This window comes from Hypanus sabinus, unplaced genomic scaffold (genome assembly GCF_030144855.1).
Source record: "Hypanus sabinus isolate sHypSab1 unplaced genomic scaffold, sHypSab1.hap1 scaffold_1216, whole genome shotgun sequence".
NCBI lineage: Eukaryota > Metazoa > Chordata > Chondrichthyes > Myliobatiformes > Dasyatidae > Hypanus > Hypanus sabinus.
In genome coordinates, this window is record NW_026779277.1 from 1 (window position 1) to 126,587 (window position 126,587).

Consider the following 126,587-nt stretch of genomic DNA (forward strand, 5'->3'; position numbering starts at 1 on the left):
TGTTGATTAGGACAGAGTCCCAGAAGACAGACAGACAGACAGACAGACTTTATTGATCCCGAGGGAAATTGGGTTTCGTTACAGCCGCACCGACCAAGAATAGTGTAGAAATATAGTAACATAAAACCATAGATAATTAGATAATAATGTTAATTATGCCCAGTGGAACTAAGTCCAGGACCAGCCTATTGGCCGGGGGTGTCTGACACTCCGAGGGAGGAGTTGTAAAGTTTGATGGCCACAGGCAGGAATGACTTCCTATGACGCTCAGTGTTACATCTCGGTGGAATGAGTCTCTGGCTGAATGTACTCCTGTGCCTAACCAGTACATTATGGAGTGGATGGGAGTCATTGTCCAAGATGGCATGCAACTCGGACAGCATCCTCTTTTCAGACACCACCGTCAGAGTCCAGTTCCACTCCCACAACATCACTGGCCTTACGAATGAGTTTGTTGATTCTGTTGGTGTCTGCTACCCTCAGCCTGCCGGGGGCACACGAGAGGTCATGGGGGAGAAGGCAGGAGATTTGGAGCTGAGGGGGATGGTGAGACCGCCATGTTGGAATGGGTGGGGTGTGCTCGATGGGCCCAATGGCCTGATTCTGCTCCAATAGGGAGTGAGGGAGGGGGGAGAGGAGAGAGAGGGGAGGAGAGGGAGAGGAGGAGGGGAGGGAGAGGGAGAGGAGAAAGAGAGGGAGGGGAGGAGAGGGAGAGGAGAGAGAGAAGGAGGAGAGGAGAGGAACAGGAGAAAGAGTGGGAGGGGAGGAGAGGGAGAGGAGAGAGGGAGGAGAGGAGAGGGAGAGGAGAGAGGGAGGGGAGGAGAGGGAGAGAAGAAAGAGAGGGAGGGGAGGAGAGGGAGAGGAGAAAGAGAGGGAGGGGAGGAGAGTGAGAGGAGAGAGAGAAGGAGGGGAGGAGAGGGAGAGGAGAGAAAGGGGGAGAGGAAAGAGAGGGAGGGGAGGAGGGGAGAGGAGAGAGAGTGGGAGGGGAGGAGAGGGAGGGGAGGAGAGGGAGAGGAGAAAGGGAGAGGAGGGGGGAGGAGAGGGAGAGGAGAAAGAGAGAGGGAGGGGAGGAGAGAGAGGGGGAGAGAGAGAGGGAGGGGAGGAGAGGGGGAGGAAAGGGAGAGGGAGGGGAGGAGAGGGAGAGAGAGAGGAGAGGGAGAGTAGAGGGGGGAGAGTAGAGAGAGGGAGGGGAGGAGAGGGAGAGGTAGAGAGAGAGGGAGAGTAGAGGGGGGGAGAGTAGAGAGAGGGAGGGAGGAGAGGGAGAGGAGAGAGAGGGAGGAGGAGAGAGAGAGGGGGAGAGAAAAGAGAGGGAGGGGAGGAGGGGGAGAGGAGAGAGAGGGGAGGGGAGGAGTGGGAGTAAGAGAGGGAGAGGAGAGAGAGAGGGGGAGGAGAGGGAGAGGAAGAGAGAGGGAGGGAGGAGAGTGGAGAGGAGAGAGAAGGAGGGGAGGAGAGGGAGAGGAGAGAGAGGGAGGGGAGGAGGGGGAGAGGAGAGAGAGTGGGAGGGGAGGAGAGGGAGAGGAGAGAGAGAGGGGCAGGAGAGAGAGAGGGTGGGGGGAGGAGAGGGAGAGGAGAAAGAGAGAGGGAGGGGAGGAGAGGGAGAGGAGAGAGGGGGAGAGGAGAGAAGAGAGGGAGGGGAGGAGAGGGAGAGGAGAAGGAGAGAGGAGGGGGAGGAGGGAGAGAGAGAGGGAGAGGGAGTAGAGAGAGGGGGAGAGAAGAGGGAGGGGAGGGGAGGAGAGGGAGAGGAGAGAGAGAAGAGAGAGTGGAGAGGAGGAGAGGAGAGGGGAGGGGGGAGAGGGGAGGAGAGGGAGAGAGGGAGAGAGGGAGGAGGAGAGAGAGGGAGGAGGAGAGTGGGAGGGAGAGAGAGGGAGGGAGAGGGTGAGGTGAATGGGGGGAGGAGAGGGAGGAGGAGAGAGAGAGGGGAGAGGAAAGAGGGAGGGAGGAGGGGAGTGGAGAGAGGGAGGGGAGAAGAGGGTAGGGAGGAGAGGGGGGGAGGTGAGGAGAGAGAGAGGGGGGAGGAGTGTGTGGGAGGGTGAGAGGAGGAGGTGAGTGGGGAGGGAGAGGGAGGGAGGTGAGAGAGGAGGGGTGGGAGGGAGGTGGGAGTGGTAGGGAGGGGAGGAGAGGGAGAGGAGTGTGGGAGGAGTGGGAGAGGTGAGAGAGGGGGGGAGGTGAGAGAGGGAGAGGGAGTGGGGGGAGAGAGAGGAGGAGGTGAGGAGGAGAGGAGAGGAGAGAGAGAGAGGGAGAGTGGGTGGAGGAGAGGAGTGAGTGGGTGAGGAGTGGAGGAGTGGAGAGGTTGTGGAGAGTGAGGGGGGAGTGGTTAGTGTGTTGTTGTGTGGTGTGGTTTGTTTGTGTTGTTTGTGGTTGGTGTGTGTGGGTTGTGTTGTGTGTGTTTTGTGTTGGGGAGGTGTGGGTGTGGTGTGAGAGGGGTGGTGTGGTGGGAGAGGTGAGTGGGTGGTTTGGGGTTGTTGGTGTTTTGTGTGTTGTGGTGTTGTGTGTTGGTTTTTGGGTGGTGGTGGGTTGTGTGTGTGTGGGTGTTTGGGTGTTGTGGTGGTGTGTTTGTGGTGGGTGTTGTGTTGTTGGTGGGGTGGTTTGTTGTTGTTGTGTGATGTGTGTGGTGGTGTGGGTGGGGTGGTGTGGGGGTTTGTGTGTGTGGGTTGTGGTGGGTGGTGTGGGTGAGGAGAGGAGGGAGGTGAGGGTGAGGGAGTGGGAGGTGGTTGGGTGAGGGAGAGAGTGGAGGTGAGGGGAGAGAGGAGAGAGAGGAGAGGGAGGGAGGGAGAGGAGAGAGGAGAGGAGAGGAGGGAGGAGAGAGAGGCAGAGAGATATTCCCTCCCCACTTTCCCTACTGGGAGGGGCCTGGTGTCCGGCCTAAACAAATACCAAAGACCAACTATCCCCTCTCCCACCCCACCCACACCCTGCTCCATTGCGGACATGTCTCCAGCCCACCAAATCACCCATGGGTGCTTGCCAGAGTCACCCAGCACCAACCCCTCCCCAAGTAGAGGATCCCCCCATCGGACACCCTCCCCCGTCACCGACACCAGCACCCCCGCAGCGACGACCGTGCGTACCTGGCCGAGGCTGCTCTCGGTCCCCGCGCTGCGCCGCGATTGCACCCCAGCCGTCTCGAACGAGTGACTCCGGCCCCGGATCGCTCTCTGTCGAGACAAGGGGAGACGGGCGAGTGGCGGACGGGGGAGACGGGCGAGCGGCGGAGCGGCGGGGGAGACGGGCGAGTGGCGGACGGGGGAGACGGGCGAGTGGCGGACGGGGGAGACGGGCGAGCGGCGGACGGAGCAGGATTTGCAGTATCTGTACCCCTCCTTGTTTCATACCCCTCTGTAAGGCCACCACTCCCCTCCAGGGAATAAAGTCGCAACCTGCCCGACCTGTCCCGGCAACATCCTCGTAAATCTCCCACCGCACTCCCACCAGCTCAGGGGCATCTTTCCCCCAGCAGGGTGACCAGAACAGAATACCGAACTCCTGTACCCCTGGGTCCCTCTGTCCCACAACACTCCCCAGGGTCCCCCGTCTACCCGTGACTCCACTTTCAGGGAACCGTGTCCCTGTACCCCTGGGTCCCTCAGTTCCACAACACTCACCGGGGTCCCCGTCTACCCGTGACTCCACTTTCAGGGAACCGTGTCCCTGTACCCCTGGGTCCCTCTGACCCACAACACTCCCCAGGGTCCCCGTCTACCTGTGACTCCACTTTCAGGGAAACCTATCCCTGTACCCCTGGGTCCCCTCTGTCCCACAACACTCCCCAGGGTCCCCGTCTACCCGTGACTCCACTCTCAGGGAACCATGTCCCTGTACCCCTGGGACCCTCTGTTCCACAACACTCCCCAGGGTCCCCGTCTACCTGTGACTCCACTTTCAGGGAACCGTGTCCCCTGTACCCCTGGGTCCCTCTGTCCCACAACACTCCCCAGGGTCCCCGTCTACCCGTGACTCCACTCTCAGGGAACCATGTCCCTGTACCCCTGGGACCCTCTGTTCCACAACACTCCCCAGGGTCCCCGTCTACCCGTGACTCCACTTTCAGGGAACCGTGACCTTGTACCCCTGGGACCCTCTGTCCCACAACACTCCCCAGGGTCCCCGTCTACCCGTGACTCCACTCTCAGGGAACCATGTCCCTGTACCCCCTGGGACCCTCTGTTCCACAACACTCCCCAGGGGTCCCCCGTCTACCCGTGACTCCACTTTCACGGAACCGTGTCCCTGTACCCCTGGGTCCCCTCTGTCCCACAACACTCCCCAGGGTCCCCCGTCTAGCTGTGACTCCACTTTCAGGGAACCGTGTCCCTGTACCCCGGTCCCTCTGTCCCACAACACTCCCCAGGGTCCCCGTCTACCCGTGACTCCACTTTCAGGGAACCGTGTCCCTGTACCCCGGGTCCCTCTGTCCCACAACACTCCCCAGGGTCCCCTTCTACCTGTGACTCCACTTTCAGGGAAACCTATCCCTGTACCCCTGGGTCCCTCTGTCCTACAACACTCCCCAGGGTCCCCGTCTACCCGTGGACTCCACTTTCAGGGAACCGTGTCCCTGTACCCCTGGGTCCCTCTGTTCCACAACACTCCCCAGGGTCCCCGTATACCCGTGACTCCACTTTCACGGAACCGTGTCCCTGTACCCCTGGGTCCCTCTGTCCCACAACACTCCCCGGGGTCCCCGTCTACCAGTGACTCCACTTTCAGGGAACCGTGTCCCTGTACCCCAGGGGTCCCTCTGTCCCACCACACTCCCCAGGGTCCCCGTCTACCCATGACTCCACTTTCAGGGAACCGTGTCCCTGTACCCCGGTGTCCCTCTGTCCTACAACACTCCCCAGGGTCCCCGTCTACCCGTGACTCCACTTTCAGGGAACCGTGTCCCTGTACCCCTGGGTCCCTCTGTTCCACAACACTCCCCCAGGGTCCCCGTCTACCCGTGACTCCACTTTCAGAGAACCGTGTCCCTGTACCCCTGGGTCCCTCTGTCCCACAACACTCCCCAGGGTCCCCGTCTACCCGTGACTCCACTATCAGGGAACCGTGTCCCTGTACCCCCTGGGGTCCCTCTGTCCTACAACACTCCCCAGGGTCCCCGTCTACCCGTGACTCCACTTTCAGGGAACCGTGTCCCTGTACCCCTAGGTCCCTCTGTCCCACAGCACTCCCCAGGTTCCCCGTCTACCCGTGACTCCACTTTCAGTGAACCGTGTCCCTGTACCCCTGGGTCCCTCTGTCCCACAACACTCCCCAGGGTCCCCGTCTACCCGTGACTCCACTTTCAGGGAACCGTGTCCCTGTACCCCAGGGTCCCTCTGTCCCACCACACTCCCCAGGGTCCCCGTCTACCCGTGACTCCACTTTCAGGGAACCGTGTCCCTGTACCCCGGTGTCCCTCTGTCCTACAACACTCCCCAGGGTCCCCGTCTACCCGTGACTCCACTCTCAGGGAACCATGTCCCTGTACCCCTGGGACCCTCTGTTCCACAACACTCCCCAGGGTCCCCGTCTACCCGTGACTCCACTTTCAGGGAACCGTGACCTTGTACCCCTGGGACCCTCTGTCCCACAACACTCCCCAGGGTCCCCGTCTACCCGTGACTCCACTCTCAGGGAACCATGTCCCTGTACCCCTGGGACCCTCTGTTCCACAACACTCCCCAGGGTCCCCCGTCTACCCGTGACTCCACTTTCACGGAACCGTGTCCCTGTACCCCTGGGTCCCTCTGTCCCACAACACTCCCCAGGGTCCCCGTCTAGCTGTGACTCCACTTTCAGAAAACCGTGTCCCTGTACCCCTGGGTCCCTCTGTTCCACAACACTCCCCGGGGTCTCTGTCTACCCGTGACTCTACTTTCAGGGAACCGTGTCCCTGTACCCCTGAGTCCCTCTGTCACACAACACTCCCCAGGGTCCCCGTCTACCCGTGACTCCGCTTTCAGGGAACCGTGTCCCTGTACCCCTGGGTCACTCTGTTCCACAACACTCCCCAGGGTCCCCGTCTACCTGTGACTCCACTTTCAGGGAACCGTGTCCCTGTACCCCCTGGGATCCCTCTGACCCACAACACTCCCCAGGGTCTCTGTCTACCCGTGACTCCACTTTCGGGGAACCGTGTCCCCTGTACCACTGGGTCCCTCTGTCCCACAACACTCCCCAGGGTCTCTGTCTACCCGTGACTCTACTTTCAGGGAACCGTGTCCCTGTATCCCTGTGTCCCTCTGTTCCACAACACTCCCCAGGGTCCCCGTCTACCCGTGACTCCACTTTCAGGGAACCGTTGTCCCTGTACCCCTGGGTCCCTCTGTTCAACAACACTCCCCCGGGTCCCCGTCTACCAGTGACTCCACTTTCAGGGAACCGTGTCACTGTACCACTGGGTCCCTCTGTCCCACAACACTCCCCAGGATCCCCGTCTACCCGTGACTCCACTTTCAGGGAACCGTGTTCCTGTACCCCAGGGTCCCTCAGTCCCACAACACTCCCCAGGGTCCCCGTCCTACCCATGACTCCACTCTCAGGGAACTGTGTCCCTGTACCCCTGGGTCCCTCAGTCGCACAACCCTCCCCAGGTTCCCCGTCTACCCGTGACTCCACTTTCAGGGAACCGTTTAAGGGTCAACACGAGGGGGAGTTTCTTCACTCAGAGAGTGGTAGCTGTGTGGAACGAGCTTCCAGTAGAAGTGGTAGATGCAGGTTCGGTATTGTCATTTAAAGTAAAATTGGATAGGTATATGGACAGGAAAGGAATGGAGGGTTATGGGCTGAGTGCGGGTCGGTGGGACTAGGTGAGAGTAAGCGTTTGGCACGGACTAGAAGGGCCGAGATGGCCTGTTTCCGTGTGTAATTGTGATATGGTTATATGGGCCGGTGGGACTAGGTGAGAGTAAGCGTTCGGCACGGACTAGAAGGGCCGAGATGGCCTGTTTCCGTGCTGTAATTGTGATATGGTTATATGGGCCAGTGGGACTAGGTGAGAGTCAGCGTTCGGCACGGACTAGAAGGGCCGAGATGGCCTGTTTCCGTGCTGTAATTGTGATATGGTTATATGGGCCAGTGGGACTAGGTGAGAGTCAGCGTGCGGCACGGACTAGAAGGGCCGAGGATGGCCTGTTTCCGTGCTGTGATTGTGATATGGTTATATGGGCCAGTGGGACTAGGTGAGAGTCAGCGTTCGGCACGGACTAGAAGGGCCGAGATGGCCTGTTTCCGTGCTGTAATTGTGATATGGTTATATGGGCCAGTGGGACTAGGTGAGAGTCAGCGTTCGGCACGGACTAGAAGGGCCGAGATGGCCTGTTTCCGTGCTGTAATTGTGATATGGTTATATGGGCCAGTGGGACTAGGTGAGAGTAAGCGTTCGGCATGGACTAGAAGGGCCGAGACGGCCTGTTTCCGTGTGTAATTGTGAAATGGTTATATGGGCCAGTGGGACTAGGTGAGAGTCAGCGTTCGGCACGGACTAGAAGGGCCGAGACGGCCTGTTTCCGTGTGTAATTGTGATATTGTTATATGGGCCAGTGGGACTAGGTGAGAGTCAGCGTTCGGCACGGACTAGAAGGGCCGAGATGGCCTGTTTCCGTGTGTAATTGTGATATGGTTATATGGGCCAGTGGGACTAGGTGAGAGTAAGCGTTCGGCACGGACCAGAAGGGCTGAGATGGCCTGTTTCCGTGCTGTAATTGTGATATGGTTATTTGGGGCCAGTGGGACTAGGTGAGAGTAAGCGTTCGGCATGGACTAGAAGGGCTGAGATGGCCTGTTTCCGAGCTGTAATTGTGATATGGTTATATGGGCCAGTGGGACTAGGTGAGAGTAAGCGTTCGGCACGGACTAGAAGGGCCGAGACGGCCTGTTTCCGTGCTGTAATTGTGATATGGTTATATGGGCCAGTGGGACTAGGTGAGAGTCAGCGTTCGGCACGGACTAGAAGGGCCGAGATGGCCTGTTTCCGTGTGTAATTGTGATATGGTTATATGGGTCGGTGGGACTAGATGAGAGTAAAGCGTTCGGCACGGACTAGAAGGGCCGAGACGGCCTGTTTCCGTGTGTAATTGTGATATGGTTATATGGGCCAGTGGGACTAGGTGAGAGTAAGCGTTCGGCACGGACTAGAAGGGCCGAGACGGCCTGTTTCTGTGCTGTAATTGTGATATGGTTATATGGGCCAGTAGGACTAGGTGAGAGTAAGCGTTCGGCATGGACTAGAAGGGCTGAGATGGCCTGTTTCCGAGCTGTAATTGTGATATGGTTATATGGGCCAGTGGGACTAGGTGAGAGTAAGCGTTCGGCACGGACTAGAAGGGCCGAGATGGCCTGTTTCCGTGCTGTAATTGTGATATGGTTATATGGGCCAGTGGGATTAGGTGAGAGTCAGCGTTCGGCACGGACTAGAAGGGCCGAGATGGCCTGTTTCCGTGCTGTAATTGTGATATGGTTATGTGGCCCAGAGGGACGAGGTGAGAGTCAGCGTTCGGCACGGACTAGAAGGGCCGAGACGGCCTGTTTCCGTGTGTAATTGTGATATGGTTATATGGGCCAGTGGGATTAGGTGAGAGTCAGCGTTCGGCACGGACTAGGAGGGCCGAGATGGCCTGTTTCCGTGTGTAATTGTGATATGGTTATATGGGCCAGTGGGACTAGGTGAGAGTAAGCGTTCGGCACGGACTAGAAGGGCCGAGATGGCCTGTTTCCGTGTGTAATTATGATATGGTTATATGGGCCAGTAGGACTAGGTGAGAGTAAGCGTTCGGCATGGACTAGAAGGTCTGAGATGGCCTGTTTCCGAGCTGTAATTGTGATATGGTTATATGGGCCAGTGGGACTAGGTGAGAGTAAGCGTTCGGCACGGACTAGAAGGGCCGAGATGGCCTGTTTCCGGGCTGTAATTGTGATATGGTTATATGGGCCAGTGGGACTAGGTGAGAGTAAGCGTTCGGCACGGAATAGAAGGGCCGAGTTGGCTGTTTCCGTGTGTGATTGTGATATGGTTATATGGGCCAGTGGGACTAGGTGGGAGTCAGCATTCGGCACGTACTAGAAGGGCCGAGATGGCCTGTTTCCGTGCTGTAATTGTGATATGGTTATATGGGCCAGTGGGACTAGGTGAGAGTAAGCGTTCGGCACGGACTAGAAGGGCCGAGATGGCCTGTTTCCGTGTGTAATTGTGATATGGTTATATGGGCCAGTGGGACTAGGTGAGAGTCAGCGTTCGGCACGGACTAGAAGGGCCGAGATGGCCTGTTTCCGTGCTGTAATTGTGATATGGTTATATGGGCCAGTGGGACTAGGTGAGAGTAAGCGTTCGGCACGGACTAGAAGGGCCGAGATGGCCTGTTTCCGTGTGTAATTGTGATATGGTTATATGGGCCAGTGGGACTAGGTGAGAGTCAGCGTTCGGCACGGACTAGAAGGGCCGAGATGGCCTGTTTCCGTGCTGTAATTGTGATATGGTTATATGGGCCAGTGGGACTAGGTGAGAGTCAGCGTTCGGCACGGACTAGAAGGGCCGAGATGGCCTGTTTCCGTGCTGTAATTGTGATATGGTTATATGGGCCAGTGGGACTAGCTGAGAGTCAGCATTCGGCACGGACTAGAAGGGCCGAGATGGCCTGTTTCCGTGTGTAATTGTGATATGGTTATATGGGCCAGTGGGACTAGGTGAGAGTCAGCGTTCGGCACGGACTAGAAGGGCCGAGATGGCCTGTTTCCGTGTGTGATTGTGATATGGTTATATGGACCAATGGGACTAGGTGAGAGTAAGCGTTCGGCACGGACTAGAGGGGCCGAGACGGCCTGTTTCCGTGTGTAATTGTGATATGGTTATATGGGCCAGTGGGACTAGGTGAGAGTCAGCGTTCGGCACGGACTAGAGGGGCCGAGATGGCCTGTTTCTGGGCTGTAATTGTGATATGTTTATATGGGCCAGTGGGACTAGGTGAGAGTCAGTGTTCGGCACGGACTAGAAGGGCTGAGACGGCCTGTTTCCGTGCTGTAATTGTGATATGGTTATATGGGCCAGTGGGACTAGGTGAGAGTAAGTGTTCGGCACGGACTAGAAGGGCTGAGACGGCCTGTTTCCGTGCTGTAATTGTGATATGGTTATATGTGCCAGTGGGACTAGGTGAGAGTAAGCGTTCGGCACGGACTAGAAGGGCCGAGACGGCCTGTTTCCGTGTGTAATTGTGATATGGTTATATGGGCCAGTGGGACTAGGTGAGAGTCAGCGTTCGGCACGGACTAGAAGGGCCGAGATGGCCTGTTTCCGTGCTGTAATTGTGATATGGTTATATGGGCCAGTGGGACTAGCTGAGAGTAAGCGTTCGGCATGGATTAGAAGGGCCTAGATGGCCTGTTTCCGTGTGTAATTGTGATATGGTTATATGGGCCAGTGGGACTAGGTGAGAGTCAGCGTTCGGCACGGACTAGAAGGGCCGAGATGGCCTGTTTCCGTGTGTGATTGTGATATGGTTATATGGACCAGTGGGACTAGGTGAGAGTAAGCGTTCGGCACGGACTAGAGGGGCCGAGATGGCCTGTTTCCATGTGTAATTGTGATATGGTTATATGGGCCAGTGGGACTAGGTGAGAGTCAGCGTTCGGCACGGACTAGAGGGGCCGAGATGGCCTGTTTCTGGGCTGTAATTGTGATATGGTTATATGGGCCAGTGGGACTAGGTGAGAGTCAGCGTTCGGCACGGACTAGAAGGGCCGAGACGGCCTGTTTCCGTGCTGTAATTGTGATATGGTTATATGGGCCAGTGGGACTAGGTGAGAGTAAGCGTTCGGCACGGACTAGAAGGGCCGAGATGGCCTGTTTCCGTGTGTAATTGTGATATGGTTATATGGGCCAGTGGGACTAGGTGAGAGTAAGCATTCGGCACGGACTAGAAGGGCCGAGACGGCCTGTTTCCGTGTGTAATTGTGATATGGTTATATGGGCCAGTGGGACTAGGTGAGAGTCAGCGTTCGGCACGGACTAGGAGGGCCGAGATGGCCTGTTTCCGTGTGTAATTGTGATATGGTTATATGGGCCAGTGGGACTAGGTGAGTGCAAGTTTACAGGATGGGTTTGGTTAGGGTTAGTTTTACTGAGATTCAGTAATAATTCGTTAGCGTCAATACATTTCTTTACTTTTTTTCTCCACTGATTCCAAAAATTAGTGGGGGCAGATGGAATCTTTTAAAAACCGGCAGAGGGCAGCGAAACGAATCATCTCTCTACCTCCGACTCTCCCCAGTGCCTCCCCTCCGCCTACCCAGCCTCTCCCTCCCCGACAAACCTTGAAGTTCTCGAGGAAGCCTCGCTCTGCTCCGTCTCCCTTCTCCTCCAGCTCGGAGCCCAGCATGGCCCGCGTCCTCTCGTGCAGCTCCTGGCAAAGGTTCGACAAGATGGTGTTCCTGGTCCGCTCCTGGGCAAGCAGGGAGAGAGACGGGCTGAAGGGTCGGGGCCCGGAGAGGCAGGTTCATTAACGACACTCGGACAGGGACACGGACAGGAAAGGTTTAGAGGGATACGGGTGGTCCGTCTGTGGAAGGAGCTGCCGGAGGGAGTGGTCGAGGCGGGTACATTAACGCCACTCGGACAGGGACACGGATAGGAAAGGTTTAGTGGGATACGGGTGGTCTGTCTGTGGAAGGAGCTGCCGGAGGAAGTGGTCGAGGCGGGTACATTAACGACACTCGGACGGACACGGATAGGAAAGGTTCAGAGGGATACGGGTGGTCCGTCTGTGGAAGTAGCTGCCGGAGGAAGTGGTCGAGGCGGGTACATTAACGACACTCGGACAGGGACACGGAGAGGAAAGGTTCAGAGGGATACGGGTGGTCCGTCTGAGGAAGGAGCTGCCGGAGGAAGTGGTCGAGGCGGGTACATTAATGACACTCGGACAGGGACACGGATAGGAAAGGTTTAGTGGGATACGGGTGGTCTGTCTGTGGAAGGAGCTGCCGGAGGAAGTGGTCGAGGCGGGTACATTAACGACACTCGGACAGGGACACGGATAGGAAAGGTTTATAGGGATACGGGTGGTCCGTCTGTGGAAGGAGCTGCCGGAGGAAGTGGTCGAGGCGGGTACATTAGCGACACTCGGACAGGGACACGGATAGGAAAGGTTTAGAGGGATACGGGTGGTCCGTCTGTGGAAGGAGCTGCCGGAGGAAGTGGTCGAGGCAGGTACATTAACGACATTCAGACAGGGACATGAGTAGGAAAGGTTTAGAGGGATACGGGTGGTCCGTCTGTGGAAGGAGCTGCCGGAGGAAGTGGTCGAGGCAGGTACATTAACGCCACTCGGACAGGGACACGGACAGGAAAGGTTTAGAGGGATACGGGTGGTCCGTCTGTGGAAGGAGCTGCCGGAGGAAGTGGTCGAGGCGGGTACATTAACGACACTCGGACAGGGACACGGATAGGAAAGGTTTATAGGGATACGGGTGGTCCGTCTGTGGAAGGAGCTGCCGGAGGAAGTGGTCGAGGCAGGTACATTAACGACATTCAGACAGGGACACGAGTAGGAAAGGTTTAGAGGGATACGGGTGGTCCGTCTGTGGAAGGAGCTGCCGGAGGAAGTGGTCGAGGCAGGTACATTAACGCCACTCGGACAGGGACACGGATAGGAAAGGTTTAGTGGGATACGTGTGGTCTGTCTGTGGAAGGAGCTGCCGGAGGAAGTGGTCGAGGCGGGTACGTTAACGACACTCGGACAGGGACACGGATAGGAAAGGTTCAGAGGGATACGGGTGGTCCGTCTGTGGAAGGAGCTGCCGGAGGAAGTGGTCGAGGCGGGTACATTAACGACACTCGGACAGGGACACGGATAGGAAAGGTTTAGAGGGATACGGGTGGTCCGTCTGTGGAAGGAGCTGCCGGAGGAAGTGGTCGAGGCGGGTACATTAACGACACTCGGACAGGGACACGGATAGGAAAGGTTTAGAGGGATACGGGTGGTCCGTCTGTGGAAGGAGCTGCCGGAGGAAGTGGTCGAGGCGGGTACATTAACGACACTCGGACAGGGACACGGATAGGAAAGGTTTAGAGGGATACGGGTGGTCCGTCTGTGGAAGGAGCTACCGGAGGAAGTGGTCGAGGCGGGTACATTAACGACACTCGGACAGGGACACGGATAGGAAAGGTTCAGAGGGATACGGGTGGTCCGTCTGTGGAAGGAGCTGCCAGAGGAAGTGGTCGAGGCAGGTACATTAACGACACTCGGACAGGGACACGGATAGGAAAGGTTCAGAGGGATACGGGTGGTCCGTCTGTGGAAGGAGCTGTGAGAGGAAGTGGTCGAGGCGGGTACATTAACGACACTCGGACAGGGACACGGATAGGAAAGGTTCAGAGGGATACGGGTGGTCCGTCTGTGGAAGGACTGCCGGAGGAAGTGGTCGAGGCGGGTACATTAATGACACTCGGACAGGGACACGGACAGGAAAGGTTTAGAGGGATACGGGTGGTCCGTCTGTGGAAGGAGCTGCCAGAGGAAGTGGTCGAGGCGGGTACATTTACGACACTCGGACAGGGACACGGACAGGAAAGGTTTAGAGGGATACGGGTGGTCCGTCTGTGGAAGGAGCTGCCGGAGGAAGTGGTCGGGGCGGGTACATTAACGACACTCGGACAGGGACACGGATAGGAAAGGTTTAGAGGGATACGGGTGGTCCGTCTGTGGAAGGAGCTGCCGGAGGAAGTGGTCGAGGCAGGTACATTAACGACATTCGGACAGGGACACGGATAGGAAAGGTTCAGAGGGGTACGGGTGGTCCGTCTGTGGAAGGAGCTGCCGGAGGAAGTGGTCGAGGCGGGTATATTAACGACACTCGGACAGGGACACGGATAGGAAAGGTTCAGAGGGATACGGGTGGTCCGTCTGTGGAAGGAGCTGCCGGAGGAAGTGGTCGAGGCGGGTACATTAACGACATTCGGACAGGGACACGGATAGGAAAGGTTCAGAGGGGTACGGGTGGTCCGTCTGTGGAAGGAGCTGCCGGAGGAAGTGGTCGAGGCAGGTACATTAACGACACTCGGACAGGGACACGGATAGGAAAGGTTCAGAGGGATACGGGTGGTCCGTCAGTGGAAGGAGCTGCCGGAGGAAGTGGTCGAGGCGGGTACATTAATGACACTCGGACAGGGACACGGATAGGAAAGGTTTAGAGGGATACAGTATAAATGCGGGCGTAGAGGACCGGGTCGGGTGGGTGCGTGGGTCAGCAGTGAGCTGACGGGCCGAACGGCTGCAGGCATCCTACCTCGAGCACTGAGAATCTCTCCGATCGGTAACTACTGTACTCCGCATTGATGAGTTTCGTCAACAGAAATTCACGGAACTCTGGTCCCTGAGTGAGTGAGGAGGTAGAGGGAGAGGCAGAGATAGGGAGAGGGGAGAGGGTGAAGGAGGGAGGGAGGGAGAGGGAGAGCGAGAGGGGAGAGGGTGAGGGAGGGAGGGAGAGGGCGAGGGAGAGCGAGAGAGGAGAAAGTGAGTTAGTGAGGAGGGAGAGGGAGAGGAGAGGGTGAGGGAGGGAGGGAGAGGGTGAGGGAGGGAGAGCGAGAGGGTGAGGAAGAGGGGAGAGGTGTAGCAGGGGTACAGGGGCACGGTTCCCTGAGAGTGGAGTCACGGGTAGATGGAGACCCTGGGGAGTGTTGTGGGACAGAGGTACCCTGTGTACAGGGACACAGTTCTCTGAAAGTGGAGTCACGGGTAGACGGGGACCCTGGGGAGTGTTGTGGGACAGAGGGATTCAGGGGTACAGGGACACGGTTCCCTGAAAGTGGAGTCACGGGTCGACGGGGAACCTGGGGAGGGTTGTGCGACTGAGGGACCCAGGGGTACAGGGACACGGTTCCCTGAAAGTGGAGTCACGGGTCGACGGGGACCCTGGGGAGTGTTGTAGGACAGAGGGACCCAGGGGTACAGGGACACGGTTCTCTGAAAGCGGAATCACGGGTAGACGGGGACCCTGGGGAGTTTTGTAGGACAGAGGGACCCAGTGGTACAGGGACACGGTTCCCTGAGAGTGGTCACGGGTAGACGGAGACCCTGGGGAGTGTTGTGGGACAGAGGGACCCAGGGGTACAGGGACACGGTTCCCTGAAAGTGGAGTCACGGGTAGACGGGGACCCTGGGGAGTGTTGTGGGACAGAGGGACCCAGGGGTACAGGGACACGGTTCACTGAGAGTGGAGTCACGGGTAGACGGGGAACCTGGGGAGTATTTTAAAACAAAGGGACCCAGGGGTACCGGGACACGGTTCCCTGCAAGTGGAGTCACGGGTAGACGGGGAACCTGGAGACAATGTACCTCAGGGAAGATGGCTGGATTGGGGACCGCGGGTCCGAACCAGGGAACGCCATCACGGGCAGTGACCGAGACCTGGGAGAGAGGGACAGAGAGACACCGGTCAGTGTACAGATCTCCCCCTGAGAGAGAGGGACCGAGAGACACCGGTCTGTGTACAGATCTCCCCCTGAGAGAGAGGGACCGAGAGACACCGATCAGTGTACAGATCTCCCCCTGAGAGAGAGGGACTGTGAGACACCGGTCAGTGTATAGATCTCCCCCTGAGAGAGAGGGACCGAGAGACACCGGTCAGTGTACAGATCTCCCCCGGAGAGAGAGGGACAGAGAGACACCGGTCAGTGTACAGATCTCCCCCTGAGAGAGAGGGTCTGAGAGACACCGGTCAGTGTACAGATCTCCCCCTGAGAGAGAGGGAACGAGAGAGACCGGTCAGTGTACAGATCTCCCCTGAGAGAGAGGGACTGAGAGACACCGGTCAGTGTACAGATCTCCCCCTGAGAGAGAGGGACTGAGAAACACTGGTCAGTGTATAGATCTCCCCCTGAGAGAGAGGGACTGAGAGACACCGGTCAGTGTAACAGATCTCCCCTGAGAGAGAGGGACTGAGAGCCACCGGTCAGTGTACAGATCTCCCCTGAGAGAGAGGGACTGAGAGACACCGGTCAGTGTACAGATCTCCCCCGGAGAGAGAGGGACCGAGAGACACCGGTCAGTGTACAGATCTCCCCCTGAGAGACACCGGTCAGTGTACAGATCTCCCCCTGAGAGAGAGGGACTGAGAGACACCGGTCAGTGTACAGATCTCCCCCTGAGAGAGAGGGACCGAGAGACACGGGTCAGTGTACAGATCTCCCCCCGAGAGAGAGGGACTGAGAGACACCGGTCAGTGTACAGATCTCCCCCCGAGAGAGAGGGATCGAGAGACACCGGTCAGTGTACAGATCTCCCCCTGAGAGAGTGGGACCGAGAGACACTGGTCAGTGTACAGATCTCCCCCTGAGAGAGAGGGACCGAGAGACACCGGTCAGTGTACAGATCTCCCCCTGAGAGAGAGGGACCGAGAGACACCGGACAGTGTGCAGATCTCCCCCTGAGAGAGAGGGACAGAGAGACACCGGTCAGTGTACAGATCTCCCCCTGAGAGAGAGGGACTGAGAGACACTGGTCAATGTACAGATCTCCCCCTGAGAGAGAGGGACCGAGAGACAGCGGTCAGTGTATAGATCTCCCCCCGAGAGAGAGGGACAGAGAGACACCGGTCAGTGTACAGATCTCCCCCTGAGAGAGAGGGATCGAGAGACACCGGTCAGTGGGCAGATCTCCCCCTGAGAGAGAGGGACCGAGAGACAGCGGTCAGTGTATAGATCTCCCCCCGAGAGAGAGGGACAGAGAGACACCGGTCAGTGTACAGATCTCCCCCTGAGAGAGAGGGACTGAGAGACACCAGTCAGTGTACAGATCTCCCCCCGAGAGAGAGGGATCGAGAGACAACGGTCAGTGTACAGATCTCCCCCTGAGAGAGTGGGACCGAGAGACACCAGTCAGTGTACAGATCTCCCCCTGAGAGAGAGGGACTGAGAGACACCAGTCAGTGTACAGATCTCCCCCCGAGAGAGAGGGATCGAGAGACAACGGTCAGTGTACAGATCTCCCCCTGAGAGAGAGGGACTGAGAGACACCAGTCAGTGTACAGATCTCCCCCTGAGAGAGAGGGACAGAGAGACACCGGTCAGTGTACAGATCTCCCCCTGAGAGAGAGGGACTGAGAGACACCGGTCAGTGTACAGATCTCCCCCTGAGAGAGAGGGACTGAGAGACACCAGTCAGTGTACAGATCTCCCCTGAGAGAGAGGGACTGAGAGACACCAGTCAGTGTACAGATCTCCCCCCGAGAGAGAGGGACCGAGAGACAACGGTCAGTGTACAGATCTCCCCCTGAGAGAGAGGGACTGAGAGACACCGGTCAGTGTACAGATCTCCCCCTGAGAGAGAGGGACCGAGAGACACCGGTCAGTGTACAGATCTCCCCCTGAGAGAGAGGGACTGAGAGACACCGGTCAGTGTACAGATCTCCCCCCGAGAGAGAGGGACTGAGAGACACCGGTCAGTGTACAGATCTCCCCCTGAGAGAGAGGGACTGAGAGACACCGGTCAGTGTACAGATCTCCCCCTGAGAGAGAGGGACCGAGAGACACCGGTGAGTGTACAGATCTCCCCCCGAGAGAGAGGGACTGAGAGACACCGGTCAGTGTACAGATCTCCCCCTGAGAGAGAGGGACTGAGAGACACCGGTCAGTGTACAGATCTCCCCCTGAGAGAGAGGGACTGAGAGACACCAGTCAGTGTACAGATCTCCCCTGAGAGAGAGGGACTGAGAGACACCGGTCAGTGTACAGATCTCCCCCCGAGAGAGAGGGACCGAGAGACACCAGTCAGTGTACAGATCTCCCCCCGAGAGAGGGACTGAGAGACACCGGTCAGTATACAGATCTCCCCCTGAGAGAGAGGGACAGAGAGACACCGGTCAGTGTACAGATCTCCCCCCGAGAGAGAGGGACCGAGAGACACCGGTCAGTGTACAGATCTCCCCTTGAGAGAGAGGGACCGAGAGTCAGCGGTCAGTGTATAGATCTCCCCCCGAGAGAGAGGGACCGAGAGACAGCGGTCAGTTTACCGATGATTCCCCGAAGAGGGAGAGACGGAGGGATTCGGACAGACGTCTCACTCACCCTGTACACTCTCTCTCTCGTGTCCACGCGCTCCGCTCGCACTACGATGTAGACGTGGAGGAAGTTGGACGTAATCATATCGGGGCAGAAGACAGCCCCCTCCTCCTGAAATATTAACGCCACTATGTCGTTCCCGATGTGTCTCTTCCTCTGCAGCTGTTCCGAGGAGAAGCAGTCCAGATTCAGATCAAATTCAAGCCGAAGGAGGCCATTCAGCCCATCTGGTCCACTCCTCCATTCCAGGACGTCTTATTTATTATCCGTCTCCAACACAATTCTCCCTGTATCTTTTGATGCCGCGTCCGATGAACAAACTGTCAGTCTCTGACCTAAACACACACCAACCTAGACTCCCCCACCAGGGGAAACATCCTCTCCACATCCACTCTATCTGTGTCCTCTGGTCATAGACTCCCCCACTACAGGAAACATCCTCTCCATATCGACTCTATCTGTGTCCTCTGGTCATAGACTCCCCCACTACAGGAAACATCCTCTCAACATCCACTCTCTCTGTGTCCTCTGGTCCTAGACTCCACCACTATAGGAAACATCCTCTCCGCATCCACTCTATCCGTGTCCTCTGGTCCGAGACTCCCTCACTACAGGAAACATCCTCTCCACATCCACTCTATCTGTGTCCTCTGGTCCTAGACTCCCCCACCAGGGGAAACATCCTCTCCACATCCACTCTATCTGTGTCCTCTGGTCCGAGACTCCCTCACTACAGGAAACATCCTCTCCACATCCACTCTATCTGTGTCCTCTGGTCCTAGACTCCCCCACTATAGGAAACATCCTCTCCACATCCACTCTATCTGTGTCCTCTGGTCCTAGACTCCCCCACTACAGGAAACATCCTCTCCACATCCACTCTATCTGTGTCCTCTGGTCCGAGACTCCCCCACTATAGGAAACATCCTCTCTGCATCCACTCTATCTGTGTCCTCTGGTCCTAGACTCCCCCACTACAGGAAACATCCTCTCCACATCCACTCTATCTGTGTCCTCTGGTCCTAGACTCCCCCACTACAGGAAACATCCTCTCCACATCCACTCTATCAGTGTCCTCTGGTCCTAGACTCCCCCACTATAGGAAACATCCTCTCCACATCCACTCTATCTCTGTCCTCTGGTCCTGGACTCCCCCACTATAGGAAACATCCTCTCCACATCCACTCTATCTGTGTCCTCTGGTCCTTGACTCCCTCACTACAGGAAACATCCTCTCCACATCCACTCTATCTGTGTCCTCTGGTCCTAGACTCCCCCACTACAGGAAACATCCTCTCCACATCCACTCTATCAGTGTCCTCTGGTCCTAGACTCCCCCACTATAGGAAACATCCTCTCCACATCCACTCTATCTGTGTCCTCTGGTCCTGGACTCCCCCACTATAGGAAACATCCTCTCCACATCCACTCTATCTGTGTCCTCTGGTCCTAGACTCCCCCACAACAGCAAACACCCTCTCCACATCCACTCTATCTGTGTCCTCTGGTCCTAGACTCCCCCACTACTGGAAACATCCTCTTCACATCCACTCTATCTGTGTCCTCTGGTCCTAGACTCCCCCACTATAGGAAACATCCTCTCCACATCCACTCTATCTGTGTCCTCTGGTCCTAGACTCCCCCAATACAGGAAACATCCTCTCCACATCCACTCTATCTGTGTCCTCTGGTCCTAGACTCCCCCACTACAGGAAACATCCTCTCCACATCCACTCTATCTGTGTCCTCTGGTCCTAGACTCCCCCACTACAGGAAACATCCTCTCCACATCCACTCTATCTGTGTCCTCTGGTCCTAGACTCCCCCACCACAGGAAACATCCTCTCCACATCCACTCTATCTGTGTCCTCTGGTCCTAGACTCCCCAGTACAGGAAACATCCTCTCCACATCCACTCTCTCTGTGTCCTCTGGTCCTAGACTCCCCCACTACAGGAAACATCCTCTCCACATCCACTCTCTCTGTGTCCTCTGGTCCTAGACTCCCCCACTACAGGAAACATCCTCTCCACATCCACTCTATCTGTGTCCTTTGGTCCTAGACTCCCCCACTACAGGAAACATCCTCTCCACATCCACTCTATCTGTGTCCTCTGGTCCTAGACTCCCCAGTACAGGAAACATCCTCTCCACATCCACTCTCTCTGTGTCCTCTGGTCCTAGACTCCCCCACTACAGGAAACATCCTCTCCACATCCACTCTCTCTGTGTCCTCTGGTCCTAGACTCCCCCACTACAGGAAACATCCTCTCCACATCCACTCTATCTGTGTCCTTTGGTCCTAGACTCCCCCACTATAGGAAACATCCTCTCCACATCCACTCTATCTGTGTCCTCTTGTCCTGGACTCCCCCACTATAGGAAACATCCTCTCCACATCCACTCTATCTGTGTCCTCTGGTCCTAGACTCCCCCACTACAGGAAACATCCTCTCCACATCCACTCTATCTGTGTCCTCTGGTCCTAGACTCCCCCACTATAGGAAACATCCTCCCCACATCCACTCTATCTGTGTCCTCTGGTCCTAGACTCCCCCACTATAGGAAACATCCTCTCCACATTCACTCTATCTGTGTCCTCTGGTCCTAGACTCCCCCACTATAGGAAACATCCTCTCCACATTCACTCTATCTGTATCCTCTGGTCCTAGACTCCCCCACTACAGGAAACATCCTCCCCACATCCACTCTCTCTGTGTCCTCTGGTCCTGGACTGCCCCACTACAGGAAACATCCTCTCCACATCCACTCTATCTGTGTCCTCTGGTCCTAGACACCCCCACTACAGGAAACATCCTCTCCACATCCACTCTATCTGTGTCCTCTGGTCCAAGACTCCCCCACTACAGGAAACATCCTCTCCACATCCACTCTATCTGTGTCCTCTGGTCCTAGACTCCCCCACTACAGGAAACATCCTCTCCACATCCACTCTATCTGTGTCCTCTGGTCCTAGACACCCCCACTACAGGAAACATCCTCTCCACATCCACTCAATCTGTGTCCTCTGGTCCTAGACACCCCCACTACAGGAAACATCCTCTCCACATCCACTCTATCTGTGTCCTCTGGTCCTAGACTCCCCCACTACCGGAAACATCCTCTCCACATCCACTCTATCTGTGTCCTCTGGTCCTGGACTCCCCCACTATAGGAAACATCCTCTCCACATCCACTCTATCTGTGTCCTCTGGTCCTAGTCTCCCCCACTATAGGAAACATCCTCTCCACATCCACTCTATCTGTGCCCTCTGGTCCTAGTCTCCCCCACTATAGGAAACATCCTCTCCACATCCACTCTATCTGTGCCCTCTGGTCCGAGACTCCCCCACTATAGGAAATATCCTCTCCACATCCACTCTATCTGTGTCCTCTGGTCCTAGACTCCCCAACTACAGGAAACATCCTCTCCACATCCACTCTATCTGTGTCCTCTGGTCCTAGACTCCCCCAGTATAGGAAACATCCTCTCCACATCCACTCTATCTGCGTCCTCTGGTCCTAGATTCCCCCGCTATAGGAAACATCCTCTCCACAACCACTCTATCTGTGTCCTCTGGTCCTAGTCTCCCCCACTACAGGAAACATCCTCTCCACATCCACTCTATCTGTGTCCTCTGGTCCTAGATTCCCCCACGATAGAAAACATCCTCTCCACATCCACTCTATCTGTGTCTTCTGGTTCTAGACTCCTCCAGTACAGGAAACATCCTCTCCACATCCACTCTATCTGTGTCCTCTGGTCCTAGACTCCCCCACTACAGGAAACATCCTCTCCACATCCACTCTATCTGTGTCCTCTGGTCCTAGACTCCCCCACCAGGGGGAACATCGTCTCCACATCCACTCTATCTGCGTCCTCTGGTCCTAGACTCCCCCCACTATAGGAAACATCCTCTCCACATCCACTCTATCTGTGTCCTCTGGACCTAGACTCCCCCACCAGGGGAAACATCCTCTCCACATCCACTCTATCTGTGTCCTCTGGACCTAGACTCCCCCACCAGGGGAAACATCCTCTCCACATCCACTGTATCTGTGTCCTCTGGTCCTAGACTCCCCCACTACAGGAAGCAACCTCTCCACATCCACTCTATCTGTGTCCTCTGGTCCTAGACTCCCCCACTACAGGAAACATCCTCTCCACATCCACTCTATCTGTGTCCTCTGGTCCTAGACTCCCCCACTACAGGAAACATCCTCTCCACATCCACTCTATCTGTGTCCTCTGGTCCTAGACTCCCTCACTACAGGAAACATCCTCTCCACATCCACTCTATCTGTGTCCTCTGGTCCTAGACTCCCTCACTACAGGAAACATCCTCTCCACATCCACTCTATCTGTGTCCTCTGGTCCTAGACACCCCCACCACAGGAAACATCCTCTCCACATTCACTCTATCTGTGTCCTCTGGTTCTAGACTCCTCCACTATAGGAAACATCCTCTCCACATTCACTCTATCTGTGTCCTCTGGTCCTAGACTCCCCCACCAGGGGGAACATCGTCTCCACATCCACTCTATCTGCGTCCTCTGGTCCTAGACTCCCCCGACTATAGGAAACATCCTCTCCACATCCACTCTATCTGTGTCCTCTGGTCCTGGACTACCCCACTATAGGAAACATCCTCTCCACATCCACTCTATCTGTGTCCTCTGGTCCTAGACTCCCCCACGATAGGAAACATCCTCTCCACATCCACTCTCTCTGTGTCCTCTGGTCCTAGACTCCCCCACTACAGGAAATATCCTCTCCACATCCACTCTATCTGTGTCCTCTGGTCCTAGACTACCCACTATAGGAAACATCCTCTCCACATCCACTCTATCTGTGTCCTCTGGTCCTAGACTCCCCAACTACAGGAAACATCCTCTCCACATCCACTCTATCTGTGTCCTCTGGTCCTAGACTCCCCCAGTATAGGAAACATCCTCTCCACATCCACTCTATCTGCGTCCTCTGGTCCTAGATTCCCCCGCTATAGGAAACATCCTCTCCACAACCACTCTATCTGTGTCCTCTGGTCCTAGTCTCCCCCACTACAGGAAACATCCTCTCCACATCCACTCTATCTGTGTCCACTGGTCCTAGATTCCCCCACGATAGAAAACATCCTCTCCACATCCACTCTATCTGTGTCCTCTGGTTCTAGACTCCTCCAGTACAGGAAACATCCTCTCCACATCCACTCTATCTGTGTCCTCTGGTCCTAGACTCCCCCACTACAGGAAACATCCTCTCCACATCCACTCTATCTGTGTCCTCTGGTCCTAGACTCCCCCACCAGGGGGAACATCGTCTCCACATCCACTCTATCTGCATCCTCTGGTCCTAGACTCCCCCCACTATAGGAAACATCCTCTCCACATCCACTCTATCTGTGTCCTCTGGACCTAGACTCCACCACCAGGGGAAACATCCTCTCCACATCCACTCTATCTGTGTCCTCTGGACCTAGACTCCCCCACCAGGGGAAACATCGTCTCCACATCCACTCTATCTGTGTCCTCTGGTCCTAGACTCCCCCACTACAGGAAGCAACCTCTCCACATCCACTCTATCTGTGTCCTCTGGTCCTAGACTCCCCCACTACAGGAAACATCCTCTCCACATCCACTCTATCTGTGTCCTCTGGTCCTAGACTCCCCCACTACAGGAAACATCCTCTCCACATCCACTCTATCTGTGTCCTCTGGTCCTAGACTCCCTCACTACAGGAAACATCCTCTCCACATCCACTCTATCTGTGTCCTCTGGTCCTAGACACCCTCACTACAGGAAACATCCTCTCCACATCCACTCTATCTGTGTCCTCTGGTCCTAGACACCCCCACCACAGGAAACATCCTCTCCACATTCACTCTATCTGTGTCCTCTGGTTCTAGACTCCTCCACTATAGGAAACATCCTCTCCACATTCACTCTATCTGTGTCCTCTGGTCCTAGACTCCCCCACCAGGGGGAACATCGTCTCCACATCCACTCTATCTGCGTCCTCTGGTCCTAGACTCCCCCGACTATAGGAAACATCCTCTCCACATCCACTCTATCTGTGTCCTCTGGTCCTGGACTACCCCACTATAGGAAACATCCTCTCCACATCCACTCTATCTGTGTCCTCTGGTCCTAGACTCCCCCACGATAGGAAACATCCTCTCAACATCCACTCTCTCTGTGTCCTCTGGTCCTAGACTCCCCCACTACAGGAAATATCCTCTCCACATCCACTCTATCTGTGTCCTCTGGTCCTAGACTACCCACTATAGGAAACATCCTCTCCACATCCCCTCTATCTGTGTCCTCTGGTCCTAGACTCCCCCACCAGGGGAAACATCCTCTCCACATCCACTCTATCTGTGTCCTCTGGTCCTAGTCTCCCCCACTATAGGAAACATCCTCTCCACATCCACTCTATCTGTGTCCTCTGGTCCTAGACTCCCCTCCCATAGGAAACATCCTCTCCACATCCACTCTATCAGTGTCCTCTGGTCCTAGACTCCCCCACTACCGGAAACATCCTCTCCACATCCACTCTATCTGTGTCCTCTGGTCCTGGACTCGCCCACTATAGGAAACATCCTCTCCACATCCACTCTATCTGTGTCCTCTGGTCCTAGTCTCCCCCACTATAGGAAACATCCTCTCCACATCCACTCTATCTGTGCCCTCTGGTCCTAGTCTCCCCCACTATAGGAAACATCCTCTCCACATCCACTCTATCTGTGCCCTCTGGTCCGAGACTCCCCCACTATAGGAAATATCCTCTCCACATCCACTCTATCTGTGTCCTCTGGTCCTAGACTCCCCAACTACAGGAAACATCCTCTCCACATCCACTCTATCTGTGTCCTCTGGTCCTAGACTCCCCCAGTATAGGAAACATCCTCTCCACATCCACTCTATCTGCGTCCTCTGGTCCTAGATTCCCCCGCTATAGGAAACATCCTCTCCACAACCACTCTATCTGTGTCCTCTGGTCCTAGTCTCCCCCACTACAGGAAACATCCTCTCCACATCCACTCTATCTGTGTCCTCTGGTCCTAGATTCCCCCACGATAGAAAACATCCTCTCCACATCCACTCTATCTGTGTCCTCTGGTTCTAGACTCCCCCAGTACAGGAAACATCCTCTCCACATCCACTCTATCTGTGTCCTCTAGTCCTAGACTCCCCCACTACAGGAAACATCCTCTCCACATCCACTCTATCTGTGTCCTCTGGTCCTAGACTCCCCCACCAGGGGGAACATCGTCTCCACATCCACTCTATCTGCGTCCTCTGGTCCTAGACTCCCCCCACTATAGGAAACATCCTCTCCACATCCACTCTATCTGTGTCCTCTGGTCCTAGACTCCCCCACTACAGGAAACATCCTCTCCACATCCACTCTATCTGTGTCCTCTGGTCCTAGACTCCCCCACTACAGGAAACATCCTCTCCACATCCACTCTATCTGTGTCCTCTGGTCCTAGACTCCCCCACTACAGGAAACATCCTCTCCACATCCACTCTATCTGTGTCCTCTGGTCCTAGACTCCCCCACTACATGAAACATCCTCTCCACATCCACTCTATCTGTGTCCTCTGGTCCTAGACACCCCCACCACAGGAAACATCCTCTCCACATTCACTCTATCTGTGTCCTCTGGTTCTAGACTCCCCCACTATAGGAAACATCCTCTCCACATCCACTCTATCTGTGTCCTCTGGTCCTAGACTCCCCCACCAGGGGGAACATCGTCTCCACATCCACTCTATCTGTGTCCTCTGGTCCTAGTCTCCCCCACTACAGGAAACATCCTCTCCACATCCACTCTATCTGTGTCCACTGGTCCTAGATTCCCCCACGATAGAAAACATCCTCTCCACATCCACTCTATCTGTGTCCTCTGGTTCTAGACTCCTCCAGTACAGGAAACATCCTCTCCACATCCACTCTATCTGTGTCCTCTGGTCCTAGACTCCCCCACTACAGGAAACATCCTCTCCACATCCACTCTATCTGTGTCCTCTGGTCCTAGACTCCCCCACCAGGGGGAACATCGTCTCCACATCCACTCTATCTGCATCCTCTGGTCCTAGACTCCCCCCACTATAGGAAACATCCTCTCCACATCCACTCTATCTGTGTCCTCTGGACCTAGACTCCACCACCAGGGGAAACATCCTCTCCACATCCACTCTATCTGTGTCCTCTGGACCTAGACTCCCCCACCAGGGGAAACATCGTCTCCACATCCACTCTATCTGTGTCCTCTGGTCCTAGACTCCCCCACTACAGGAAGCAACCTCTCCACATCCACTCTATCTGTGTCCTCTGGTCCTAGACTCCCCCACTACAGGAAACATCCTCTCCACATCCACTCTATCTGTGTCCTCTGGTCCTAGACTCCCCCACTACAGGAAACATCCTCTCCACATCCACTCTATCTGTGTCCTCTGGTCCTAGACTCCCTCACTACAGGAAACATCCTCTCCACATCCACTCTATCTGTGTCCTCTGGTCCTAGACACCCTCACTACAGGAAACATCCTCTCCACATCCACTCTATCTGTGTCCTCTGGTCCTAGACACCCCCACCACAGGAAACATCCTCTCCACATTCACTCTATCTGTGTCCTCTGGTTCTAGACTCCTCCACTATAGGAAACATCCTCTCCACATTCACTCTATCTGTGTCCTCTGGTCCTAGACTCCCCCACCAGGGGGAACATCGTCTCCACATCCACTCTATCTGCGTCCTCTGGTCCTAGACTCCCCCGACTATAGGAAACATCCTCTCCACATCCACTCTATCTGTGTCCTCTGGTCCTGGACTACCCCACTATAGGAAACATCCTCTCCACATCCACTCTATCTGTGTCCTCTGGTCCTAGACTCCCCCACGATAGGAAACATCCTCTCAACATCCACTCTCTCTGTGTCCTCTGGTCCTAGACTCCCCCACTACAGGAAATATCCTCTCCACATCCACTCTATCTGTGTCCTCTGGTCCTAGACTACCCACTATAGGAAACATCCTCTCCACATCCACTCTATCTGTGTCCTCTGGTCCTAGACTCCCCCACCAGGGGAAACATCCTCTCCACATCCACTCTATCTGTGTCCTCTGGTCCTAGTCTCCCCCACTATAGGAAACATCGTCTCCACATCCACTCTATCTGTGTCCTCTGGTCCTAGACTCCCCTCCCATAGGAAACATCCTCTCCACATCCACTCTATCAGTGTCCTCTGGTCCTAGACTCCCCCACTACCGGAAACATCCTCTCCACATCCACTCTATCTGTGTCCTCTGGTCCTGGACTCGCCCACTATAGGAAACATCCTCTCCACATCCACTCTATCTGTGTCCTCTGGTCCTAGTCTCCCCCACTATAGGAAACATCCTCTCCACATCCACTCTATCTGTGCCCTCTGGTCCTAGTCTCCCCCACTATAGGAAACATCCTCTCCACATCCACTCTATCTGTGCCCTCTGGTCCGAGACTCCCCCACTATAGGAAATATCCTCTCCACATCCACTCTATCTGTGTCCTCTGGTCCTAGACTCCCCAACTACAGGAAACATCCTCTCCACATCCACTCTATCTGTGTCCTCTGGTCCTAGACTCCCCCAGTATAGGAAACATCCTCTCCACATCCACTCTATCTGCGTCCTCTGGTCCTAGATTCCCCGCTATAGGAAACATCCTCTCCACAACCACTCTATCTGTGTCCTCTGGTCCTAGTCTCCCCCACTACAGGAAACATCCTCTCCACATCCACTCTATCTGTGTCCTCTGGTCCTAGATTCCCCCACGATAGAAAACATCCTCTCCACATCCACTCTATCTGTGTCCTCTGGTTCTAGACTCCCCCAGTACAGGAAACATCCTCTCCACATCCACTCTATCTGTGTCCTCTGGTCCTAGACTCCCCCACTACAGGAAACATCCTCTCCACATCCACTCTATCTGTGTCCTCTGGTCCTAGACTCCCCCACCAGGGGGAACATCGTCTCCACATCCACTCTATCTGCGTCCTCTGGTCCTAGACTCCCCCCACTATAGGAAACATCCTCTCCACATCCACTCTATCTGTGTCCTCTGGTCCTAGACTCCCCCACTACAGGAAACATCCTCTCCACATCCACTCTATCTGTGTCCTCTGGTCCTAGACTCCCCCACTACAGGAAACATCCTCTCCACATCCACTCTATCTGTGTCCTCTGGTCCTAGACTCCCCCACTACAGGAAACATCCTCTCCACATCCACTCTATCTGTGTCCTCTGGTCCTAGACTCCCCCACTACATGAAACATCCTCTCCACATCCACTCTATCTGTGTCCTCTGGTCCTAGACACCCCCACCACAGGAAACATCCTCTCCACATTCACTCTATCTGTGTCCTCTGGTTCTAGACTCCCCCACTATAGGAAACATCCTCTCCACATCCACTCTATCTGTGTCCTCTGGTCCTAGACTCCCCCACCAGGGGGAACATCGTCTCCACATCCACTCTATCTGTGTCCTCTGGTCCTGGACTACCCCACTATAGGAAACATCCTATCCACAGCCACTCTATCTGCGTCCTCTGGTCCTAGACTCCCCCCACTATAGGAAACATCCTCTCCACATCCACTCTATCTGTGTCCTCTGGTCCTGGACTACCCCACTATAGGAAACATCCTCTCCACATCCACTCTATCTGTGTCCTCTGGTCCTAGACTCCCCCACTATAGGAAACATCCTCTCCACATCCACTCTATCTGTGTCCTCTGGTCCTAGACTCCCCCCACTACAGGAAACATCCTCTCCACATCCACTCTATCAGTGTCCTCTGGTCCTAGCCTCCCACCACTACCGGAAACATCCTCTCCACATCCACTCTATCTGTGTCCTCTGGTCCTAGACTCCCCCCACTACAGGAAACATCCTCTCCACATCCACTCTATCAGTGTCCTCTGGTCCTAGACTCCCCCCACAACAGGAAACATCCTCTCCATATCCACTCTATCTGTGTCCTCTGGTCCTAGTCTCCCCCACTACAGGAATCATCCTCTCCACATCCACTCTATCTCTGTCCTCTGGTCGTAGACCCCCCCCCACTACAGGAAATATCCTCTCCACTTCCACTCTATCTGTGTCCTCTGGTCCTAGACGCCCCCACGATAGGAAACATCCTCTCCACATCCACTCTCTCTGTGTCCTCTGGTCCTAGACTCCCCCACTACAGGAAATATCCTCTCCACATCCACTCTATCTGTGTCCTCTGGTACTAGACTCCCCCACCAGGGGAAACATCCTCTCCACATCCACTCTGTCTGTGTCCTCTGGTCCTAGACTGCCCTCCCATAGGAAACATCCTCTCCACATCCACTCTATCTGTGTCCTCTGGTCCTGGACTCCCCCACTATAGGAAACATTCTCTCCACATCCACTCTATCTGTGTCCTCTGGTCCTAGTCTCCCCCACTGTAGGAAACATCCTCTCCACATCAACTCTATCTGTGCCCTCTGGTCCTAGACTCCCCAACTACAGGAAACATCCTCTCCCCATCCACTCTATCTGTGTCCTCTGGTTCTAGACTCCCCCAGTACAGGAAACATCCTCTCCACATCCACTCTATCTGTGCCCTCTGGTCCGAGACTCCCCCACTATAGGAAATATCCTCTCCACATCCACTCTATCTGTGTCCTCTGGTCCTAGACTCCCCAACTACAGGAAACATCCTCTCCACATCCACTCTATCTGTGTCCTCTGGTCCTAGACTCCCCCAGTATAGGAAACATCCTCTCCACATCCACTCTATCTGCGTCCTCTGGTCCTAGATTCCCCCGCTATAGGAAACATCCTCTCCACAACCACTCTATCTGTGTCCTCTGGTCCTAGTCTCCCCCACTACAGGAAACATCCTCTCCACATCCACTCTATCTGTGTCCTCTGGTCCTAGATTCCCCCACGATAGAAAACATCCTCTCCACATCCACTCTATCTGTGTCCTCTGGTTCTAGACTCCCCCAGTACAGGAAACATCCTCTCCACATCCACTCGATCTGTGTCCTCTGGTCCTAGAGTCCCCCACTACAGGAAACATCCTCTCCACATCCACTCTATCTGTGTCCTCTGGTCCTAGAGTCCCCCACTACAGGAAACATCCTCTCCACATCCACTCTATCTGTGTCCTCTGGTCCTAGACTCCCCCACTACAGGAAACATCCTCTCCACATCCACTCTATCTGTGTCCTCTGGTCCTAGACTCCCCCACCACAGGAAACATCCTCTCCACATCCACTCGATCTGTGTCCTTTGGTCCTAGACTCCCCCACTATAGGAAACATCCTCTCCACATCCACTCTATCTGTGTCCTCTGGTCCTCGACTCCCCCACTATAGGAAACATCCTCTCCACATCCACTCTATCTGTGTCCTCTGGTCCTAGACTCCCCCACTATAGGAAACATCCTCTCCACATCCACTCTATCTGTGTCCTCTGGTTCTAGACTCCCCCACTACAGGAAACATCCTCTCCACATCCACTCTATCTGTGTCCTCTGGTCCTAGACTCCCCCACGATAGGAAACATCCTCTCCACATCCACTCTATCTGTGTCCTCTGGTCCTAGACTCCCCCACTATAGGAAACATCCTCTCCACATCCACTCTATCTGTGCCCTCTGGTCCTAGTCTCCCCCACTACAGGAAACATCCTTTCCACATCCACTCTATCTGTGTCCTCTGGTCCTAGACTCCCCCACTATAGGAAACATCCTCTCCACATCCAGTCTATCTGTGCCCTCTGGTCCGAGACTCCCCCACTATAGGAAATATCCTCTCCACATCCACTCTATCTGCGTCCTCTGGTCCTAGACTCCCCCACTACAGGAAACATCCTCTCCACATCCACTCTATCTGCGTCCTCTGGTCCTAGACTCCCCCACTATAGGAAACATCCTCTCCACATCCACTCTCTCTGTGGCCTCTGGTCCTAGTCTCCCCCACTACAGGAAACATCCTCTCCACATCCACTCTATCTGTGTCCTCTGGTCCTAGATTCCCCCACGATAGAAAACATACTCTCCACATCCACTCTATCTGTGTCCTCTGGTTCTAGACTCCCCCAGTACAGGAAACATCCTCTCCACATCCACTCTATCTGTGTCCTCTGGTCCTAGACTCCCCCACTACAGGAAACATCCTCTCCACATCCACTCTATCTGTGTCCTCTGGTCCTAGTCTCCCCTACTACAGGAAACATCCTCTCGACATCCACTCTATCTGTGTCCTCTGGTCCTAGATTCCCCCACGATAGGAAACATCCTCTCCACATCCACTCTATCTGTGTCCTCTGGTCCTAGACTCCCCCACTACAGGAAACATCCTCTCCACATCCACTCTATCTGTGTCCTCTGGTCCTAGACTCCCCCACTACATGAAACATCCTCTCCACATCCACTCTATCTGTGTCCTCTGGTCCTAGACACCCCCACCACAGGAAACATCCTCTCCACATTCACTCTATCTGTGTCCTCTGGTTCTAGACTCCCCCACTATAGGAAACATCCTCTCCACATCCACTCTATCTGTGTCCTCTGGTCCTAGACTCCCCCACCAGGGGGAACATCGTCTCCACATCCACTCTATCTGTGTCCTCTGGTCCTGGACTACCCCACTATAGGAAACATCCTATCCACAGCCACTCTATCTGCGTCCTCTGGTCCTAGACTCCCCCCACTATAGGAAACATCCTCTCCACATCCACTCTATCTGTGTCCTCTGGTCCTGGACTACCCCACTATAGGAAACATCCTCTCCACATCCACTCTATCTGTGTCCTCTGGTCCTAGACTCCCCCACTATAGGAAACATCCTCTCCACATCCACTCTATCTGTGTCCTCTGGTCCTAGACTCCCCCCACTACAGGAAACATCCTCTCCACATCCACTCTATCAGTGTCCTCTGGTCCTAGCCTCCCACCACTACCGGAAACATCCTCTCCACATCCACTCTATCTGTGTCCTCTGGTCCTAGACTCCCCCCACTACAGGAAACATCCTCTCCACATCCACTCTATCAGTGTCCTCTGGTCCTAGACTCCCCCCACAACAGGAAACATCCTCTCCATATCCACTCTATCTGTGTCCTCTGGTCCTAGTCTCCCCCACTACAGGAATCATCCTCTCCACATCCACTCTATCTCTGTCCTCTGGTCGTAGACCCCCCCCACTACAGGAAATATCCTCTCCACTTCCACTCTATCTGTGTCCTCTGGTCCTAGACGCCCCCACGATAGGAAACATCCTCTCCACATCCACTCTCTCTGTGTCCTCTGGTCCTAGACTCCCCCACTACAGGAAATATCCTCTCCACATCCACTCTATCTGTGTCCTCTGGTACTAGACTCCCCCACCAGGGGAAACATCCTCTCCACATCCACTCTGTCTGTGTCCTCTGGTCCTAGACTGCCCTCCCATAGGAAACATCCTCTCCACATCCACTCTATCTGTGTCCTCTGGTCCTGGACTCCCCCACTATAGGAAACATTCTCTCCACATCCACTCTATCTGTGTCCTCTGGTCCTAGTCTCCCCCACTGTAGGAAACATCCTCTCCACATCAACTCTATCTGTGCCCTCTGGTCCTAGACTCCCCAACTACAGGAAACATCCTCTCCCCATCCACTCTATCTGTGTCCTCTGGTTCTAGACTCCCCCAGTACAGGAAACATCCTCTCCACATCCACTCTATCTGTGCCCTCTGGTCCGAGACTCCCCCACTATAGGAAATATCCTCTCCACATCCACTCTATCTGTGTCCTCTGGTCCTAGACTCCCCAACTACAGGAAACATCCTCTCCACATCCACTCTATCTGTGTCCTCTGGTCCTAGACTCCCCCAGTATAGGAAACATCCTCTCCACATCCACTCTATCTGCGTCCTCTGGTCCTAGATTCCCCCGCTATAGGAAACATCCTCTCCACAACCACTCTATCTGTGTCCTCTGGTCCTAGTCTCCCCCACTACAGGAAACATCCTCTCCACATCCACTCTATCTGTGTCCTCTGGTCCTAGATTCCCCCACGATAGAAAACATCCTCTCCACATCCACTCTATCTGTGTCCTCTGGTTCTAGACTCCCCCAGTACAGGAAACATCCTCTCCACATCCACTCGATCTGTGTCCTCTGGTCCTAGAGTCCCCCACTACAGGAAACATCCTCTCCACATCCACTCTATTTGTGTCCTCTGGTCCTAGAGTCCCCCACTACAGGAAACATCCTCTCCACATCCACTCTATCTGTGTCCTCTGGTCCTAGACTCCCCCACTACAGGAAACATCCTCTCCACATCCACTCTATCTGTGTCCTCTGGTCCTAGACTCCCCCACCACAGGAAACATCCTCTCCACATCCACTCGATCTGTGTCCTTTGGTCCTAGACTCCCCCACTATAGGAAACATCCTCTCCACATCCACTCTATCTGTGTCCTCTGGTCCTCGACTCCCCCACTATAGGAAACATCCTCTCCACATCCACTCTATCTGTGCCCTCTGGTCCGAGACTCCCCCACTATAGGAAATATCCTCTCCACATCCACTCTATCTGCGTCCTCTGGTCCTAGACTCCCCCACTACAGGAAACATCCTCTCCACATCCACTCTATCTGCGTCCTCTGGTCCTAGACTCCCCCACTATAGGAAACATCCTCTCCACATCCACTCTCTCTGTGGCCTCTGGTCCTAGTCTCCCCCACTACAGGAAACATCCTCTCCACATCCACTCTATCTGTGTCCTCTGGTCCTAGATTCCCCCACGATAGAAAACATACTCTCCACATCCACTCTATCTGTGTCCTCTGGTTCTAGACTCCCCCAGTACAGGAAACATCCTCTCCACATCCACTCTATCTGTGTCCTCTGGTCCTAGACTCCCCCACTACAGGAAACATCCTCTCCACATCCACTCTATCTGTGTCCTCTGGTCCTAGTCTCCCCTACTACAGGAAACATCCTCTCGACATCCACTCTATCTGTGTCCTCTGGTCCTAGATTCCCCCACGATAGGAAACATCCTCTCCACATCCACTCTATCTGTGTCCTCTGGTTCTAGACTCCCCCACTACAGGAAACATCCTCTCCACATCCACTCTATCTGTGTCCTCTGGTTCTAGACTCCCCCACTATAGGAAACATCCTCTCCACATCCACTCTATCTGTGTCCTCTGGTCCTAGACTCCCCCACCAGGGGGAACATCGTCTCCACATCCACTCTATCTGCGTCCTCTGGTCCTAGACTCCCCCCACTATAGGAAACATCCTCTCCACATCCACTCTATCTGTGTCGTCTGGTCCTAGACTCCCCCACTACAGGAAACATTCTCTCCACATCCACTCTATCTGTGTCCTCTGGTCCTAGACTCCCCCACTACAGGAAACATCCTCTCCACATCCACTCTATCTGTGTCCTCTGGTCCTAGACTCCCCCACTACATGAAACATCCTCTCCACATCCACTCTATCTGTGTCCTCTGGTCCTAGACACCCCCACCACAGGAAACATCCTCTCCACATTCACTCTATCTGTGTCCTCTGGTTCTAGACTCCTCCACTATAGGAAACATCCTCTCCACATTCACTCTATCTGTGTCCTCTGGTCCTAGACTCCCCCACCAGGGGGAACATCGTCTCCACATCCACTCTATCTGCGTCCTCTGGTCCTAGACTCCCCCGACTATAGGAAACATCCTCTCCACATCCACTCTATCTGTGTCCTCTGGTCCTGGACTACCCCACTATAGGAAACATCCTCTCCACATCCACTCTATCTGTGTCCTCTGGTCCTAGACTCCCCCACGATAGGAAACATCCTCTCCACATCCACTCTCTCTGTGTCCTCTGGTCCTAGACTCCCCCACTACAGGAAATATCCTCTCCACCTCCACTCTATCTGTGTCCTCTGGTCCTAGACTACCCACTATAGGAAACATCCTCTCCACATCCACTCTATCTGTGTCCTCTGGTCCTAGACTCCCCCACCAGGGGAAATCCTCTCCACATCCACTCTATCTGTGTCCTCTGGTCCTAGTCTCCCCCACTATAGGAAACATCCTCTCCACATCCACTCTATCTGTGTCCTCTGGTCCTAGCCTCCCCTCCCATAGGAAACATCCTCTCCACATCCACTCTATCAGTGTCCTCTGGTCCTAGACTCCCCCACTACCGGAAACATCCTCTCCACATCCACTCTATCTGTGTCCTCTGGTCCTGGACTCCCCCACTATAGGAAACATCCTCTCCACATCCACTCTATCTGTGTCCTCTGGTCCTAGTCTCCCCCACTATAGGAAACATCCTCTCCACATCCACTCTATCTGTGCCCTCTGGTCCTAGTCTCCCCCACTATAGGAAACATCCTCTCCACAACCACTCTATCTGTGTCCTCTGGTTCTAGACTCCCCCAGTACAGGAAACATCCTCTCCACATCCACTCTATCTGTGTCCTCTGGTCCTAGAGTCCCCCACTACAGGAAACATCCTCTCCACATCCACTCTATCTGTGTCCTCTGGTCCTAGTCTCCCCCACTACAGGAAACATCCTCTCCACATCCACTCTATCTGTGTCCTCTGGTCCTAGATTCCCCCACGATAGAAAACATCCTCTCCACATCCACTCTATCTGTGTCCTCTGGTTCTAGACTCCCCCAGTACAGGAAACATCCTCTCCACATCCACTCTATCTGTGTCCTCTGGTCCTAGAGTCCCCCACTACAGGAAACATATTCTCCACATCCACTCTATCTGTGTCCTCTGGTCCTAGACTCCCCCCACTACAGGAAACATCCTCTCCACATCCACTCTATCTGTGTCCTCTGGTCCTAGACTCCCCCACCAGGGGGAACATCGTCTCCACATCCACTCTATCTGCGTCCTCTGGTCCTAGACTCCCCCCACTATAGGAAACATCCTCTCCACATCCACTCTATCTGTGTCCTCTGGTCCTAGACTCCCCCACTACAGGAAACATCCTCTCCACATCCACTCTATCTGTGTCCTCTGGTCCTAGACACCCCCACTACAGGAAACATCCTCTCCACATCCACTCTATCTGTGTCCTCTGGTCCTAGACTCCCCCACTACAGGAAACATCCTCTCCACATCCACTCTATCTGTGTCCTCTGGTCCTAGACTCCCCCACTACATGAAACATCCTCTCCACATCCACTCTATCTGTGTCCTCTGGTCCTAGACACCCCCACCACTGGAAACATCCTCTCCACATTCACTCTATCTGTGTCCTCTGGTTCTAGACTCCCCCACTATAGGAAACATCCTCTCCACATCCACTCTATCTGTGTCCTCTGGTCCTAGACTCCCCCACCAGGGGGAACATCGTCTCCACATCCACTCTATCTGCGTCCTCTGGTCCTAGACTCCCCCCACTATAGGAAACATCCTCTCCACATCCACTCTATCTGTGTCCTCTGGTCCTGGACTACCCCACTATAGGAAACATCCTCTCCACATCCACTCTATCTGTGTCCTCTGGTCCTAGACTCCCCCACTATAGGAAACATCCTCTCCACATCCTCTCTATCTGTGTCCTCTGGTCCTAGACTCCCCCCACTACAGGAAACATCCTCTCCACATCCACTCTATCAGTGTCCTCTGGTCCTAGCCTCCCACCACTACCGGAAACATCCTCTCCACATCCACTCTATCTGTGTCCTCTGGTCCTAGACTCCCCCCACTACAGGAAACATCCTCTCCACATCCACTCTATCAGTGTCCTCTGGTCCTAGACTCCCCCCACTACAGGAAACATCCTCTCCATATCCACTCTATCTGTGTCCTCTGGTCCTAGTCTCCCCGACTACAGGAATTATCCTCTCCACATCCACTCTATCTCTGTCCTCTGGTCGTAGACCCCCCCCACTACAGGAAATATCCTCTCCACATCCACTCTATCTGTGTCCTCTGGTCCTAGACGCCCCCACGATAGGAAACATCCTCTCCACATCCACTCTCTCTGTGTCCTCTGGTCCTAGACTCCCCCACTACAGGAAATATCCTCTCCACATCCACTCTATCTGTGTCCTCTGGTCCTAGACTCCCCCACCAGGGGAAACATCCTCTCCACATCCACTCTGTCTGTGTCCTCTGGTCCTAGACTGCCCTCCCATAGGAAACATCCTCTCCACATCCACTCTATCTGTGTCCTCTGGTCCTGGACTCCCCCACTATAGGAAACATCCTCTCCACATCCACTCTATCTGTGTCCTCTGGTCCTAGTCTCCCCCACTGTAGGAAACATCCTCTCCACATCAACTCTATCTGTGCCCTCTGGTCCTAGACTCCCCAACTACAGGAAACATCCTCTCCACATCCACTCCATCTGTGTCCTCTGGTTCTAGACTCCCCCAGTACAGGAAACATCCTCTCCACATCCACTCTATCTGTGTCCTCTGGTCCTAGACTCCCCCACTACAGGAAACATCCTCTCCACATCCACTCTATCTGTGTCCTCTGGTCCTAGTCTCCCCAACTACAGGAAACATCCTCTCCACATCCACTCTATCTGTGTCCTCTGGTCCTAGACTCGCTCACGATAGGAAACATCCTCTCCACATCCACTCTATCTGTGTCCTCTGGTTCTAGACTCCCCCACTATAGGAAACATCCTCTCCACATCCACTCTATCTGTGTCCTCTGGTCCTAGATTCCCCCACGATAGGAAACATCCTCTCCACATCCACTCTATCTGTGTCCTCTGGTTCTAGACTCCCCCACTATAGGAAACATCCTCTCCACATCCACTCTATCTGTGTCCTCTGGTCCTAGACTCCCCCACTACAGGAAACATCCTCTCCACATCCACTCTATCTGTGTCCTCTGGTCCTAGACTCCCCCACGTTAGGAAACATCCTCTCCACATCCACTCTATCTGTGTCCTCTGGTCCTAGACTCCCCCACTACAGGAAACATCCTCTCCACATCCACTCTATCTGTGTCCTCTGGTCCTAGACTCCCCCACTACATGAAACATCCTCTCCACATCCACTCTATCTGTGTCCTCTGGTCCTAGACACCCCCACCACAGGAAACATCCTCTCCACATTCACTCTATCTGTGTCCTCTAGTCCTAGACTCCCCCACTACAGGAAACATCCTCTCCACATCCACTCTATCTGTGTCCTCTGGTCCTAGACTCCCCCACCACAGGAAACATCCTCTCCACATCCACTCGATCTGTGTCCTTTGGTCCTAGACTCCCCCACTATAGGAAACATCCTCTCCACATCCACTCTATCTGTGTCCTCTGGTCCTCGACTCCCCCACTATAGGAAACATCCTCTCCACATCCACTCTATCTGTGTCCTCTGGTCCTAGACTCCCCCACTATAGGAAACATCCTCTCCACATCCACTCTATTTGTGTCCTCTGGTCCTAGACTCCCCCACTACAGGAAACATCCTCTCCACATCCACTCGATCTGTGTCCTTTGGTCCTAGACTCCCCCACTATAGGAAACATCCTCTCCACATCCACTCTATCTGTGTCCTCTGGTCCTCGACTCCCCCACTATAGGAAACATCCTCTCCACATCCACTCTATCTGTGTCCTCTGGTCCTAGACTCCCCCACTATAGGAAACATCCTCTCCACATCCACTCTATCTGTGTCCTCTGGTCCTAGACTCCCCCACTACAGGAAACATCCTCTCCACATCCACTCTATCTGTGTCCTCTGGTCCTAGACTCCCCCACTACAGGAAACATCCTCTCCACATCCACTATATCTGTGTCCTCTGCTCCTAGACTGTGTGTGTCTTACCCTCGTACACCGAGGTCCCTCTGTCCCTCAACACTCCCGAACGTTCACAGTGTGTGTCCTACCCACCTACACCGAGGTCCCTCTGTCCCTCAGCACTCCCCTCCACTCACAGTGTGTGTCCTACCCTCCTATACCGAGGTCCCCATGTCCCTCAGCACTCCCCATCGTTCACAGTGTGTGTCCTACCCTCCTACACCGAGGTCCCTCTGTCCCTCGACACTCCCCTCCACTCACATTGTGTGTGTTCTACCCTCGTACACCGAGGTCCCTCTGTCCCTCAACACTCCCCTCCACTCAGAGTGTGTGTGTTCTACCCTCGTACACTGAGGTCCCTCTGTCCCTCAACACTCCCCTCCACTCACAGTGTGTGTGTCCTTCCCACCTACACCGAGGTCCCTCTGTCCCTCGACACTCCCCACCGTTCACAGTGTGTGTGTCCTATCCTCATACACCGAGGCCCCTCTGTTCCTCAACACTCCCCTCCCCTCACTGTGTGTGTGCCCTACCCACATACACCGAGGTCCCTCTGTCCCTCGACAGTCCCCACCGTTCACTGTGTGTGTGTCCTACACTCCTACACCGAGGTCCCTCTGTCCCTCGACACTCCCCTCCACTCACAGTGTGTGTGTCCAACCCTCGTACACCGAGGTCCCTCTGCCCCTCGACACTCCCCACAATTCACAGTGTGTGTGTCCTACCCTCCTACACCGAGGTCCCCCTGTCCCTCAGCACTCCCCTCCACTCACAGTGTGTGTGTCCTACCCTCCTACACCGATTTCCCTCTGTCCCTCAGCACTCCCCTCCACTCACAGTGTGTGTGTCCTACCCTCCTACACCGATGTCCCTCTGTCCCTCGACACTCCCCTCCACTCACAGTGTGTGTGTTTCCTACCCTCCTACACCGAGGTCCCTCTGTCCCTCAGCACTCCCCACCATTCACAGTGTGTGTGTCCTACCCTCCTACACCGAGGTCCCCCTGTCCCTCAGCACTCCCCTCCACTCACAGTGTGTGTGTCCTACCCTCCTACACCGATTTCCCTCTGTCCCTCAGCACTCCCCTCCACTCACAGTGTGTGTGTCCTACCCTCCTACACCGATGTCCCTCTGTCCCTCGACACTCCCCTCCACTCACAGTGTGTGTGTCCTACCCTCCTACACCGATTTCCCTCTGTCCCTCAGCACTCCCCTCCACTCACTGTGTGTGTGTCCTACCCTCCTTCACCGAGGTCCCTCTGTCCCTCGACACTCCCCTCCACTCACTGTGTGTGTCCCACCCTCCTACACTGAGCTCCCTCTGTCCCTCAGCATTCCCCTCCACTCACAGTGTGTGTGTCCTACCCTCGTACACCGAGGTCCCTCTGTCCCTCGACACTCCCCTCCACTCACAGTGTGTGTGTCCCACCCTCCTACACCGAGGTCCCTCTGTCCCTCGACACTCACCACCACTCACAGTGTGTGTGTCCTACCCTCATACACCGAGGTCCCTCTGACCCTCAGCAATCCCCATCATTCACTGTGTGTGTCCTTCCCTCCTACACCGAGGTCCCTCTGTCCCTCGACACTCCCCTCCACTCACTGTGTGTGTGTCCCACCCTCCTACACCGAGGTCCCCCTGTCCCTCAGCACTCCCCACCGTTCACAGTGTGTGTGTCCTACCCTCCTACACCGAGGTCCCTCTGTCCCTCGACACTCCCCTCCACTCACTGTGTGTGCGTCCTACCCTCCTACACCGAGGTCCCTCTGTCCCTCGACACTCCCCTCCTATCACAGTGTGTGTGCGTCCTACCCTCCGACACCGAGGTCCCTCTGTCCCTCGACACTCCCCACCACTCACAGTGTGTGTGTCCTACCCTCCTACACCGAGGTCGCCCTGTCCCTCAGCACTCCCTACCGTTCACAGTGTGTGTGTCCTACCCTCCTACACCGAGGTCCCCCTGTCCCTCAGCACACCCCTCCACTCACTGTGTGTGTGTCCTACCCTCCTACACCGAGGTCCCTCTGTCCCTCGACACTCCCCACCGTTCACTGTGTGTGTGTCCTACCCTCCTACACCGAGGTCCCTCTGTCCCTCGACACTCCCCTCCACTCACTGTGTGTGTGTCCTACCCTCCTACACCGAGGTCCCTCTGTCCCTCAACACTCCCCTCCACTCACAGTGTGTGTGTGTCCTACCCTCCGACACCGAGGTCCCTCTGTCCCTGGACACTCCCCACCACTCACAGTGTGTGTGTCCTACCCTCCTACACCGAGGTCCCTCTGTCCCTCGACACTCCCCTCCACTCACTGTGTGTGTGTGTCCTACCCTCCTACACCGAGGTCCCTCTGTCCCTCAACACTCCCCTCCACTCACAGTGTGTGTGTGTCCTACCCTCCTACACCGAGGTCCCTCTGTCCCTCAACACTCCCCTCCAATCACAGTGTGTGTGTGTCCTACCCTCCTACACCGAGGTCCCTCTGTCCCTCAACACTCCCCTCCACTCACAGTGTGTGTGTGTCCTACCCTCCGACACCGAGGTCCCTCTGTCCCTCGACACTCCCCACCACTCACAGTGTGTGTGTCCTTCCCTCCTACACCGAGGTCCCTCTGTCCCTCGACACTCCCCTCCACTCACAGTGTGTGTGTCCTACCCTCCTACACCGAGGTCCCTCTGTCCCTCGACACTCCCCTCCACTCACTGTGTGTGTGTGTCCTACCCTCCTACACCGAGGTCCCTCTGTCCCTCAACACTCCCCTCCACTCACAGTGTGTGTGTGTCCTACCCTCCTACACCGAGGTCCCTCTGTCCCTCAACACTCCCCTCCACTCACAGTGTGTGTGTGTCCTACCCTCCTACACCGAGGTCCCTCTGTCCCTCAACACTCCCCTCCACTCACAGTGTGTGTGTGTCCTACCCTCCGACACCGAGGTCCCTCTGTCCCTCGACACTCCCCACCACTCACAGTGTGTGTGTCCTTCCCTCCTACACCGAGGTCCCTCTGTCCCTCGACACTCCCCTCCACTCACTGTGTGTGTGTGTCCTACCCTCCGACACCGAGGTCCCTCTGTCCCTCGACACCTCCCCACCACTCACTGTGTGTGTGTCCTACCCTCCTACACCGAGGTCCCTCTGTCCCTCGACACTCCCCTCCACTCACAGTGTGTGTGACCTACCCACCTACATCGAGGTCCCTCTGTCCCTCGACACTCCCCACCGTTCACAGTGTGTGTGTCCTATCCTCATACACCGAGGCCCCTCTGTCCCTCAACACTCCCCTCCCCTCACTGTGTGTGTGCCCTACCCACATACACCGAGGTCCCTCTGTCCCTCGACACTCCCCTCCACTCACAGTGTGTGTGTCCTACCCTCCTACACCGAGGTCCCCCTGTCCCTCCACACTCCCCTCCACTCACTGTGTGTCCTACCCTCCTACACCGAGGTCCCTCTGTCCCTCAGCACTCCCCTCCACTCACAGTGTGTGTGTCCTACCCTCCTACACCGATGTCCCTCTGTCCCTCAACACTCCCCTCCACTCACAGTGTGTGTGTGTCCTACCCTCCTACACCGAGGTCCCTCTGTCCCTCGACACTCCCCACCGGTCACAGTGTGTGTGTCCTACCCTCCTACACCGAGGTTCCTCTGTCCCTCAACACTCCCCTCCACTCACAGTGTGTGTGTCCTACCCTCCTACACCGAGGTCCCCGACCCTCGACACTCCCCTCCACTCACAGTGTGTGTGTCCTACCCTCCTACACCGAGGTCCCTCTGTCCCTTGACACTCCCCTCCTCTCACAGTGTGTGTGTCCTACCCTCCTACACCGAGGTCCCTCTGTCCCTCGACACTCCCCTCCACTCACAGTGTGTGTGACCTACCCTCCTGCACCGAGGTCCCTCTGTCCCTCAAAACTCCCCTCCACTCACAGTGTGTGTGTCCTACCCTCCTACACCGAGGTCCCCCTGTCCCTCAGCACTCCCCTCCACTCACAGTGTGTTTGTGTCCTACACTCGTACACCGAGGTCCCCCTCTCCCTCGACACTCCCCACCGTTCACGGTGTGTGTGTCCTACCCTTGTACATCGAGGACCCTCTGTCCCTCGACACTCCCCTCCACTCACTGTGTGTGTGTCCTACCCTCCTACACCGAGGTCCCTCTGTCCCTCGACACTCCCCTCCACTCACAGTGTGTGTGTCCTACCCTCCTACACCGAGGTCCCTCTGTCCCTCAACACTCCCCTCCACTCACAGTGTGTGTCCTACCCTCCTACACCGAGGTCCCTCTGTCCCTCAGCAGTCCCCTCCACTCACAGTGTGTGTGTGTCCTACCCTCCTACACCGAGGTCCCCCTGTCCCTCAACACTCCCCTCCACTCTCAGTGTGTGTGTCCTACACTCCTACACCGAGGTCCCTCTGTCCCTCGACACTCACCACCACTCACAGTGTGTGTCCTTCCCTCCTACACCGAGGTCACTCTGTCCCTCAGCAATCCCCATCATTCACTGTGTGTGTGTTCTACCCTCCTACACCGAGGTCCCTCTGTCCCTCGACACTCACCACCACTCACAGTGTGTGTCCTTCCCTCCTACACCGAGGTCCCTCTGACCCTCAGCAATCCCCATCATTCACTGTGTGTGTGTTCTACCCTCCTACACCGAGGTCCCCCTGTCCCTCCACACTCCCCTCCACTCACAGTGTGTGTGTGTCCTACCCTCCTACACCGAGGTCCCTCTGTCCCTCGACACTCCCCTCCACTCACAGTGTGTGTGTGTCCTACCCTCCTACACCGAGGTCCCCCTGTCCCTCAACACTCCCCTCCACTCTCAGTGTGTGTGTCCTACACTCCTACACCGAGGTCCCTCTGTCCCTCGACACTCCCCTCCACTCACAGTGTGTGTGTGTCCTACCCTCCTACACCGAGGTCCCCCTGTCCCTCAACACTCCCCTCCTCTCACAGTGTGTGTGTCCTACCCTCCTACACCGAGGTCCCCCTGTCCCTCAACACTCCCCTCCTCTCACAGTGTGTGTGTCCTTCCCTCCTACACTGAGGTCCCTCTGTCCCTCGACACTCCCCACCGGTCACAGTGTGTGTGTCCTACCCTCCTACACCGAGGTCCCCCTGTCCCTCAACACTCCCCTCCTCTCACAGTGTGTGTGTCCTTCCCTCCTACACCGAGGTCCCTCTGTCCCTCGACACTCCCCTCCACTCACAGTGTGTGTGTCCTACCCTCCTACACCGAGGTCCCTCTGTCCCTCAACACTCCCCTCCAGTCACAGTGTGTGTGTCCTACCCTCCTACACCGAGGTCCCCGACCCTCGACACTCCCCTCCACTCACAGTGTGTGTATCCTACCCTCCTACACCGAGGTCCCTCTGTCCCTCGACACTCCCCTCCACTCACAGTGTGTGTGTCCTACCCTCCTACACCGAGGTCCCTCTGTCCCTCAACACTCCCCTCCACTCACAGTGTGTGTTCTACCCTCGTACACCGAGGTCCCCGACCCTCAACACTCCCCTCCACTCACTGTGTGTGTCTCCCACCCTCCTACACCGAGGTCCCTCTGTCCCTCGACACTCCCCTCCACTCACAGTGTGTGTGTGTCCTACCCTCCTACACCGAGGTCCCCCTGTCCCTCAACACTCCCCTCCTCTCACAGTGTGTGTGTCCTTCCCTCCTACACTGAGGTCCCTCTGTCCCTCGACACTCCCCACCGGTCACAGTGTGTGTGTCCTACCCTCCTACACCGAGGTCCCTCTGTCCCTCAACACTCCCCTCCACTCACAGTGTGTGTGTCCTACCCTCCTACACCGAGGTCCCCGACCCTCGACACTCCCCTCCACTCACAGTGTGTGTATCCTACCCTCCTACACCGAGGTCCCTCTGTCCCTCGACACTCCCCTCCACTCACAGTGTGTGTGTCCTACCCTCCTACACCGAGGTCCCTCTGTCCCTCAACACTCCCCTCCACTCACAGTGTGTGTGTTCTACCCTCGTACACCGAGGTCCCCGACCCTCAACACTCCCCTCCACTCACTGTGTGTGTCTCCCACCCTCCTACACCGAGGTCCCTCTGTCCCTCAGCACTCCCCTCCTCTCACAGTGTGTGAGTCCTACCCTCCTACACCGAAGTTCCTCTGTCCCTCAGCACTCCCCTCCACTCACAGTGTGTGTGTGTCCTACCCTCCTACACCGAGGTCCCCCTGTCCCTCAACACTCCCCTCCACTCACAGTGTGTGTGTGTCCTACCCTCCTACACCGAGGTCCCTCTGTCCCTCGACACTCCCCTCCACTCACAGTGTGTGTGTGTCCTACCCTCCTACACCGAGGTCCCCCTGTCCCTCAACACTCCCCTCCACTCTCAGTGTGTGTGTCCTACCCTCCTACACCGAGGTCCCTCTGTCCCTCGACACTCCCCTCCACTCACAGTGTGTGTGTTCTACCCTCGTACACCGAGGTCCCTCTGTCCCTCAACACTCCCCTCCACTCAGAGTGTGTGTGTTCTACCCTCGTACACTGAGGTCCCTCTGTCCCTCAACACTCCCCTCCACTCACAGTGTGTGTGTCCTACCCACCTACATCGAGGTCCCTCTGTCCCTCGACACTCCCCACCGTTCACAGTGTGTGTGTCCTATCCTCATACACCGAGGCCCCTCTGTCCCTCAACACTCCCCTCCCCTCACTGTGTGTGTGCCCTACCCACATACACCGAGGTCCCTCTGTCCCTCGACACTCCCCTCCACTCACAGTGTGTGTGTCCTACCCTCCTACACCGAGGTCCCCCTGTCCCTCCACACTCCCCTCCACTCACTGTGTGTCCTACCCTCCTACACCGAGGTCCCTCTGTCCCTCAGCACTCCCCTCCACTCACAGTGTGTGTGTCCTACCCTCCTACACCGATGTCCCTCTGTCCCTCAGCACTCCCCTCCACTCACAGTGTGTGTGTCCTACCCTCCTACACCGAGGTCCCTCTGTCCCTCGACACTCCCCACCGGTCACAGTGTGTGTGTCCTACCCTCCTACACCGAGGTCCCTCTGTCCCTCAACACTCCCCTCTACTCACAGTGTGTGTGTCCTACCCTCCTACACCGAGGTCCCTCTGTCCCTCCACACTCCCCTCCACTCACTGTGTGTGTGTCCTACCCTCCTACACCGAGGTACCTCTGTCGCTCATCACTCCCCTCCACTCACAGTGTGTGTGTGTCCTACCCTCCTACACCGAGGTCCCTCTGTCCCTCGACACTCCCCACCACTCACTGTGTGTGTCCCACCCTCCTACACCGAGCTCCCTCTGTCCCTCAGCATTCCCCTCCACTCACAGTGTGTGTGTCCTACCCTCCTACACCGAGGTCCCTCTGTCCCTCGACACTCCCCTCCACTCACAGTGTGTGTGTCCTACCCTCCTACGCCGAGGTCCCTCTGACCCTCAGCAATCCCCATCATTCACTGTGTGTGTCCTTCCCTCCTACACCGAGGTCCCTCTGTCCCTCGACACTCCCCTCCACTCACTGTGTGTGTGTCCCACCCTCCTACACCGAGGTCCCCCTGTCCCTCAGCACTCCCCACCGTTCACAGTGTGTGTGTCCTACCCTCCTACACCGAGGTCCCTCTGTCCCTCGACACTCCCCTCCACTCACTGTGTGTGTGTCCTACCCTCCTACACCGAGGTCCCTCTGTCCCTCGACACTCCCCTCCTATCACAGTGTGTGTGCGTCCTACCCTCCGACACCGAGGTCCCTCTGTCCCTCGACACTCCCCACCACTCACAGTGTGTGTGTGTCCTACCCTCCTACACCGAGGTCCCTCTGTCCCTCGACACTCCCCACCACTCACTGTGTGTGTCCCACCCTCCTACACCGAGCTCCCTCTGTCCCTCAGCATTCCCCTCCACTCACAGTGTGTGTGTCCTACCCTCCTACACCGAGGTCCCTCTGTCCCTCGACACTCCCCTCCACTCACAGTGTGTGTGTCCTACCCTCCTACGCCGAGGTCCCTCTGACCCTCAGCAATCCCCATCATTCACTGTGTGTGTCCTTCCCTCCTACACCGAGGTCCCTCTGTCCCTCGACACTCCCCTCCACTCACTGTGTGTGTGTCCCACCCTCCTACACCGAGGTCCCCCTGTCCCTCAGCACTCCCCACCGTTCACAGTGTGTGTGTCCTACCCTCCTACACCGAGGTCCCTCTGTCCCTCGACACTCCCCTCCACTCACTGTGTGTGTGTCCTACCCTCCTACACCGAGGTCCCTCTGTCCCTCGACACTCCCCTCCTATCACAGTGTGTGTGCGTCCTACCCTCCGACACCGAGGTCCCTCTGTCCCTCGACAATCCCCACCACTCACAGTGTGTGTGTCCTACCCTCCTACACCGAGGTCCCCCTGTCCCTCAGCACTCCCCACCGTTCACAGTGTGTGTGTCCTACCCTCCTACACCGAGGTCCCCCTGTCCCTCAGCACACCCCTCCACTCACTGTGTGTGTGTCCTACCCTCCTACACCGAGGTCCCTCTGTCCCTCGACACTCCCCACCGTTCACAGTGTGTGTGTCCCACCCTCCTACACCGAGGTCCCTCTGTCCCTCGACACTCCCCTCCACTCACTGTGTGTGTGTCCTACCCTCCTACACCGAGGTCCCTCTGTCCCTCAACACTCCCCTCCACTCACAGTGTGTGTGTCCTACCCTCCTACACCGAGGTCCCTCTGTCCCTCGACACTCCCCTCCACTCACTGTGTGTGTGTGTCCTACCCTCCTACACCGAGGTCCCTCTGTCCCTCAACACTCCCCTCCACTCACAGTGTGTGTGTGTCCTACCCTCCTACACCGAGGTCCCTCTGTCCCTCAACACTCCCCTCCACTCACAGTGTGTGTGTGTCCTACCCTCCTACACCGAGGTCCCTCTGTCCCTCAACACTCCCCTCCACTCACAGTGTGTGTGTGTCCTACCCTCCGACACCGAGGTCCCTCTGTCCCTCGACACTCCCCACCACTCACAGTGTGTGTGTCCTTCCCTCCTACACCGAGGTCCCTCTGTCCCTCGACACTCCCCTCCACTCACTGTGTGTGTCTCCTACCCTCCTACACCGAGGTCCCTCTGTCCCTCGACACTCCCCTCCACTCACAGTGTGTGTGTGTCCTACCCTCCTACACCGAGGTCCCTCTGTCCCTCAACACTCCCCTCCACTCTCAGTGTGTGTGTCCTACACTCCTACACCGAGGTCCCTCTGTCCCTCGACACTCCCCTCCACTCACAGTGTGTGTGTGTCCTACCCTCCTACACTGAGGTCCCTCTGTCCCTCGACACTCCCCACCGGTCACAGTGTGTGTGTCCTACCCTCCTACACCGAGGTTCCTCTGTCCCTCAACACTCCCCTCCACTCACAGTGTGTGTGTCCTACCCTCCTACACCGAGGTCCCCGACCCTCGACACTCCCCTCCACTCACAGTGTGTGTGTCCTACCCTCCTACACCGAGGTCCCTCTGTCCCTCGACACTCCCCTCCTCTCACAGTGTGTGTGTCCTACCCTCCTACACCGAGGTCCCTCTGTCCCTCAACACTCCCCTCCACTCACAGTGTGTGTGTTCTACCCTCGTACACCGAGGTCCCCGACCCTCGACACTCCCCTCCACTCACTGTGTGTGTCTCCCACCCTCCTACACCGAGGTCCCTCTGTCCCTCAGCACTCCCCTCCTCTCACAGTGTGTGTGTCCTACCCTCCTACACCGAAGTTCCTCTGTCCCTCAGCACTCCCCTCCACTCACAGTGGGTGTGTCCTACCCTCGTACACCGAGGTCCCTCTGTCCCTCGACACTCCCCTCCACTCACAGTGTGTGTGTCCTACCCTCCTACGCCGAGGTCCCTCTGACCCTCAGCAATCCCCATCATTCACTGTGTGTGTCCTTCCCTCCTACACCGAGGTCCCTCTGTCCCTCGACACTCCCCTCCACTCACTGTGTGTGTGTCCCACCCTCCTACACCGAGGTCCCCCTGTCCCTCAGCACTCCCCACCGTTCACAGTGTGTGTGTCCTACCCTCCTACACCGAGGTCCCTCTGTCCCTCGACACTCCCCTCCACTCACTGTGTGTGTGTCCTACCCTCCTACACCGAGGTCCCTCTGTCCCTCGACACTCCCCTCCTATCACAGTGTGTGTGTGTCCTACCCTCCGACACCGAGGTCCCTCTGTCCCTCGACACTCCCCACCACTCACAGTGTGTGTGTCCTACCCTCCTACACCGAGGTCCCCCTGTCCCTCAGCACTCCCCACCGTTCACAGTGTGTGTGTCCTACCCTCCTACACCGAGGTCCCCCTGTCCCTCGACACTCCCCACAGTTCACAGTGTGTGTGTCCCACCCTCCTACACCGAGGTCCCTCTGTCCCTCGACACTCCCCTCCACTCACTGTGTGTGTGTCCTACCCTCCTACACCGAGGTCCCTCTGTCCCTCGACACTCCCCTGCACTCACAGTGTGTGTGTGTCCTACCCTCCGACACCGAGGTCCCTCTGTCCCTCGACACTCCCCACCACTCACAGTGTGTGTGTCCTACCCTCCTACACCGAGGTCCCTCTGTCCCTCGACACTCCCCTCCACTCACTGTGTGTGTGTGTCCTACCCTCCTACACCGAGGTCCCTCTGTCCCTCAACACTCCCCTCCACTCACAGTGTGTGTGTCCTACCCTCCTACACCGAGGTCCCTCTGTCCCTCAACACTCCCCTCCACTCACAGTGTGTGTGTGTCCTACCCTCCGACACCGAGTTCCCTCTGACCCTCGACACTCCCCACCACTCACAGTGTGTGTGTCCTACCCTCCTACACCGAGGTCCCTCTGTCCCTCGACACTCCCCTCCACTCACTGTGTGTGTGTCCTACCCTCCTACACCGAGGTCCCTCTGTCCCTCGACACACCCCACCATTCACGGTGTGTGTGTCCTACACTCTTATACCGAGGTCCCCCTGTCCCTCAGCAGTCCCCCCCACTCACAGTGTCTGTGTGTCCTACCCTCCTACACCGAGGTCCCTCTGTCCCTCAGCACTCCCCTCCACTCACTGTGTGTGTGTCCTACCCTCCTACACCGAGGTCCCTCTGTCCCTCAGCACTCCCCTCCACTCACAGTGTGTGTGTCCTACCCTCCTACACCGAGGTCCCCCTGTCCCTCAGCACTCCCCTCCTCTCACAGTGTGTGTGTCCTACCCTCCTACACCGAGGTCCCTCTGTCCCTCGACACTCCCCTCCACTCACAGTGTGTGTGTCCTACCCTCCTACACCGAGGTCCCCTGTCCCTCCGCACTCCCCATCGTTTACAGTGTGTGTGACCTACCCTCCTACACCGAGGTCCCTCTGTCCCTCGACACTCCCCTCCACTCACAGTGTGTGTGTGTCCTACCCTCCTACACCGAGGTCCCCCTGTCCCTCAACACTCCCCTTCTCTCACAGTGTGTGTGTGTCCTACCCTCCTACACCGAGGTCCCCCTGTCCCTCAACACTCCCCTCCACTCACAGTGTGTGTATCCTACCCTCCTACACCGAGGTCCCTCTGTCCCTCGACACTCCCCTCCACTCACAGTGTGTGTGTGTCCTACCCTCGTACTCCGAGGTCCCTCTGTCCCTCTACACTCCCCTCAACTCACAGTGTGTGTGTCCTACCCTCCTACACTGAGGTCCCTCTGTCCCTCGACACTCCCCTCCACTCACAGTGTGTGTGACCTACCCTCCTGCACCGAGGTCCCTCTGTCCCTCAACACTCCCCTCCACTCACAGTGTGTGTGTCCTACCCTCCTACACCGAGGTCCCCCTGTCCCTCAGCACTCCCCTCCACTCACAGTGTGTTTGTGTCCTACACTCGTACACCGAGGTCCCCCTCTCCCTCGACACTCCCCACCGTTCACGGTGTGTGTGTCCTACCCTTGTACATCGAGGACCCTCTGTCCCTCGACACTCCCCTCCACTCACTGTGTGTGTGTCCTACCCTCCTGCACCGAGGTCCCTCTGTCCCTCGACACTCCCCTCCACTCACAGTGTGTGTGTCCTACCCTCCTACACCGAGGTCCCTCTGTCCCTCGACACTCCCCTCCACTCACTGTGTGTGTGTCCTACCCTCCTACACCGAGGTCCCTCTGTCCCTCAACACTCCCCTCCACTCACAGTGTGTGTGTGTCCTACCCTCCGACACCGAGGTCCCTCTGTCCCTCGACACTCCCCACCACTCACAGTGTGTGTGTCCTACCCTCCTACACCGAGGTCCCTCTGTCCCTCGACACTCCCCTCCACTCACTGTGTGTGTGTGTCCTACCCTCCTACACCGAGGTCCCTCTGTCCCTCAACACTCCCCTCCACTCACAGTGTGTGTGTCCTACCCTCCTACACCGAGGTCCCTCTGTCCCTCAACACTCCCCTCCACTCACAGTGTGTGTGTGTCCTACCCTCCGACACCGAGTTCCCTCTGTCCCTCGACACTCCCCACCACTCACAGTGTGTGTGTCCTACCCTCCTACACCGAGGTCCCTCTGTCCCTCGACACTCCCCTCCACTCACTGTGTGTGTGTCCTACCCTCCTACACCGAGGTCCCTCTGTCCCTCGACACACCCCACCATTCACGGTGTGTGTGTCCTACACTCTTATACCGAGGTCCCCCTGTCCCTCAGCAGTCCCCCCCACTCACAGTGTCTGTGTGTCCTACCCTCCTACACCGAGGTCCCTCTGTCCCTCAGCACTCCCCTCCACTCACTGTGTGTGTGTCCTACCCTCCTACACCGAGGTCCCTCTGTCCCTCAGCACTCCCCTCCACTCACAGTGTGTGTGTCCTACCCTCCTACACCGAGGTCCCCCTGTCCCTCAGCACTCCCCTCCTCTCACAGTGTGTGTGTCCTACCCTCCTACACCGAGGTCCCTCTGTCCCTCGACACTCCCCTCCACTCACAGTGTGTGTGTCCTACCCTCCTACACCGAGGTCCCCTGTCCCTCCGCACTCCCCATCGTTTACAGTGTGTGTGACCTACCCTCCTACACCGAGGTCCCTCTGTCCCTCGACACTCCCCTCCACTCACAGTGTGTGTGTGTCCTACCCTCCTACACCGAGGTCCCCCTGTCCCTCAACACTCCCCTTCTCTCACAGTGTGTGTGTGTCCTACCCTCCTACACCGAGGTCCCCCTGTCCCTCAACACTCCCCTCCACTCACAGTGTGTGTATCCTACCCTCCTACACCGAGGTCCCTCTGTCCCTCGACACTCCCCTCCACTCACAGTGTGTGTGTCCTACCCTCGTACACCGAGGTCCCTCTGTCCCTCGACACTCCCCTCCACTCACAGTGTGTGTGTGTCCTACCCTCGTACTCCGAGGTCCCTCTGTCCCTCGACACTCCCCTCCACTCACAGTGTGTGTGTCCTACCCTCCTACACTGAGGTCCCTCTGTCCCTCGACACTCCCCTCCACTCACAGTGTGTGTGACCTACCCTCCTGCACCGAGGTCCCTCTGTCCCTCAACACTCCCCTCCACTCACAGTGTGTGTGTCCTACCCTCCTACACCGAGGTCCCCCTGTCCCTCAGCACTCCCCTCCACTCACAGTGTGTTTGTGTCCTACACTCGTACACCGAGGTCCCCCTCTCCCTCGACACTCCCCACCGTTCACGGTGTGTGTGTCCTACCCTTGTACATCGAGGACCCTCTGTCCCTCGACACTCCCCTCCACTCACTGTGTGTGTGTCCTACCCTCCTACACCGAGGTCCCTCTGTCCATCGACACTCCCCTCCACTCACAGTGTGTGTGTCCTACCCTCCTACACCGAGGTCCCTCTGTCCCTCGACACTCCCCTCCACTCACTGTGTGTGTGTCCTACCCTCCTACACCGAGGTCCCTCTGTCCCTCAACACTCCCCTCCACTCACAGTGTGTGTGTGTCCTACCCTCCGACACCGAGGTCCCTCTGTCCCTCGACACTCCCCACCACTCACAGTGTGTGTGTCCTACCCTCCTACACCGAGGTCCCTCTGTCCCTCGACACTCCCCTCCACTCACTGTGTGTGTGTGTCCTACCCTCCTACACCGAGGTCCCTCTGTCCCTCAACACTCCCCTCCACTCACAGTGTGTGTGTCCTACCCTCCTACACCGAGGTCCCTCTGTCCCTCAACACTCCCCTCCACTCACAGTGTGTGTGTGTCCTACCCTCCGACACCGAGTTCCCTCTGTCCCTCGACACTCCCCACCACTCACAGTGTGTGTGTCCTACCCTCCTACACTGAGGTCCCTCTGTCCCTCGACACTCCCCTCCACTCACTGTGTGTGTGTCCTACCCTCCTACACCGAGGTCCCTCTGTCCCTCGACACACCCCACCATTCACGGTGTGTGTGTCCTACACTCTTATACCGAGGTCCCCCTGTCCCTCAGCAGTCCCCCCCACTCACAGTGTCTGTGTGTCCTACCCTCCTACACCGAGGTCCCTCTGTCCCTCAGCACTCCCCTCCACTCACTGTGTGTGTGTCCTACCCTCCTACACCGAGGTCCCTCTGTCCCTCAGCACTCCCCTCCACTCACAGTGTGTGTGTCCTACCCTCCTACACCGAGGTCCCCCTGTCCCTCAGCACTCCCCTCCTCTCACAGTGTGTGTGTCCTACCCTCCTACACCGAGGTCCCTCTGTCCCTCGACACTCCCCTCCACTCACAGTGTGTGTGTCCTACCCTCCTACACCGAGGTCCCCTGTCCCTCCGCACTCCCCATCGTTTACAGTGTGTGTGACCTACCCTCCTACACCGAGGTCCCTCTGTCCCTCGACACTCCCCTCCACTCACAGTGTGTGTGTGTCCTACCCTCCTACACCGAGGTCCCCCTGTCCCTCAACACTCCCCTCCACTCACAGTGTGTGTATCCTACCCTCCTACACCGAGGTCCCTCTGTCCCTCGACACTCCCCTCCACTCACAGTGTGTGTGTCCTACCCTCGTACACCGAGGTCCCTCTGTCCCTCGACACTCCCCTCCACTCACAGTGTGTGTGTGTCCTACCCTCGTACTCCGAGGTCCCTCTGTCCCTCGACACTCCCCTCCACTCACAGTGTGTGTGTCCTACCCTCCTACACTGAGGTCCCTCTGTCCCTCGACACTCCCCTCCACTCACAGTGTGTGTGACCTACCCTCCTGCACCGAGGTCCCTCTGTCCCTCAACACTCCCCTCCACTCACAGTGTGTGTGTCCTACCCTCCTACACCGAGGTCCCCCTGTCCCTCAGCACTCCCCTCCACTCACAGTGTGTTTGTGTCCTACACTCGTACACCGAGGTCCCCCTCTCCCTCGACACTCCCCACCGTTCACGGTGTGTGTGTCCTACCCTTGTACATCGAGGACCCTCTGTCCCTCGACACTCCCCTCCACTCACTGTGTGTGTGTCCTACCCTCCTACACCGAGGTCCCTCTGTCCCTCGACACTCCCCTCCACTCACAGTGTGTGTGTCCTACCCTCCTACACCGAGGTCCCTCTGTCCCTCGACACTCCCCTCCACTGACAGTGTGTGTCCTACCCTCCTACACCGAGGTCCCTCTGTCCCTCAGCAGTCCCCTCCACTCACAGTGTGTGTGTGTCCTACCCTCCTACACCGAGGTCCCCCTGTCCCTCAACACTCCCCTCCACTCTCAGTGTGTGTGTCCTACACTCCTACACCGAGGTCCCTCTGTCCCTCGACACTCACCACCACTCACAGTGTGTGTGTCCTACCCTCCTACACCGAGGTCCCCCTGTCCCTCCACACTCCCCTCCACTCACAGTGTGTGTGTGTCCTACCCTCCTACACCGAGGTCCCTCTGTCCCTCGACACTCCCCTCCACTCACAGTGTGTGTGTGTCCTACCCTCCTACACCGAGGTCCCCCTGTCCCTCAACACTCCCCTCCACTCTCAGTGTGTGTGTCCTACACTCCTACACCGAGGTCCCTCTGTCCCTCGACACTCCCCTCCACTCACAGAGTGTGTGTGTCCTACCCTCCTACACCGAGGTCCCCCTGTCCCTCAACACTCCCCTCCTCTCACAGTGTGTGTGTCCTACCCTCCTACACCGAGGTCCCCCTGTCCCTCAACACTCCCCTCCTCTCACAGTGTGTGTGTCCTTCCCTCCTACACTGAGGTCCCTCTGTCCCTCGACACTCCCCACCGGTCACAGTGTGTGTGTCCTACCCTCCTACACCGAGGTCCCCCTGTCCCTCAACACTCCCCTCCTCTCACAGTGTGTGTGTCCTTCCCTCCTACACCGAGGTCCCTCTGTCCCTCGACACTCCCCTCCACTCACAGTGTGTGTGTCCTACCCTCCTACACCGAGGTCCCTCTGTCCCTCAACACTCCCCTCCACTCACAGTGTGTGTGTCCTACCCTCCTACACCGAGGTCCCCGACCCTCGACACTCCCCTCCACTCACAGTGTGTGTATCCTACCCTCCTACACCGAGGTCCCTCTGTCCCTCGACACTCCCCTCCACTCACAGTGTGTGTGTCCTACCCTCCTACACCGAGGTCCCTCTGTCCCTCAACACTCCCCTCCACTCACAGTGTGTGTGTTCTACCCTCGTACACCGAGGTCCCCGACCCTCAACACTCCCCTCCACTCACTGTGTGTGTCTCCCACCCTCCTACACCGAGGTCCCTCTGTCCCTCGACACTCCCCTCCACTCACAGTGTGTGTGTGTCCTACCCTCCTACACCGAGGTCCCCCTGTCCCTCAACACTCCCCTCCTCTCACAGTGTGTGTGTCCTTCCCTCCTACACTGAGGTCCCTCTGTCCCTCGACACTCCCCACCGGTCACAGTGTGTGTGTCCTACCCTCCTACACCGAGGTCCCCGACCCTCGACACTCCCCTCCACTCACAGTGTGTGTATCCTACCCTCCTACACCGAGGTCCCTCTGTCCCTCGACACTCCCCTCCACTCACAGTGTGTGTGTCCTACCCTCCTACACCGAGGTCCCTCTGTCCCTCAACACTCCCCTCCACTCACAGTGTGTGTGTTCTACCCTCGTACACCGAGGTCCCCGACCCTCAACACTCCCCTCCACTCACTGTGTGTGTCTCCCACCCTCCTACACCGAGGTCCCTCTGTCCCTCGACACTCCCCTCCACTCACAGTGTGTGTGTGTCCTACCCTCCTACACCGAGGTCCCCCTGTCCCTCAACACTCCCCTCCTCTCACAGTGTGTGTGTCCTTCCCTCCTACACTGAGGTCCCTCTGTCCCTCGACACTCCCCACCGGTCACAGTGTGTGTGTCCTACCCTCCTACACCGAGGTCCCTCTGTCCCTCAACACTCCCCTCCACTCACAGTGTGTGTGTCCTACCCTCCTACACCGAGGTCCCCGACCCTCGACACTCCCCTCCTCTCACAGTGTGTGTGTCCTACCCTCCTACACCGAAGTTCCTCTGTCCCTCAGCACTCCCCTCCACTCACAGTGTGGGTGTGTCCTACCCTCCTACACCGAGGTCCCCCTGTCCCTCAACACTCCCCTCCACTCACAGTGTGTGTGTGTCCTACCCTCCTACACCGAGGTCCCTCTGTCCCTCGACACTCCCCTCCACTCACAGTGTGTGTGTGTCCTACCCTCCTACACCGAGGTCCCCCTGTCCCTCAACACTCCCCTCCACTCTCAGTGTGTGTGTCCTACACTCCTACACCGAGGTCCCTCTGTCCCTCCACACTCCCCTCCACTCACAGTGTGTGTGTGTCCTACCCTCCTACACCGAGGTCCCCCTGTCCCTGAACACTCCCCTCCACTCACAGTGTGTGTGTCCTTCCGTCCTACACTGAGGTCCCTCTGTCCCTCGACACTCCCCACCGGTCACAGTGTGTGTGTCCTACCCTCCTACACCGAGGTCCCTCTGTCCCTCAACACACCCCTCCACTCACAGTGTGTGTGTCCTACCCTCCTACACCGAGGTCCCCGACCCTCGACACTCCCCTCCACTCACAGTGTGTGTGTCCTACCCTCCTACACCGAGGTCCCTCTGTCCCTTGACACTCCCCTCCACTCACAGTGTGTGTGTCCCACCCTCCTACACCGAGGTCCCTCTGTCCCTCGACACTCCCCACCACTCACAGTGTGTGTGTCCTACCCTCCTACACCGAGGTCCCTCTGTCCCTCGACACTCCCCTCCACTCACTGTGTGTGTGTCCCACCCTCCTACACCGAGGTCCCTCTGTCCCTCGACACTCCCCTCCACTCACTGTGTGTGTGTCCTACCCTCCTACACCGAGGTCCCTCTGTCCCTCAGCACTCCCCTCCTCTCACAGTGTGTGTGTCCTACCCTCCTACACCGAAGTTCCTCTGTCCCTCAGCACTCCCCTCCACTCACAGTGTGTGTGTGTCCTACCCTCCTACACCGAGGTCCCCCTGTCCCTCAACACTCCCCTCCACTCACAGTGTGTGTGTGTCCTACCCTCCTACACCGAGGTCCCTCTGTCCCTCGACACTTCCCTCCACTCACAGTGTGTGTGTGTCCTACCCTCCTACACCGAGGTCCCCCTGTCCCTCAACACTCCCCTCCACTCTCAGTGTGTGTGTCCTACACTCCTACACCGAGGTCCCTCTGTCCCTCGACACTCCCCTCCACTCACAGTGTGTGTGTCCTACCCTCCTACACCGCGGTCCCCCTGTCCCTCAACACTCCCCTCCTCTCACAGTGTGTGTGTCCTTCCCTCCTACACTTTGGTCCCTCTGTCCCTCGACACTCCCCACCGGTCACAGTGTGTGTGTCCTACCCTCCTTCACCGAGGTCCCTCTGTCCCTCAACACACCCCTCCACTCACAGTGTGTGTGTCCTACCCTCCTACACCGAGGTCCCCGACCCTCGACACTCCCCTCCACTCACAGTGTGTGTGTCCTACCCTCCTACACCGAGGTCCCTCTGTCCCTTGACACTCCCCTCCACTCACAGTGTGTGTGTCCCACGCTCCTACACCGAGGTCCCTCTGTCCCTCGACACTCCCCACCACTCACAGTGTGTGTGTCCTACCCTCCTACACCGAGGTCCCTCTGTCCCTCGACACTCCCCTCCACTCACTGTGTGTGTGTCCCACCCTCCTACACCGAGGTCCCTCTGTCCCTCGACACTCCCCTCCACTCACAGTGTGTGTGTCCCACCCTCCTACACCAAGGTCCCCGACCCTCGACCCTGACCTGCAGAGGGTCTCCCGCGGTGAAAGGCAGCTTTGTGACCACATGGAACATAATCTCATTGCCGTGGAATTTCGTGATTCTGATCCGGTTTGGCCGAAGATGGTGTCCAGACCCCCTCGAAAGCTGCACAAGGAACGCAGAAAGAGATGGGTAAATGACCCCTGGGTAACCCCTCCCCGTCCCTGTCCCACCGACCCCTGGGTTAGAGAGAGAGGGGGGTGAATCAGTCCGTGTTCCCCCCTCCCCGTCCCTGTCCCACCGACCCCTGGGTTAGAGAGAGGGGGGTGAATCAGTCCGTGTTCCCCCCTCCCCGTCCCTGTCCCACCGACCCCTGGGTTCGAGAGAGGGGGGTGAATCAGTCCATGTTCCCCCTTCCCCGTCCCTGTCCCACCGACCCCTGGGTTAGAGAGAGAGGGGGGTGAATCAGTCCGTGTTCCCCCCTCCCCGTCCCTGTCCCACCGACCCCTGGGTTCGAGAGGGGGGGGTGAATCAGTCCATGTTCCCCCTTCCCCGTCCAGGTCCCACCGACCCCTGGGTTAGAGAGAGAGGGGGGTAAATCAGTCCGTGTTCCCCCCTCCCCGTCCCTGTCCCACCGACCCCTGGGTTAGAGAGAGAGGGGGGTGAATCAGTCCGTGTTCCCCCCTCCCCATCCCTGTCCCACCGACCCCTGGGTTAGAGAGAGAGGGGTGAATCAGTCCGTGTTCCCCCCTCCCCGACCCTGTCCCACCGACCCCTGGGTTAGAGAGAGAGGGGTGAATCAGTCCGTGTTCCCCCCTCCCCATCCCTGTCCCACCGACCCCTGGGTTAGAGAGAAGGGGGTGAATCAGTCCGTGTTCCCCCTCCCCGTCCCTGTCCCACCGTCCCCTGGGTTAGAGAGAGTGGGGTGAATCAGTCTGTGTTCCCCCCTCCCCGTCCCTGACCCACTGTCCCCTGGGTTAGAGAGAGAGGGGGGTGAATCAGTCCGTGTTCCCCCCTCCCCGTCCCTGTCCCACCGACCCCTGGGTTAGAGAGAGAGGGGGGTGAATCAGTCCGTGTTCCCATAAAATTACCCCATAAAATTCTGAAGTTGGATCTGATCGCCCAAGAGCCGAAGGAATTCCTGGAACTCAAAACTTTCCTCATTGTTGCTGAATATGTCCTCCTCAGAAACCTGGGGTCAGACACAGAGTGAATCTCCCTCCACACCGTCCCATCACACACTCCCGGGGTCAGACACAGAGTGAATCTCCCTCCAGACCGTCCCATCACACACTCCTGGGGTCAGACACAGAGTGAATCTCCCTCCACACCGTCCCATCACACACTCCCGGGGTCGGACACAGAGTGAATCTCCCTCCACACCGTCCCATCACACACTCCTGGGGTCAGACACAGAGTGAATCTCCCTCCACACCGTCCCATCACACACTCCCGGGGTCGGACACAGAGTGAATCTCCCTCCACACCGTCCCATCACACACTCCTGGGGTCAGACACAGAGTGAATCTCCCTCCACACCGTCCCATCACACACTCCCGGGGTCAGACACAGAGTGAATCTCCCTCCACACCGTCCCATCACATACTCCCGGGGTCAGACACAGAATGAATCTCCCTCCACACTGTCCCATCACACACTCCCGGGGTCAGACACAGAGTTACCCTCCCTCCACACTGTCCCATCACACACTCCCGGGGTCAGACACAGAGTGAATCTCCCTCCACACCGTCCCATCACACACTCCCGGGGTCAGACACAGAGTGAATCTCCCTCCACACCGTCCCATCACACACTCCCGGGGTCAGACACAGAGTGAATCTCCCTCCACCCCGTCCCATCACACCCTCCCGGGGTCAGACACAGAGTGAATCTCCCTCCACACCGTCCCATCACACACTCCCGGGGTCAGACACAGAGTGAATCTCCCTCCACACCGTCCCATCACACACTCCCGGGGTCAGACACAGAGTGAATCTCCCTCCACACCGTCCCATCACACACTCCCGGAGTCAGACACAGAGTGAAGCTCCCTCCACACCGTCTCATCACACACTCCCGGGGTCAGACACAGAGTGAATCTCCCTCCACACCGTCCCATCACACACTCCCGGGGTCAGACACAGGGTGAATCTCCCTCCACACTGTCCCACCACACACTCCCGGGGTCAGACACAGAGTGAATCTCCCTCCACACCGTCCCATCACACACTCCCGGGGTCAGACACAGAGTGAATCTCCCTCCACACCGTCCCATCACACACTCCCGGGGTCAGACACAGAGTGAATCTCCCTCCACACCGTCCCATCACACACTCCCGGGGTCAGACACGGAGTGAATCTCCCTCCACACCGTCCCATCACACACTCCCGGGGTCAGACACAGAGTGAATCTCCCTCCACACCGTCCCATCACACACTCCCGGGGTCAGACACAGTGTGAATCTCCCTCCACACCGTCCCATCACACACTCCCGGGGTCAGACACAGAGTGAATCTCCCTCCGCACCGTCCCATCACACACTCCCGGGGTCAGACACAGAGTGAATCTCCCTCCCCACCGTCCCATAGCACACTCCTGGGGTCAGACACAGAGTGAATCTCCCTCCGCACCGTCCCATCACACACTCCCGGGGTCAGACACAGAGTGAATCTCCCTCCACACCGTCCCATCACACACTCCTGGGGTCAGACACAGAGTGAATCTCCCTCCACACCGTCCCATCACACACTCCCGGGGTCAGACACAGAGTGAATCTCCCTCCACACCGTCCCATCACACACTCCCGGGGTCAGACACAGAGTGAATCTCCCTCCACACCGTCCCATCACACACTCCCGGGGTCAGACACAGAGTGAATCTCCCTCCGCACCGTCCCATCACACACTCCCGGGGTCAGACACAGAGTGAATCTCCCTCCACACTGTCCCATCACACACTCCCGGGGTCAGACACAGAGTTACCCTCCCTCCACACCGTCCCATCACACACTCCTGGGGTCAGACACAGAGTGAATCTCCCTCCACACCGTCCCATCACACACTCCCGGGGTCAGACACAGAGTGAATCTCCCTCCGCACCGTCCCATCACAAACTCCCGGGGTCAGACACAGAGTGAATCTCCCTCCACACCGTCCCATCACACACTCCCGGGGTCAGACACAGAGTGAATCTCCCTCCACACCGTCCCATCACACACTCCCGGGGTCAGACACAGAGTGAATCTCCCTCCACACCGTCCCATCTCACACTCCCGGGGTCGGACACAGAGTGAATCTCCCTCCACACAGTCCCATCACACACTCCCGGGGTCAGACACAGAGTGAATCTCCCTCCACACCGTCCCATCACACACTCCCGGGGTCAGACACAGAGTGAATCTCCCTCCACACCGTCCCATCACACACTCCCGGGGTCAGACACAGAGTGAATCTCCCTCCAAACCGTCCCATCACACACTCCCGGGGTCAGACACAGAGTGAATCTCCCTCCACCCTGTCCCATCACACCCTTCCGGGGTCAGACACAGAGTGAATCTCCCTCCACACCGTCCCATCACACACTCCCGGGGTCAGACACAGAGTGAATCTCCCTCCACACCGTCCCATCACACACTCCCGGGGTCAGACACAGAGTGAATCTCCCTCCACACCGTCCCATCACACACTCCCGGGGTCAGACACAGTGTGAATCTCCCTCCACACCGTCCCATCGCACACTCCCGGGGTCAGACACAGAGTGAATCTCCCTCCACACCGTCCCATCGCACACTCCCGGGGTCAGACACAGAGTGAATCTCCCTCCGCACCGTCCCATCACACACTCCCGGGGTCAGACACAGAGTGAATCTCCCTCCACACCGTCCCATCACACACTCCCGGGGTCAGACACAGAGTGAATCTCCCTCCACACCGTCCCATCACATACTCCCGGGGTCAGACACAGAGTGAATCTCCCTCCACACTGTCCCATCACACACTCCCGGGGTCAGACACAGAGTTACCCTCCCTCCACACCGTCCCATCACACACTCCCGGGGTCAGACACAGAGTGTATCTCCCTCCACACCGTCCCATCACACACTCCTGGGGTCAGACACAGAGTGAATCTCCCTCCACACCGTCCCATCACACACTCCCGGGGTCAGACACAGAGTGAATCTCCCTCCGCACCGTCCCATCACAAACTCCCGGGGTCAGACACAGAGTGAATCTCCCTCCACACCGTCCCATCACACACTCCCGGGGTCAGACACAGAGTGAATCTCCCTCCACACCGTCCCATCACACACTCCCTGGGTCAGACACAGAGTGAATCTCCCTCCACACCGTCCCATCTCACACTCCCGGGGTCAGACACAGAGTGAATCTCCCTTCACACCGTCCCATCACACACTCCCGGGGTCAGACACAGAGTGAATCTCCCTCCACACCGTCCCATCACACACTCCCGGGGTCAGACACAGAGTGAATCTCCCTCCACACCGTCCCATCACACACTCCCGGGGTCAGACACAGAGTGAATCTCCCTCCACACCGTCCCATCACACACTCCCGGGGTCAGACACAGAGTGAATCTCCCTCCACACCGTCCCAGCACACACTCCCGGGGTCAGACACAGAGTGAATCTCCCTCCACACTGTCCCATCACACACTCCCGGGGTCAGACACAGAGTGAATCTCCCTCCACACCGTCCCATCACACACTCCCGGGGTCAGACACAGAGTGAATCTCCCTCCACACCGTCCCATCACACACTCCCGGGGTCAGACACAGAGTGAATCTCCCTCCACCCTGTCCCATCACATCCTCCCGGGGTCAGACACAGAGTGAATCTCCCTCCACACCGTCCCATCACACACTCCCGGGGTCAGACACAGAGTGAATCTCCCTCCACACCGTCCCATCACACACTCCCGGGGTCAGACACAGAGTGAATCTCCCTCCACACCGTCCCATCACACACTCCCGGGGTCAGACACAGAGTGAATCTCCCTCCACACCGTCCCATCACACACTCCCGGGGTCAGACACAGAGTGAATCTCCCTCCACACTGTCCCATCACACACTCCCGGGGTCAGACACAGAGTTACCCTCCCTCCACACCGTCCCATCACACACTCCCGGGGTCAGACACAGAGTGTATCTCCCTCCACACCGTCCCATCACACACTCCTGGGGTCAGACACAGAGTGAATCTCCCTCCACACCGTCCCATCACACACTCCCGGGGTCAGACACAGAGTGAATCTCCCTCCGCACCGTCCCATCACAAACTCCCGGGGTCAGACACAGAGTGAATCTCCCTCCACACCGTCCCATCACACACTCCCGGGGTCAGACACAGAGTGAATCTCCCTCCACACCGTCCCATCACACACTCCCGGGGTCAGACACAGAGTGAATCTCCCTCCACACCGTCCCATCTCACACTCCCGGGGTCGGACACAGAGTGAATCTCCCTCCACACTGTCCCATCACACACTCCCGGGGTCAGACACAGAGTGAATCTCCCTCCACACCGTCCCATCACACACTCCCGGGGTCAGACACAGAGTGAATCTCCCTCCACACCGTCCCATCACACACTCCCGGGGTCAGACACAGAGTGAATCTCCCTCCACCCTGTCCCATCACACCCTCCCGGGGTCAGACACAGAGTGAATCTCCCTCCACACCGTCCCATCACAAACTCCCGGGGTCAGACACAGAGTGAATCTCCCTCCACACCGTCCCATCACACACTCCCGGGGTCAGACACAGAGTGAATCTCCCTCCACACCGTCCCATCACACACTCCCGGGGTCAGACACAGAGTGAATCTCCCTCCACACCGTCCCATCACACACTCCCGGGGTCAGACACAGAGTGAATCTCCCTCCACGCCGTCCCATCACACACTCCCGGAGTCAGACACAGAGTGAATCTCCCTCCACACCGTCCCATCGCACACTCCCGGGGTCAGACACAGAGTGAATCTCCCTCCACACCGTCCCATCACACACTCCCGGGGTCAGACACAGAGTGAATCTCACTCCACACCGTCCCATCACACACTCCCGGGGTCAGACATAGAGTGAATCTCCATCCACACCGTCCCATCGCACACTCCCGGGGTCAGACACAGAGTGAATCTCCCTCCACACCGTCCCATCACACACTCCCGGGGTCAGACACAGAGTGAATCTCCCTCCACACCGTCCCATCACACACACCCGGGGTCAGACACAGAGTGAATCTCCCTCCACACCGTCCCATCACACACTCCCGGGGTCAGACACAGAGTGAATCTCCCTCCACACCGTCCCATCACACACTCCCGGGGTCAGACACGGAGTGAATCTCCCTCCACACCGTCCCATCACACACTCCGGGGGTCAGACACAGTGTGAATCTCCCTCCACACCGTCCCATCACACACTCCCGGGGTCAGACACAGAGTGAATCTCCCTCCACACCGTCCCATCGCACACTCCCGGGGTCAGACACAGAGTGAATCTCCCTCCGCACCGTCCCATCGCACACTCCCGGGGTCAGACACAGAGTGAATCTCCCTCCCCACCGTCCCGTAGCACACTCCCGGTGTCAGACACAGAGTGAATCTCCCTCCGCACCGTCCCATCACACACTCCCGGGGTCAGACACAGGGAGAATCTCCCTCCGCACCGTCCCATCACATACTCCCGTGGTCAGACACAGAGTGAATCTCCCTCCCCACCGTCTCATCCCACACTCCCGGGGTCAGACACAGAGTGAACCTACCTCCACACCGTCCCATCACAAACTCCCGGGGTCAGACACAGAGTGAATCTCCCTCCACACCGTCCCATCACACACTCCCGGGGTCAGACACAGAGTGAATCTCCCTCCACACCGTCCCATCACACACTCCCGGGGTCAGACACAGAGTGAATCTCCCTCCACACGGTCCCATCGCACACTCCCGGGGTCAGACACAGAGTGAATCTCCCTCCGCACCGTCCCATCGCACACTCCCGGGTTCAGACACAGAGTGAATCTCCCTCCACATCGTCCCATCTCACACTCCCGGGGTCAGACACAGAGTGAATCTCCCTCCACACCGTCCCATCACACACTCCCGGGGTCAGACACAGAGTGAATCTCCCTCCACACCGTCCCATCGCACACTCCCGGGTTCAGACACAGAGTGAATCTCCCTCCACACCGTCCCATCACACGCTCCCGGGGTCAGACACAGTGTGAATCTCCCTCCACACCGTCCCATCACACACTCCCGGGGTCAGACACAGAGTGAATCTCCCTCCACACCGTCCCATCGCACACTCGCGGGGTCAGACACAGAGTGAATCTCCCTCCACACCGTCCCATCACAGACTCCCGGGGTCAGACACAGAGTGAATCTCCCTCCACACCGTCCTATCACACACTCCCGGGGTCAGACACAGAGTGAATCTCCCTCCACACCGTCCCATCACACACTCCCGGGGTCAGACACAGAGTGAATCTCCCTCCACACCGTCCCATCACACACTACCGGGGTCAGACACAGAGTGAATCTCCCTCCACACGGACCCATCGCACACTCCCGGGGTCAGACACAGAGTGAATCTCCCTCCACCCTGTCCCATCACACACTCCCGGGGTCAGACACAGAGTGAATCTCCCTCCACACCGTCCCATCTCACACTCCCGGGGTCGGACACAGAGTGAATCTCCCTCCACACTGTCCCATCACACACTCCCGGGGTCAGACACAGAGTGAATCTCCCTCCACACCGTCCCATCACACACTCCCGGGGTCAGACACAGAGTGAATCTCCCTCCACACCGTCCCATCACACACTCCCGGGGTCAGACACAGAGTGAATCTCCCTCCACCCTGTCCCATCACACCCTCCCGGGGTCAGACACAGAGTGAATCTCCCTCCACACCGTCCCATCACACACTCCCGGGGTCAGACACAGAGTGAATCTCCCTCCACACCGTCCCATCACACACTCCCGGGTTCAGACACAGAGTGAATCTCCCTCCACACCGTCCCATCACACACTCCCGGGGTCAGACACAGAGTGAATCTCCCTCCACACCGTCCCATCACACACTCCCGGGGTCAGACACAGAGTGAATCTCCCTCCACGCCGTCCCATCACACACTCCCGGAGTCAGACACAGAGTGAAGCTCCCTCCACACCGTCTCATCACACACTCCCGGGGTCAGACACAGAGTGAATCTCCCTCCACACCGTCCCATCACACACTCCCGGGGTCAGACACAGTGTGAATCTCCCTCCACACCGTCCCATCACACACTCCCGGGGTCAGACACAGAGTGAATCTCCCTCCACACCGTCCCATCGCACACTCCCGGGGTCAGACACAGAGTGAATCTCCCTCCACACCGTCCCATCACAGACTCCCGGGGTCAGACACAGAGTGAATCTCCCTCCACACCGTCCTATCACACACTCCCGGGGTCAGACACAGAGTGAATCTCCCTCCACACCGTCCCATCACACACTCCCGGGGTCAGACACAGAGTGAATCTCCCTCCACACCGTCCCATCACACACTCCCGGGGTCAGACACAGAGTGAATCTCCCTCCACACGGTCCCATCGCACACTCCCGGGGTCAGACACAGAGTGAATCTCCCTCCACACCGTCCCATCACACACTCCCGGGGTCAGACACAGAGTGAATCTCCCTCCACACCGTCCCATCACACACTCCCGGGGTCGGACACAGAGTGAATCTCCCTCCACACCGTCCCATCACACACTCCCGGGGTCAGACACAGAGTGAATCTCCCTCCACCCTGTCCCATCACACACTCCCGGGGTCAGACACAGAGTGAATCTCCCTCCACACCGTCCCATCTCACACTCCCGGGGTCGGACACAGAGTGAATCTCCCTCCACACTGTCCCATCACACACTCCCGGGGTCAGACACAGAGTGAATCTCCCTCCACACCGTCCCATCACACACTCCCGGGGTCAGACACAGAGTGAATCTCCCTCCACACCGTCCCATCACACACTCCCGGGGTCAGACACAGAGTGAATCTCCCTCCACCCTGTCCCATCACACCCTCCCGGGGTCAGACACAGAGTGAATCTCCCTCCACACCGTCCCATCACACACTCCCGGGGTCAGACACAGAGTGAATCTGCCTCCACACCGTCCCATCACACACTCCCGGGGTCAGACACAGAGTGAATCTCCCTCCACCCTGTCCCATCACACCCTCCCGGGGTCAGACACAGAGTGAATCTCCCTCCACACCGTCCCATCACACACTCCCGGGGTCAGACACAGAGTGAATCTCCCTCCACACCGTCCCATCACACACTCCCGGGGTCAGACACAGAGTGAATCTCCCTCCACACCGTCCCATCACACACTCCCGGGGTCAGACACAGAGTGAATCTCCCTCCACGCCGTCCCATCACACACTCCCGGGGTCAGACACAGAGTGAATCTCCCTCCACACGGTCCCATCGCACACTCCCGGGGTCAGACACAGAGTGAATCTCCCTCCGCACCGTCCCATCGCACACTCCCGGGTTCAGACACAGAGTGAATCTCCCTCCACATCGTCCCATCTCACACTCCCGGGGTCAGACACAGAGTGAATCTCCCTCCACACCGTCCCATCACACACTCCCGGGGTCAGACACAGAGTGAATCTCCCTCCACACCGTCCCATCGCACACTCCCGGGTTCAGACACAGAGTGAATCTCCCTCCACACCGTCCCATCACACGCTCCCGGGGTCAGACACAGTGTGAATCTCCCTCCACACCGTCCCATCACACACTCCCGGGGTCAGACACAGAGTGAATCTCCCTCCACACCGTCCCATCGCACACTCGCGGGGTCAGACACAGAGTGAATCTCCCTCCACACCGTCCCATCACAGACTCCCGGGGTCAGACACAGAGTGAATCTCCCTCCACACCGTCCTATCACACACTCCCGGGGTCAGACACAGAGTGAATCTCCCTCCACACCGTCCCATCACACACTCCCGGGGTCAGACACAGAGTGAATCTCCCTCCACACCGTCCCATCACACACTACCGGGGTCAGACACAGAGTGAATCTCCCTCCACACGGACCCATCGCACACTCCCGGGGTCAGACACAGAGTGAATCTCCCTCCACCCTGTCCCATCACACACTCCCGGGGTCAGACACAGAGTGAATCTCCCTCCACACCGTCCCATCTCACACTCCCGGGGTCGGACACAGAGTGAATCTCCCTCCACACTGTCCCATCACACACTCCCGGGGTCAGACACAGAGTGAATCTCCCTCCACACCGTCCCATCACACACTCCCGGGGTCAGACACAGAGTGAATCTCCCTCCACACCGTCCCATCACACACTCCCGGGGTCAGACACAGAGTGAATCTCCCTCCACCCTGTCCCATCACACCCTCCCGGGGTCAGACACAGAGTGAATCTCCCTCCACACCGTCCCATCACACACTCCCGGGGTCAGACACAGAGTGAATCTCCCTCCACACCGTCCCATCACACACTCCCGGGTTCAGACACAGAGTGAATCTCCCTCCACACCGTCCCATCACACACTCCCGGGGTCAGACACAGAGTGAATCTCCCTCCACACCGTCCCATCACACACTCCCGGGGTCAGACACAGAGTGAATCTCCCTCCACGCCGTCCCATCACACACTCCCGGAGTCAGACACAGAGTGAAGCTCCCTCCACACCGTCTCATCACACACTCCCGGGGTCAGACACAGAGTGAATCTCCCTCCACACCGTCCCATCACACACTCCCGGGGTCAGACACAGTGTGAATCTCCCTCCACACCGTCCCATCACACACTCCCGGGGTCAGACACAGAGTGAATCTCCCTCCACACCGTCCCATCGCACACTCCCGGGGTCAGACACAGAGTGAATCTCCCTCCACACCGTCCCATCACAGACTCCCGGGGTCAGACACAGAGTGAATCTCCCTCCACACCGTCCTATCACACACTCCCGGGGTCAGACACAGAGTGAATCTCCCTCCACACCGTCCCATCACACACTCCCGGGGTCAGACACAGAGTGAATCTCCCTCCACACCGTCCCATCACACACTCCCGGGGTCAGACACAGAGTGAATCTCCCTCCACACGGTCCCATCGCACACTCCCGGGGTCAGACACAGAGTGAATCTCCCTCCACACCGTCCCATCACACACTCCCGGGGTCAGACACAGAGTGAATCTCCCTCCACACCGTCCCATCACACACTCCCGGGGTCGGACACAGAGTGAATCTCCCTCCACACCGTCCCATCACACACTCCCGGGGTCAGACACAGAGTGAATCTCCCTCCACCCTGTCCCATCACACACTCCCGGGGTCAGACACAGAGTGAATCTCCCTCCACACCGTCCCATCTCACACTCCCGGGGTCGGACACAGAGTGAATCTCCCTCCACACTGTCCCATCACACACTCCCGGGGTCAGACACAGAGTGAATCTCCCTCCACACCGTCCCATCACACACTCCCGGGGTCAGACACAGAGTGAATCTCCCTCCACACCGTCCCATCACACACTCCCGGGGTCAGACACAGAGTGAATCTCCCTCCACCCTGTCCCATCACACCCTCCCGGGGTCAGACACAGAGTGAATCTCCCTCCACACCGTCCCATCACACACTCCCGGGGTCAGACACAGAGTGAATCTGCCTCCACACCGTCCCATCACACACTCCCGGGGTCAGACACAGAGTGAATCTCCCTCCACCCTGTCCCATCACACCCTCCCGGGGTCAGACACAGAGTGAATCTCCCTCCACACCGTCCCATCACACACTCCCGGGGTCAGACACAGAGTGAATCTCCCTCCACACCGTCCCATCACACACTCCCGGGGTCAGACACAGAGTGAATCTCCCTCCACACCGTCCCATCACACACTCCCGGGGTCAGACACAGAGTGAATCTCCCTCCACGCCGTCCCATCACACACTCCCGGGGTCAGACACAGAGTGAATCTCCCTCCACACGGTCCCATCGCACACTCCCGGGGTCAGACACAGAGTGAATCTCCCTCCGCACCGTCCCATCGCACACTCCCGGGTTCAGACACAGAGTGAATCTCCCTCCACATCGTCCCATCTCACACTCCCGGGGTCAGACACAGAGTGAATCTCCCTCCACACCGTCCCATCACACACTCCCGGGGTCAGACACAGAGTGAATCTCCCTCCACACCGTCCCATCGCACACTCCCGGGTTCAGACACAGAGTGAATCTCCCTCCACACCGTCCCATCACACGCTCCCGGGGTCAGACACAGTGTGAATCTCCCTCCACACCGTCCCATCACACACTCCCGGGGTCAGACACAGAGTGAATCTCCCTCCACACCGTCCCATCGCACACTCGCGGGGTCAGACACAGAGTGAATCTCCCTCCACACCGTCCCATCACAGACTCCCGGGGTCAGACACAGAGTGAATCTCCCTCCACACCGTCCTATCACACACTCCCGGGGTCAGACACAGAGTGAATCTCCCTCCACACCGTCCCATCACACACTCCCGGGGTCAGACACAGAGTGAATCTCCCTCCACACCGTCCCATCACACACTACCGGGGTCAGACACAGAGTGAATCTCCCTCCACACGGACCCATCGCACACTCCCGGGGTCAGACACAGAGTGAATCTCCCTCCACCCTGTCCCATCACACACTCCCGGGGTCAGACACAGAGTGAATCTCCCTCCACACCGTCCCATCTCACACTCCCGGGGTCGGACACAGAGTGAATCTCCCTCCACACTGTCCCATCACACACTCCCGGGGTCAGACACAGAGTGAATCTCCCTCCACACCGTCCCATCACACACTCCCGGGGTCAGACACAGAGTGAATCTCCCTCCACACCGTCCCATCACACACTCCCGGGGTCAGACACAGAGTGAATCTCCCTCCACCCTGTCCCATCACACCCTCCCGGGGTCAGACACAGAGTGAATCTCCCTCCACACCGTCCCATCACACACTCCCGGGGTCAGACACAGAGTGAATCTCCCTCCACACCGTCCCATCACACACTCCCGGGTTCAGACACAGAGTGAATCTCCCTCCACACCGTCCCATCACACACTCCCGGGGTCAGACACAGAGTGAATCTCCCTCCACACCGTCCCATCACACACTCCCGGGGTCAGACACAGAGTGAATCTCCCTCCACGCCGTCCCATCACACACTCCCGGAGTCAGACACAGAGTGAAGCTCCCTCCACACCGTCTCATCACACACTCCCGGGGTCAGACACAGAGTGAATCTCCCTCCACACCGTCCCATCACACACTCCCGGGGTCAGACACAGAGTGAATCTCCCTCCACACGGTCCCATCGCACACTCCCGGGGTCAGACACAGAGTGAATCTCCCTCCGCACCGTCCCATCGCACACTCCCGGGTTCAGACACAGAGTGAATCTCCCTCCACATCGTCCCATCTCACACTCCCGGGGTCAGACACAGAGTGAATCTCCCTCCACACCGTCCCATCACACACTCCCGGGGTCAGACACAGAGTGAATCTCCCTCCACACCGTCCCATCGCACACTCCCGGGTTCAGACACAGAGTGAATCTCCCTCCACACCGTCCCATCACACGCTCCCGGGGTCAGACACAGTGTGAATCTCCCTCCACACCGTCCCATCACACACTCCCGGGGTCAGACACAGAGTGAATCTCCCTCCACACCGTCCCATCGCACACTCGCGGGGTCAGACACAGAGTGAATCTCCCTCCACACCGTCCCATCACAGACTCCCGGGGTCAGACACAGAGTGAATCTCCCTCCACACCGTCCTATCACACACTCCCGGGGTCAGACACAGAGTGAATCTCCCTCCACACCGTCCCATCACACACTCCCGGGGTCAGACACAGAGTGAATCTCCCTCCACACCGTCCCATCACACACTACCGGGGTCAGACACAGAGTGAATCTCCCTCCACACGGACCCATCGCACACTCCCGGGGTCAGACACAGAGTGAATCTCCCTCCACCCTGTCCCATCACACACTCCCGGGGTCAGACACAGAGTGAATCTCCCTCCACACCGTCCCATCTCACACTCCCGGGGTCGGACACAGAGTGAATCTCCCTCCACACTGTCCCATCACACACTCCCGGGGTCAGACACAGAGTGAATCTCCCTCCACACCGTCCCATCACACACTCCCGGGGTCAGACACAGAGTGAATCTCCCTCCACACCGTCCCATCACACACTCCCGGGGTCAGACACAGAGTGAATCTCCCTCCACCCTGTCCCATCACACCCTCCCGGGGTCAGACACAGAGTGAATCTCCCTCCACACCGTCCCATCACACACTCCCGGGGTCAGACACAGAGTGAATCTCCCTCCACACCGTCCCATCACACACTCCCGGGTTCAGACACAGAGTGAATCTCCCTCCACACCGTCCCATCACACACTCCCGGGGTCAGACACAGAGTGAATCTCCCTCCACGCCGTCCCATCACACACTCCCGGAGTCAGACACAGAGTGAATCTCCCTCCACGCCGTCCCATCACACACTCCCGGAGTCAGACACAGAGTGAAGCTCCCTCCACACCGTCTCATCACACACTCCCGGGGTCAGACACAGAGTGAATCTCCCTCCACACCGTCCCATCACACACTCCCGGGGTCAGACACAGTGTGAATCTCCCTCCACACCGTCCCATCACACACTCCCGGGGTCAGACACAGAGTGAATCTCCCTCCACACCGTCCCATCGCACACTCCCGGGGTCAGACACAGAGTGAATCTCCCTCCACACCGTCCCATCACAGACTCCCGGGGTCAGACACAGAGTGAATCTCCCTCCACACCGTCCTATCACACACTCCCGGGGTCAGACACAGAGTGAATCTCCCTCCACACCGTCCCATCACACACTCCCGGGGTCAGACACAGAGTGAATCTCCCTCCACACCGTCCCATCACACACTCCCGGGGTCAGACACAGAGTGAATCTCCCTCCACACGGTCCCATCGCACACTCCCGGGGTCAGACACAGAGTGAATCTCCCTCCACACCGTCCCATCACACACTCCCGGGGTCAGACACAGAGTGAATCTCCCTCCACACCGTCCCATCACACACTCCCGGGGTCGGACACAGAGTGAATCTCCCTCCACACCGTCCCATCACACACTCCCGGGGTCAGACACAGAGTGAATCTCCCTCCACCCTGTCCCATCACACACTCCCGGGGTCAGACAAGAGTGAATCTCCCTCCACACCGTCCCATCTCACACTCCCGGGGTCGGACACAGAGTGAATCTCCCTCCACACTGTCCCATCACACACTCCCGGGGTCAGACACAGAGTGAATCTCCCTCCACACCGTCCCATCACACACTCCCGGGGTCAGACACAGAGTGAATCTCCCTCCACACCGTCCCATCACACACTCCCGGGGTCAGACACAGAGTGAATCTCCCTCCACCCTGTCCCATCACACCCTCCCGGGGTCAGACACAGAGTGAATCTCCCTCCACACCGTCCCATCACACACTCCCGGGGTCAGACACAGAGTGAATCTGCCTCCACACCGTCCCATCACACACTCCCGGGGTCAGACACAGAGTGAATCTCCCTCCACCCTGTCCCATCACACCCTCCCGGGGTCAGACACAGAGTGAATCTCCCTCCACACCGTCCCATCACACACTCCCGGGGTCAGACACAGAGTGAATCTCCCTCCACACCGTCCCATCACACACTCCCGGGGTCAGACACAGAGTGAATCTCCCTCCACACCGTCCCATCACACACTCCCGGGGTCAGACACAGAGTGAATCTCCCTCCACGCCGTCCCATCACACACTCCCGGGGTCAGACACAGAGTGAATCTCCCTCCACACGGTCCCATCGCACACTCCCGGGGTCAGACACAGAGTGAATCTCCCTCCGCACCGTCCCATCGCACACTCCCGGGTTCAGACACAGAGTGAATCTCCCTCCACATCGTCCCATCACACACTCCCGGGGTCAGACACAGAGTGAATCTCCCTCCACACCGTCCCATCACACACTCCCGGGGTCAGACACAGAGTGAATCTCCCTCCACACCGTCCCATCGCACACTCCCGGGTTCAGACACAGAGTGAATCTCCCTCCACACCGTCCCATCACACGCTCCCGGGGTCAGACGCAGTGTGAATCTCCCTCCACACCGTCCCATCACACACTCCCGGGGTCAGACACAGAGTGAATCTCCCTCCACACCGTCCCATCGCACACTCGCGGGGTCAGACACAGAGTGAATCTCCCTCCACACCGTCCCATCACAGACTCCCGGGGTCAGACACAGAGTGAATCTCCCTCCACACCGTCCTATCACACACTCCCGGGGTCAGACACAGAGTGAATCTCCCTCCACACCGTCCCATCACACACTCCCGGGGTCAGACACAGAGTGAATCTCCCTCCACACCGTCCCATCACACACTACCGGGGTCAGACACAGAGTGAATCTCCCTCCACACGGACCCATCGCACACTCCCGGGGTCAGACACAGAGTGAATCTCCCTCCACCCTGTCCCATCACACACTCCCGGGGTCAGACACAGAGTGAATCTCCCTCCACACCGTCCCATCTCACACTCCCGGGGTCGGACACAGAGTGAATCTCCCTCCACACTGTCCCATCACACACTCCCGGGGTCAGACACAGAGTGAATCTCCCTCCACACCGTCCCATCACACACTCCCGGGGTCAGACACAGAGTGAATCTCCCTCCACACCGTCCCATCACACACTCCCGGGGTCAGACACAGAGTGAATCTCCCTCCACCCTGTCCCATCACACCCTCCCGGGGTCAGACACAGAGTGAATCTCCCTCCACACCGTCCCATCACACACTCCCGGGGTCAGACACAGAGTGAATCTCCCTCCACACCGTCCCATCACACACTCCCGGGTTCAGACACAGAGTGAATCTCCCTCCACACCGTCCCATCACACACTCCCGGGGTCAGACACAGAGTGAATCTCCCTCCACACCGTCCCATCACACACTCCCGGGGTCAGACACAGAGTGAATCTCCCTCCACGCCGTCCCATCACACACTCCCGGAGTCAGACACAGAGTGAAGCTCCCTCCACACCGTCTCATCACACACTCCCGGGGTCAGACACAGAGTGAATCTCCCTCCACACCGTCCCATCACACACTCCCGGGGTCAGACACAGTGTGAATCTCCCTCCACACCGTCCCATCACACACTCCCGGGGTCAGACACAGAGTGAATCTCCCTCCACACCGTCCCATCGCACACTCCCGGGGTCAGACACAGAGTGAATCTCCCTCGACACCGTCCCATCACAGACTCCCGGGGTCAGACACAGAGTGAATCTCCCTCCACACCGTCCTATCACACACTCCCGGGGTCAGACACAGAGTGAATCTCCCTCCACACCGTCCCATCACACACTCCCGGGGTCAGACACAGAGTGAATCTCCCTCCACACCGTCCCATCACACACTCCCGGGGTCAGACACAGAGTGAATCTCCCTCCACACGGTCCCATCGCACACTCCCGGGGTCAGACACAGAGTGAATCTCCCTCCACACCGTCCCATCACACACTCCCGGGGTCAGACACAGAGTGAATCTCCCTCCACACCGTCCCATCACACACTCCCGGGGTCGGACACAGAGTGAATCTCCCTCCACACCGTCCCATCACACACTCCCGGGGTCAGACACAGAGTGAATCTCCCTCCACCCTGTCCCATCACACACTCCCGGGGTCAGACACAGAGTGAATCTCCCTCCACACCGTCCCATCTCACACTCCCGGGGTCGGACACAGAGTGAATCTCCCTCCACACTGTCCCATCACACACTCCCGGGGTCAGACACAGAGTGAATCTCCCTCCACACCGTCCCATCACACACTCCCGGGGTCAGACACAGAGTGAATCTCCCTCCACACCGTCCCATCACACACTCCCGGGGTCAGACACAGAGTGAATCTCCCTCCACCCTGTCCCATCACACCCTCCCGGGGTCAGACACAGAGTGAATCTCCCTCCACACCGTCCCATCACACACTCCCGGGGTCAGACACAGAGTGAATCTGCCTCCACACCGTCCCATCACACACTCCCGGGGTCAGACACAGAGTGAATCTCCCTCCACCCTGTCCCATCACACCCTCCCGGGGTCAGACACAGAGTGAATCTCCCTCCACGCCGTCCCATCACACACTCCCGGAGTCAGACACAGAGTGAAGCTCCCTCCACACCGTCTCATCACACACTCCCGGGGTCAGACACAGAGTGAATCTCCCTCCACACCGTCCCATCACACACTCCCAGGGTCAGACACAGAGTGAATCTCCCTCCACCCCGTCCCATCACACCCTCCCGGGGTCAGACACAGAGTGAATCTCCCTCCACACCGTCCCATCGCACACTCCCGGGGTCAGACACAGAGTGAATCTCCCTCCACACCGTCCCATCACACACTCCCGGGGTCAGACACAGAGTGAATCTCCATCCACACCGTCCCATCGCACACTCCCGGGGTCAGACACAGAGTGAATCTCCCTCCACACCGTCCCATCACACACTCCCGGGGTCAGACACAGAGTGAATCTCCCTCCACACCGTCCCATCACACACACCCGGGGTCAGACACAGAGTGAATCTCCCTCCACACCGTCCCATCACACACTCCCGGGGTCAGACACAGAGTGAATCTCCCTCCACACCGTCCCATCACACACTCCCGGGGTCAGACACGGAGTGAATCTCCCTCCACACCGTCCCATCACACACTCCCGGGGTCAGACACAGTGTGAATCTCCCTCCACACCGTCCCATCACACACTCCCGGGGTGAGACACAGAGTGAATCTCCCTCCACACCGTCCCATCGCACACTCCCGGGGTCAGACACAGATGAATCTCCCTCCGCACCGTCCCATCGCACACTCCCGGGGTCAGACACAGAGTGAATCTCCCTCCCCACCGTCCCGTAGCACACTCCCGGGGTCAGACACAGAGTGAATCTCCCTCCGCACCGTCCCATCACACACTCCCGGGGTCAGACACAGGGTGAATCTCCCTCCGCACCGTCCCATCACATACTCCCGTGGTCAGACACAGAGTGAATCTCCCTCCCCACCGTCTCATCCCACACTCCCGGGGTCAGACACAGAGTTAACCTACCTCCACACCGTCCCATCACACACTCCCGGGGTCAGACACAGAGTGAATCTCCCTCCACACCGTCCCATCACACACTCCCGGGGTCAGACACAGAGTGAATCTCCCTCCACACCGTCCCATCACACATTCCCGGGGTCAGACACAGAGTGAATCTCCCTCCACACGGTCCCATCGCACACTCCCGGGGTCAGACACAGAGTGAATCTCCCTCCGCACCGTCCCATCGCACACTCCCGGGTTCAGACACAGAGAGAATCTCCCTCCACATCGTCCCATCTCACACTCCCGGGGTCAGACACAGAGTGAATCTCCCTCCACACCGTCCCATCACACACTCCCGGGGTCAGACACAGAGTGAATCTCCCTCCACACCGTCCCATCGCACACTCCCGGGTTCAGACACAGAGTGAATCTCCCTCCACACCGTCCCATCACACACTCCCGGGGTCAGACACAGTGTGAATCTCCCTCCACACCGTCCCATCACACACTCCCGGGGTCAGACACAGAGTGAATCTCCCTCCACACCGTCCCATCGCACACTCCCGGGGTCAGACACAGAGTGAATCTCCCTCCACACCGTCCCATCGCACACTCCCGGGGTCAGACACAGAGTGAATCTCCCTCCACACCGTCCCATCACACACTCCCGGGGTCAGACACAGAGTGAATCTCCCTCCACACGGTCCCATCGCACACTCCCGGGGTCAGACACAGAGTGAATCTCCCTCCACCCTGTCCCATCACACACTCCCGGGGTCAGACACAGAGTGAATCTCCCTCCACACCGTCCCATCTCACACTCCCGGGGTCGGACACAGAGTGAATCTCCCTCCACACTGTCCCATCACACACTCCCGGGGTCAGACACAGAGTGAATCTCCCTCCACACCGTCCCATCACACACTCCCGGGGTCAGACACAGAGTGAATCTCCCTCCACACCGTCCCATCACACACTCCCGGGGTCAGACACAGAGTGAATCTCCCTCCACCCTGTCCCATCACACCCTCCCGGGGTCAGACACAGAGTGAATCTCCCTCCACACCGTCCCATCACACACTCCCGGGGTCAGACACAGAGTGAATCTCCCTCCACACCGTCCCATCACACACTCCCGGGGTCAGACACAGAGTGAATCTCCCTCCACACCGTCCCATCACACACTCCCGGGGTCAGACACAGAGTGAATCTCCCTCCACACCGTCCCATCACACACTCCCGGGGTCAGACACAGAGTGAATCTCCCTCCACGCCGTCCCATCACACACTCCCGGAGTCAGACACAGAGTGAAGCTCCCTCCACACCGTCTCATCACACACTCCCGGGGTCAGACACAGAGTGAATCTCCCTCCACACCGTCCCATCACACACTCCCAGGGTCAGACACAGAGTGAATCTTCCTCCACCCCGTCCCATCACACCCTCCCGGGGTCAGACACAGAGTGAATCTCCCTCCACACCGTCCCATCGCACACTCCCGGGGTCAGACACAGAGTGAATCTCCCTCCACACCGTCCCATCACACACTCCCGGGGTCAGACACAGAGTGAATCTCACTCCACACCGTCCCATCACACACTCCCGGGGTCAGACACAGAGTGAATCTCCATCCACACCGTCCCATCGCACACTCCCGGGGTCAGACACAGAGTGAATCTCCCTCCACACCGTCCCATCACACACTCCCGGGGTCAGACACAGAGTGAATCTCCCTCCACACCGTCCCATCACACACACCCGGGGTCAGACACAGAGTGAATCTCCCTCCACACCGTCCCATCACACACTCCCGGGGTCAGACACAGAGTGAATCTCCCTCCACACCGTCCCATCACACACTCCCGGGGTCAGACACGGAGTGAATCTCCCTCCACACCGTCCCATCACACACTCCCGGGGTCAGACACAGTGTGAATCTCCCTCCACACCGTCCCATCACACACTCCCGGGGTCAGACACAGAGTGAATCTCCCTCCACACCGTCCCATCGCACACTCCCGGGGTCAGACACAGAGTGAATCTCCCTCCGCACCGTCCCATCGCACACTCCCGGGGTCAGACACAGAGTGAATCTCCCTCCCCACCGTCCCGTAGCACACTCCCGGGGTCAGACACAGAGTGAATCTCCCTCCGCACCGTCCCATCACACACTCCCGGGGTCAGACACAGGGTGAATCTCCCTCCGCACCGTCCCATCACATACTCCCGTGGTCAGACACAGAGTGAATCTCCCTCCCCACCGTCTCATCCCACACTCCCGGGGTCAGACACAGAGTGAATCTCCCTCCACACTGTCCCATCACACACGCCCGGGGTCAGACACAGAGTGAATCTCCCTCCACACCGTCCCATCACACACTCCCGGGGTCAGACACAGAGTGAATCTCCCTCCACACCGTACCCTCACACACTCCCGGGGTCAGACACAGAGTGAATCTCCCTCCACACTGTCCCATCACACACGCCCGGGGTCAGACACAGAGTGAATCTCCCTCCACACCGTCCCATCACTCACTCCCGGGGTCAGACACAGAGTGAATCTCCCTCCACACCGTCCCATCACACACTCCCGGGGACAGACACAGAGTGAACCTACCTCCACACCGTCCCATCACACACTCCCGGGGTCAGACACAGAGTGAATCTCCCTCCACACCGTCCCATCACACACTCCCGGGGTCAGACACAGAGTGAATCTCCCTCCACACCGTCCCATCACACACTCCCGGGGTCAGACACAGAGTGAATCTCCCTCCACACGGTCCCATCGCACACTCCCGGGGTCAGACACAGAGTGAATCTCCCTCCGCACCGTCCCATCGCACACTCCCGGGTTCAGACACAGAGTGAATCTCCCTCCACATCGTCCCATCTCACACTCCCGGGGTCAGACACAGAGTGAATCTCCCTCCACACGGTCCCATCACACACTCCCGGGGTCAGACACAGAGTGAATCTCCCTCCACACCGTCCCATCGCACACTCCCGGGTTCAGACACAGAGTGAATCTCCCTCCACACCGTCCCATCACACACTCCCGGGGTCAGACACAGTGTGAATCTCCCTCCACACCGTCCCATCACACACTCCCGGGGTCAGACACAGAGTGAATCTCCCTCCACACCGTCCCATCGCACACTCCCGGGGTCAGACACAGAGTGAATCTCCCTCCACACCGTCCCATCACAGACTCCCGGGGTCAGACACAGAGTGAATCTCCCTCCACACCGTCCTATCACACACTCCCGGGGTCAGACACAGAGTGAATCTCCCTCCACACCGTCCCATCACACACTCCCGGGGTCAGACACAGAGTGAATCTCCCTCCACACCGTCCCATCACACACTCCCGGGGTCAGACACAGAGTGAATCTCCCTCCACACGGTCCCATCGCACACTCCCGGGGTCAGACACAGAGTGAATCTCCCTCCGCACCGTCCCATCGCACACTCCCGGGGTCAGACACAGAGTGAATCTCCCTCCGCACCGTCCCATCACACACTCCCGGGGTCAGACACAGAGTGAATCTCCCTCCACACCGTCCCATCACACACTCCCGGGGTCAGACACAGAGTGAATCTCCCTCCACACCGTCCCATCGCACACTCCCGGGGTCAGACACAGAGTGAATCTCCCTCCCCACCGTCCATCACACACTCCCGGGGTCAGACACAGAGTGAATCTCCCTCCCCACCGTCCATCGCACACTCCCGGGGTCAGACACAGAGTGAATCTCCCTCCACACCGTCCCATCACACACACCCGGGGTCAGACACAGAGTGAATCTCCCTCCACACCGTCCCATCACACACTCCCGGGGTCAGACACAGAGTGAATCTCCCTCCACACCGTCCCATCACACACTCCCGGGGTCAGACACGGAGTGAATCTCCCTCCACACCGTCCCATCACACACTCCCGGGGTCAGACACAGTGTGAATCTCCCTCCACACCGTCCCATCACACACTCCCGGGGTCAGACACAGAGTGAATCTCCCTCCACACCGTCCCAACGCACACTCCCGGGGTCAGACACAGAGTGAATCTCCCTCCGCACCGTCCCATCGCACACTCCCGGGGTCAGACACAGAGGTGAATCTCCCTCCCCACCGTCCCGTAGCACACTCCCGGGGTCAGACACAGAGTGAATCTCCCTCCGCACCGTCCCCATCACACACTCCCGGGGTCAGACACAGGGTGAATCTCCCTCCGCACCGTCCCATCACATACTCCCGTGGTCAGACACAGAGTGAATCTCCCTCCCCACCGTCCTCATCCCACACTCCCGGGGTCAGACACAGAGTGAACCTACCTCCACACCGTCCCATCACACACTCCCGGGGTCAGACACAGAGTGAATCTCCCTCCACACCGTCCCATCACACACTCCCGGGGTCAGACACAGAGTGAATCTCCCTCCACACCGTCCCATCACACACTCCCGGGGTCAGACACAGAGTGAATCTCCCTCCACACGGTCCCATCGCACACTTCCGGGGTCAGACACAGAGTGAATCTCCCTCCGCACCGTCCCATCGCACACTCCCGGGTTCAGACACAGAGTGAATCTCCCTCCGCACCGTCCCATCGCACACTCCCGGGTTCAGACACAGAGTGAATCTCCCTCCACACCGTCCCATCACACACTCCCGGGGTCAGACACAGTGTGAATCTCCCTCCACACCGTCCCATCACACACTCCCGGGGTCAAACACAGAGTGAATCTCCCTCCACACCGTCCCATCGCACACTCCCGGGGTCAGACACAGAGTGAATCTCCCTCCACACCGTCCCATCACACACTCCCGGGGTTAGACACAGAGTGAATCTCCCTCCACACCGTCCCATCACACACTCCCGGGGTCAGACACAGAGTGAATCTCCCTCCACACGGTCCCATCGCACACTCCCGGGGTCAGACACAGAGTGAATCTCCCTCCACCCTGTCCCATCACACACTCCCGGGGTCAGACACAGAGTGAATCTCCCTCCACACCGTCCCATCTCACACTCCCGGGGTCGGACACAGAGTGAATCTCCCTCCACACTGTCCCATCACACACTCCCGGGGTCAGACACAGAGTGAATCTCCCTCCACACCGTCCCATCACACACTCCCGGGGTCAGACACAGAGTGAATCTCCCTCCACACCGTCCCATCACACACTCCCGGGGTCAGACACAGAGTGAATCTCCCTCCACCCTGTCCCATCACACCCTCCCGGGGTCAGACACTGAGTGAATCTCCCTCCACACCGTCCCATCACACACTCCCGGGGTCAGACACAGAGTGAATCTCCCTCCACACCGTCCCATCACACACTCCCGGGGTCAGACACAGAGTGAATCTCCCTCCACACCGTCCCATCACACACTCCCGGGGTCAGACACAGAGTGAATCTCCCTCCACACCGTCCCATCACACACTCCCGGGGTCAGACACAGAGTGAATCTCCCTCCACGCCGTCCCATCACACACTCCCGGAGTCAGACACAGAGTGAGGCTCCCTCCACACCGTCTCATCACACACTCCCGGGGTCAGACACAGAGTGAATCTCCCTCCACACCGTCCCATCACACACTCCCAGGGTCAGACACAGAGTGAATCTCCCTCCACCCCGTCCCATCACACCCTCCCGGGGTCAGACACAGAGTGAATCTCCCTCCACACCGTCCCATCGCACACTCCCGGGGTCAGACACAGAGTGAATCTCGCTCCACACCGTCCCATCACACACTCCCGGGGTCAGACACAGAGTGAATCTCACTCCACACCGTCCCATCACACACTCCCGGGGTCAGACACAGAGTGAATCTCCATCCACACCGTCCCATCGCACACTCCCGGGGTCAGACACAGAGTGAATCTCCCTCCACACCGTCCCATCACACACTCCCGGGGTCAGACACAGAGTGAATCTCCCTCCACACCGTCCCATCACACACACCCGGGGTCAGACACAGAGTGAATCTCCCTCCACACCGTCCCATCACACACTCCCGGGGTCAGACACAGAGTGAATCTCCCTCCACACCGTCCCATCACACACTCCCGGGGTCAGACACGGAGTGAATCTCCCTCCACACCGTCCCATCACACACTCCCGGGGTCAGACACAGTGTGAATCTCCCTCCACACCGTCCCATCACACACTCCCGGGGTCAGACACAGAGTGAATCTCCCTCCACACCGTCCCATCGCACACTCCCGGGGTCAGACACAGAGTGAATCTCCCTCCGCACCGTCCCATCGCACACTCCCGGGGTCAGACACAGAGTGAATCTCCCTCCACACCGTCCCATCACACACTCCCGGGGTCAGACACGGAGTGAATCTCCCTCCACACCGTCCCATCACACACTCCCGGGGTCAGACACAGTGTGAATCTCCCTCCACACCGTCCCATCACACACTCCCGGGGTCAGACGCAGAGTGAATCTCCCTCCACACCGTCCCATCGCACACTCCCGGGGTCAGACACAGAGTGAATCTCCCTCCCCACCGTCCCGTAGCACACTCCCGGGGTCAGACACAGAGTGAATCTCCCTCCGCACCGTCCCATCACACACTCCCGGGGTCAGACACAGGGTGAATCTCCCTCCGCACCGTCCCATCACATACTCCCGTGGTCAGACACAGAGTGAATCTCCCTCCCCACCGTCTCATCCCACACTCCCGGGGTCAGACACAGAGTGAACCTACCTCCACACCGTCCCATCACACACTCCCGGGGTCAGACACAGAGTGAATCTCCCTCCACACCGTCCCATCACACACTCCCGGGGTCAGACACAGAGTGAATCTCCCTCCACACGGTCCCATCGCACACTCCCGGGGTCAGACACAGAGTGAATCTCCCTCCGCACCGTCCCATCGCACACTCCCGGGTTCAGACACAGAGTGAATCTCCCTCCACATCGTCCCATCTCACACTCCCGGGGTCAGACACAGAGTGAATCTCCCTCCACACGGTCCCATCACACACTCCCGGGGTCAGACACAGAGTGAATCTCCCTCCACACCGTCCCATCGCACACTCCCGGGTTCAGACACAGAGTGAATCTCCCTCCACACCGTCCCATCACACACTCCCGGGGTCAGACACAGTGTGAATCTCCCTCCACACCGTCCCATCACACACTCCCGGGGTCAGACACAGAGTGAATCTCCCTCCACACCGTCCCATCGCACACTCCCGGGGTCAGACACAGAGTGAATCTCCCTCCACACCGTCCCATCACAGACTCCCGGGGTCAGACACAGAGTGAATCTCCCTCCACACCGTCCTATCACACACTCCCGGGGTCAGACACAGAGTGAATCTCCCTCCACACCGTCCCATCACACACTCCCGGGGTCAGACACAGAGTGAATCTCCCTCCACACCGTCCCATCACACACTCCCGGGGTCAGACACAGAGTGAATCTCCCTCCACACGGTCCCATCGCACACTCCCGGGGTCAGACACAGAGTGAATCTCCCTCCGCACCGTCCCATCGCACACTCCCGGGGTCAGACACAGAGTGAATCTCCCTCCGCACCGTCCCATCACACACTCCCGGGGTCAGACACAGAGTGAATCTCCCTCCACACCGTCCCATCACACACTCCCGGGGTCAGACACAGAGTGAATCTCCCTCCACACCGTCCCATCGCACACTCCCGGGGTCAGACACAGAGTGAATCTCCCTCCCCACCGTCCATCACACACTCCCGGGGTCAGACACAGAGTGAATCTCCCTCCCCACCGTCCATCGCACACTCCCGGGGTCAGACACAGAGTGAATCTCCCTCCACACCGTCCCATCACACACACCCGGGGTCAGACACAGAGTGAATCTCCCTCCACACCGTCCCATCACACACTCCCGGGGTCAGACACAGAGTGAATCTCCCTCCACACCGTCCCATCACACACTCCCGGGGTCAGACACGGAGTGAATCTCCCTCCACACCGTCCCATCACACACTCCCGGGGTCAGACACAGTGTGAATCTCCCTCCACACCGTCCCATCACACACTCCCGGGGTCAGACACAGAGTGAATCTCCCTCCACACCGTCCCAACGCACACTCCCGGGGTCAGACACAGAGTGAATCTCCCTCCGCACCGTCCCATCGCACACTCCCGGGGTCAGACACAGAGTGAATCTCCCTCCCCACCGTCCCGTAGCACACTCCCGGGGTCAGACACAGAGTGAATCTCCCTCCGCACCGTCCCATCACACACTCCCGGGGTCAGACACAGGGTGAATCTCCCTCCGCACCGTCCCATCACATACTCCCGTGGTCAGACACAGAGTGAATCTCCCTCCCCACCGTCTCATCCCACACTCCCGGGGTCAGACACAGAGTGAACCTACCTCCACACCGTCCCATCACACACTCCCGGGGTCAGACACAGAGTGAATCTCCCTCCACACCGTCCCATCACACACTCCCGGGGTCAGACACAGAGTGAATCTCCCTCCACACCGTCCCATCACACACTCCCGGGGTCAGACACAGAGTGAATCTCCCTCCACACGGTCCCATCGCACACTTCCGGGGTCAGACACAGAGTGAATCTCCCTCCGCACCGTCCCATCGCACACTCCCGGGTTCAGACACAGAGTGAATCTCCCTCCGCACCGTCCCATCGCACACTCCCGGGTTCAGACACAGAGTGAATCTCCCTCCACACCGTCCCATCACACACTCCCGGGGTCAGACACAGTGTGAATCTCCCTCCACACCGTCCCATCACACACTCCCGGGGTCAAACACAGAGTGAATCTCCCTCCACACCGTCCCATCGCACACTCCCGGGGTCAGACACAGAGTGAATCTCCCTCCACACCGTCCCATCACACACTCCCGGGGTTAGACACAGAGTGAATCTCCCTCCACACCGTCCCATCACACACTCCCGGGGTCAGACACAGAGTGAATCTCCCTCCACACGGTCCCATCGCACACTCCCGGGGTCAGACACAGAGTGAATCTCCCTCCACCCTGTCCCATCACACACTCCCGGGGTCAGACACAGAGTGAATCTCCCTCCACACCGTCCCATCTCACACTCCCGGGGTCGGACACAGAGTGAATCTCCCTCCACACTGTCCCATCACACACTCCCGGGGTCAGACACAGAGTGAATCTCCCTCCACACCGTCCCATCACACACTCCCGGGGTCAGACACAGAGTGAATCTCCCTCCACACCGTCCCATCACACACTCCCGGGGTCAGACACAGAGTGAATCTCCCTCCACCCTGTCCCATCACACCCTCCCGGGGTCAGACACTGAGTGAATCTCCCTCCACACCGTCCCATCACACACTCCCGGGGTCAGACACAGAGTGAATCTCCCTCCACACCGTCCCATCACACACTCCCGGGGTCAGACACAGAGTGAATCTCCCTCCACACCGTCCCATCACACACTCCCGGGGTCAGACACAGAGTGAATCTCCCTCCACACCGTCCCATCACACACTCCCGGGGTCAGACACAGAGTGAATCTCCCTCCACGCCGTCCCATCACACACTCCCGGAGTCAGACACAGAGTGAGGCTCCCTCCACACCGTCTCATCACACACTCCCGGGGTCAGACACAGAGTGAATCTCCCTCCACACCGTCCCATCACACACTCCCAGGGTCAGACACAGAGTGAATCTCCCTCCACCCCGTCCCATCACACCCTCCCGGGGTCAGACACAGAGTGAATCTCCCTCCACACCGTCCCATCGCACACTCCCGGGGTCAGACACAGAGTGAATCTCGCTCCACACCGTCCCATCACACACTCCCGGGGTCAGACACAGAGTGAATCTCACTCCACACCGTCCCATCACACACTCCCGGGGTCAGACACAGAGTGAATCTCCATCCACACCGTCCCATCGCACACTCCCGGGGTCAGACACAGAGTGAATCTCCCTCCACACCGTCCCATCACACACTCCCGGGGTCAGACACAGAGTGAATCTCCCTCCACACCGTCCCATCACACACACCCGGGGTCAGACACAGAGTGAATCTCCCTCCACACCGTCCCATCACACACTCCCGGGGTCAGACACAGAGTGAATCTCCCTCCACACCGTCCCATCACACACTCCCGGGGTCAGACACGGAGTGAATCTCCCTCCACACCGTCCCATCACACACTCCCGGGGTCAGACACAGTGTGAATCTCCCTCCACACCGTCCCATCACACACTCCCGGGGTCAGACACAGAGTGAATCTCCCTCCACACCGTCCCATCGCACACTCCCGGGGTCAGACACAGAGTGAATCTCCCTCCGCACCGTCCCATCGCACACTCCCGGGGTCAGACACAGAGTGAATCTCCCTCCGCACCGTCCCATCACACACTCCCGGGGTCAGACACAGAGTGAATCTCCCTCCACACCGTCCCATCACACACTCCCGGGGTCAGACACAGAGTGAATCTCCCTCCACACCGTCCCATCACACACTCCCGGGGTCAGACACAGAGTGAATCTCCCTCCACACCGTCCCATCACACACACCCGGGGTCAGACACAGAGTGAATCTCCCTCCACACCGTCACATCACACACTCCCGGGGTCAGACACAGAGTGAATCTCCCTCCGCACCGTCCCATCACACACTCCCGGGGTCAGACACAGGGTGAATCTCCCTCCGCACCGTCCCATCACATACTCCCGTGGTCAGACACAGAGTGAATCTCCCTCCCCACCGTCTCATCCCACACTCCCGGGGTCAGACACAGAGTGAACCTACCTCCACACCGTCCCATCACACACTCCCGGGGTCAGACACAGAGTGAATTTCCCTCCACACCGTCCCATCACACACTCCCGGGGTCAGACACAGAGTGAATCTCCCTCCACACCGTCCCATCACACACTCCCGGGGTCAGACACAGAGTGAATCTCCCTCCACACGGTCCCATCGCACACTCCCGGGGTCAGACACAGAGTGAATCTCCCTCCGCACCGTCCCATCGCACACTCCCGGGGTCAGACACAGAGTGAATCTCCCTCCACACCGTCCCATCACACACTCCCGGGGTCAGACACAGAGTGAATCTCCCTCCACACCGTCCCATCACACACTCCCGGGGTCAGACACAGAGTGAATCTCCCTCCACACCGTCCCATCACACACTCCCGGGGTCAGACACAGAGTGTATCTCCCTCCACACCGTCCCATCAGACACTCCCGGGGTCAGACACAGAGTGAATCTCCCTCCACACCGTCCCATCACACACTCCCGGGTTCAGACACAGAGTGAATCTCCCTCCACATCGTCCCATCTCACACTCCCGGGGTCAGACACAGAGTGAATCTCCCTCCACACCGTCCCATCACACACTCCCGGGGTCAGACACAGAGTGAATCTCCCTCCACACCGTCCCATCGCACACTCCCGGGTTCAGACACAGAGTGAATCTCCCTCCACACCGTCCCATCACACACTCCCGGGGTCAGACACAGTGTGAATCTCCCTCCACACCGTCCCATCACACACTCCCGGGGTCAGACACAGAGTGAATCTCCCTCCACACCGTCCCATCGCACACTCCCGGGGTCAGACACAGAGTGAATCTCCCTCCACACCGTCCCATCGCAGACTCCCGGGGTCAGACACAGAGTGAATCTCCCTCCACACCGTCCTATCACACACTCCCGGGGTCAGACACAGAGTGAATCTCCCTCCACACCGTCCCATCACACACTCCCGGGGTCAGACACAGAGTGAATCTCCCTCCACACCGTCCCATCACACACTCCCGGGGTCAGACACAGAGTGAATCTCCCTCCACACGGTCCCATCGCACACTCCCGGGGTCAGACACAGAGTGAATCTCCCTCCGCACCGTCCCATCGCACACTCCCGGGGTCAGACACAGAGTGAATCTCCCTCCGCACCGTCCCATCACACACTCCCGGGGTCAGACACAGAGTGAATCTCCCTCCACACCGTCCCATCACACACTCCCGGGGTCAGACACAGAGTGAATCTCCCTCCACACCGTCCCATCGCACACTCCCGGGGTCAGACACAGAGTGAATCTCCCTCCCCACCGTCCATCACACACTCCCTGGGTCAGACACAGAGTGAATCTCCCTCCCCACCGTCCATCGCACACTCCCGGGGTCAGACACAGAGTGAATCTCCCTCCACACCGTCCCATCACACACTCCCAGGGTCAGACACAGAGTGAATCTCCCTCCACACCGTCCCATCACAGACTCCCGAGGTCAGACACAGAGTGAATCTCCCTCCACACCGTCCCATCACACACTCCCGGGGTCAGACACAGAGTGAATCTCCCTCCACACCGTCCCATCACACACTCCCGGGGTCAGACACAGAGTGAATCTCCCTCCACACCGTCCCATCACACACTCCCGGGGTCAGACACAGAGTGAATCTCCCTCCACACCGTCCCATCACACACTCCCGGGGTCAGACACAGAGTGAATCTCCCTCCGCACCGTCCCATCCCACACTCCCCGGGTCAGACACAGAGTGAATCTCCCTCCACACCGTCCGATCACACACTCCCGGGGTCAGACACAGAGTGAATCTCCCTCCACACCGTCCCATCACACACTCCCTGGGTCAGACACAGAGTGTATCTCCCTCCACACCGTCCCATCACACACTCCCGGGGTCAGACACAGAGTGAATCTCCCTCCACACGGTCCCATCGCACACTCCCGGGGTCAGACACAGAGTGAATCTCCCTCCACCCTGTCCCATCACACACTCCCGGGGTCAGACACAGAGTGAATCTCCCTCCACACCGTCCCATCTCACACTCCCGGGGTCGGACACAGAGTGAATCTCCCTCCACACTGTCCCATCACACACTCCCGGGGTCAGACACAGAGTGAATCTCCCTCCACACCGTCCCATCACACACTCCCGGGGTCAGACACAGAGTGAATCTCCCTCCACACCGTCCCATCACACACTCCCGGGGTCAGACACAGAGTGAATCTCCCTCCACCCTGTCCCATCACACCCTCCCGGGGTCAGACACTGAGTGAATCTCCCTCCACACCGTCCCATCAGACACTCCCGGGGTCAGACACAGAGTGAATCTCCCTCCACACCGTCCCATCACACACTCCCGGGGTCAGACACAGAGTGAATCTCCCTCCACACCGTCCCATCACACACTCCCGGGGTCAGACACAGAGTGAATCTCCCTCCACACCGTCCCATCACACACTCCCGGGGTCAGACACAGAGTGAATCTCCCTCCACGCCGTCCCATCACACACTCCCGGAGTCAGACACAGAGTGAGGCTCCCTCCACACCGTCTCATCACACACTCCCGGGGTCAGACACAGAGTGAATCTCCCTCCACACCGTCCCATCACACACTCCCAGGGTCAGACACAGAGTGAATCTCCCTCCACCCCGTCCCATCACACCCTCCCGGGGTCAGACACAGAGTGAATCTCCCTCCACACCGTCCCATCGCACACTCCCGGGGTCAGACACAGAGTGAATCTCCCTCCACACCGTCCCATCACACACTCCCGGGGTCAGACACAGAGTGAATCTCACTCCACAACGTCCCATCACACACTCCCGGGGTCAGACACAGAGTGAATCTCCATCCACACCGTCCCATCGCACACTCCCGGGGTCAGACACAGAGTGAATCTCCCTCCACACCGTCCCATCACACACTCCCGGGGTCAGACACAGAGTGAATCTCCCTCCACACCGTCCCATCACACACACCCGGGGTCAGACACAGAGTGAATCTCCCTCCACACCGTCCCATCACACACTCCCGGGGTCAGACACAGAGTGAATCTCCCTCCACACCGTCCCATCACACACTCCCGGGGTGAGACACGGAGTGAATCTCCCTCCACACCGTCCGATCACACACTCCCGGGGTCAGACACAGTGTGAATCTCCCTCCACACCGTCCCATCACACACTCCCGGGGTCAGACACAGAGTGAATCTCCCTCCACACCGTCCCATCGCACACTCCCGGGGTCAGACACAGAGTGAATCTCCCTCCGCACCGTCCCATCGCACACTCCCGGGGTCAGACACAGAGTGAATCTCCCTCCCCACCGTCCCGTAGCACACTCCCGGGGTCAGACACAGAGTGAATCTCCCTCCGCACCGTCCCATCACACACTCCCGGGGTCAGACACAGAGTGAATCTCCCTCCACACCGTCCCATCACACACTCCCGGGGTCAGACACAGAGTGAATCTCCCTCCACACCGTCCCATCACACACTCCCGGGGTCAGACACAGAGTGAATCTCCCTCCACACGGTCCCATCCCACACTCCCGGGGTCAGACACAGAGTGAATCTCCCTCCACACCGTCCCATCACACACTCCCGGGGTCAGACACAGAGTGAATCTCCCTCCACACCGTCCCATCACACACTCCCGGGGTCAGACACAGAGTGAATCTCCCTCCACACGGTCCCATCGCACACTCCCGGGGTCAGACACAGAGTGAATCTCCCTCCGCACCGTCCCATCGCACACTCCCGGGTTCAGACACAGAGTGAATCTCCCTCCACATCGTCACATCTCACACTCCCGGGGTCAGACACAGAGTGAATCTCCCTCCACACCGTCCCATCACACACTCCCGGGGTCAGACACAGAGTGAATCTCCCTCCACACCGTCCCATCGCACACTCCCGGGTTCAGACACAGAGTGAATCTCCCTCCACACCGTCCCATCACACACTCCCGGGGTCAGACACAGTGTGAATCTCCCTCCACACCGTCCCATCACACACTCCCGGGGTCAGACACAGAGTGAATCTCCCTCCACACCGTCCCATCGCACACTCCCGGGGTCAGACACAGAGTGAATCTCCCTCCACACCGTCCCATCACAGACTCCCGGGGTCAGACACAGAGTGAATCTCCCTCCACACCGTCCTATCACACACTCCCGGGGTCAGACACAGAGTGAATCTCCCTCCACACCGTCCCATCACACACTCCCGGGGTCAGACACAGAGTGAATCTCCCTCCACACCGTCCCATCACACACTCCCGGGGTCAGACACAGAGTGAATCTCCCTCCACACGGTCCCATCGCACACTCCCGGGGTCAGACACAGAGTGAATCTCCCTCCGCACCGTCCCATCGCACACTCCCGGGGTCAGACACAGAGTGAATCTCCCTCCGCACCGTCCCATCACACACTCCCGGGGTCAGACACAGAGTGAATCTCCCTCCACACCGTCCCATCACACACTCCCGGGGTCAGACACAGAGTGAATCTCCCTCCACACCGTCCCATCGCACACTCCCGGGGTCAGACACAGAGTGAATCTCCCTCCCCACCGTCCATCACACACTCCCTGGGTCAGACACAGAGTGAATCTCCCTCCCCACCGTCCATCGCACACTCCCGGGGTCAGACACAGAGTGAATCTCCCTCCACACCGTCCCATCACACACTCCCAGAGTCAGACACAGAGTGAATCTCCCTCCACACCGTCCCATCACAGACTCCCGAGGTCAGACACAGAGTGAATCTCCCTCCACACCGTCCCATCACACACTCCCGGGGTCAGACACAGAGTGAATCTCCCTCCACACCGTCCCATCACACACTCCTGGGGTCAGACACAGAGTGAATCTCCCTCCACACCGTCCCATCACACACTCCCGGGGTCAGACACAGAGTGAATCTCCCTCCACACCGTCCCATCACACACTCCCGGGGTCAGACACAGAGTGAATCTCCCTCCGCACCGTCCCATCCCACACTCCCCGGGTCAGACACAGAGTGAATCTCCCTCCACACCGTCCGATCACACACTCCCGGGGTCAGACACAGAGTGAATCTCCCTCCACACCGTCCCATCACACACTCCCTGGGTCAGACACAGAGTGTATCTCCCTCCACACCGTCCCATCACACACTCCCGGGGTCAGACACAGAGTGAATCTCCCTCCACACCGTCCCGTCACACACTCCCGGGGTCAGACACAGAGTGAATCTCCCTCCACACCGTCCCATCACACACTCCCGGGGTCAGACACAGAGTGAATCTCCCTCCACACCGTCCCATCACAGACTCCCGAGGTCAGACACAGAGTGAATCTCCCTCCACACCGTCCCATCACACACTCCCGGGGTCAGACACAGAGTGAATCTCCCTCCACACCGTCCCATCACACACTCCCGGGGTCAGACACAGAGTGAATCTCCCTCCTCACACTCCCGGGGTCAGACACAGAGTGAATCTCCCTCCGCACCGTCCCATCGCACACTCCCGGGTTCAGACACAGAGTGAATCTCCCTCCACATCGTCCCATCTCACACTCCCGGGGTCAGACACAGAGTGAATCTCCCTCCACACCGTCCCATCACACACTCCCGGGGTCAGACACAGAGTGAATCTCCCTCCACACCGTCCCATCGCACACTCCCGGGTTCAGACACAGAGTGAATCTCCCTCCACACCGTCCCATCACACACTCCCGGGGTCAGACACAGTGTGAATCTCCCTCCACACCGTCCCATCACACACTCCCGGGGTCAGACACAGAGTGAATCTCCCTCCACACCGTCCCATCGCACACTCCCGGGGTCAGACACAGAGTGAATCTCCCTCCACACCGTCCCATCACACACTCCCGGGGTCAGACACAGAGTGAATCTCCCTCCACACCGTCCCATCACACACTCCCGGGGTCAGACACAGAGTGAATCTCCCTCCACACGGTCCCATCGCACACTCCCGGGGTCAGACACAGAGTGAATCTCCCTCCACCCTGTCCCATCACACACTCCCGGGGTCAGACACAGAGTGAATCTCCCTCCACACCGTCCCATCTCACACTCCCGGGGTCGGACACAGAGTGAATCTCCCTCCACACTGTCCCATCACACACTCCCGGGGTCAGACACAGAGTGAATCTCCCTCCACACCGTCCCATCACACACTCCCGGGGTCAGACACAGAGTGAATCTCCCTCCACACCGTCCCATCACACACTCCCGGGGTCAGACACAGAGTGAATCTCCCTCCACCCTGTCCCATCACACCCTCCCGGGGTCAGACACAGAGTGAATCTCCCTCCACACCGTCCCATCACACACTCCCGGGGTCAGACACAGAGTGAATCTCCCTCCACACCGTCCCATCACACACTCCCGGGGTCAGACACAGAGTGAATCTCCCTCCACACCGTCCCATCACACACTCCCGGGGTCAGACACAGAGTGAATCTCCCTCCACACCGTCCCATCACACACTCCCGGGGTCAGACACAGAGTGAATCTCCCTCCACGCCGTCCCATCACACACTCCCGGAGTCAGACACAGAGTGAGGCTCCCTCCACACCGTCTCATCACACACTCCCGGGGTCAGACACAGAGTGAATCTCCCTCCACACCGTCCCATCACACACTCCCAGGGTCAGACACAGAGTGAATCTCCCTCCACCCCGTCCCATCACACCCTCCCGGGGTCAGACACAGAGTGAATCTCCCTCCACACCGTCCCATCGCACACTCCCGGGGTCAGACACAGAGTGAATCTCGCTCCACACCGTCCCATCACACACTCCCGGGGTCAGACACAGAGTGAATCTCACTCCACACCGTCCCATCACACACTCCCGGGGTCAGACACAGAGTGAATCTCCATCCACACCGTCCCATCGCACACTCCCGGGGTCAGACACCGAGTGAATCTCCCTCCACACCGTCCCATCACACACTCCCGGGGTCAGACACAGAGTGAATCTCCCTCCACACCGTCCCATCACACACACCCGGGGTCAGACACAGAGTGAATCTCCCTCCACACCGTCCCATCACACACTCCCGGGGTCAGACACAGAGTGAATCTCCCTCCACACCGTCCCATCACACACTCCCGGGGTCAGACACGGAGTGAATCTCCCTCCACACCGTCCCATCACACACTCCCGGGGTCAGACACAGTGTGAATCTCCCTCCACACCGTCCCATCACACACTCCCGGGGTCAGACACAGAGTGAATCTCCCTCCACACCGTCCCATCGCACACTCCCGGGGTCAGACACAGAGTGAATCTCCCTCCGCACCGTCCCATCGCACACTCCCGGGGTCAGACACAGAGTGAATCTCCCTCCCCACCGTCCCGTAGCACACTCCCGGGGTCAGACACAGAGTGAATCTCCCTCCGCACCGTCCCATCACACACTCCCGGGGTCAGACACAGGGTGAATCTCCCTCCGCACCGTCCCATCACATACTCCCGTGGTCAGACACAGAGTGAATCTCCCTCCCCACCGTCTCATCCCACACTCCCGGGGTCAGACACAGAGTGAACCTACCTCCACACCGTCCCATCACACACTCCCGGGGTCAGACACAGAGTGAATCTCCCTCCACACCGTCCCATCACACACTCCCGGGGTCAGACACAGAGTGAATCTCCCTCCACACCGTCCCATCACACACTCCCGGGGTCAGACACAGAGTGAATCTCCCTCCACACGGTCCCATCGCACACTCCCGGGGTCAGACACAGAGTGAATCTCCCTCCGCACCGTCCCATCGCACACTCCCGGGTTCAGACACAGAGTGAATCTCCCTCCACATCGTCCCATCTCACACTCCCGGGGTCAGACACAGAGTGAATCTCCCTCCACACCGTCCCATCACACACTCCCGGGGTCAGACACAGAGTGAATCTCCCTCCACACCGTCCCATCGCACACTCCCGGGTTCAGACACAGAGTGAATCTCCCTCCACACCGTCCCATCACACACTCCCGGGGTCAGACACAGAGTGAATCTCCCTCCACACCGTCCCATCGCACACTCCCGGGGTCAGACACAGAGTGAATCTCCCTCCACACCGTCCCATCACACACTCCCGGGGTCAGACACAGAGTGAATCTCCCTCCACACCGTCCCATCACACACTCCCGGGGTCAGACACAGAGTGAATCTCCCTCCACACGGTCCCATCGCACACTCCCGGGGTCAGACACAGAGTGAATCTCCCTCCACCCTGTCCCATCACACACTCCCGGGGTCAGACACAGAGTGAATCTCCCTCCACACCGTCCCATCTCACACTCCCGGGGTCGGACACAGAGTGAATCTCCCTCCACACTGTCCCATCACACACTCCCGGGGTCAGACACAGAGTGAATCTCCCTCCACACCGTCCCATCACACACTCCCGGGGTCAGACACAGAGTGAATCTCCCTCCACACCGTCCCATCACACACTCCCGGGGTCAGACACAGAGTGAATCTCCCTCCACCCTGTCCCATCACACCCTCCCGGGGTCAGACACAGAGTGAATCTCCCTCCACACCGTCCCATCACACACTCCCGGGGTCAGACACAGAGTGAATCTCCCTCCACGCCGTCCCATCACACACTCCCGGAGTCAGACACAGAGTGAGGCTCCCTCCACACCGTCTCATCACACACTCCCGGGGTCAGACACAGAGTGAATCTCCCTCCACACCGTCCCATCACACACTCCCAGGGTCAGACACAGAGTGAATCTCCCTCCACCCCGTCCCATCACACCCTCCCGGGGTCAGACACAGAGTGAATCTCCCTCCACACCGTCCCATCGCACACTCCCGGGGTCAGACACAGAGTGAATCTCGCTCCACACCGTCCCATCACACACTCCCGGGGTCAGACACAGAGTGAATCTCACTCCACACCGTCCCATCACACACTCCCGGGGTCAGACACAGAGTGAATCTCCATCCACACCGTCCCATCGCACACTCCCGGGGTCAGACACAGAGTGAATCTCCCTCCACACCGTCCCATCACACACTCCCGGGGTCAGACACAGAGTGAATCTCCCTCCACACCGTCCCATCACACACACCCGGGGTCAGACACAGAGTGAATCTCCCTCCACACCGTCCCATCACACACTCCCGGGGTCAGACACAGAGTGAATCTCCCTCCACACCGTCCCATCACACACTCCCGGGGTCAGACACGGAGTGAATCTCCCTCCACACCGTCCCATCACACACTCCCGGGGTCAGACACAGTGTGAATCTCCCTCCACACCGTCCCATCACACACTCCCGGGGTCAGACACAGAGTGAATCTCCCTCCACACCGTCCCATCGCACACTCCCGGGGTCAGACACAGAGTGAATCTCCCTCCGCACCGTCCCATCGCACACTCCCGGGGTCAGACACAGAGTGAATCTCCCTCCCCACCGTCCCGTAGCACACTCCCGGGGTCAGACACAGAGTGAATCTCCCTCCGCACCGTCCCATCACACACTCCCGGGGTCAGACACAGGGTGAATCTCCCTCCGCACCGTCCCATCACATACTCCCGTGGTCAGACACAGAGTGAATCTCCCTCCCCACCGTCTCATCCCACACTCCCGGGGTCAGACACAGAGTGAACCTACCTCCACACCGTCCCATCACACACTCCCGGGGTCAGACACAGAGTGAATCTCCCTCCACACCGTCCCATCACACACTCCCGGGGTCAGACACAGAGTGAATCTCCCTCCACACCGTCCCATCACACACTCCCGGGGTCAGACACAGAGTGAATCTCCCTCCACACGGTCCCATCGCACACTCCCGGGGTCAGACACAGAGTGAATCTCCCTCCGCACCGTCCCATCGCACACTCCCGGGTTCAGACACAGAGTGAATCTCCCTCCACATCGTCCCATCTCACACTCCCGGGGTCAGACACAGAGTGAATCTCCCTCCACACCGTCCCATCACACACTCCCGGGGTCAGACACAGAGTGAATCTCCCTCCACACCGTCCCATCGCACACTCCCGGGTTCAGACACAGAGTGAATCTCCCTCCACACCGTCCCATCACACACTCCCGGGGTCAGACACAGTGTGAATCTCCCTCCACACCGTCCCATCACACACTCCCGGGGTCAGACACAGAGTGAATCTCCCTCCACACCGTCCCATCGCACACTCCCGGGGTCAGACACAGAGTGAATCTCCCTCCACACCGTCCCATCGCAGACTCCCGGGGTCAGACACAGAGTGAATCTCCCTCCACACCGTCCTATCACACACTCCCGGGGTCAGACACAGAGTGAATCTCCCTCCACACCGTCCCATCACACACTCCCGGGGTCAGACACAGAGTGAATCTCCCTCCACACCGTCCCATCACACACTCCCGGGGTCAGACACAGAGTGAATCTCCCTCCACACGGTCCCATCGCACACTCCCGGGGTCAGACACAGAGTGAATCTCCCTCCGCACCGTCCCATCGCACACTCCCGGGGTCAGACACAGAGTGAATCTCCCTCCGCACCGTCCCATCACACACTCCCGGGGTCAGACACAGAGTGAATCTCCCTCCACACCGTCCCATCACACACTCCCGGGGTCAGACACAGAGTGAATCTCCCTCCACACCGTCCCATCGCACACTCCCGGGGTCAGACACAGAGTGAATCTCCCTCCCCACCGTCCATCACACACTCCCTGGGTCAGACACAGAGTGAATCTCCCTCCCCACCGTCCATCGCACACTCCCGGGGTCAGACACAGAGTGAATCTCCCTCCACACCGTCCCATCACACACTCCCAGGGTCAGACACAGAGTGAATCTCCCTCCACACCGTCCCATCACAGACTCCCGAGGTCAGACACAGAGTGAATCTCCCTCCACACCGTCCCATCACACACTCCCGGGGTCAGACACAGAGTGAATCTCCCTCCACACCGTCCCATCACACACTCCCGGGGTCAGACACAGAGTGAATCTCCCTCCACACCGTCCCATCACACACTCCCGGGGTCAGACACAGAGTGAATCTCCCTCCACACCGTCCCATCACACACTCCCGGGGTCAGACACAGAGTGAATCTCCCTCCGCACCGTCCCATCCCACACTCCCCGGGTCAGACACAGAGTGAATCTCCCTCCACACCGTCCGATCACACACTCCCGGGGTCAGACACAGAGTGAATCTCCCTCCACACCGTCCCATCACACACTCCCTGGGTCAGACACAGAGTGTATCTCCCTCCACACCGTCCCATCACACACTCCCGGGGTCAGACACAGAGTGAATCTCCCTCCACACGGTCCCATCGCACACTCCCGGGGTCAGACACAGAGTGAATCTCCCTCCACCCTGTCCCATCACACACTCCCGGGGTCAGACACAGAGTGAATCTCCCTCCACACCGTCCCATCTCACACTCCCGGGGTCGGACACAGAGTGAATCTCCCTCCACACTGTCCCATCACACACTCCGGGGGTCAGACACAGAGTGAATCTCCCTCCACACCGTCCCATCACACACTCCCGGGGTCAGACACAGAGTGAATCTCCCTCCACACCGTCCCATCACACACTCCCGGGGTCAGACACAGAGTGAATCTCCCTCCACCCTGTCCCATCACACCCTCCCGGGGTCAGACACTGAGTGAATCTCCCTCCACACCGTCCCATCAGACACTCCCGGGGTCAGACACAGAGTGAATCTCCCTCCACACCGTCCCATCACACACTCCCGGGGTCAGACACAGAGTGAATCTCCCTCCACACCGTCCCATCACACACTCCCGGGGTCAGACACAGAGTGAATCTCCCTCCACACCGTCCCATCACACACTCCCGGGGTCAGACACAGAGTGAATCTCCCTCCACGCCGTCCCATCACACACTCCCGGAGTCAGACACAGAGTGAGGCTCCCTCCACACCGTCTCATCACACACTCCCGGGGTCAGACACAGAGTGAATCTCCCTCCACACCGTCCCATCACACACTCCCAGGGTCAGACACAGAGTGAATCTCCCTCCACCCCGTCCCATCACACCCTCCCGGGGTCAGACACAGAGTGAATCTCCCTCCACACCGTCCCATCGCACACTCCCGGGGTCAGACACAGAGTGAATCTCCCTCCACACCGTCCCATCACACACTCCCGGGGTCAGACACAGAGTGAATCTCACTCCACAACGTCCCATCACACACTCCCGGGGTCAGACACAGAGTGAATCTCCATCCACACCGTCCCATCGCACACTCCCGGGGTCAGACACAGAGTGAATCTCCCTCCACACCGTCCCATCACACACTCCCGGGGTCAGACACAGAGTGAATCTCCCTCCACACCGTCCCATCACACACACCCGGGGTCAGACACAGAGTGAATCTCCCTCCACACCGTCCCATCACACACTCCCGGGGTCAGACACAGAGTGAATCTCCCTCCACACCGTCCCATCACACACTCCCGGGGTCAGACACGGAGTGAATCTCCCTCCACACCGTCCGATCACACACTCCCGGGGTCAGACACAGTGTGAATCTCCCTCCACACCGTCCCATCACACACTCCCGGGGTCAGACACAGAGTGAATCTCCCTCCACACCGTCCCATCGCACACTCCCGGGGTCAGACACAGAGTGAATCTCCCTCCGCACCGTCCCATCGCACACTCCCGGGGTCAGACACAGAGTGAATCTCCCTCCCCACCGTCCCGTAGCACACTCCCGGGGTCAGACACAGAGTGAATCTCCCTCCGCACCGTCCCATCACACACTCCCGGGGTCAGACACAGGGTGAATCTCCCTCCGCACCGTCCCATCACATACTCCCGTGGTCAGACACAGAGTGAAACTCCCTCCCCACCGTCTCATCCCACACTCCCGGGGTCAGACACAGAGTGAACCTACCTCCACACCGTCCCATCACACACTCCCGGGGTCAGACACAGAGTGAATCTCCCTCCACACCGTCCCATCACACACTCCCGGGGTCAGACACAGAGTGAATCTCCCTCCACACCGTCCCATCACACACTCCCGGGGTCAGACACAGAGTGAATCTCCCTCCACACGGTCCCATCGCACACTCCCGGGGTCAGACACAGAGTGAATCTCCCTCCGCACCGTCCCATCGCACACTCCCGGGTTCAGACACAGAGTGAATCTCCCTCCACATCGTCACATCTCACACTCCCGGGGTCAGACACAGAGTGAATCTCCCTCCACACCGTCCCATCACACACTCCCGGGGTCAGACACAGAGTGAATCTCCCTCCACACCGTCCCATCGCACACTCCCGGGTTCAGACACAGAGTGAATCTCCCTCCACACCGTCCCATCACACACTCCCGGGGTCAGACACAGTGTGAATCTCCCTCCACACCGTCCCATCACACACTCCCGGGGTCAGACACAGAGTGAATCTCCCTCCACACCGTCCCATCGCACACTCCCGGGGTCAGACACAGAGTGAATCTCCCTCCACACCGTCCCATCACACACTCCTGGGGTCAGACACAGAGTGAATCTCCCTCCACACCGTCCCATCACACACTCCCGGGTTCAGACACAGAGTGAATCTCCCTCCACACGGTCCCATCGCACACTCCCGGGGTCAGACACAGAGTGAATCTCCCTCCGCACCGTCCGATCGCACACTCCCGGGGTCAGACACAGAGTGAATCTCCCTCCGCACCGTCCCATCACACACTCCCGGGGTCAGACACAGAGTGAATCTCCCTCCACACCGTCCCATCACACACTCCCGGGGTCAGACACAGAGTGAATCTCCCTCCACACCGTCCCATCGCACACTCCCGGGGTCAGACACAGAGTGAATCTCCCTCCCCACCGTCCATCACACACTCCCTGGGTCAGACACAGAGTGAATCTCCCTCCCCACCGTCCATCGCACACTCCCGGGGTCAGACACAGAGTGAATCTCCCTCCACACCGTCCCATCACACACTCCCAGGGTCAGACACAGAGTGAATCTCCCTCCACACCGTCCCATCACAGACTCCCGAGGTCAGACACAGAGTGAATCTCCCTCCACACCGTCCCATCACACACTCCCGGGGTCAGACACAGAGTGAATCTCCCTCCACACCGTCCCATCACACACTCCTGGGATCAGACACAGAGTGAATCTCCCTCCACACCGTCCCATCACACACTCCCGGGGTCAGACACAGAGTGAATCTCCCTCCACACCGTCCCATCACACACTCCCGGGGTCAGACACAGAGTGAATCTCCCTCCGCACCGTCCCATCCCACACTCCCCGGGTCAGACACAGAGTGAATCTCCCTCCACACCGTCCGATCACACACTCCCGGGGTCAGACACAGAGTGAATCTCCCTCCACACCGTCCCATCACACACTCCCTGGGTCAGACACAGAGTGTATCTCCCTCCACACCGTCCCATCACACACTCCCGGGGTCAGACACAGAGTGAATCTCCCTCCACACCGTCCCGTCACACACTCCCGGGGTCAGACACAGAGTGAATCTCCCTCCACACCGTCCCATCACACACTCCCGGGGTCAGACACAGAGTGAATCTCCCTCCACACCGTCCCATCACAGACTCCCGAGGTCAGACACAGAGTGAATCTCCCTCCACACCGTCCCATCACACACTCCCGGGGTCAGACACAGAGTGAATCTCCCTCCACACCGTCCCATCACACACTCCCGGGGTCAGACACAGAGTGAATCTCCCTCCTCACACTCCCGGGGTCAGACACAGAGTGAATCTCCCTCCACACCGTCCCATCACACACTCCCGGGGTCAGACACAGAGTGAATCTCCCTCCACACCGTCCCATCACACACTCCCGGGGTCAGACACAGTGTGAATCTCCCTCCACACCGTCCCATCACACACTCCCGGGGTCAGACACAGAGTGAATCTCCCTCCACACCGTCCCATCGCACACTCCCGGGGTCAGACACAGAGTGAATCTCCCTCCACACTGTCCCACCACACACTCCCGGGGTCAGACACAGAGTGAATCTCCCTCCACACCGTCCCATCACACACTCCCGGGGTCAGACACAGAGTGAATCTCCCTCCACACCGTCCCATCACACACTCCCGGGGTCAGACACGGAGTGAATCTCCCTCCACACCGTCCCATCACACACTCCCGGGGTCAGACACAGAGTGAATCTCCCTCCACACCGTCCCATCACACAGTCCCGGGGTCAGACACAGTGTGAATCTCCCTCCACACCGTCCCATCACACACTCCCGGGGTCAGACACAGAGTGAATCTCCCTCCACACGGTCCCATCGCACACTCCCGGGGTCAGACACAGAGTGAATCTCCCTCCGCACCGTCCCATCGCCCACTCCCGGGGTCAGACACAGAGTGAATCTCCCTCCCCACCGTCCCATAGCACACTCCCGGGGTCAGACACAGAGTGAATCTCCCTCCACACCGTCCGATCACTCACTCCCGGGGTCAGACACAGGGTGAATCTCCCTCCACACTGTCCCACCACACACTCCCGGGGTCAGACACAGAGTGAATCTCCCTCCACACCGTCCCATCACACACTCCCGGGGTCAGACACAGAGTGAATCTCCCTCCACACCGTCCCATCACACACTCCCGGGGTCAGACACAGAGTGAATCTCCCTCCACACCGTCCCATCACACACTCCCGGGGTCAGACACAGTGTGAATCTCCCTCCACACCGTCCCATCACACACTCCCGGGGTCAGACACAGAGTGAATCTCCCTCCACACCGTCCCATCGCACACACCCGGGGTCAGACACAGAGTGAATCTCCCTCCGCACCGTCCCATCGCACACTCCCGGGGTCAGACACAGAGTGAATCTCCCTCCCCACCGTCCCATCGCACACTCCCGGGGTCAGACACAGAGTGAATCTCCCTCCGCACCGTCCCATCACACACTCCCGGGGTCAGACACAGGGTGAATCTCCCTCCACACCGTCCCATCACATACTCCCGTGGTCAGACACAGAGTGAATCTCCCTCCCCACCGTCCCATCCCACACTCCCGGGGTCAGACACAGAGTGAACCTCCCTCCACACCGTCCCATCACACACTCCCGGGGTCAGATACAGAGTGAATCTCCCTCCACACCGTCCCATCACACACTCCCGGGGTCAGACACAGAGTGAATCTCCCTCCACACCGTCCCATCACACACTCCCGGGGTCAGACACAGAGTGAATCTCCCTCCACACCGTCCCATCGCACACTCCCGGGGTCAGACACAGAGTGAATCTCCCTCCGCATCGTCCCATCGCACACTCCCGGGGACAGACACAGAGTGAATCTCCCTACCCACCGTCCCATCGCACACTCCCGGGGTCAGACACAGAGTGAATCTCCCTCCGCACCGTCCCATCGCACACTCCCGGGGTCAGACACAGGGTGAATCTCCCTCCACACCGTCCCATCACATACTCCCGTGGTCAGACACAGAATGAATCTCCCTCCGCACCGTCCCATCACACACTCGTCTCCCTCCACACCGTCCCATCACACACTCCTAGGGTCAGACACAGAGTGAATCTCCCTCCACACCGTCCCATCACACACTCCCGGGGTCAGACACAGAGTGAATCTCCCTCCGCACCGTCCCATCGCACACTCCCGGGGTCAGACACAGAGTGAATCTCCCATCCCACCGTCCCATCGCACACTCCCGGGGTCAGACACAGAGTGAATCTCCCTCCGCACCGTCCCATCACACACTCCCGGGGTCAGACACAGGGTGAATCTCCCTCCACACCATCCCATCACATACTCCCGGGGTCAGACACAGAGTGAATCTCCCACCCCACCGTCCCATCCCACACTCCCGGGGTCAGACACAGAGTGAATCTCCCTCCACACCGTCCTATCACACACTCCCGGGGTCAGACACAGAGTGAATCTCCCTCCACTCCGTCCCATCACACACTCCCGGGGTCAGACACAGAGTGAATCTCCCTCCACACCGTCCCATCACACACTCCCGGGGTCAGACACAGAGTGAATCTCCCTCCACACGGTCCCATCGCACACTCCCGGGGTCAGACACAGAGTGAATCTCCCTCCGCACCGTCCCATCGCACACTCCCGGGGTCAGACACAGAGTGAATCTCCCTCCACACCGTCCCATCACACACTCCCGGGGTCAGACACAGAGTGAATCTCCCTCCACACCGTCCCATCACACACTCCCGGGGTCAGACACAGAGTGAATCTCCCTCCACACCGTCCCATCGCACACTCCCGGGGTCAGACACAGAGTGAATCTCCCTCCCCACCGTCCATCACACACTCCCGGGGTCAGACACAGAGTGAATCTCCCTCCCCACCGTCCATCACACACTCCCGGGGTCAGACACAGAGTGAATCTCCCTCCACACTGTCCCATCACACACTCCCGGGGTCAGACACAGAGTGAATCTCCCTCCGCACCGTCCCATCACACACTCCTGGGGTCAGACACAGAGTGAATCTCCCTCCACACCGTCCCATCACACACTCCCGGGGTCAGACACAGAGTGAATCTCCCTCCACACCGTCCAATCACACACTCCCAGGGTCAGACACAGAGTGAATCTCCCTCCACACCGTCCCATCACAGACTCCCGAGGTCAGACACAGAGTGAATCTCCCTCCACACCGTCCCATCACACACTGCCGGGGTCAGACACAGAGTGAATCTCCCTCCACACCGTCCCATCACACACTCCCGGGGTCAGACACAGAGTGAATCTCCCTCCTCACACTCCCGGGGTCAGACACAGAGTGAATCTCCCTCCGCACCGTCCCATCCCACACTCCCGGGGTCAGACACAGAGTGAATCTCCCTCCACACCGTCCCATCACACACTCCCGGGGTCAGACACAGAGTGAATCTCCATCCACACCGTCCCATCACACACTCCCGGGGTCAGACACAGTGTGAATCTCCCTCCACACCGTCCCATCACACACTCCCGGGGTCAGACACAGAGTGAATCTCCCTCCACACCGTCCCATCGCACACTCCCGGGGTCAGACACAGAGTGAATCTCCCTCCACACCGTCCCATCACACACTCCCGGGGTCAGACACAGAGTGAATCTCCCTCCACACCGTCCCATCACACACTCCCGGGGTCAGACACAGAGTGAATCTCCCTCCACACCGTCCCATCGCACACTCCCGGGTTCAGACACAGAGTGAATCTCCCTCCACACCGTCCCATCACACACTCCCGGGGTCAGACACAGTGTGAATCTCCCTCCACACCGTCCCATCACACACTCCCGGGGTCAGACACAGAGTGAATCTCCCTCCACACCGTCCCATCGCACACTCCCGGGGTCAGACACAGAGTGAATCTCCCTCCACACCGTCCCATCACACACTCCCGGGGTCAGACACAGAGTGAATCTCCCTCCACACCGTCCCATCACACACTCCCGGGGTCAGACACAGAGTGAATCTCCCTCCACACGGTCCCATCGCACACTCCCGGGGTCAGACACAGAGTGAATCTCCCTCCACCCTGTCCCATCTCACACTCCCGGGGTCAGACACAGAGTGAATCTCCCTCCACACCGTCCCATCTCACACTCCCGGGGTCGGACACAGAGTGAATCTCCCTCCACACTGTCCCATCACACACTCCCGGGGTCAGACACAGAGTGAATCTCCCTCCACACCGTCCCATCACACACTCCCGGGGTCAGACACAGAGTGAATCTCCCTCCACACCGTCCCATCACACACTCCCGGGGTCAGACACAGAGTGAATCTCCCTCCACCCTGTCCCATCACACCCTCCCGGGGTCAGACACAGAGTGAATCTCCCTCCACACCGTCCCATCACACACTCCCGGGGTCAGACACAGAGTGAATCTCCCTCCACACCGTCCCATCACACACTCCCGGGGTCAGACACAGAGTGAATCTCCCTCCACACCGTCCCATCACACACTCCCGGGGTCAGACACAGAGTGAATCTCCCTCCACACCGTCCCATCACACACTCCCGGGGTCAGACACAGAGTGAATCTCCCTCCACACCGTCCCATCACACACTCCCGGGGTCAGACACAGAGTGAATCTCCCTCCACGCCGTCCCATCACACACTCCCGGAGTCAGACACAGAGTGAAGCTCCCTCCACACCGTCTCATCACACACTCCCGGGGTCAGACACAGAGTGAATCTCCCTCCACACCGTCCCATCACACACTCCCAGGGTCAGACACAGAGTGAATCTCCCTCCACCCCGTCCCATCACACCCTCCCGGGGTCAGACACAGAGTGAATCTCCCTCCACACCGTCCCATCGCACACTCCCGGGGTCAGACACAGAGTGAATCTCCCTCCACACCGTCCCATCACACACTCCCGGGGTCAGACACAGAGTGAATCTCACTCCACACCGTCCCATCACACACTCCCGGGGTCAGACACAGAGTGAATCTCCATCCACACCGTCCCATCGCACACTCCCGGGGTCAGACACAGAGTGAATCTCCCTCCACACCGTCCCATCACACACTCCCGGGGTCAGACACAGAGTGAATCTCCCTCCACACCGTCCCATCACACACACCCGGGGTCAGACACAGAGTGAATCTCCCTCCACACCGTCCCATCACACACTCCCGGGGTCAGACACAGAGTGAATCTCCCTCCACACCGTCCCATCACACACTCCCGGGGTCAGACACGGAGTGAATCTCCCTCCACACCGTCCCATCACACACTCCCGGGGTCAGACACAGTGTGAATCTCCCTCCACACCGTCCCATCACACACTCCCGGGGTCAGACACAGAGTGAATCTCCCTCCACACCGTCCCATCGCACACTCCCGGGGTCAGACACAGAGTGAATCTCCCTCCGCACCGTCCCATCGCACACTCCCGGGGTCAGACACAGAGTGAATCTCCCTCCCCACCGTCCCGTAGCACACTCCCGGGGTCAGACACAGAGTGAATCTCCCTCCGCACCGTCCCATCACACACTCCCGGGGTCAGACACAGGGTGAATCTCGCTCCGCACCGTCCCGTCACATCCTCCCGTGGTCAGACACAGAGTGAATCTCCCTCCCCACCGTCTCATCCCACACTCCCGGGGTCAGACACAGAGTGAATCTCCCTCCACGCCGTCCCATCACACACTCCCGGAGTCAGACACAGAGTGAAGCTCCCTCCACACCGTCTCATCACACACTCCCGGGGTCAGACACAGAGTGAATCTCCCTCCACACCGTCCCATCACACACTCCCAGGGTCAGACACAGAGTGAATCTCCCTCCACCCCGTCCCATCACACCCTCCCGGGGTCAGACACAGAGTGAATCTCCCTCCACACCGTCCCATCGCACACTCCCGGGGTCAGACACAGAGTGAATCTCCCTCCACACCGTCCCATCACACACTCCCGGGGTCAGACACAGAGTGAATCTCCCTCCACACCGTCCCATCACACACTCCCGGGGTCAGACACGGAGTGAATCTCCCTCCACACCGTCCCATCACACACTCCCGGGGTCAGACACAGTGTGAATCTCCCTCCACACCGTCCCATCACACACTCCCGGGGTCAGACACAGTGTGAATCTCCCTCCTCACCGTCCCATCACACACTCCCGGGGTCAGACACAGAGTGAATCTCACTCCACACGGTCCCATCGCACACTCCCGGGGTCAGACACAGAGTGAATCTCCCTCCGCACCGTCCCATCGCACACTCCCGGGTTCAGACACAGAGTGAATCTCCCTCCACATCGTCCCATCTCACACTCCCGGGGTCAGACACAGAGTGAATCTCCCTCCACACCGTCCCATCACACACTCCCGGGGTCAGACACAGAGTGAATCTCCCTCCACACTGTCCCATCGCACACTCCCGGGTTCAGACACAGAGTGAATCTCCCTCCACACCGTCCCATCACACACTCCCGGGGTCAGACACAGTGTGAATCTCCCTCCACACCGTCCCATCACACACTCCCGGGGTCAGACACAGAGTGAATCTCCCTCCACACCGTCCCATCACACACTCCCGGGGTCAGACACAGAGTGAATCTCCCTCCACACCGTCCCATCGCACACTCCCGGGGTCAGACACAGAGTGAATCTCCCTCCCCACCGTCCATCACACACTCCCGGGGTCAGACACAGAGTGAATCTCCCTCCCCACCGTCCATCGCACACTCCCGGGGTCAGACACAGAGTGAATCTCCCTCCACACCGTCCCATCACAGACTCCCAGGGTCAGACACAGAGTGAATCTCCCTCCACACCGTCCCATCACAGACTCCCGAGGTCAGACACAGAGTGAATCTCCCTCCACACCGTCCCATCACACACTCCCGGGGTCAGACACAGAGTGAATCTCCCTCCACACCGTCCCATCACACACTCCTGGGGTCAGACACAGAGTGAATCTCCCTCCACACCGTCCCATCACACACTCCCGGGGTCAGACACAGAGTGAATCTCCCTCCACACCGTCCCATCTCACACTCCCGGGGTCAGACACAGAGTGAATCTCCCTCCGCACCGTCCCATCCCACACTCCCCGGGTCAGACACAGAGTGAATCTCCCTCCGCACCGTCCGATCACACACTCCCGGGGTCAGACACAGAGTGAATCTCCCTCCACACCGTCCCATCACACACTCCCTGGGTCAGACACAGAGTGTATCTCCCTCCACACCGTCCCATCACACACTCCCGGGGTCAGACACAGAGTGAATCTCCCTCCACACCGTCCCGTCACACACTCCCGGGGTCAGACACAGAGTGAATCTCCCTCCACACCGTCCCATCACACACTCCCGGGGTCAGACACAGAGTGAATCTCCCTCCACACTGTCCCATCACAGACTCCCGAGGTCAGACACAGAGTGAATCTCCCTCCACACCGTCCCATCACACACTCCCGGGGTCAGACACAGAGTGAATCTCCCTCCACACCGTCCCATCACACACTCCCGGGGTCAGACACAGAGTGAATCTCCCTCCTCACACTCCCGGGGTCAGACACAGAGTGAATCTCCCTCCACACCGTCCCATCACACACACCCGGGGTCAGACACAGAGTGAATCTCCCTCCACACCGTCCCATCACACACTCCCGGGGTCAGACACAGTGTGAATCTCCCTCCACACCGTCCCATCACACACTCCCGGGGTCAGACACAGAGTGAATCTCCCTCCACTCCGTCCCATCGCACACTCCCGGGGTCAGACACAGAGTGAATCTCCCTCCGCACCGTCCCATCACACACTCCCGGGGTCAGACACAGAGTGAATCTCCCTCCACACCGTCCCATCGCACACTCCCGGGGTCAGACACAGAGCGAATCTCCCTCCACACCGTCCCATCACACACTCCCGGGGTCAGGCACAGAGTGAATCTCCCTCCACACCGTCCCATCACACACTCCCGGGGTCAGACACTGGGTGAACCTCCCTCCATACCGTCCGATCACACACTCCCGGGGTCAGACACAGAGTGAATCTCCCTCCACACCGTCCCATCACACACTCCCGGGGTCAGACACAGGGTGAATCTCCCTCCACACTGTCCCATCACACACTCCCGGGGTCAGACACGGAGTGAATCTCCCTCCACACCGTCCCATCACACACTCCCGGGGTCAGACACAGAGTGAATGTCCCTCCACACCGTCCCATCACACAGTCCCGGGGTCAGACACAGTGTGAATCTCCCTCCACACCGTCCCATCACACACTCCCGGGGTCAGACACAGAGTGAATCTCCCTCCACACGGTCCCATCGCACTCTCCCGGGGTCAGACACAGAGTGAATCTCCCTCCGCACCGTCCCATCGCACACTCCCGGGGTCAGACACAGAGTGAATCTCCCTCCCCACCGTCCCATAGCACACTCCCGGGGTCAGACACAGAGTGAATCTCCCTCCACACCGTCCCATCACACACTCCCGGGGTCAGACACAGAGTGAATCTCCCTCCGCACCGTCCCATCCCACACTCCCCGGGTCAGACACAGAGTGAATCTCCCTCCACACCGTCCGATCACACACTCCCGGGGTCAGACACAGAGTGAATCTCCCTCCACACCGTCCCATCACACACTCCCTGGGTCAGACACAGAGTGTATCTCCCTCCACACCGTCCCATCACACACTCCCGGGGTCAGACACAGAGTGAATCTCCCTCCACACCGTCCCGTCACACACTCCCGGGGTCAGACACAGAGTGAATCTCCCTCCACACCGTCCCATCACACACTCCCGGGGTCAGACACAGAGTGAATCTCCCTCCACACCGTCCCATCACAGACTCCCGAGGTCAGACACAGAGTGAATCTCCCTCCACACCGTCCCATCACACACTCCCGGGGTCAGACACAGAGTGAATCTCCCTCCACACCGTCCCATCACACACTCCCGGGGTCAGACACAGAGTGAATCTCCCTCCTCACACTCCCGGGGTCAGACACAGAGTGAATCTCCCTCCACACCGTCCCATCACACACACCCGGGGTCAGACACAGAGTGAATCTCCCTCCACACCGTCCCATCACACACTCCCGGGGTCAGACACAGTGTGAATCTCCCTCCACACCGTCCCATCACACACTCCCGGGGTCAGACACAGAGTGAATCTCCCTCCACTCCGTCCCATCGCACACTCCCGGGGTCAGACACAGAGTGAATCTCCCTCCGCACCGTCCCATCACACACTCCCGGGGTCAGACACAGAGTGAATCTCCCTCCACACCGTCCCATCGCACACTCCCGGGGTCAGACACAGGGTGAATCTCCCTCCACACTGTCCCACCACACACTCCCGGGGTCAGACACAGAGTGAATCTCCCTCCACACCGTCCCATCACACACTCCCGGGGTCAGACACAGAGTGAATCTCCCTCCACACCGTCCCATCACACACTCCCGGGGTCAGACACGGAGTGAATCTCCCTCCACACCGTCCCATCACACACTCCCGGGGTCAGACACAGAGTGAATGTCCCTCCACACCGTCCCATCACACAGTCCCGGGGTCAGACACAGTGTGAATCTCCCTCCACACCGTCCCATCACACACTCCCGGGGTCAGACACAGAGTGAATCTCCCTCCACACGGTCCCATCGCACACTCCCGGGGTCAGACACAGAGTGAATCTCCCTCCGCACCGTCCCATCGCACACTCCCGGGGTCAGACACAGAGTGAATCTCCCTCCCCACCGTCCCATAGCACACTCCCGGGGTCAGACACAGAGTGAATCTCCCTCCACACCGTCCCATCACTCACTCCCGGGGTCAGACACAGGGTGAATCTCCCTCCACACTGTCCCACCACACACTCCCGGGGTCAGACACAGAGTGAATCTCCCTCCACACCGTCCCATCACACACTCCCGGGGTCAGACACAGAGTGAATCTCCCTCCACACCGTCCCATCACACACTCCCGGGGTCAGACACAGAGTGAATCTCCCTCCACACCGTCCCATCACACACTCCCGGGGTCAGACACAGTGTGAATCTCCCTCCACACCGTCCCATCACACACTCCCGGGGTCAGACACAGAGTGAATCTCCCTCCACACCGTCCCATCGCACACACCCGGGGTCAGACACAGAGTGAATCTCCCTCCGCACCGTCCCATCGCACACTCCCGGGGTCAGACACAGAGTGAATCTCCCTCCCCACCGTCCCATCGCACACTCCCGGGGTCAGACACAGAGTGAATCTCCCTCCGCACCGTCCCATCCCACACTCCCGGGGTCAGACACAGGGTGAATCTCCCTCCGCACCGTCCCATCACATACTCCCGTGGTCAGACACAGAGTGAATCTCCCTCCCCACCGTCCCATCCCACACTCCCGGGGTCAGACACAGAGTGAACCTCCCTCCACACCGTCCCATCACACACTCCCGGGGTCAGACACAGAGTGAATCTCCCTCCACACCGTCCCATCACACACTCCCGGGGTCAGACACAGAGTGAATCTCCCTCCACACCGTCCCATCACACACTCCCGGGGTCAGACACAGAGTGAATCTCCCTCCACACCGTCCCATCGCACACTCCCGGGGTCAGACACAGAGTGAATCTCCCTCCGCATCGTCCCATCGCACACTCCCGGGGACAGACACAGAGTGAATCTCCCTCCCCACGGTCCCATCGCACACTCCCGGGGTCAGACACAGAGTGAATCTCCCTCCGCACCGTCCCATCGCACACTCCCGGGGTCAGACACAGGGTGAATCTCCCTCCACACCGTCCCATCACATACTCCCGTGGTCAGACACAGAATGAATCTCCCTCCGCACCGTCCCATCACACACTCGTCTCCCTCCACACCGTCCCATCACACACTCCTAGGGTCAGACACAGAGTGAATCTCCCTCCACACCGTCCCATCACACACTCCCGGGGTCAGACACAGAGTGAATCTCCCTCCGCACCGTCCCATCGCACACTCCCGGGGTCAGACACAGAGTGAATCTCCATCCCCACCGTCCCATCGCACACTCCCGGGGTCAGACACAGAGTGAATCTCCCTCCGCACCGTCCCATCACACACTCCCGGGGTCAGACACAGGGTGAATCTCCCTCCACACCATCCCATCACATACTCCCGGGGTCAGACACAGAGTGAATCTCCCTCCCCACCGTCCCATCCCACACTCCCAGGGTCAGACACAGAGTGAATCTCCCTCCACACCGTCCTATCACACACTCCCAGGGTCAGACACAGAGTGAATCTCCCTCCACTCCGTCCCATCACACACTCCCGGGGTCAGACACAGAGTGAATCTCCCTCCACACCGTCCCATCACACACTCCCGGGGTCAGACACGGAGTGAATCTCCCTCCACACCGTCCCATCACACACTCCCGGGGTCAGACACAGTGTGAATCTCCCTCCACACCGTCCCATCACACACTCCCGGGGTCAGACACAGAGTGAATCTCCCTCCACACCGTCCCATCGCACACTCCCGGGGTCAGACACAGAGTGAATCTCCCTCCGCACCGTCCCATCGCACACTCCCGGGGTCAGACACAGAGTGAATCTCCCTCCCCACCGTCCCGTAGCACACTCCCGGGGTCAGACACAGAGTGAATCTCCCTCCGCACCGTCCCATCACACACTCCCGGGGTCAGACACAGGGTGAATCTCGCTCCGCACCGTCCCGTCACATCCTCCCGTGGTCAGACACAGAGTGAATCTCCCTCCCCACCGTCTCATCCCACACTCCCGGGGTCAGACACAGAGTGAATCTCCCTCCACGCCGTCCCATCACACACTCCCGGAGTCAGACACAGAGTGAAGCTCCCTCCACACCGTCTCATCACACACTCCCGGGGTCAGACACAGAAGGAATCTCCCTCCACACCGTCCCATCACACACTCCCAGGGTCAGACACAGAGTGAATCTCCCTCCACCCCGTCCCATCACACCCTCCCGGGGTCAGACACAGAGTGAATCTCCCTCCACACCGTCCCATCGCACACTCCCGGGGTCAGACACAGAGTGAATCTCCCTCCACACCGTCCCATCACACACTCCCGGGGTCAGACACAGAGTGAATCTCCCTCCACACCGTCCCATCACACACTCCCGGGGTCAGACACAGAGTGAATCTCCCTCCACACCGTCCCATCACACACTCCCGGGGTCGGACACAGTGTGAATCTCCCTCCACACCGTCCCATCACACACTCCCGGGGTCAGACACAGAGTGAATCTCCCTCCACACCGTCCCATCACACACTCCCGGGGTCAGACACAGAGTGAATCTCCCTCCACATCGTCCCATCACACACTCCCGGGGTCAGACACAGAGTGAATCTCCCTCCACATCGTCCCATCACACACTCCCGGGGTCAGACACAGAGTGAATCTCCCTCCACACCGTCCCATCACACACTCCCGGGGTCAGACACAGAGTGAATCTCACTCCACACGGTCCCATCGCACACACCCGGGGTCAGACACAGAGTGAATCTCCCTCCGCACCGTCCCATCGCACACACCCGGGTTCAGACACAGAGTGAATCTCCCTCCACATCGTCCCATCTCACACTCCCGGGGTCAGACACAGAGTGAATCTCCCTCCACACCGTCCCATCACACACTCCCGGGGTCAGACACAGAGTGAATCTCCCTCCACACTGTCCCATCGCACACTCCCGGGTTCAGACACAGAGTGAATCTCCCTCCACACCGTCCCATCACACACTCCCGGGGTCAGACACAGTGTGAATCTCCCTCCACACCGTCCCATCACACACTCCCGGGGTCAGACACAGAGTGAATCTCCCTCCACACCGTCCCATCACACACTCCCGGGGTCAGACACAGAGTGAATCTCCCTCCACACCGTCCCATCGCACACTCCCGGGGTCAGACACAGAGTGAATCTCCCTCCCCACCGTCCATCACACACTCCCGGGGTCAGACACAGAGTGAATCTCCCTCCCCACCGTCCATCGCACACTCCCGGGGTCAGACACAGAGTGAATTTCCCTCCACACCGTCCCATCACAGACTCCCAGGGTCAGACACAGAGTGAATCTCCCTCCACACCGTCCCATCACAGACTCCCGAGGTCAGACACAGAGTGAATCTCCCTCCACACCGTCCCATCACACACTCCCGGGGTCAGACACAGAGTGAATCTCCCTCCACACCGTCCCATCACACACTCCTGGGGTCAGACACAGAGTGAATCTCCCTCCACACCGTCCCATCACACACTCCCGGGGTCAGACACAGAGTGAATCTCCCTCCACACCGTCCCATCTCACACTCCCGGGGTCAGACACAGAGTGAATCTCCCTCCGCACCGTCCCATCCCACACTCCCTGGGTCAGACACAGAGTGAATCTCCCTCCGCACCGTCCGATCACACACTCCCGGGGTCAGACACAGAGTGAATCTCCCTCCACACCGTCCCATCACACACTCCCTGGGTCAGACACAGAGTGTATCTCCCTCCACACCGTCCCATCACACACTCCCGGGGTCAGACACAGAGTGAATCTCCCTCCACACCGTCCCGTCACACACTCCCGGGGTCAGACACAGAGTGAATCTCCCTCCACACCGTCCCATCACACACTCCCGGGGTCAGACACAGAGTGAATCTCCCTCCACACCGTCCCATCACAGACTCCCGAGGTCAGACACAGAGTGAATCTCCCTCCACACCGTCCCATCACACACTCCCGGGGTCAGACACAGAGTGAATCTCCCTCCACACCGTCCCATCACACACTCCCGGGGTCAGACACAGAGTGAATCTCCCTCCTCACACTCCCGGGGTCAGACACAGAGTGAATCTCCCTCCACACCGTCCCATCACACACACCCGGGGTCAGACACAGAGTGAATCTCCCTCCACACCGTCCCATCACACACTCCCGGGGTCAGACACAGTGTGAATCTCCCTCCACACCGTCCCATCACACACTCCCGGGGTCAGACACAGAGTGAATCTCCCTCCACTCCGTCCCATCGCACACTCCCGGGGTCAGACACAGAGTGAATCTCCCTCCGCACCGTCCCATCACACACTCCCGGGGTCAGACACAGAGTGAATCTCCCTCCACACCGTCCCATCGCACACTCCCGGGGTCAGACACAGAGCGAATCTCCCTCCACACCGTCCCATCACACACTCCCGGGGTCAGGCACAGAGTGAATCTCCCTCCACACCGTCCCATCACACACTCCCGGGGTCAGACACTGGGTGAACCTCCCTCCATACCGTCCGATCACACACTCCCGGGGTCAGACACAGAGTGAATCTCCCTCCACACCGTCCCATCACACACTCCCGGGGTCAGACACAGGGTGAATCTCCCTCCACACTGTCCCATCACACACTCCCGGGGTCAGACACGAAGTGAATCTCCCTCCACACCGTCCCATCACACACTCCCGGGGTCAGACACAGAGTGAATGTCCCTCCACACCGTCCCATCACACAGTCCCGGGGTCAGACACAGTGTGAATCTCCCTCCACACCGTCCCATCACACACTCCCGGGGTCAGACACAGAGTGAATCTCCCTCCACACGGTCCCATCGCACACTCCCGGGGTCAGACACAGAGTGAATCTCCCTCCGCACCGTCCCATCGCACACTCCCGGGGTCAGACACAGAGTGAATCTCCCTCCCCACCGTCCCATAGCACACTCCCGGGGTCAGACACAGAGTGAATCTCCCTCCACACCGTCCCATCACACACTCCCGGGGTCAGACACAGAGTGAATCTCCCTCCGCACCGTCCCATCCCACACTCCCCGGGTCAGACACAGAGTGAATCTCCCTCCACACCGTCCGATCACACACTCCCGGGGTCAGACACAGAGTGAATCTCCCTCCACACCGTCCCATCACACACTCCCTGGGTCAGACACAGAGTGTATCTCCCTCCGCACCGTCCCATCACACACTCCCGGGGTCAGACACAGAGTGAATCTCCCTCCACACCGTCCCGTCACACACTCCCGGGGTCAGACACAGAGTGAATCTCCCTCCACACCGTCCCATCACACACTCCCGGGGTCAGACACAGAGTGAATCTCCCTCCACACCGTCCCATCACAGACTCCCGAGGTCAGACACAGAGTGAATCTCCCTCCACACCGTCCCATCACACACTCCCGGGGTCAGACACAGAGTGAATCTCCCTCCACACCGTCCCATCACACACTCCCGGGGTCAGACACAGAGTGAATCTCCCTCCTCACACTCCCGGGGTCAGACACAGAGTGAATCTCCCTCCACACCGTCCCATCACACACACCCGGGGTCAGACACAGAGTGAATCTCCCTCCACACCGTCCCATCACACACTCCCGGGGTCAGACACAGTGTGAATCTCCCTCCACACCGTCCCATCACACACTCCCGGGGTCAGACACAGAGTGAATCTCCCTCCACTCCGTCCCATCGCACACTCCCGGGGTCAGACACAGAGTGAATCTCCCTCCGCACCGTCCCATCACACACTCCCGGGGTCAGACACAGAGTGAATCTCCCTCCACACCGTCCCATCGCACACTCCCGGGGTCAGACACAGGGTGAATCTCCCTCCACACTGTCCCACCACACACTCCCGGGGTCAGACACAGAGTGAATCTCCCTCCACACCGTCCCATCACACACTCCCGGGGTCAGACACAGAGTGAATCTCCCTCCACACCGTCCCATCACACACTCCCGGGGTCAGACACGGAGTGAATCTCCCTCCACACCGTCCCATCACACACTCCCGGGGTCAGACACAGAGTGAATGTCCCTCCACACCGTCCCATCACACAGTCCCGGGGTCAGACACAGTGTGAATCTCCCTCCACACCGTCCCATCACACACTCCCGGGGTCAGACACAGAGTGAATCTCCCTCCACACGGTCCCATCGCACACTCCCGGGGTCAGACACAGAGTGAATCTCCCTCCGCACCGTCCCATCGCACACTCCCGGGGTCAGACACAGAGTGAATCTCCCTCCCCACCGTCCCATAGCACACTCCCGGGGTCAGACACAGAGTGAATCTCCCTCCACACCGTCCCATCGCTCACTCCCGGGGTCAGACACAGGGTGAATCTCCCTCCACACTGTCCCACCACACACTCCCGGGGTCAGACACAGAGTGAATCTCCCTCCACACCGTCCCATCACACACTCCCGGGGTCAGACACAGAGTGAATCTCCCTCCACACCGTCCCATCACACACTCCCGGGGTCAGACACAGAGTGAATCTCCCTCCACACCGTCCCATCACACACTCCCGGGGTCAGACACAGTGTGAATCTCCCTCCACACCGTCCCATCACACACTCCCGGGGTCAGACACAGAGTGAATCTCCCTCCACACCGTCCCATCGCACACACCCGGGGTCAGACACAGAGTGAATCTCCCTCCGCACCGTCCCATCGCACACTCCCGGGGTCAGACACAGAGTGAATCTCCCTCCCCACCGTCCCATCGCACACTCCCGGGGTCAGACACAGAGTGAATCTCCCTCCGCACCGTCCCATCCCACACTCCCGGGGTCAGACACAGGGTGAATCTCCCTCCGCACCGTCCCATCACATACTCCCGTGGTCAGACACAGAGTGAATCTCCCTCCCCACCGTCCCATCCCACACTCCCGGGGTCAGACACAGAGTGAACCTCCCTCCACACCGTCCCATCACACACTCCCGGGGTCAGACACAGAGTGAATCTCCCTCCACACCGTCCCATCACACACTCCCGGGGTCAGACACAGAGTGAATCTCCCTCCACACCGTCCCATCACACACTCCCGGGGTCAGACACAGAGTGAATCTCCCTCCACACCGTCCCATCGCACACTCCCGGGGTCAGACACAGAGTGAATCTCCCTCCGCATCGTCCCATCGCACACTCCCGGGGACAGACACAGAGTGAATCTCCCTCCCCACCGTCCCATCGCACACTCCCGGGGTCAGACACAGAGTGAATCTCCCTCCGCACCGTCCCATCGCACACTCCCGGGGTCAGACACAGGGTGAATCTCCCTCCACACCGTCCCATCACATACTCCCGTGGTCAGACACAGAATGAATCTCCCTCCGCACCGTCCCATCACACACTCGTCTCCCTCCACACCGTCCCATCACACACTCCTAGGGTCAGACACAGAGTGAATCTCCCTCCACACCGTCCCATCACACACTCCCGGGGTCAGACACAGAGTGAATCTCCCTCCGCACCGTCCCATCGCACACTCCCGGGGTCAGACACAGAGTGAATCTCCATCCCCACCGTCCCATCGCACACTCCCGGGGTCAGACACAGAGTGAATCTCCCTCCGCACCGTCCCATCACACACTCCCGGGGTCAGACACAGGGTGAATCTCCCTCCACACCATCCCATCACATACTCCCGGGGTCAGACACAGAGTGAATCTCCCTCCCCACCGTCCCATCCCACACTCCCAGGGTCAGACACAGAGTGAATCTCCCTCCACACCGTCCTATCACACACTCCCAGGGTCAGACACAGAGTGAATCTCCCTCCACTCCGTCCCATCACACACTCCCGGGGTCAGACACAGAGTGAATCTCCCTCCACACCGTCCCATCACACACTCCCGGGGTCAGACACAGAGTGAATCTCCCTCCACACGGTCCCATCGCACACTCCCGGGGTCAGACACAGAGTGAATCTCCCTCCGCACCGTCCCATCGCACACTCCCGGGGTCAGACACAGAGTGAATCTCCCTCCACACCGTCCCATCGCACACTCCCGGGGTCAGACACAGAGTGAATCTCCCTCCACACCGTCCCATCACACACTCCCGGGGTCAGACACAGAGTGAATCTCCCTCCACACCGTCCCATCGCACACTCCCGGGGTCAGACACAGAGTGAATCTCCCTCCCCACCGTCCATCACACACTCCCGGGGTCAGACACAGAGTGAATCTCCCTCCCCACCGTCCATCACACACTCCCGGGGTCAGACACAGAGTGAATCTCCCTCCACACTGTCCCATCACACACTCCCGGGGTCAGACACAGAGTGAATCTCCCTCCGCACCGTCCCATCACACACTCCTGGGTTCAGACACAGAGTGAATCTCCCTCCACACCGTCCCATCACACACTCCCGGGGTCAGACACAGAGTGAATCTCCCTCCACACCGTCCAATCACACACTCCCAGGGTCAGACACAGAGTGAATCTCCCTCCACACCGTCCCATCACAGACTCCCGAGGTCAGACACAGAGTGAATCTCCCTCCACACCGTCCCATCACACACTGCCGGGGTCAGACACAGAGTGAATCTCCCTCCACACCGTCCCATCACACACTCCCGGGGTCAGACACAGAGTGAATCTCCCTCCTCACACTCCCGGGGTCAGACACAGAGTGAATCTCCCTCCGCACCGTCCCATCCCACACTCCAGCGGGTCAGACACAGAGTGAATCTCCCTCCACACCGTCCCATCACACACTCCCGGGGTCAGACACAGAGTGAATCTCCATCCACACCGTCCCATCACACACTCCCGGGGTCAGACACAGTGTGAATCTCCCTCCACACCGTCCCATCACACACTCCCGGGGTCAGACACAGAGTGAATCTCCCTCCACACCGTCCCATCGCACACTCCCGGGGTCAGACACAGAGTGAATCTCCCTCCACACCGTCCCATCACACACTCCCGGGGTCAGACACAGAGTGAATCTCCCTCCACACCGTCCCATCACACACTCCCGGGGTCAGACACAGAGTGAATCTCCATCCACACCGTCCCATCACACACTCCCGGGGTCAGACACAGTGTGAATCTCCCTCCACTCCGTCCCATCACACACTCCCGGGGTCAGACACAGATTGAATCTCCCTCCACACCGTCCCATCGCACACTCCCGGGGTCAGACACAGAGTGAATCTCCCTCCACACCGTCCCATCACACACTCCCGGGGTCAGACACAGAGTGAATCTCCCTCCACACCGTCCCATCACACACACCCGGGGTCAGACACAGAGTGAATCTCCCTCCACACCGTCCCATCACACACTCCCGGGGTCAGACACAGTGTGAATCTCCCTCCACACCGTCCCATCACACACTCCCGGGGTCAGACACAGAGTGAATCTCCCTCCACACCGTCCCATCGCACACTCCCGGGGTCAGACACAGAGTGAATCTCCCTCCGCACCGTCCCATCACACACTCCCGGGGTCAGACACAGAGTTAATCTCCCTCCACACCGTCCCATTACACACTCCCGGGGTCAGGCACAGAGTGAATCTCCCTCCACACCGTCCCATCACACACTCCCGGGGTCAGACACAGAGTGAATCTCCCTCCACACCGTCCCATCACACACTCCCGCGGTCAGACACAGAGTGAATCTCCCTCCGCACCGTCCCATCACACACTCCCGGGGTCAGACACAGAGTGAATCTCCCTCCACACCGTCCATCACACACTCCCGGGGTCAGACACAGAGTGAATCTCCCTCCACACCGGCCCATCACACACTCCCGGGGTCAGACACAGAGTGATTCTCCCTCCACACCGTCCCATCACACACTCCCGGGGTCAGACACGGAGTGAATCTCCCTCCACACCGTCCCATCACACACTCCCGGGGTCAGACACAGAGTGAATCTCCCTCCACACCGTCCCATCACACACTCCCGGGGTCAGACACAGTGTGAATCTCCCTCCACACCGTCCCATCACACACTCCCGGGGTCAGACACAGAGTGAATCTCCCTCCACACCGTCCCATCACACACTCCCGGGGTCAGACACAGAGTGAATCTCCCTCCACACCGTCCCATCACACACTCCCGGGGTCAGACACAGAGTGAATCTCCCTCCACACCGTCCCATCACACACTCCCGGGGTCAGACACAGTGTGAATCTCCCTCCGCACCGTCCCATCGCACACTCCCGGGGTCAGACACAGTGTGAATCTCCCTCCACACCGTCCCATCACACACTCCCGGGGTCAGACACAGAGTGAATCTCCCTCCACACCGTCCCATCACACACTCCCGGGGTCAGACACAGAGTGAATCTCCCTCCACACCGTCCCATCGCACACTCCCGGGTTCAGACACAGAGTGAATCTCCCTCCACACCGTCCCATCACACACTCCCGGGGTCAGACACAGTGTGAATCTCCCTCCACACCGTCCCATCACACACTCCCGGGGTCAGACACAGAGTGAATCTCCCTCCACACCGTTCCATCGCACACTCCCGGGGTCAGACACAGAGTGAATCTCCCTCCGCACCGTCCCATCGCACACTCCCGGGGTCAGACACAGAGTGAATCTCCCTCCCCACCGTCCTATCGCACACTCCCGGGGTCAGACACAGAGTGAATCTCCCTCCGCACCGTCCCATCACACACTCCCGGGGTCAGACACAGGGTGAATCTCCCTCCACACCGTCCCATCACATACTCCCGTGGTCAGACACAGAATGAATCTCCCTCCGCACCGTCCCATCACACACTCGTCTCCCTCCACACCGTCCCATCACACACTCCTAGGGTCAGACTCAGAGTGAATCTCCCTCCACACCGTCCCATCACACACTCCCGGGGTCAGACACAGAGTGAATCTCGCTCCGCACCGTCCCATCGCACACTCCCGGGGTCAGACACAGAGTGAATCTCCCTCCCCACCGTCCCATCGCACACTCCCGGGGTCAGACACAGAGTGAATCTCCCTCCGCACCGTCCCATCACACACTCCCGGGGTCAGACACAGGGTGAATCTCCCTCCACACCATCCCATCACATACTCCCGGGGTCAGACACAGAGTGAATCTCCCTCCCCACCGTCCCATCCCACACTCCCGGGGTCAGACACAGAGTGAATCTCCCTCCACACCGTCCCATCACACACTCCCGGGGTCAGACACAGAGTGAATCTCCCTCCACACCGTCCCATCACACACTCCCGGGGTCAGACACAGAGTGAATCTCCCTCCACACCGTCCCATCACACACTCCCGGGGTCAGACACAGAGTGAATCTCCCTCCACACGGTCCCATCGCACACTCCCGGGGTCAGACACAGAGTGAATCTCCCACCGCACCGTCCCATCGCACACTCCCGGGGTCAGACACAGAGTGAATCTCCCTCCACACCGTCCCATCGCACACTCCCGGGGTCAGACACAGAGTGAATCTCCCTCCACACCGTCCCATCACACACTCCCGGGGTCAGACACAGAGTGAATCTCCCTCCACACCGTCCCATCGCACACTCCCGGGGTCAGACACAGAGTGAATCTCCCTCCCCACCGTCCATCGCACACTCCCGGGGTCAGACACAGAGTGAATCTCCCTCCCCACCGTCCATCACACACTCCCGGGGTCAGACACAGAGTGAATCTCCCTCCACACCGTCCCATCACACACTCCCGGGGTCAGACACAGAGTGAATCTCCCTCCACACCTTCCCATCACACACTCCCGGGGTCAGACACAGAGTGAATCTCCCTCCACACCGTCCCATCACACACTCCCGGGGTCAGACACAGAGTGAATCTCCCTCCACACCGTCCCATCACACACTCCCGGGGTCAGACACAGAGTGAATCTCCCTCCACACCGTCCCATCACACACTCCCGGGGTCAGACACAGAGTGAATCTCCCCCCACACCGTCCCATCACACACTCCCGGGGTCAGACACAGAGTGAATCTCCCTCCACACCGTCCCATCAGACACTCCCGGGGTCAGACACAGAGTGAATCTCCCTCCACACCGTCCCATCACACACTCCCGGGGTCAGACACAGAGTGAATCTCCCTCCACACCGTGCCATCACACACTCCCGGGGTCAGACACAGAGTGAATCTCCCTCCACACCGTCCCATCACACACTCCCGGGGTCAGACACAGAGTGAATCTCCCTCCACACCGTCCCATCACACACTCCCGGGGTCAGACACAGAGTGAATCTCCCTCCACACCGTCCCATCACACACTCCCGGGGTCAGACACAGAGTGAATCTCCCTCCACACCGTCCCATCACACACTCCCGGGGTCAGACACAGAGTGAATCTCCCTCCACACCGTCCCATCACACACTCCCGGGGTCAGACACAGAGTGAATCTCCCTCCACACCGTCCCATCACACACTCCCGGTGTCAGACACAGAGTGAATCTCCCTCCACACCGTCCTATCACACAATCCCGGGGTCAGACACAGAGTGAATCTCCCTCCACACCGTCCCATCACACACTCCCGGGGTCAGACACAGAGTGAATCTCCCTCCACACCGTCCCATCACACACTCCCGGTGTCAGACACAGAGTGAATCTCCCTCCACACCGTCCCATCACAGAATCCCGGGGTCAGACACAGAGTGAATCTCCCTCCACACCGTCCCATCACACACTCCCGGGGTCAGACACAGAGTGAATCTCCCTCCGCACCGTCCCATCACACACTCCCGGGGTCAGACACAGGGTGAATCTCCCTCCACACCGTCCCATCACATACTCCCGGGGTCAGACACAGAGTGAATCTCCCTCCGCACCGTCCCATCACACACTCCCGGGGTCAGACACAGAGTGAATCTCCCTCCGCACCGTCCCATCACACACTCCCTGGGTCAGACACAGAGTGAATCTCCCTCCACACCGTCCCATCACACACTCCCGGGGTCAGACACAGAGTGAATCTCCCTCCACACCGTCCCATCACACACTCCCGGGGTCGGACACAGAGTGAATCTCCCTCCACACCGTCCCATCACACACTCCCTGGGTCAGACACAGAGTGAATCTCCCTCCCCACCGTCCATCACACACACCCGGGGTCAGACACAGAGTGAATCTCCCTCCACACCGTCCCATCGCACACTCCCGGGGTCAGACACAGAGTGAATCTCCCTCCACACCGTCCCATCACACACTCCCGGGGTCAGACACAGAGTGAATCTCCCTCCGCACCGTCCCATCACACACTCCCGGGGTCAGACACAGAGTGAAGCTCCCTCCACACCGTCCCTTCACACACTCCCGGGGTCAGACAGGGAGTGAATCTCCCTCCACACCGTCCCATTACACACTCCCGGAGTCAGACAGGGAGTGAATCTCCCTCCACACAGTCCCATCACACACTCCCGGGGTCAGACACAGAGTGAATCTCCCTCCACACCGTCCCATCACACACTCCCGGGGTCAGACACGGAGTGAATCTCCCTCCACACCGTCCCATCACACACTCCCGGGGTCAGACACAGAGTGAATCTCCCTCCACACCGTCGCATCACACACTCCCGGGGTCAGACACAGAGGGAATTTCCCTCCACACCGTCCCATCACACACTCCCGGGGTCAGACTTATCGCAGTTTCTGAGGGAGATGGGAATGGGGCAGTTATGGGGCATTTGAGATTGAACTCTGTCAGGACGTTACGTGTACACGGAGTGAGACTTCTGAATACACACATGGCCCCTTTTCTGGTAGACGACACCGAATTTGAACTTTTTTGTGATGATGTATTCATCAAAATCCAGGATCAGCTGGGAGGCCTGCACGGAGACGGGACAGTAGGGGGAGGGGGAGAGAGGGTAGAGGGGGAGAGAAGGTGTTGGAGAGAGAGGATGTGAGAGAGAGGTAAGAGGGTTTGGAGAGGGGAGTGGGAGGATAGAGGGAAGAGGGTGGAGAGAGGGAGTGTAGAGGTGGAGAGAGGGAGAGTGCAGGGGGTGGAGAGAGGGAGAGTGCAAGGGGGTGGAGGAGGGAGAGTGTAGAGGTGGGAGAGAGAGGGAGAGTGTAGAGGGTGGAGAGAGGGAGAGTGTAGAGGGTGGAGAGAGGGAGAGTGTAGAGGGTGGAGAGAGGAGAGTGTAGAGGGTGGAGAGAGGGAGAGTGTAGAGGGGTGGAGAGAGGGAGAGTGTAGAGGGTGGAGAGAGGGAGAGTGCAGAGGGTGGAGAAGAGGGAGAGTGCAGAGGGTGGAGAGAGGGAGAGTGTAGAGGGGTGGAGAGAGGGAGAGTGTAGAGGGTGGAGAGGAGGGAGAGTGTAGAGGGTGGAGAGAGGGAGAGTGTAGAGGGTGGAGAGAGGGAGAGTGTAGAGGGTGGAGAGAGGGAG

General features: G+C 58.5%; 1 protein-coding gene across 1 annotated transcript; it reads right to left on the bottom strand.

Annotated features, from left to right (window-relative positions):
* Positions 1-3,068: 3,068 nt before the first annotated feature.
* Positions 3,069-59,113, bottom strand: LOC132386570 (rap1 GTPase-activating protein 2-like; the record flags this gene model as incomplete). Its single annotated transcript, XM_059958850.1, has 7 exons — positions 59,017-59,113; positions 57,968-58,090; positions 18,032-18,187; positions 15,303-15,374; positions 14,254-14,340; positions 11,283-11,411; positions 3,069-3,155 (listed from the first exon to the last, which is right to left on the bottom strand). Coding segments are annotated over exons 2-7 (582 nt in total), but the record flags the coding sequence as incomplete, so codon positions are not given.
* Positions 59,114-126,587: the final 67,474 nt, after the last annotated feature.